This window comes from Lingula anatina, chromosome 8 (genome assembly GCF_051362555.1).
Source record: "Lingula anatina isolate TDL-2025a chromosome 8, LinAna3.0, whole genome shotgun sequence".
Taxonomy (NCBI): Eukaryota; Metazoa; Brachiopoda; class Lingulata; order Lingulida; family Lingulidae; genus Lingula; species Lingula anatina.
Window position 1 is genome coordinate 1,889,564 of NC_141774.1, and position 131,838 is coordinate 2,021,401.

The 131,838-nt window shown below is 37.3% G+C and overlaps 6 protein-coding genes, 3 long non-coding RNA genes and 5 other non-coding genes across 14 annotated transcripts; 1 reads left to right on the forward strand and 13 right to left on the reverse strand.

Annotated features, from left to right (window-relative positions):
* Positions 1-13,704: 13,704 nt before the first annotated feature.
* Positions 13,705-17,425, reverse strand: LOC147760168 (uncharacterized). The gene is made up of 4 exons (XM_086994075.1): positions 17,066-17,425; positions 16,468-16,577; positions 16,128-16,226; positions 13,705-13,870 (listed from the first exon to the last, which is right to left on the reverse strand). The coding sequence occupies exons 1-4, from the start codon at positions 17,180-17,182 to the stop codon at positions 13,705-13,707; spliced, it is 492 nt and encodes a 163-aa protein (XP_086850201.1). The 5' UTR covers positions 17,183-17,425.
* Positions 17,426-21,690: 4,265 nt separating this feature from the next.
* On the reverse strand, positions 21,691-40,719 carry LOC106155548 (hepatocyte growth factor receptor-like). The gene is made up of 19 exons (XM_086994076.1): positions 40,699-40,719; positions 40,257-40,388; positions 34,978-35,070; positions 34,614-34,713; positions 34,066-34,226; positions 33,705-33,853; positions 33,266-33,380; positions 32,598-32,746; positions 32,187-32,363; positions 31,841-31,937; positions 31,308-31,601; positions 30,871-31,011; positions 30,298-30,646; positions 29,986-30,069; positions 29,432-29,616; positions 29,075-29,184; positions 23,979-24,141; positions 23,339-23,475; positions 21,691-22,360 (listed from the first exon to the last, which is right to left on the reverse strand). The coding sequence occupies exons 1-19, from the start codon at positions 40,717-40,719 to the stop codon at positions 22,126-22,128; spliced, it is 2,892 nt and encodes a 963-aa protein (XP_086850202.1). The 3' UTR covers positions 21,691-22,125.
* LOC147760169 (uncharacterized) lies at positions 35,316-39,718 on the forward strand. The gene is made up of 2 exons (XR_015330865.1): positions 35,316-35,458; positions 36,062-39,718. It is a non-coding gene; the product is annotated as an uncharacterized LOC147760169 (long non-coding RNA).
* On the reverse strand, positions 40,720-44,394 carry LOC147760170 (uncharacterized). The gene is made up of 4 exons (XR_015330960.1): positions 44,278-44,394; positions 43,396-43,540; positions 42,808-42,904; positions 40,720-40,813 (listed from the first exon to the last, which is right to left on the reverse strand). It is a non-coding gene; the product is annotated as an uncharacterized LOC147760170 (long non-coding RNA).
* Positions 44,395-46,640: 2,246 nt separating this feature from the next.
* Positions 46,641-50,983, reverse strand: LOC147760171 (plexin-B2-like). The gene is made up of 5 exons (XM_086994077.1): positions 50,891-50,983; positions 49,626-50,714; positions 49,234-49,425; positions 47,081-47,203; positions 46,641-46,745 (listed from the first exon to the last, which is right to left on the reverse strand). Exons 1-5 carry the CDS (start codon positions 50,981-50,983, stop codon positions 46,641-46,643), a joined length of 1,602 nt encoding a protein of 533 aa, XP_086850203.1.
* Positions 50,984-55,536: 4,553 nt separating this feature from the next.
* Trnan-guu (transfer RNA asparagine (anticodon GUU)) lies at positions 55,537-55,610 on the reverse strand. The gene has a single exon. It is a non-coding gene; the product is annotated as a tRNA-Asn (tRNA).
* Positions 55,611-69,749: 14,139 nt separating this feature from the next.
* On the reverse strand, positions 69,750-69,823 carry Trnan-guu (transfer RNA asparagine (anticodon GUU)). The gene has a single exon. It is a non-coding gene; the product is annotated as a tRNA-Asn (tRNA).
* A 1,848-nt stretch (positions 69,824-71,671) lies between these two features.
* Positions 71,672-74,764, reverse strand: LOC147760172 (plexin-A4-like). The gene is made up of 5 exons (XM_086994078.1): positions 74,685-74,764; positions 73,653-73,815; positions 73,239-73,331; positions 72,875-72,974; positions 71,672-72,492 (listed from the first exon to the last, which is right to left on the reverse strand). The coding sequence occupies exons 1-5, from the start codon at positions 74,762-74,764 to the stop codon at positions 72,290-72,292; spliced, it is 639 nt and encodes a 212-aa protein (XP_086850204.1). The 3' UTR covers positions 71,672-72,289.
* A 4,491-nt stretch (positions 74,765-79,255) lies between these two features.
* LOC147760173 (plexin-A2-like) lies at positions 79,256-81,775 on the reverse strand. Its single transcript, XM_086994079.1, has 3 exons — positions 81,162-81,775; positions 79,663-80,762; positions 79,256-79,462 (listed from the first exon to the last, which is right to left on the reverse strand). Exons 2-3 carry the CDS (start codon positions 80,746-80,748, stop codon positions 79,256-79,258), a joined length of 1,293 nt encoding a protein of 430 aa, XP_086850205.1. The 5' UTR covers positions 80,749-80,762; positions 81,162-81,775.
* Positions 81,776-83,889: 2,114 nt separating this feature from the next.
* On the reverse strand, positions 83,890-83,963 carry Trnan-guu (transfer RNA asparagine (anticodon GUU)). The gene has a single exon. It is a non-coding gene; the product is annotated as a tRNA-Asn (tRNA).
* A 1,418-nt stretch (positions 83,964-85,381) lies between these two features.
* On the reverse strand, positions 85,382-95,151 carry LOC106172994 (plexin-B-like). Its single transcript, XM_086994432.1, has 13 exons — positions 94,965-95,151; positions 93,432-94,531; positions 93,071-93,262; positions 92,585-92,707; positions 92,119-92,219; positions 90,817-90,943; positions 89,968-90,112; positions 89,427-89,523; positions 88,354-88,468; positions 87,907-88,038; positions 87,488-87,580; positions 87,124-87,223; positions 85,382-86,739 (listed from the first exon to the last, which is right to left on the reverse strand). Exons 2-13 carry the CDS (start codon positions 94,515-94,517, stop codon positions 86,537-86,539), a joined length of 2,514 nt encoding a protein of 837 aa, XP_086850558.1. The 5' UTR covers positions 94,518-94,531; positions 94,965-95,151; the 3' UTR covers positions 85,382-86,536.
* A 2,664-nt stretch (positions 95,152-97,815) lies between these two features.
* On the reverse strand, positions 97,816-97,889 carry Trnan-guu (transfer RNA asparagine (anticodon GUU)). Its single transcript has one exon. It is a non-coding gene; the product is annotated as a tRNA-Asn (tRNA).
* Positions 97,890-100,036: 2,147 nt separating this feature from the next.
* Positions 100,037-100,110, reverse strand: Trnan-guu (transfer RNA asparagine (anticodon GUU)). The gene has a single exon. It is a non-coding gene; the product is annotated as a tRNA-Asn (tRNA).
* Positions 100,111-111,965: 11,855 nt separating this feature from the next.
* LOC147760174 (uncharacterized) lies at positions 111,966-120,878 on the reverse strand. Its single transcript, XR_015330921.1, has 3 exons — positions 120,674-120,878; positions 115,758-115,904; positions 111,966-115,041 (listed from the first exon to the last, which is right to left on the reverse strand). It is a non-coding gene; the product is annotated as an uncharacterized LOC147760174 (long non-coding RNA).
* Between the last annotated feature and the right edge of the window lie 10,960 nt (positions 120,879-131,838).

The window sequence follows — 131,838 nt, forward strand, 5'->3', positions numbered from 1 at the left end:
TAGAGCGAAAGAGAAGGTAAGTCTGAGTGGCGCCCTTAACTTTAATAAAATTGCCCTCAAACATATAAAAGGGGGCATTCCTAATATAGGATACCTACCAGCCGTGTGGTTTGCTATTGGCTTGATGAAATCTGAAACTGAACTAATTTTACTCGCAAATTGGATAATATGCGGCTTGTCAGTCCATCATTCCCTGCATTACAACATAAAAGATGTTTTAAATACTCGTTTCTGTGACCTCTAATAGCAGCTTAAATGTGGTTGTAATAGCATTTTAACATTCTGTCGAAATTCAGCACTATGCGGTTGCCCTTTTAGAAGTGACACGCTATAAAGGGTCTTCTTAGTTTTAAGTGATGTACTAAATTTGATATATTTAAAATTAAGAGTAATTTCTCACAATTTGAACGAGGATTCATGTTATCATTATTATTCAAAACTTCAAGGTTGGTATTGAAAAGCCCGGTGAAACACACACCCAGTATTGAGTTGATATGATATGAAAATTAAAAATAGAATCAGATTTTCTCTCACATACTGTAACATATTTTTGTCGTTTTGACTGCATCGGTTTACAAAATATAATTTCTACATCGAAATAAATATGATACTGAAAGTTGATGGTATTTCTCAATGATATTTTCTGCACCAGCCTTCCCCGTGCATCGTGTATTTTCAGCGTCTTGATGACAAACGTGTCTCACTTTGGTTCCGCATTGCTAAAGGGTCAGGTTTTCATCGTCTTAAATCAGATTTTAGGCTAACCAAAGCAAGGGGTCCTTATTGGAAAATGAATATTTTTTTAAAAAATAACTGCGTAAATCCCGTCGTCTTATCAAAATCTGCAAAGTATTTGCCACAATTTGAGCGCATACAGAACAAGTTGAACTGCAGACTAACAAATTAGCGAATCAAATACGGCCAAATTAAAAACAATGCCGACTGATCTGCTGATGGTCCCCCGCCCCCACACCCGCTGCCCCTGCAGGGGACTAGCAATTAAATCCCGGAGCCAAGATCTAAGCCCTTTAATAAACATTTATGCTTTTTGACAGCCACTGAATGCGCGAATGACTCCTTACAAAAGGCTGGATCTAGTGATGTTACGCCGCTGTACAACCTGAGTTTATTTTAGATTTTATTGCAATTTTACAGTTTTTTTTAATTTACACTACTTGACGTATTTTTCATTTTAAACTATTTTACTTCGACAAACCAAACTTAAATCCCCCTTACCTGACTCTCGACATACCTTTGACAATCTAGAAAATTTAAAGAGCACTTGACCCATGCTTATTAGCGCTTGGTGTTTAAATTCAGCCATCCCCTTGAGCTCCTGGTTTGCCAGGAGGTTTAAAATATGATTATTTAATTTTGGTAGTAATTTAACAATTAAGCAACTATCTGTTGAAGTATGATAAAATGAATTAATGGATAAAAAAGAAATCAAAAATTCAATTTTAATACCGTTTATTGCGTTTGTTGTTCATCAAGCAATATGAATTAAGCAAAGGGGAGAATAACACAGTCTGAATGCTAATCTGAACTTTTTCAGAGTAAGGATTCTTAAAATAAATGCGTTTTCGATAAAGCTATATGCTGTAAGGTATCTTTGCTGCCTAAATATGTAGGGTGTACCTTCTCAACAAGCGCTGAAATCCCTAATAGTCCATACCGTCTTCTTTGTTCCAAGTCATGATGGTGGATTCAGAATAAAGAATAAAGTTTATTTCTTCCCTACAGAGCCATAACGACATCTGTTAACTGATCCTTGGAGATTTGATCAACCCTGAAAGATACGTTTAACTTCTATTTTATAAAACTTCTTTCTCATCTAAATTCATCTCCCGTATAACACATTTGATAAAAATACAATAATTCAACTGTTTTCCTTTCTGACTGTTTTCCTTTTTTAGGTCAGACCAATTTCATAAACTTCCAATGGAAATGCGAAGAGAATCCTTCGCTTCACCATATGTATCACATTGTATATCTACCTATACATAATATGGGAATGAAAGACAAGAATGTGTTATTATTTTGAGTACAGATTTTCAAGAAAAGACTTCGCCTTAAAGAAAAAGACTATTCAAATGTTAAAGCCTGCATGGATACTCAAGATATGTTGAGATAGTCTGGACAGAATTGCATGATTATGTGCACGTAGATTATCCAGAAAATCTGTTATGGCGGCACAATGTTTCAATGAAATTTTATTTTGTGACCTTAAAGTATTATAGTTAATCAAGTGTCATATTATTCCATGTTTTAACAAATGCACGCCCTTATCGAAGGTCCATTTTCTAACCATTTGAACATTTTTTTTCTTTTTGTATATAATGTTTACTGGATGATATGTGACTCAGTTTCCACTTCTGTTCATTTCAAACAGTTTTAATGCAGCTGTATACTATAGCTTTGCAATTGCCAAAACTGAGAAGTGCATTTTTCAAGTTTATCAAATACTTCAGTGGATTACTTCTGTATTTAACTGTTCCAAAGAACGTTGCCCATACAGCGTGAACTTTTTAGATGCGTATGAGTAAACGATATGAACATTTGAAATAGAGACCTGCACATTGTGAACAGTTTGAATAGATAGAGCCATCATACCTTTTTCTGTCCATGTCACTGAATACAGCTCTGGCATATGGCACGTTGTCAACTGCTCTCTTTTTGTCACACGTGCATTCGGTGTAGCTGTAATTAAATAGTACCTCATACAATGAGTCAGTCATGTCATTAGCGTTTTTGAAGGATCTAAGCGGCACGTCTGATAGGTAATAACACACGGATGATTTTGTTCCATAAGGATATTACATGTCTACAAATTTAACCTTATTTGTAGACAACTAACCAATAGATTCTGATGCTTAAGAATCAATATGATCCAAATCGAAGTGTTTCACTCTGCGTTTTCGAGCAAGACCCAATACTTACAGAGAACCATTTCTGTATACAGTGTCAACACAGTCCTCGCTCTTTCTACAGCCACCTTGACAAGCACAACCAAAGATGTTACATGATCCAACACCACAGTGAGGGGTTTTCTGTAAAAGGGCAAGTGAATCGTATGAATGTATACCATCTTATTTAAGGCTGGGTCACACTGCACTTGCTACCTTTTGGCAACGTTTTGGCAACCACAAAATCTGGCGGTCGCTTGCGATCGCTTTGCAAGCTAATTTTAAAATGTGGCCAATTTTGATAGGCAACCGGTAGCAAGCCGATTTCGATTCCTTCATCCGAAGATTTTGAAAGCGTACTAGTAGAGCAAACGAAAGGCATTCAAAGCAGTCCGTTAATGTTTAATGCGAAACTAATTTGAAACTATTTTGGAATCAAACCATAACGCAAAAACCACGGTAAACTAAAGCACTTTCAAGATATTAGATACAGGATTATATAAGATGCTTTCAATAAGACACACACGAATACACTCTCATGTTTTGTCTTAATAAACATGTAAAATCTCGCCTCACACGTTAATTGACGTACCTTTTTGCAGTCGGCGCAGTAAGCGGCATTTAAGACGATACAACAGACAGCCTGCCCAACTTCTACCAAGCTTGCTGCAACAAAGACAGCAACTAGCAGAATAGCACTTCTGCTAAATTTGGCTTGAAATAATTGAAAGAGTGATAGAAAATCAACACGATGAAATTGCGCAACGACAAAATGCCGTTTGTTCACTTCAAGACACTGTAATAACTCACGAGTCGAGTTGAGTTTGGCTTTATGAAACTGTGACAACTCTATTTACAACCTCTATAAATATCCCTATAGTCAGTTAGTCATTGGTACCCTGTGTTCAAGAGCAACGCAATAGATATATGTTAAATCCTTAATTTATATGGGCTCTACTATCACCTGTCTTATATTAAGAGTAGCGAAGCAAATATAAAACAAGGATTAGTCGAACTCCCTAGAAATTTAGGGTGGACTGCGTGGTCCTGGTTGTCCTTTTCAGCAGGTCCATCGTTTGATTGGCACTACTTAAAAAATTTTAACAATACATTTAGTGTGGTTGGTGTTATTTCCAACTTTGAAGAACGTAATTATATTGGCACATCAACCAGTTTAAGCGGCGACAGACGTCATGCTACACTTAATAATTATTTTTAAAAATACAAAGGAAATAATGACGTAGTTTATTAAAAATACTCAATTGTAAAGCCCCCTTTACACTAGTCGACGTCATTTCTACGTCCCGTAGTACGGCCCCGTTTTAGAGTGAAAAAAACGTATAATACTTCACGTGCCGATCATTGAAAATTCCTTCTTCAACCAAAGCGATGCTTGAGTATCCTTTTTACGAACACAGCGCTGACAGTTTCCTGGTCGCTCAAAGGACGCAGAAAGGACGCCGTCCAGTGTAAAGGGGGTTTAAGCAATTGTGTCATGGCCAGAAATGTGCAGCATTCACGCGATACGCGAGGGCGAAACAGTAGGGCTTCACGTAACTCAACTAACCAATCACAGCACAAGAATGGCATCGCACACAGACTCTGTGATAAGTGCTCAGCCCATTATCAAGTAGTGTTAGTTCATGGTAACAAGCGTCTGATATGTGCAGAGAAGTTTATTATTATAATATATATTGTTTTTATTGTTACATTATTAAATCTAACTCTGTATCCAAGTAGTAACTATACTGTACCAAGCCAGGTACTGATGATGTGCAGAGGTCATATATTCATTACCACTGATTTATAACTTTTATTTTTGTTTAATATGTTATTCGTGAAAGAGTTCATGAAATATTATTTTAATTTGTTAAATCGTGATCTTATTCTTTTTATATTCAAATAATTGAATAATGTGGGTAAAATTGATCTTCCACTTCTTTTTTGCATTTTTCCTTTACTACAAGATTATTTTGGAACAGTTGCAGTATAAAAATTTAAATAAATAGCAATCTGAAAGAAGAATTTTGCATAATTATTAAATGATGATATGAATTTTGGATTAAGAGATTAGTTAAATACTGAGTATAGTGATATGGTCAGTCAATTTATGTAGAATCTGTTAATATGATTGAAAATACTGATTGAATTCTTGGCCTTGCACTGAGCAGTTTCACATTTGTGGCAAGTGCTCTTTTTGGACTCCATTGTACAGTGGTAAAAAATCTTCAATTGCCATAAAAGTTTTTCATCAGACTCTGCATGGTGCTGCTATCTGCTGGTGCTATCGGCAACGAATTAATTTGCCTATGTTTCTGAGTGAATTTACCGTCAAAAATCACTATTACTGAAAATATTTGCGTTTTGCTGAGGGTAGGCTAGGCAATATACGGCAAACTTCTTAGTAAGTGTGTACAACAGATTAAAAAAAACCCTAGCGATTTTTGGTCAGGGGTTGCTTGAAGCATAGCACAGCGTTTCTGTCTATCGGCATCAGGCTGTTAGTTTGTCAATTCTCACGAATTACCCACCCATTCATTTTCCTATGGCAATCTAGCAACTCATTAAAAATGCACGCATGCGCAGTGGGCTAGACGTTACGTCATGCAGTGCATTTCTGGGGATGCATTGGGTGGCAAACATGGACATTAACCCAATATTCATTAAAGATGGATTAAGTACAGTCTTTAGATGAGTTTGTACTAGAACATTAAGGTATACAATTGAAATCAAGCAAAAACAAACTTATTTTGTTTTGTACTACCACCAGATTTTTTTATTTGAAATACGAATGTGACTGTAGAATACAATGTAGCTGTATAAATAAAATCTATAGTGATACAAAATGCTTTATACTGAGGTATCAAAAAAAGATGCATCTTTACATATTTTTATTACAAAGCTCTATGACGGCAATGTGATTTACAATGTTTAAATGAGCTCAAGTATTACTGATCTAGCGAGCAATCCAATCGATAGTAGTTTTCTTTTCCTTCAAGAAAAGGCAACTTTTCAGCTAAGGATTGTTAGCCTTCTTGCGATCTATTGTTTTTCCAATCACTTGCCGTATCTTTGATTAACGTTGCTAACTTTCTTTGTTTTAATATGTCACAGATATACATAATTTGACGTACATTCAATCAATTATCGAATAATTTTTGTTTTTTTTTTTTTTGGGGGGGGGGGTGATAAATCAGATAACATATATCCAAAAGGTTAACAGGACTGTCTACTCACGTCCTATGAAAAAGGATCTGCTATATAAAAGCAAAATAGATATCTACTACACATGTGAAACCAGGACGAAAGAGAATGATAACCCATTATGTTTCGTGGCGGAGGGGATCGTCTTAAAAGATGTGCTTTTCAAAGTGCAATTTAAAAATTGTGTGATATAACTGTAGAGTGTTTTTTTTATAGAAAGTAGACATTTCCATCAACCTTTTCATATCCAACGCCACTAAAACAAAATTTAGAGCAAAAGAAAAGGTCAGTCGGAGTGTCGCCCTCAACTTTAATAAAGTTACCCTCAAACATAAAAAGCAAAGTAGGCATTCATAATATAGGGTATCTACCAGCGGTGCGGTTTGCTATTGGCTTGATGAAATCTGACTAACTTTACTTCGCTATGTTGCGCACGTGCCATGGACGTGCACAAGTGTCTCGATTCCATGGCCCCGTATCTCGAAATAGAATCGGTTATGGAATCGAGACACTAACACGCGTGCGCAACATAGCGAACCTACGGAGCCCAGGCCCCCGTTTCACAAAAATCTTAAATCCGTTGTTGACTAGCTCGAGCTGACAGGCCTAGCTCGGTCGACTACGCTGTAGTCGACTAGGACTGTTTCACAAAGAATCTAAAGTCGTAGCTTGGTGTGCTCACCGTAGTCGACGCGCACAAGAAACTCTTCAAGAAAAGGGGGTGTAAAATTCGAAGACTTTCACAAGAAATGACGTTTCATGGTCTCTTTCGGCCGAGAAAGATCGTTTATCTACAAAAATCGACCAAAACACAGACAAAGTTTGTTTTTCAAGTTTATTGATTAGTTTAACTTCAATGCAACTTCAAAGTAACACTTAAACATTAGCTTGTCGTGGAACACTGCTGACGGACGTTTAGAGGTCAAAAACAAACAAACACTCGATCGGCTGGGTGAAGTGGCATTTTATTTTTTTTTTCAATATTCCATAAATGTCAGTGCTATTCAAGGATATTATAATACAAAATCTTGATGGAGGTATGTTTTTTCTAATTTTTTGTTGTTTATGCTCTCATTTAGCGAGTTTTAGTTGAGCTGGCCGACTTAAGTCTCCTCCCGAGGAGGCTAGACATCGTCGACTAGCAGCTAAGAAAAAACGACGTACCTTGTAGATTATTGTATGGTTGTGACCAATTGTGTTAAATTGTGTTAGAGGTGACTATGCAGTGGGTCCCTCTAGTGGTAAAAAAAAAGAGAAAAGTGAGGGTGAAGTTGTGAAGTTGTGGCAAGTTTGTCGGTTACACGTGTTTTTCCATGTTGGAAAGAGTGTTGACTCCATGCGGAGTGAAGTTGTGACATGTTTGTTGGTCACACGTGGTTCGAATGTAATGTAAAACTGTAAAATGAAAAACAAAATTGAACTAGCGCAAGTTTTTATTTACTTTTAACTTCAACAGTCAGGGAAACCGACTTAAGTTTTATCGTGAAACGGGGACCAGCGAATCAAATACGGTCAAATTAAAAGCAGTGCCGACTAATACGCTGATGGTCCCCCGCCCCTGCTGCCCCTGCAGGGGACTAGCAATTAAAGCCTGGAGCCAAGATCTAAGCCCTTTAATAAACATTTATGCTTTTTGACAGCCACCCATACTGAATGCTCGAATGACTCCTTACAAAAGGCTGGATCTAGTGATGTTACGCCGCTGTACAACCTGAGTTCATTTTAGATTTTATTGCAATTTTACAGTTTTTTTTTTTTTTTTAATTTACACTACTTGACGTATTTACCATTTTAAACTATTTTACTCCAACAAACCAAACTTAAAGCCCCCTCACCTGACTCTCGACATACCTTTGACAATCTAGAAAATTTAAAGTGCACTTGACCCATGCTTATTAGTGCTTGGTGTTTAAATTCAGCCATCCCCTTGAGCTCCTGGTTTGCCAGGAGGTTTAAAATTTCATTATTTGTTTTTGGTATTAATTAAATAATTAAGCAATTATCTGTTGAAGTATGATAAAATGAATTAATGAATAAAAAAGAAATCAAAAATTCAATTTTAATACCGTTTATTGCGTTTGTTGTTCATCAAGCAATATGAATTAAGCAAAGGGGAGAATAACACAGTCTGAATGCTAATCTGAACTTTTTTAGAGTAAGGATTCTTAAAATAAACGCGTTTTCGATAAAGCTGTATGCTGTAAGGTATCTTTGCTGCCTAAATATGTAGGGTTTACTTTTTCAACTAGCGCTGAAATTCCTAAGAGTCCATACCGTCTTCTTTGTTCCAAGTCATGATGGTGGATTCAGAATAAAGAATAAAGTTTATTTCTTCCCTACAGAGCCATAACGACATCTGTCAACTGCTCCTTGGACATTTTATCAACCCTGAAACATACGTTTAACTTCTATTTTATAAAACTTCTTTCTCATCTAAATTCATCTCCCGTATAACACATTTGATAAAAATGCAATAATTCAACTGTTTTCCTTTCTGACTGTTTTCCTTTTTTAGGTCAGACCAATTTTATAAACTCCCAATGGAAATGCGAAGAGAATCCTTTGCTTCACCATATGTATCACATTGTATATCTACCTATACATAATATGGGAATGAAAGACAAGAATGTGTTATTATTTTGAGTACAGATTTTCAAGAAAAGACTTCGCCTTAAAGAAAAAGACTATTCAAATGTTAAGCCTGCATGGATACTCAAGATAGGTTGAGATAGTCTGGACAGAATTACATGATTATTTGCATGTAGTTTATCCAGAAAATCTGTTATGGCGGCACAATGTTTCAATGAAATTTTATTTTGTGACCTAAGAGTATTATATTTAATCAAATGCCATATTATGCCATGTTTTCACAAAAAACACGCCCTTATTGAATGTCCGTTTTATAACCATTAGGACTTTTTTCTTTTCGTATATAATGATTTCTGGATGATATGTGACTCGGTTTCCACTACAGATCATTTCAAACAGTTTTAATACAGCTGTAGCTTTGCAATTGCCAAAATTGAGAAGTGCGTTTTTCAAGTTAATCAAATACTTCAGCGGATCACTTCTGTTTTTAACTGTTCCAAGGAACGTTGCCCATACAGTGTTAATTTTTTAGATACGTATGAGTAAACGATATTAATATTTGAGGTATAGATCCATACATTGTGAATAGTGTGAATAGATAGTGGCATCCTACCTTTTTCTGTCCATGTCACTGTATACAGCCTGAGTATTGGTTCTGGCATATGGCGCATTGTCAACTGCTCTCTTTTTGTCACACCTGCATACGGTGTACCTGTAATTAAATAGTACCGCATACAATGAGTCAGTTTTGTCATTAGCTTGGCGTTTTTTTTTTTTTTTTTTTTTTCTGAAGAATCTAAGCGGCACGTCTGATAGATAGTAACACACTGATAACTTTGTTCCGTCAAGGCTATTGTTGTCTAGAAAATTTTACCTTAATTATTTTAAAACAACTGGTCAATAGATTCTGATACTCAAGAATCAGTATGATTCAAATCGAAGTGTTTACAAGCAAGATCTAATACTTACAGAGAACCATATCTGTATACAGTGTTAACACAGTCCTCGCTCTTTCTACAGCCACCTTGACAAGCACAACCGAAGATGTTACATGACCCAACACCACAGTGAGGAGTCACCTGCAATAGGAGTAGTGAACTGTATGAGCGTTTTCCCTATTATTTACACGCGTACAATCGTTTATATAACACGTGTTTAAATGTAGTGCTATGCTAGTGTTCATATCACACTCGGAAACATTTCGAATATATTGAATTTTCTCATAACGGACGGAACAGCCAATGTCATTGGAAGAGTCGATTTCAGTTCCTTCATCCGCACGCTTCAGATATTGAAAGCGTGGAGAATTAATGTTTAATGTGGTGCACTTGAAACTATTTTGGAATCAAACTAAGACTGTCGTCATAATCAAATTTCGCGAAATCCACAGTAAACTAATGCATTTGCAAGATATTAGATACAGGATCATATAAGATGCTTTCAATGTGATACAAAAAAAAATACTCAACTTCTCCAGTTTTGTCTCAGTGTACAGGTACATGAAATTGCTTCAGTAACGTTGAATTTATGGTGAAAAAACTAATCTCTTCTTATACGTTCATTGACATACCTTTTTGCAGTCGGCACAGTAAGCGGAATGTAAGTCAATACAACATACAGCCTGTCCAACTTCTACCAAGCTCGCTGCAACAAAGACAGCAACTAGCAGAATAGCATTACTGCTAGGCCTAACCATGGCTTGAAATAGCTGAGAGAGTAATACAAAGTCAACAAAATGAAATATCGTAACGACAAATTTATGTCGTTTGTTCACTTCAAGACACTGCCTGTAATAACTCACCAGTTGAGTTGTTTGAGATTGGTTAGGTGAAACTGTGGCAACTCTATTTACAGCCTCTATAAATATGCCTCCAGTCAGTGAGTCATTGGCACCCTATGTTCAAGAGCAACGTAATGCATTGTGTTACATCCTTAACTTCTATGGGCTCTACCATCAGCTGTCCCATAGTATGAGCAGCAGAGCAACGATAAAACAAGGATTAGTCGAACTCCCTAGATATTCAGGGTGGACTGCGTGGTGCTGGTTGTCCTTTTCAGTAGGTTCGCCACGTTGACAAGGGCTACTTTTATTTTTTAACAATAAATTGAATGTGGTCGGTGCCTTATTTATAACTTTGACGAAACAAAAACAAGATTATTTTGTTTTGTTCTACCACCAGCTTTTTGAATACAAAATACAAATGTGTTTGTATAATACAATGCAGCTGTAAAAACAAATACTGCTGATACGTTTGAGCTTTTCATTATACTGAGGTACCAAAAATGTATCTTTAAATATTTTTTATCCAAAGATCTTTGACGACAATGTGATATGCATTCTTTAAATGAGGTCGAGTATTGTTGATCTAGCGTGCAATCCAATCGATGGTAGTTTTATTTTCCTTCAAGGAACAATAACTTTTCAGCTAGGGATTGTAAACCTTTCTGTGATCTGTTGTATTCAATCACTTATCGTGACTTCGATTAACGCTGCTAGGCTTCTTTGTTTTAATTTGTCACAGTTCTACATAATTTGATGTCTAAATATAAATGACTCGTTAAGGGTTTTGATCCTGAAAGTTTTAACAAGTCAGTCTACGATAATCGCAATTTAATCTGTGTAATAGTATATGAGCCGGGTTCTACTTATATTTTGTCCTACTGGTTCTAAATAGAGGACGACTGCTCGTAATGTTTTTTTTAACACGTCCCATGTTTCTAGTCTAAGAAAAACAATCACGTTGTTACCGTGTCTGTAGCTGAGCTACACTGTAAAAACAGTGTTTAGCTCCTACACACATTTCTAAGCGCCTATTTTGTCTCATTTTTTAGACGCGTTTAGCTCCTAACATGCTTAGCTCCTTGACATATTACACGCTTTTAGACCGAATGTGTTTAGCAGTATGACGCGTTTGACGTCTAATAAATGTAGGGTGTATTGTTTAACTTTTAGGTGCTAAGGGTTTCAACTGTTTAAGTCGCACACACACACACACACACACACACACGAACTCACGGTCACCTTTAACTGCTATAGTTATCTTTTTCTATAACAGGGTACCGTGAACTGTCAACATCGCTGACTTCACAACATCATCTTTACAGCTGGACTTATTGTATTTCTGAAGAGCAAGTTAGGAAAATTCACTAGTTCTCTACAGGCACGAAACAACTATCACTTTTACTTTAAAACACCTTTCTTCATATTTTGATAAAATGCGTTACGGTATTGATATCTATTTATTTTTTCCGGAAATATTGAACAATAGAACATCAGGATAATGGTGGGGTATTCATTATAATACTTTATTTAAGCTTTCATCACATGCTGGTTATTTCGTTACCGATAGTCCGAATATTCTACAATTCCCACCGCTCTAGTCGCCGACTAACCCCAAGCCCATTTTGGAATTAACCGTTAACTGTAGTTCAAACAACATAAGACGTGTTTTGGTTATTTATATTAAAAAAAGGTTATCAAAACATTATATAATGTTTTTCCAGAATGTTATAAACACGCTGATAAAACTCCACAAAATGGTGTTATCATAAAATTTTGTAGAAACGGATCTTTTTTACAAAGTATAACGTTACTATACATCATTTTGCATGAGTTAAAACACCCATAACGTTACCATAATGTTATTGTTTACCATTACCAGTATGTAACCATCTGACAACGTCGTAAAAATGTTATTTGTTATTTGGATTATTACTTAAAGGTACATATGAACCGAGCATCGGTGGAGCGTGGGTTTCCAGTAACACATATAAACCACTTCCACTAGATACGTCGACATGCCAAATGACAAACTGAATAAATCACTCGATCAGCCATAAAAGAGCTTAAGACTGCTCTTTAAATTTTTGGTAAAAAATTTAACCTACTTATGTGACCTACTTTTCTGCCCCATGTATATCATGTACAGGATAGTAACAGGCCTACCCAACTACCAGACTCGGCACCGAATGATCCAGAATTCACCGGTAAATCGGACCACACTACCCGTTTTCAGATCTTATCTCTAGAAATGGGGTCTTAGTTTTAAGTGATGCACTAGATTTGATATATTTATAATTAAGAGTAATTTCTAACAATTTGAACGAGGATTCATGTTATCATTATTATTCAAAACTACAAGGTTGGTATTGAAAAGCGCGATCACGCATCCAGTATTGAAACACACTTTTTTTACTAAAAATATAAGAACGCAGACAATCTGAACGAATCATATACTGAACCTCTCTATATATCTTGTGGTGGAAATGATTGTTTATATTATTTTTCCCTTTCACTCATTCAAACAATGGATAACTATCACTTATGAAGTGCAATTATATCAAAAATGAAAATTTGAAAGCGCATATAAAAAAACAACCGTTTGATTTAATCTGTTTTTGTACCACCGCTGTAAAATACAGGATGTACCTGCATGCAAACGCAGTGTAAGCACCGATAGAGAGAAAAACTAAAAGTTATACTTAGTCACTTGAAAATGATTTTTACAGATTCCTCTTTTTCTAAATGTCAGCAACGGAGTCTAAGGTTAAAAAAAAACTTGAAATTGGGCAGCGGTGCATCTGATCAATAGCAATGCTCAATTTTTACAAAATGAAACATGATTGGTAATGAAATGGTGCCATTTGGTACGGTTTAGATTATCAGAGATTAGATTTCCAGAGGGGACCATTGGTGTGACTTTTTTTTCAGAAATCGAAGGGGGGGTTCAGGACTCCTCTTACACCCTCGGATCCCCTAAACCCTCCACTGCAAGCCTGTATTTGTAAGCTACACTGTATTTTCACAGCCTTTTCCAAAAACCGCTATAGTTTTGATGATTAACGGGTGACCCCAACTCCTAAACCCTTCATGGGTCAACGTTTAACTAAATTTTTTGAATTGAATATATTCATTTTATTCATTTTTAATACTCTGTGCAATATTTTAACATGGATGCATTTGAATTCTTTACCTATTTTAGCACAGAATATACCCAGTCCGTTATTAGTCCATTTCAGTATATGCGTCGTAATCATCCTCCCCTGTGTCCCAAGGTTCTCCACCAAATTCCGTGTTGATTTTCACTGTCTCCTCTATTTGTGTTACAATAGAGGTGAAGTCTGGTCGCTCCTCTGGCTCCCACGACCAGCACTTCAACATCAGCTGGTACCTGGAATAGTACCAGACGACAGGGTAGGCACAAAATGGATACAAGCAAGAGAACAAAGGCGGCATCAAAATATAATGTTATTATCAACCTAGCCCATATATCAGTACATGAAACATAGAGGCAGATTCAGGATTATTTAAAGAAAGCTTCCAGTTGTAGGACTGACAGGCCGCAGATTTGAAGCCGATCCCCCCCCCCCCCCTTCTTCCCCTATCGGCGTGGGGTCCCGGAAATTTTGGGTATTTTGGAGAGCGAACGGTGCCATTTGGTACGGTTAAAAACTATGATTCAACTAGTCAAAATTCGTATTTCAACAGGGGACCATTGGTGTGTTCTTTTTTCCAGAAAGCGAAAGGGGGGGGGGGGGGGGTCAGGACCACCTGACTTCCCTAAATCCGCCACTGCCAGCATTTATTTGTAAGCAACAGTGTATTTTCACAGCTTTTTCTATAAACCGTTATGGTGTTGATGGTTAACGGGTGACCCCAACTCCTAAACCCGTCCATACATGCAGTGTATATGGATTTTGCCTGCCTACATGTATGTGTATATACAGGTACACGAACATACAGCTGATACAAGGAGGCGCGGACTCAGCAGGCAGAAATATACAAAGCACCAAATACGAGAACTTAAATAATTTAAAACCTGCTATAACAACATGTTATATAATACTGAAAAATTAAGTTTTCACTCTCACAGAAATACAGAAATAGAAGATTATATATAGGCCCTATAAATTATCAAGACTGATGTCAGGGGAGACATATCTCTTTGCTATGAACACTGAATGTAGTTGTATATACTCGTGGACTGACTGGTGTCTTAGCCATGTCCCAGTTCCACTATGAAAAATTTAAGTCAGTTTTCGCACGCGCCGTCCCCAAAAGGGCCTAGCAGAGCCGAAATTTAATCCGTTTAATATACATTTAAGCTTTTCGACAGCAGCCCAAACTAAACGCACAAAATAAAATTTAAAAAGTTTGGATCTGGTGCCACATGCTCAAAGTTCCGATTGCTGGTGATGTTACTAATCTGTGTAAACGAAGTTTATTTTAGATTTTATTGCAAATAAACTGTTTGTTTAAATTCACCGTACCTGACGTATTTTCCCTTTTTAAACTATTCAACTCTGGCCAACCAAACTAAAATCCTCTTTGCCTGACTCTCGCCATAACTCGATTAATCTGGGGAATTTAAAGAGTACTTAATCCATGCTTAGCGCTGGGTGTTAAAAATTCAGCCATCCACTTGAGTTCTAACATCTGAATATTTGTTTTTGTTATTTTTTAAAATCTATGGCAATTATCTGTTGAAATATGATAAAATGCATTACTTGTGTCCTCAGATAAGAATAATGAATTTATGAATAAAAGAGAAATCAAAAATTCAATTTTAATACCCTTTATTGCGTTTGTTGTTCATCAAACCCATGTCCACAAAAGCAATGTGATTTAAATTAAGCAAAGGGGAAGATAGCACAGTCTGAATGCTGATCTTAACTTTTTCCGAGTAAGGATTCTTTTCGAAAAAGCTATATGCATGAGTTTGCTATCTTTGCTGCTTGAATATGTAGGGTTTACTTTTTCAGCTAGCGATGAAATTCCTAAGAATCCATATTATCTTCTTTGTTCCAAGTCATAAAGCTGGATTCAGCTAGAATAAAGTTTGTTCTTCTCTACACAGCCATTACGCCATCGGTTAACTGCTCCTTGGAGATTTGATCGACCCTGAAACATACGTTTAACTTCTATTTCATAAAACTTCTTTCTCATCTAAATCCATCTCCCGTATAACACATTTGATATAAAAAAAGTTAGTTTATCCAGAAAATCTGTTATGGCGGCACAATGTTTCAATGAAATTTTATTTTGAGACCTAAAAGTATTATATTTAATCAAATGTCATATATGCCATGTTTTAACAAATGCACACGCTTATCGAATGCCCATTTTCTAACCATTTGAACATTTTTTTCTTTTTGTATATAATGTTTTCTGGATGATGTGTGACTCAGTTTCCACTTCAGATCATTTCAAACAGTTTTAATGCAGTTGAAGCTTTGCAATTGCCAAAATTGAGAAGTAAATTTTTCCGGTTTATCAAATACTTCAGTGGATCAATCCTGTCTTTAACTGTTCCAAAGAACGTTGCACATACAGTGTGAACTTTGTAGATGCGTATGAGTAAACGATATGAACATTTGAGATAGAGACCCGTACACTGTGAATACTTTGAATAGATAGTGCCGCCATACCTTTTTCTGTCCATGTCACTGTATACTGCTCTGGCATTGGCTCTGGCATATGGCACATTGTCAACTGCTCTCTTTTTGTCACACCTGCATACGGTGTAGCTGTAATTAAATAGTATCTTCTGCAATAAGTAAGTCATGTCATTAGCGTTTTTTAAGGATCTCAGCGGCAAGTCTGATAGTTAGTAACACACTGATTACTTTGTTCCATCAAGGATATTGTTGTCTAGAAAATTTTACCTTATTTTAAAACAACTGGTCAATAGATTCTGATACTCAAGAATCAATATGATCCAAATCGAAGTGTTTCACTCTGTGTTTTAGAGCAAGATTCAATACTTACATTAAACCATATCTGAATATAGTATCAACACAGTCCTCGCTCTTTCTACAGCCACCTTCACAAGCACAACCGAAGATGTTACATGACCCAACACCACAGTGCGGAGTCACCTGCAATAGGAGTAGTGAACTGTATGAGCGTTTTCCCTCTTATTTACACGCGTTCAATCGTTTATATAACAGTACGTGTTTCAATGTAGTGCTATGCTAGTGTTCACATCACACTCGGAAACATTTCGAATTTATTGAATTTTCTCATGACGGACGGAACAGCCAATGTCATTGGAAGAGTCGATTTCAGTTCCTTCATCCGTGCCCTTCAGAGTTGAAAGCGTAGAGAATTAATGTTTAACGCGGTGCACTTGAAACTATTTTGGAATCAAACTAAGACTGTCGTCATAATCAAATTTCGCAAAATCCACAGTAAACTAATGCATTTGCAAGATATTAGATACAGGATCATATAAGATGCTTTCAATGTGATACAAAAAAAAACTCAATTTCTCAAATTTTGTTTTAATACACATGTAATTGCTTTAGTAACGTTGAATCTATGATTGTGAAAAAAATTACCTCTTCTTATACGTTAATTGACGTACCTTTTTGCAGTCGGCGCAGTAAGTCGAACCGTCAATACAACAAACAGCCTGGCCAACTTCTACCAAGCTTGCTGCAACAAAGACAGCAACTAACAGAATAGCACTACAGCTCACCATGGTCTGAAACAGCTGAAAGAGTCATACAAAATCAACAAAATGAAATATCGTAACGGCAAATTTGTGTCGTCTGTTCACTCCAAGACACTGACTGTAATAACTCACCAGTTGAGTTGTTTGAGATTGGTTCGATGAAATTGTGGCATCTCTATTTACAGCCTTTATAAATATGCTTCTAGTCTCAGTGAGTCATTGGTACCCTATGTTCAAGAGCAACGTAATGAATATATGTTAAATCCTTAATTTCTATGAGCTCTACTATCAGCTGTCCCATATTATGAGCAGCAGAGCAAAGATAAAACAAGGATTAGTCGAACTCCCTAGAAATTCAGGGTGGACTGCGTGTTGCTGGTTGTCATTTCAGTAGATTTACCTCGTTGACAGGGACTACTTATATTTTCTAACAATACATTTAATGTGGTAGGTTTGTTATGTGCAACTTATATACCTATATTTGCACATCAAGCAGTACGAGCGGCAACAGACGTCATGCTACACGTCCCATTGATCAAAATGCAAAGAAAATACTAACTGCATTTTATGTATATTTTATGTTTATAACTTTATTTAGAAATATTGAATAGTGGTCAAATATACAACCCCTGTGCCGAAAAACATTTGATACCCTGTATTACAGCATGCAGGATGTTTTTAAATACGCGTTTCTATGACCTCTAACAGCACCTTAAATGTGGTTGTAATAGCAATGATAAACCAAGAGTCAACAACAGTCTGTCGAAATTTATCACTATAAGGAAGTCATTTCAGAAGCGTCACGTTATAAAGGGGGTTCTTTATTTTTAAGTGATGCACTTAATTTAAAGACGTACAATTAAGAGTAATTTCTAACAGTTTGAACGAGGCTTCGTGTTATCATTATTATTCAAAACGGCAAGGTTGGTATTAAAAATAAGAAAGCTGACAATCTGAACGATGTATGTATGAATTTATCTATCTATTTCGTGGTGGGAATTATTGTTTATATTATTTCTTTCACTCATTCACACATTGGATAACTATCGCCTGTAAATTGCAATTATATCATGAATGTTTCAATGAAAATATGAAAGCGTGAAAAAACACCGTTTGATTTCATATCTTTTTGAACTACCGCTGTAAAATACAAAATGTACCAGCATGTAAACGCTGTATAAACACCGACAGAGAGAAAAACTAAAAAAATATACTTTGTCACTAATAAATGACGGTGGGTTTTTACAGCTTCCTCTTTCTCTAAATGTCAGCAACGTAGTCTAAGGTTAAAACCTTGAAATTGAGCGGCTGTGCATCCGATCAATAGCAATGTTCAATTTTTTTCAAAAGAAAGACTTGACAATTGTAGTTAGCATACAGTGAATACCAGCTCTTCTTGTGAAAAGCTATAATAATAATAATAATAATAATAATAATAATAATAATATACAGACTTGACATTTAATATGGAGTTTTTTTTTTCAAATCATTTTTCATCAGTTTTTTTTCTGTCCAATTTGGTCCAGGTTTGTTGTTGGACTTGTATGCCATTGATTCGGTGAGTAATGGTCTACCCACATATTGCCTATGTGGTTAAAATATGGCGATTTTGATGACCAAGGGAGCTGCTCATAGTATTGTGAATTATCTGCTATTAAAGGTGCTCTGTGTGAACCGGTGTGAACGGAATGGTAGTCCTAGTAACGCAAGTCTGACCGGACACTAAGTCCTGGGAATGCAAGTCCTAGGTCTAGCGTTTCTAGGAATGGATGTCCTAGGACATACGTTACTAGGATTTAACGTCCTTGGGACAACAGTTACCAAGGAATGTAAGTCCCATTGCAAGAAATGCAAGTCCGGATGGGACCTGTTTTCCTGATTTATACTAGGACTACATGTCCGATTTGACTTTTTCTCTTACACTTAAATGGAAGTTACATATAATAAATAATAATATGTGTGTATTAAAATGATCGGTATGATTACCTTTATTATTTTGATATTCACAAACTGAATGAAAAAAATTAATTATGAAAAATAACACGTAAGAAGTTGTGATAAATTTATTTTAATTTTAGTAGACCTATTCATTTGTCAGATAAATTTTCAAATTGGAGCCGTTGACGTTGTTTTATTTTCATGCTGTTATAATAATCCTTGCATGATAATAGTCATTTTTTAAATATTTTTTCTTTTGTGTATTTAACATGGATATAGATATTAAATAACACTGTGATAAAGTAAAGGTTTTAAAACATGGTTGAATTAGATGGTGCTATTATATAGGTTTTACCGGAATACAGTAGAATGGAAATGGTTCTCAGGAGTGAACTTTCATCTTTTTAGATTAGATTTTTATTTTATTGATCAGTTGGTGCAGGATTCAAGTGCAATTTGTAGGGCCTATATATTTTATGTATTTAGCAGTGCAATGGATATTTAATTACATTGTGATATAGTGATGTTTTTAATTATAACTTGGTTTCAGATAATGGTGCGTAGGTTGGTTTTATTTTACTCGGGTGTTAATGTGCAGCTTTTTTAGATTAATTTTAATTGGAAGATGGCACGATGCTAGTGCATTTACTAGCACAGTAATTTATTTGCAAACTTGGACATGCAACAGCTCAGCAGTGAACAAATCGAATATGTCTTTGTGATAATATTTTTGTACGCAGTTTTACTTTTCTAAATAAAACGATGAAAGAAAGTAAATTTGCTGTGATTAGCTTCTTCAATATAATTTTTCTAGTCCTACTCTCCGCCGCTTCGACCCATGTCGCACTTGAAATACTGTTTAGCTGTTTTGTGTGACTTTGGTAAATCAGCTGATGGTACTGCATCAATAGACATACTATCTTTCCTGTTTGGCTTCCCGGATTGGAAGTGACAGCCACAGACTTTGAAGTTGTCAGTTATATCTTTCAATGAAATGTTCGCACGACCAGCAGCACTAATCCATAGCAATGTCGAACGTCTGTCCTTTGGAAATACAAAAAAAAAAAAAATAATAAAAAAAAAAAAATACAAACATTGTCTTTTCTACCTCTTCGGTGGCTGCAGTTATACACACAGCAGTTGTCGTGGCCGATAAATGCAAAGAGCGGGAGATCTACTTTACATCGAGACAGCCGTCCATGAAGGCCCCTTCTACTCTTGCCCCCTGAGAAACAGTCCCGCATAAAATGGCGCGAACTGCGCATGCTCACGATTTCGTGGAAAACACTCTATTCCACTTGCTAGTTCTTTTCTGGGTATATAGGGTTGCATGGTTAGTTGCCGTTGATAGGGCTCACCTTGGGAACAATTGCAGGTCCGCCAGGAATAGAAGTCCTATCCATATTTATGACAGGAATACAGGTCCCATTAGGACTATTAATCCTAGTTCATTTATGTGGTATCAGAATATGAACGTATTTATAGTAGTGCAAGCAAGCCCGTGACATCTGTAACCAGTCTAAATTATCCGACGCGGCAAAGTAAAATGACCAGCAAACACGACAAAGACATAAAAATCACACAAAAGTTAAAAACGCAACTTCAGTTTTATAGGATTCGAACTCCCATCACATTACTTTCAGATACCGTTCTGGATGCACTTTGTTGCACTGCCTTACCACTACGCCAGAGAGACGAAGCGGCAAATCGGCGATTTTACGGAATAATTATATATGCTCACTAAAGCATACCATTCATGTCACTGGCCTTTACCTAGTAGTAATATAAAGGGACGGATATAAAAATAGGGCGGACCTCCAAATGTAAAGCTATTCGTTGCAGTTTATAGCGGTCAAGAACTGTACTGATATTTTAGTAAGTATATAAAAGCTAATAGTGATAAATCACTTACTTAATAATATCGTTATTAACATAGTAGCTTGCAGAAGTATATAGACATAACATGTGTTAAGGCAGATTATTTAGAAAAAATATTTATAGCAGTAATAATTACGCTTTTATACCAGTTAAGTTTCTGTTCTAACCACTCAAAACTGTTTCAGTTTTATCTATCAAAAGAATGTATGAGTGTAGTACATATTCGTACTCCATCACGTGATTGGTTGTTGAGACGATAGAACTGTATTTGAGTACATACTCATATATCAGACTGTCAGATTTGACTACAAAGAGGATGCATATACTCATAACAATGATCAAGTAAGCATATATTAATACACTGCTAAGGTTCATGTCCAGTACCACATATACCGAATGTCGACAGTATCTTAAATAAACGAAGAGCATCTACCTTCACAAGGCGTATGATACAATACAAACGCCTCACCACATATGATATCTAAAAAAAAATTAATCTCCATTAAAACCAGGTATGCTGCAAAATAATACCACAATTAAAATTTGTCAACTAGAAAGGGACTAACCAGAATGCGGTCCATGCAACTAGTCTAGATCTCTCTCTGATCATTTCCCTGCTGCTATATGTAACTGATCACCTCAGCAGTAGTACAGTGTAACTGTTGCCCCCCGGCCCCCTCCCTCCCCCTACACCTTGTAACAATTGTTACATGGCCGCTTATACTGACAACCATATCAAATATAGTACATGCTATCTCTACTGACACGGTACAGTTTACGCAAATATTTCAAGGACCAAATCACCTGATCATCTGCTACCACACCATAAAGATAGTGATAATACAGAACCTAAAGAACAATGCGCTCCAGAATCGTTGAGGCAAAATTAGGTGACCGCCTTCAATATCCAAATTGGGAGGAGGTAAAAATGGAAATATGCAGCGTCTAGTTTATTTGTAGTTTTTGTCCGCAGTTTAATTCTTTTTCGTAAAAACAGTGAAACATGAAAATTATAAAGTTATTTGACATTTTAAAATACAACAAGTTCTAGTGAAGAAGAATCAACATCGTCATCGTCAAAACTTATTGAAAATCACAGTCCAAAAATAGATTGGTCTTAATAGGCAGATTTACAGAATATACCCAGTCCGTTATTAGTCCATTTCAGTATATGCGTCGTAATCATCCTCCCCTGTGTCCCAAGGTTCTCCACCAAATTCCGTGTTGATTTTCACTGTCTCCTCTATTTGTGTTACAATAGAGGTGAAGTCTGGTCGCTCCTCTGGCTCCCACGACCAGCACTTCAGCATCAGCTGGTACCTGGAATAGTACCAGACGACAGGGTGGGCACAAAATGGATACAAGCAAGAGAACAACGACGGCATCAAAATACAATGTTATTATCAACATAGCCCATATATCAGTACGTGAAACATAGGGGAGGATTAAGGATTATTTGAAGGAAGCTTTCTGTTTTAGGACTCTGACAGGCCGCAGATTTGAAGCCGATCTTCTCCCCCTCTCGGCGTGGGGTTCGGGGTCCGCAGAAGGGTCCCGGAAATTTTGGGTATTTTAGAGTGCGAACGGTGCCATTTGGTACGGTGTAAAACTATGATTCAACTAGTCAAAATTCGTATGCCAAGAGGGGACCATTGGTGCGTTTTTTTTTTTTTTTCAGAAAGCGATAGGGGGGTTCAGGACCCCCCCCCCCCCCCCCGACACCCTTCTCTAAATCCGCCACTTCGAGCCTTTATTTACAAGCAACAGTGTATTTTCAAAGCCTTTTCCATAATCCGCTATAATTTTGATGGTTAACGGGTGACCCCAACTCCCAAACCCGTCTATACACGCAGTGTATATGGATTTTGCCTGCCTACATGTATGCTTATATACAGGTACACGTACATACAGTTGATACAAGGAGGCGCTGACTCAGCAGGCAGAAATATACAAAGCACCAAATACGAGAACTTAAATAATTTAAAACCTGTTATAATAACATATTATATAATACTGAAAAATTAAGTTTTCACTCTGAAAGAAATACAGAAATAGAAGATTATATATAGGACCTTTAAGTTATTAAGACTGATGTCACTGTCAGAGGAGACATATCTCCCTTTGCTATGAACACTGAATGTAGTTGTATATACTCGTGGACTGACTGGTGTCTTAGCCACGTCCCAGTTCCACTATGAAAAATTTAAGTCGGTTCTCTGGCTTGGCTGACTAAAATTCCCATGAATGAGCTGTAACACAGTTCTTGAAAGCAGGCATGTGGCCATATACTGGATAATGTTGGTAATTGTGTTCTAAGCCAGGGAACCTGACTTGCCTTTTTTTTTCGAAACCGGGACCATTACTTACACGTGCTGAGGACAGTAGTCGGGTTTGTCCAGTCTTCTCCCAAGTTTTAGGAACTGTAGAACATCCCACTCGTCTACACCAGGGTACGGCACCTTACCGCGAGTGAACAGTTCCCAAAGTAGGACACCATAGGACCACTGTGGACAATAGAAATATTTATATAATGATAATAATAACTTGGCCATGGGTGAATATGATGTAATATAATATAATATAACATAACAAAACATAATATAATATAATATAATGACAAGAGAAAGCTTTATGTAATGATAACCGTGTCTTGACATTCTCCGTCTCCCTTAAATATGGATAGCATGCAATGCTATATGGACAATAAAAGGTTTTAATAGCTTCAGCAGCCGGGGCAGTTATTGCAAGGCGATTATGGACATTACACTAACATTACGATAATTAGACGGCGTACTTTCTAGGTCATATTTCTTGATTATACAAGACATTCCTAATTCTAATTTCATATTTCGTATTTTGTATCAAACAGTCATTTTACATATTTAAAATAAAATTGATTTCTTGGGCCCAACAACTTATTAATTTTAAAATCAAATATGTTAAATCGTCCGATAGTGTTGAAAGGAGTAACCTTCGAAGTAAAACTAGATATAACCGCATGCCATACCACATCAGAACTAAATGTGTAAACGTCCCACTCCATGGACTCTGGTGCCATCCACTTCACCGGCAACTTGGCCTGCTTGTCTCCGGAGCTGTAGTATTCAGTGGTGTACACGTCGCGAGTCAGTCCAAAATCGGCCACCTTGGCGCGCAGTTGGTCATCTAGCCTGGAAAATGTGAAAAACTAGGATATTTTTATGCTAGGATATAATTTACCCATTTGTCGACTTTTTTCTTGCAATTTGACATTCATCTCACTTTATTTGTTCAGTCTTTCGCCTGCTTTCGGCTGATACCGTACTCGGATTAAGAATGTGTACATTTACCCCGTGGACCATTTGAAGATTACACTGCGATTAATGCGGTGGAAAATACAATAGAGAGAGTGTATAATGATAGGGTCGCTAAACGATTGTTGACGGCATATAGTAACTAGCCTAATCCCTTGGTCGCCTGGGTAGCCACGCCCCCTTAGAGTACTTATGTAAACAAACGGTCTCCCGTAGCGAACTATCCTTTTGTTCAACAGCTTCGCGCGTGCAGCTGATTATGTATGTAGTGACACTATAGCTAACTGCATATAAATTTGTGCTAGCTGTTATTTGATTCATTCTGCTGTGTCAGATGTTGTGGATCAGCCCACTCGTTCGTTGACTTCTGTTTTTCTGAGGATTGGTGGTGCAGATTTTGAGTGCTTAATTATGTACCCTCCTTCTAACAAGAGAAAGGGGAAGGGAGATAAAAAGAGAGAGTGTCAAATGAAACGGGTAATGAGTAATACATTACATTAAATAAAGGGACTCGCGGTGGAAGAAACGATAGACTGTTTTGCATCAAGGTATGCCATTATAATCCGACATGGCCCATAACATGATCCATAACATGACTCATTGTTGTATGCCTTATATTTGTGCCGACTAATATTTTACTCTCGTTCATTTCGTGAAACTATTTCCTTAAAATAAAGTTTTGCCTGTATAAATTAACTTTGTGACATGAAGTAATTAATAAAACGCGCCTGTTGAAAAGGGGGCTTTTCGTAACTAATAAAGGTTCACTATTCAGAAAAATATCGTCGCCGTTCGTCGCCGCTACCTTCAGGAAAGCGTACCCTCCGCGTGGATCACCGGCATTTTTGATTATCTGACAAATTAGGGCAATTTACGTTTTAGCTAATAATTCTGAATTTACTAATATTTTGGACTAAATTCGATGTCAGATTCATAGCAATGACGGAGAGCCGACAGAGTTACTGTTTAATTTTCTAAACTAATCAAACTAGAACGCGTGGCGATAAAATGTGTCGCTAGATCTTGTAAACACTCAGCGAAATGCACCTAGTGACTATATTCAATGTGCCGTCACTTAATTGCTTTCTCGATTTCATTAATTGACGATAGTAATTGCAGATAACAAGGAAGAGGAAATGCTGAAGACAAAACAACGTCGGGTCTTTGTGTGACTTTCTCCCTAAACACTTTTTATGTTGCTGTCAAAGAAAAAGGAGTCTAGATAGCGATTATTTAAACCACTGCTGCTGCTTTTGCAGGTAGACTTCCTCGTTTATCATTTAAATGCTCCCCTCCCCCAGCAGACCCAACTTGATGCATGTACGTCTTGGTAGCTATAGTACAGATCTTGGTTCAAGTAATGAAAGGTTTAAGCACAAAACGATAATTTGAGGCTATTTTTTCATTCAAGACAAAATAAAGTATCTATGGTGTGTGACAATAGGGACTTTACAAAGCTTAATTTGTCCTTAAATATATATTCCAGTAGCATAGGCGAGCGACGTAATTGTAACCTCAACTTGAGGTATCCTCGATGAAAGCGGAGTACAAAAATTAACTTTTTTAAATATCGATTACAACATGCTGTACAATGATATTGAGACTAAAGGGTTTAATGGACTTCTTTGCCTTAAAAGCAATTCATTTCAAAATTAAAAGAAACAGTTTTTTTCGGGGAGCGCGGGTAGACAGTTTACGTTAGGTGATTCGTTAAAGTCGAGGAGTGTTTCACTATCAAATGTGTAAATCATATATGTCATAAAACACTATAAGAAAGTTTTTTGTTACGATCTGCAACATTTGTTCATTTATATAGCAGGGCGAAGTTAAAGCCAGAGGTAAATAGAACCTAATACCGTAATCCTCCTCGTCCATTTATTTAAATCGTATCAAAACGTTTGATACACAATGTTCATTAAATTAATAATTTTAGCGATTTATTAAAACCATATTGGTACATAAAAGTTTAAGATTAGCATAAGTTAAGCAACAACCAGTATGAAGAACAACACCCTTTTTAAATGAGGCAAGACACCCTCTTCACACTGATTATAACCTTGAGAAAGACATTATGCAACTTAAGGTAAAGGAGTTCTTTCATCTCGTGTGTGAATACAACACATTCTTTGTCACTTTTACAAGACAATGGAGGCGAGCAAGTAGAGTAATTACAATACACAATAAAAAGGACATTAGTATAGAAAGCTTACTTCGGGTCAGCCCTTTGCTTGTTCGAATGAAAGAGATAGATATCGCGCCGCGACTCCCTTTATTAAACCTTCGTGTGTTTGTGTAAAAGTGTGAAAGACAGGCAACGGTCTTTAGTCGCTGTTGATATTGTTCGCGATTAATATTGAAGCATAACTCCTTCGCCTGCATGTAAACGTGTTACTTTTCCTCATGTTCTCTATATTTCTTTTAGGTGGTTGAGACAATGGGATGAGATCGATAAAAGTGAAGGTTAATCTAAACAATTAGATGCGATTTTTGTGAAATGACTTATTAAGTGATGTGCATGTACCTAGCATGTTTAAATTCTTGAATTTCTAATTTGTTAAATCTTTCATACACGGCCTCATATATGTATTACTCTCAGGCCTTCGATATTATTGTGTTACACGGGACTCCTGGAAACCTGAAGCACAGGTCTACGGAGTCTTGTTATCCTTCATGCAGTTTTATGGCTGGGATGAACACTGCGAAGTAGAAACAGGCTTTACTTAGCTTTACTTGATGCACGACAGTTTAAACAAAACCAGTCTGCAAGGCTTGCTTTGATTTGGCGTTAACCTTACACTGGTTTAAAAAGAACAAATATAAATATGTTCGATGGATTAAATGCCGGCTTTGTTATATTTTAACTAAATGCGTTCATTTGCACAGTTACACAGATAATATTTTTAAGTTGTCTGTCGTTCAGCACGCATTATAGGCGAGTAGCTAAATAGTGACGGTGATCAATCCAAGCTCAATCTTGGCAAGTATCGTTTACAAAATAGATCATGTTGAATAAACTTAATTACGCTTTAATAAATAATCAACACATGGTTCGGTTATTGTCACTTGAAAGCTTTCGATCAAAGACGTTCAATGAAATCACAAATCATTTGACGATTAAAAAATGGACATGTTCAAGGGGCAGTTTTTGTTTCAGATAAAGGGACTTCAGGTTCAGGTAGAGGGTTCAGTTACGTGTTTCATCGGATGATAGCATCACGCCCTAGGTCTAAGCGAGTTGAATAGAAGCTTTTTATCCAAACATCCTATTCCTAACTACTGAGTTAGGACAAAGGTCTAGTAACATGCACTGTGCAATTACTATTAATGGATCAGACGCATACTTGATTGTTTTTCCTCTGGTGTCGCACGTATGCATCCTTTCTTGAGTGATCTAAAACAAGTCGCTAGTGTACCATGTTTCTCACTGTAGCAAAATACGTTCGACATGGTGTTTCTGAACGGCAGCCGGAGACACAGTAATTGTATAGGCATGCTTTAAGCTTGTTCGAGAGACAATAACAGTCGGGTTTAACAATAGATAGCGACCATAGTAAGACCCCCTCCTATTTATCTGATGATTTACACTTTTAATTGACCGTACTTTCGTATATTGTATGATCGTACAGCCAGACTTCCCCCTGTTGCACGTTTTAGTTGGATTGTCATTGCGCCTATGTCAATGCACCTCATTTAATTTCAATATTATAATATAAGCATAATATAAGTAATATGTTATTTCCTTATTCCTCTTTCATTATCATTCATATTTTATAAATACTTGAACGCTTGAATGCAGATATTTCAAATTAAAACGTAAGTACATAAATAAATTATACATTTATAAATTAATGCAATAGGAATTTTTTGAGACAGATTGATGCTGACGCTCATGTATTTCAACCAAACAAACAATAATTAGTTCAATTTTTGACTGCGGAAATTTCATATAGGATGAAATAACTGATAACAAATTTAACTAGCAGTTTGTTAGCAACACTAAAAACCAGCTGCGCGTGCCAAACTAGTGAACAAAAGGACAGTTCGCTTCGCGTGGCACGCCTTAGCATGGGTTTAGCCTCTTCAAGCTATAATCCTATCGCCGCAACAAACAATAGGGACCTTCTGGCTGATGTATCCTGCTGTTAATTACACCTAGTTACAGCGGATTGTCACGCTCGCGCTGGGCCACAGAAACCGGCGTCATGGGGTTCACTCGTATTAAGTATTGTGTTATTCCATCTAAGCTATTGTGTTTGTGCGTTCGAATTTTGAAGGGATTTATACGGCCCTCCATTGTTTGTCCGCCCCCTTCTATTCACAAGATAGGGATTAAAACATTTCGAACGTGGTTACACCGGTGTACAACGGAAACAAAATTATTCCGACCACTGTATATAGTACAAACGTTTATTACCAAGTAAACGTAAAGTCTTTTAGAGACCAGGGCATCGAGATAGTTCAAATTATAACTGCTTATCTCATTAATAATAATATTAATAATAATTTAAATGCCTCACCATTAAATGGAATTTTAACGTATTTTGTGGTTTAAAACAACTGCTGTACTGAAATTACCAAATAAACGCAAAGTCTTTTAGGATCCAGGGCATCAAGGCATTTCAAATTATAGCTGCTTATCTCATTAATAATAATAACAATTTTAATCCCTGAGCAGAGAATGGATTTGTAAATTATTTTCTGATTTAAAACAACTGCTGTACTGAAATTACCCAAATGTTATTATTTACGCAAAACGTACTATATTACGTATTGTTTTTATATGAAGGAGATGAAAGAGAAAACTACCTACATGCAGTTCCTGGCAGCCAAATCCCGATGGACAAATTTGTTTTCAGCAAGGTATTCCATTCCCCAAGCTACGTCCAAACCAAACTGCAGCAGCTGTAGTTCCGTAGGTGCCTAAGGTAACATAGCATTCATGGCATAAAAACAATATTTCCTATATTAAATTGCAAATTTAAATTTGAAGCTCATGTGCAGAGAGGCGCTTTCAGCAGGTCTGGATTTGAAATATTGCATCTCCTAATATTACTCTTAATTATCTTCTTTAATCTTTCAATAAGCTTTTTTTTTAATTCAACTTTTCAGTCAATATGATCTTGAATAAATATTACGGTTTCGTAAACACACGAAAATTGTTACGCACATTCGTGGAATCCTCGAGGTAGGTTTTAAGGTCTCCATTGGCCATGTATGGTAATACAATCAAAGGGTTGCCGTCGACTTCAAAGCAAATCCCGAGTAGTGCCAACACGTGATCATGGCGAAATGACGTCATCAGAGCTGCTTCTGTGAAGAATTCATCTATGTGCTGAATATCTGCACCCTTTCCTGTAGGAAACGATTCGTTCATGTATAGAACCTTCACGTGCATCGATATATATATATATATATATATATATATATATATATATATATATATATATATATATATAATTTTCTACATGTGCATCGATATTTTTGCGACAGCTGAGTAGCGTTGCATCATCACTGTTTCCAGCATATATTCATTTGAAGTAAATTTATCTAACAACGTTTGAATATGTATATTTGTCTTCACATTCGTATTTCAAGAAGGGACCATTTATAGAATATCAGAATAGCAATCTTTGTTTTATAAAATTGTTTTAATTGTATTAAAAACAAATGTATTGATATTTCATATCACAAGATGAGGATCGAGCACGCCATACCATGTACCTTGGAAAGTTTTCACCGCTACTTTAGAGGGGTTATAATTTTCGCTGTCCTCATAAATCGCCTCAAAGACGCATCCAAAGTGTCCTGAAACAAACAAGAAAACAAACAAGTAAATAACAAACATTCGCAGTGCACACTATACTAAACGCAACATTCACTCTAGCGAGATCTGATTAATCAGACCAGAAGCAGGGTGCACATATTAAAACCCTTGCTCGTGAGCATATGTTACTTTGTCAGGATTGACACGATAGTGATTTTTAAGTAAGAAATAACATGAAAATGCATGTTACACAATGAACATTTACCCACCTGTGCCTAATAACTTCCCAAGTTTAATCCTCTCTCTGCTCAAAAGTACGGGCTTTAAAGCAGCTTTTAAGTCGTCATCCTTCACCAGCGCCAAAGCATCATCTGAAGTTTTGACAGCATGTGGCAGTGTGATCTGACTGCTTAAATCAAGGTACTCCGTGGCATTGGAGCCATTGTGACTGCTAGTTGTGGGTTTTGCACGTCTTTTATAGACTATGACTCCGGTACCGATTCCAATGACAGACAGAATAACAATAGCGACAATCACACCTGCTACCCAGCTAAAACTAACTGGAAGATCCCCATAGTTAAGATATCCCACTCGGTACTCCAAATTACCCATATGTATCTAGAAAGAAAAAATACGTTTTCCAGTAACATACAGGTGTGAAATATGTTAACCGTGACCTAATTGATAGCAAATTACGAAGTGGAGCTTTTGAAAGAGCAGTTTTCTTTACCTTGATCCAAACAAGCAAGAGACAGACAATACTTTGTACCATTCATAAAAAGTGGGCGTTCATTTACTGCCGAACAAACAAACCAGTATTTACAATGGAATGACATACTTACGGTCACCACTTTATCTCCGTAGTCAAAATATGGCGGTGTGCAGATGAGAACGCTGTGAGCCAAAGCAGTGACGTTACAGTTCTTTCCACCGATCAGAACAATCACGTCTGCTTCAGTTGCGGCAAGGTTGAGATATTTTCCCTGTTGAATGATAGTGGATTTTATTGTAATATGTAATAATTGTACAATGGACGTTTTTATTGTGGTCCATAAAATGGGGTAATAAATTACGCAGAGGTTGTAGAAAAACGTCAGTGTGTTTTATAATATTAATGTATTTATGTTCCATTTATTAAGCAAATTTATTTCCATTATTTTTATTGCGGGAATAACCATATTTTATACGGTTATTTCCGCCATAATTTATTTATTTATTTTTGGATTTGAAACAAATTTGCTAAATGCCGTGAAACCGACTTTAGTAAAGATAGACTCACACGTATTACGAAGTTGGTGTTACTTTGATATTTCACACTAGAACCGTCGCTGGTCAAATTCTGGAACACCGGGTCCACAACATATTGAAGAGTTGAAGCTATGTTGGTTAATTTCTGCACTGCTACCACTCCATCCATTATAAAGCCGATCTCCACGGCATCATTGGTGTCCAACTGTCTCCTTAACCGCAAGGAACCTAAAGTGAGGGGGACCGATGGGACAATCCAGCTGGGCGCGCTGGGCGATGGACATGTTAACACGGTGTCTGACATTTCTGGCTGATGGAGGCAATTCTGTCAGGAAGACGAAAACAGTTGATTGTCTTGTATGCTCGCCATGTGGACAGAGTGTAAAAAGACAGTATGAAATAAAAAATAGTTTAGTGGGCAACTCCTACTTCTGGTAAAAGACAAACTACCCCTCACCATAAGCAAATAAACACAATAACTTACACGGTGCACATTATACCTTACAACCCACCACTGAGAGAGAGAATACTCGCCAAATTAAAAATTAATCGCCTTCTACGTACCGTTGGGTGCGACTTTTCTTTTCCATTCCATACAAACATCTTTGGCTGTTGAATTGAGTCAAAAGTCTTCCCAATGACTGTCAAATTCCGTCCTCCGCTAAATTATAAAAGAATACTTATTAATAACTTATATTATTCCAAGTAGCAATATCAATATACTACGTATCAAAATAAATAAATAAATAAAATAAAATAAAAAAGAGAGAGAAAACTTAAGTGTACTCAAAACGCCTCGATAGCATACAAGATTGGCTGGAGTAAAATGTTAATCAATAAATTAGTTCAGCTTGGAGCATCATTACAAAAATATGAAGTTCTTATTACATACGGGCATCATGTACGTTACCTGGCAAAACTGGTCAGTGGCATTATTTTCTCCACCACAGGGTCCTCAGTGTATGTGAAGGGGTCCTGGTCCAGCATTCTTACACTGCCGTCAAAGAACATCCTGACAGAGGTCACGGCCTTTGGCCTACTGACCCCTGGGGTGATACAAAAGGTGGAATGGCTACCAATGGCACTTCTGGAAATGTAACAGATTGTACCCATTTAAACAATTTCACTGTTTTAATGACAATCTAATTAGACTAAATAACTATGGTTGCATGTCTTGTAACTTCTCTAGTTTGGATAATATTTATAGACTTTTTCAAAATACATTGACTTTTCATTGTTTGTAAATGTTTTTAGAGAGTTGGCAACTATATCTACCCAAATATTAATATCGTCTAACGCCTGCAATCTGGCGTATCCTTACCTATCTACAACACAAGGCAACATTTCCTCCCCCAGGATAAGGCTGATATTGTCCAGGTTGCCAGCATTCAGGTCTTTCCCCCTCACAGTCAGCCTGGTGCCGCCAGACATGGGGCCTTTCACTGGGAACACTGTCTCCAGCTTGGGGTCCTGAAAGGGGCAATTAAAGAGATAACAGCTTTTATTTTGGTATGAAATGTGTCATAAAACGGATTTCCCCGGAGGGTAAACGACGATGCCCCCATACTCAGCAATGAACCCGCTCCAACATTCAAAGTAAGTAAATTGTTTCAAGTGTTTATATTTTATAATCCATTAAGAGCTTATTACGGAGAGTAGTCATCTATGAAGGTCTACGTGACATATGGCAGGGAAAGATTTCAGAATTATTGCAATAACCGCCGCTTTGGTGGTTAAATGGAACTTATTAAATTTCAGTGTGTTGTCCACAATGTATTATGTGGAGTTTTAAATCTGATATAACGAGTTGTTATCCATTTCAAAACACATATTATCTTCTCACACCATAATCAATTATGAATGGGCAAAGTCTCATCAAAATGTTCCCATTTAATATTATGTGCTAAATCTAATATTCTGCCACACCACTTGGCATTTCACATTCCCATTGGTTTGGATATATAGATGTAAATCAGGACACTAACTCACCACATATCTGAACTGTTTGGAGTAGTTGTACACCCTGCCTAAACCCTGGATCTGGACCTCTATGGAACCATTTCTGGGAAACCTGCCTGGTGCTTCAGCTGCCGTGCACACAATTCTAGGAACAGACATGATTTTAGGTACTAACAAAATGAAAGAAATAGCTCCTTGTTCTTACGACCTTGTGGGATCTGCTGGACGCATAAGAAAAATGCCTAAAAAAGGACTTCCAATTTAAATCGAAACAATCACATCTTATTACTAAAATCTTATAATTCTAACTGTTACAGTGGCCATTTTAGCTCCATTCAAAAAATTTTCCTAGAAACCAATAATAAATGTCCATAAAATGAGCAGATCGTGGACAATAATGGCCACGGGTATCTTACAGGTTTAGACACAGGTTTAGTCAGTGTCAACATAAGTTCCCAATGTTGATTACCTCTTTGAGATCACATAATCTTCTACAACAGGTGTACAGGCCACCCCAGCCAGTCTAACAGTGGGTATACTGGCATCAGAGGTGCCTAAATTTGTGCCATTGATGGTGACCTTGGTGTGACCTTCAACTGGGGCACTCAAGGGTGACACCTGATAGATAATGGTTGAATTGTTAAAAGTTGTCATTCTCTAGTATACATATATCTTTTAATTTTTTTCCATTCCCCTATTATCTTTCATATGTATAATAATAGTTTGTTTTTTAGAAATCAATGCGTTTGTCTAAAAATGTGGCTTACCATAATGATAAGCAAATTCACATGACTCTTAACATTACATTTACAATACCTTACAGCACTCACCCAGTTAATGATGACATCAGGACAAGTGCTCTCAACTGGCACACTGCATGTTGGGCGATACTTGCACGTCCCTCCACAGAAAGCACAACCAAACTTTGTATCCACACCACCAATACACGTGCCACATGTGGTGCCCATGACGTCACACTTGTACAGGATGGCTGAAAATATTGAAAATATTTCAGTGTTGTGTTTTACCAAATAATCGATACATGTTCAACATGAATACATGTATGCGTATCCATAATGTGTGTAAGTGTTACAAATAGTAGTTCATATGCATGCATTTTAGGAGAACTCTTATTATTGAGGAGATTTTGGGCGTTATTCTGTTTTTTACCAAAATGGAATAATAATAATAATTTTTTTATTAGACGATCGGTTGAATGAAACAATGACTATATTTTGTGCGCTTATGAAGAGGGCATTTTATCCCATTGTAAAAATGAGACCATTCCTTTTGTAACTCGTGCGTAAAAATATGCACCTTACAGGAAAAAAAAGACGGGAACGTACACATATACATGTAAAAATAGCAATACACTTACCGCTCACTTGAGAGCCGATGGGTTGGTCTATCACATGGTTATTATTCCAGATTACTTGGATTTCATGCCTCTCCTGGCCTGTGATGTCTGTGTACACATACTGAGATATGAGAAGAACAAGCAGCCAATTATAATGGTATTAATATAGATCTAAATATATAAGGCATTCCTGAAGTTGCTAAAATTCTACATAGAATGCATAAGTTGGGGTTTGGATACGGTCACTTGCCTTACAAAATCAGTATTTTGAGGGCACAAATATTCGATCTGTTATTCTATCAGCTACTGTAAAATAGCGTGACATTTAAAAGATTATATATCATATATACAGTAAGTGTATATGCCTTGCATCATATCTACTCACAGCGTGGCTCTGGCAGTCTATGGCACTATCATTCTGTCTGATAGCTGGGACTGTGTTAGTGCCTATCTTACACTGATAATCACCTTGGCCAGCCTGGAATATCATTGAGGTTAGGTTGAGAATAACCAAAATGATTGCAGAGTACAGCAAAATGTGAGGCTTCATTCATATTTTCCTAATCAAATTTTGAGTTCGAAGGTCTCATTTATGTCAGCCTTGTCATAGACACTGACTTGGAACTGAACTCTTGCTTTATGGTAAGAATGAAAAATCACAGTTTACCTTCCCATGAATCTAAGGTACAGTATGTATATCGCGAAAATGAATTAAAACCTAAGTTCTGTCTTAAATGCAAGCTCCGTCTTAACATCTGAAGAGCGCAGTCCCACATCTCGCAGAGTCTCGTGTCATTGTCGTGGTTTCCCACTCGCACATGAGGATCGTGGATTTCAACCGCCGTCATTATTTGTTCTTTTTATGAGTAAGTTTCTTTCTTTTACTAAATTTATTAACATTCCTTACTTTAAACTGTTTTTGTAGATATAGATAGATTCTGTTGACGTAGTAGTTATTTGTCTGAAGATTGGAATTAGGAATTTTTCTGTTACACGTGTGTCTGCATGGCATTTCATGGAGGCCGCCATGTTAAATTTGTAAGAGACAGCTGCGTGTTCCTTTTGGTGTGTATTCAGTTAGTTTTTCGGTGGTTTTTATGAGCGAATTGTTAACTGATTTTTCTACTTGCGTAAATGATTTTCTGGTAGGCAGTAGATTCTTCTAGTTTGTTATCTTCTGGTAATTTTATGTACGGATTTAAATATTACATAAACGACTCTTAAGTTGGGTCGGTACCTCAATGAAGAGTGGCCGATTTATACGTTGTTTCGTATCATTTTGCCCAGATTTAGAGTCGGGATGATCTATTATGGACATCTAAGTTGTAATATTTGACTGGAGGGTATCTCATTTTGTGTGGCCCTTATTTTTGAGGTCAGGATGATCTTGTTGGACATCCAATTTTAGTAGACTCAATTGAGCTACATTGATTGTTCATGATACTATAGTCACTTTTTAACCTTTATAGGTTTACCTGCAGACAGATTCATTATGAATAGTGGTGATGAAGATGTTGTTCTGACAGAACATTTTGATGGTCCCTCCACTTCTAAGCAATCTGAGTCATCCAAGCTGGATTTGATTCTAAGTAATCTTAAAGATATGCAGCAGCGCATTTCTACTTTGGAGACCAAGGAGGTGCTTGTGACCCTGTTGGGGAATCCTCCGAAATTGATGATTTAGAAGTGCTGCTGGGTGAGGATGACACTCAGTCTCAGGAAGACTCTGATGTTGATAGTTTCATTGCTGAGTTGTACGTGGATGACATCAGAGGTCCCGCTTTGTCTGATGGCGTGGCTCACTTTGCTAATAAATTATCTAAGAATAAGCTATCTGTGGATCTTATGAAGAAGAAAATGAATCTACATGCCACTGCAGCTAATGTTGATATTGGGGTGCCTAAAGTTGAATTAGAACTATGGCGTAACATTTCAACTGGTGTTAAGAAGCGTAACATACTTCTACAAGGCTGTCAGTCAGTTCTTCTAGTTTCCATTAACTGTCAACTTTCTGCATTAGATAATTTGCCCAAGTCTGAGAAAGTTGCTAGAAATGTTTTTGTTAGATGGAATAGCCTTGGGCATGGAGGCTAATAAAAGGATCCTTGCAAGAAGAAGAGTTGACATCAAGAAACAGTTTTCTGGGGAGATTTCTCAAAATCTTACAATTCATGAAGAAGAAGACCCAAACTTCCTTTTTGGAGGAGATATATCCAAGAAAGTAAAGAATGTTGAAGAATTAAGGAAGCTCAAATTTTCCCTTAAAGGGAAAGCCCGTTTTCATCCTTTTCAACGCTCAGATGTCATTAAGAACAAATCCAAGTCTTTCCCAAAGCAGGGAAAAAAGTTGTCAGAGAGAAAAGTAAGATATTAAAACAATTACCTTTTATTGCAGGAAATACTAAGAACAAGGTTTCTGCCATAAAAACATTTGGTTTAACTAATTTCAAAATGGTCTCCAAACTATCCATCTTAAAATGCTTGTAATAAACAATGGAGTTACATTTTTTTTAAATTAAATATAAGTCTATAACTTCCATCAGATTTAGGTACCACAAATATAGGAGATATGCATTTATTTGCTTCATGGCTACAAACTGAAATAACACCTTAATTAAGCAACTTTCCAACTTCAACATCAATAGCTTTATTTTTCTCTTCACTAAATCTATGAGGGTCATCAATACTATAAAATACTGGATCATCATTAAAATCCATATGACAATGTTCTATAGCATCCAGAACAAAAGGATCCGAAGTGATTTTACGCCATTTGTAGATTTACAACATGCATATTATAGTCTTTCAATGGCTATGGAACAGCAACGGTATCTCAAGTTTATTTGGAGAGATGTTGTTTATAAATTTAATTTTTTATCTATGGGTATAAGTAGCTCACCTAGAATTTTTACCAAAGTTTTTAGGCCAGTGTTAGGAATGCTAAGACAAATGGGTCATGTTAACAGTGGCTATTTAGATGATATTTTTTTTGCAAGGTGATTCCTTTTTTGAGTGTCAAAACATTGTCATAGATACTTTTTTCCTTCTTGATAAACTAGGCTTTTTTGTTAATTTAGAGTTTTAGATTTTGTGGTGAATTCGGTCTTTATGACTGTTAGATTAACAGATAAGGAAAGGTTCAAACTGAAAGCCTTATGTTTAACTTTCTTCGGTACACAAAGGGTTAGAATAAGAGAGTTAGCTAGAGTTATTGGAAAGCTGATCTTTAGTTTTCCAGGGATAGAATTTGGTAGGTGACATTACAGGAAATTGGAAAATGACAAAGTTAAAGCTTTGGCTTTAAACAAGGGTAATTTTGATGCTGTTTGCATAATTTCCCAGGATTCAAAATTAGAGTTAAGGTGGTGGATTGATAATATTGATCACAGTCATAGATTTATTTGTCATGGTTTGCCTTTATGATTTTTCAGACAGATGCTGGTGATTCTGGTTGGGGTATTTGCTGTTCTACTCACCAGAAATTTAGATCACAAGGTCTGTGGTCTATTGATCAGAAGAAATCTCATATTAATGTAAGGGAACTTTATGTTGTATACATATGTTTAAATACTTTTTGTCAAAATTTGACAGATGTACACATTAATTTTCAGATGGATAATTTTACTGCAGTTACTTATTTGAATAATATGGGTGGAATGAAATTGGTGAGCTGCGATTCTTTGGCTAGGAATATCTGGAATTGGTGTATTTCACGCAATATTTGGTTAAGTGTCATTTTTCTGCCTGGCAGTGAAAATGTTTTTGCTGATTCGCTCTCTAGAGAGATCCACACTGATCATGAATGGAAACTAAAAGTATTGACTTGTTTGCTACAAGTTAAATACACAATTACCCAGGTATGTTTCCTGGAAACCTGATCCACAGGCTTCTCATGTTGATGTATTTAGTTTTTTGTTGGAAGAATGAATTCTGGTATGCTTTACCACTTTTTAGTCTGATTCACAAGTGCTTGGACAAGATTGTCAGGGACCAGTCACAAGGGATTCTCATTGTTCCAGCTTGGACAACACAAACTTGGTATCCACGTGTAATGCAGGTGTTATTTCAGACACCAAAACTGTTAGTACACAAACTTGGTGTGAATCTGTTGACTCATCCAGCTATAGAGGGAGATCACCCTCTGGAACACAAACTGGCTCTAATTGCTTGCCCTGTGTCAGGGAATTCTATAAAAGCCAGGGATTTTCAGAGGACTTTATTGACATCCTCATTGACTCATGGAGACCTGCTACACAAAAACAATATACAGTATATCTCAAAAAATGGTTTAACTTCTGTTGTGAGAGGGAAATATCTCCATATTCCCCTTCTTTAGAGCAGGTGTTACAATTTCTGCATAGCATTTCTCATATGTCTTATTCAGCTATTAATACAGCTAGATCAGCTTTGTCATGTGTGGTTTTTATTGATAAGTTATCGGTTGGTAAATATCCTTTGGTTTGTAGATTTTTGAAAGGGTGTTTCTTGAGAAAACCACCAAATCCAGGTTATCATGGGATCTGGGATATTAGACAGGTTCTTGATTTTTTGAAGACTTTCACTCCTAATGCCTTACTATCTCTAAAAGAGATTAGTATGAAATTAGCTATGTTATTGGCATTGGTCTCTATTCAGAGAAAACAAACTTTGTTGTTTTTAGATGTTGATAATCAATTTATGAAGAAAAATAAGAATGAATTTTGTTTCGTTCTGGGCAAGCATGTTAAACAAAGTAGACCAAATTATGCAGTGCCGCCTGTAATTATACCCAGGTATACATTAGATCCAGACATTTGTCCTTATGTTTGTTTAGAAGATTATATAGAGAAAACCAAAGATTTAAGACAAAATACCAGATTATTTATTTCAACTTTAAAACCCTATGGCTCTATTACTTCACAGACTTTGTCTCGTTGGTTGAAGACTGTTTTGCAACTTAGTGGTATTGATATTAATATGTTTAAACCTCATTCAACTAGACATGCAGCAGCTACAGCTGGATTTTGCTGTGCTTTAAGTTTAGATGATATTATGAAAAGAGCCGGGTGGAGCAGGGCTGACACTTTTAGAAGGTTTTATTTCAAACATGTTCTGCCAGTCAATGAATAAAGAAACTGTTGTCTCATTATTATTGTTTATTATTTATTTTGGTTCCTTTTGCACATTCAGTCGTATTAACATGTAAGATTACAACATAACTTATCATGAAGTTATAACTTACATGGCTGATTGTTTTTTCTTTCACTTTGTGACACATATGCTTTAAAATCTTCAGATGTTAAGACGGAGCTTGCATTTAAGACAGAATTTTTAAGTTAAACGAGACTTACTTGTAAGTTGAAGTTGGACTGGAATTCTGTCTTAAAGGCAAGCAAGCGAAGTCTTAACATCCCACCCTTCCCACCTCTCATGGGATTTATCTTGTGGTATATGTGTCACTAAGTTTCTTTGAAATATGACACGAGACTCTGCGAGATGTGGGACTGCGCTCTTCAGATGTTAAGACTTCGCTTGCTTGCCTTTAAGACAGAATTCCAGTCCAACTTCAACTTACAAGTAAGTCTCGTTTAACTTAAAAGTACTGTAGGAAGAGTGTATGTACAACTACAAGTACAGACTGCTAACAACAACGGGTTTTATAACAACATTTACGTGAATCTTTACCTGTGGCACAGGTAGGTTCTTCCCACTCAGTGAGATCACCTTGGTGACCCCAGCAGGTAACAGGACGTCCTGTGCACGTGGCAGGAGCTGGGGACACAGGGTGGGACCTTTAATACCCACATTGACATGACTCTGGAATGACGGAAACAAGACGGTGCGATTCCTAGTTAATAAAATATGTTTCTGTTCTTGAACACCGAAATAAAAAATTGTGCACAACTAAAAGGATATTCATTTTTCATTTCAATGGTGTTTCGCATGTCACAAGCATCAGAAACTTAATTTTATTGTCTTTATCTGTTGACATATTTAAGAGAACCGGTACGAAACACATTTACTTGAAAAAACATATGTCTGTATGAGTGACCGATATTATCTGGCTTAATGTAAATTTTCACGACATAAGGTATACACGGAGTAATTAACAAGGAATTGAACGTACATTCTGTCCAGGTATCAACATTCCGCTAGGATTACAGGTACTGCTGACGTGGGTGCACGTGTTAGCATATATACACCAGTCACAGGCCCAACTACTGCTGGTACAGGACACACACCTACAGTAATAATACATACATACACGTGTTAGCATATATACACCAGTCACAGACCCAACTACTGCTGGTACAAGAGACACATCTAACAAAAAGAACATTAGGATTAGCCACATATCCTCATCGTATGTGTGTATATGTAAAATGTTTTATTGTGCTAGTGTTTATTATGCCCCTATCCCACATCGACTAAAAATTCCACGAACCGCCAAGAATTGATAAATCCCAGGGTTCTTGGTTAAATCGGGAAAGAATTTTTAAGCTCTTAACTTCTTCTTATTTAATGTCAGTAAGCTCTTGCATTTGAGAGACCGTGAAATCATTAAAGTTTCAAACCAGTCTCCTGTTTATCTCAAGTTGTTTTCATATTATTCCTATTCTAGGGCCAGTATTACAGCTGCCCTGTGTTGAACATCCATTTTGGAAGTACAGCCCAAGCAGGGATGATAATATTTCTACTAAAAAAGGACAGTTAGATTTCTACTTAAAATTGGCAAAATCCCACGATTCCTGTTGATTTCTAAAATCCATGGAATGCGTAGTTGGTGTGGAATAGGGACATTTCAGGACACACAAACACACACACACACACACACACACACATTTAAATACTAAGGTGCCACGTTTATTATCCGTCTGTTTGCATATGTACAATTTATTTTACTTATATTGTTAGTTATATAGTTGTATTAGTGCGGATGTTTTTCATATAAATATCTATATAAATTAAATTGTATCCTTAAAGAATAATCTTGATTAGATAAAGATGAAGATATATCTCATATATTGGAAATAATAAGTTAATGTGGCACCCCTATTCACATTTCGAATTGCTTCGATTACACAATGCAGCCAGTAACGTCTAAGCAATGAATTTGCATTTTTTTAAAATTGTTTCGTGAACTTAGGGACTTCGTAGTCATTCCAATAAGATAGCCTCAGTCACAACTGGACGCACGGATTTTAGGACCTTACGTACTCTACGAATTTTGGGTGTAGTGGAGGTCGTGGGGTTCGTAGAGGTAGAGGAAAGTCTGCCTTGCGAGTCGCAAGGGCTACATGAGTTGTCCTTTCAAGCAATGACGCTAATTGCAAGGAGCGATGGCCGTGAAAGCTGGTGGGTGTGTTACATGTCACCAAGTTTCCCCCAATGACTGTGGTACTGACAGCTGTGGTATCAAATACACACTGGTAGGTCTGGTCGGGGGGTAGCAGGCTTACTGAGAGGTTCACCTACAAACACGAATGAAACAGTGATTCTTTGCTTAGATGGTTACTTATACTATGTCTTGCTTTCTGCGTGCGTGGCATACACTCACCACTTACGAAGGGAATGTAACGCACAGCGAAAATAGTGCCCTTTTACGTCAGTTTTGCTTCACACTTGCCTCACAAGTTTGTGATGACGTACTGACGGCGTACGTCAGTTTTGCTTCCTGTTCTCCCCTTCTTTCTTCTTCCTCCTCCATTTTTTCTGCTATCTAAGCTTCTTTCTCTTTCCTTTTGGAGGAATATTAGAAACTACATTGGACAAAAATTTGAAAATTCTGAAAATTGTTGTATACGTTACACAGTCGACGTTAATTGTACAGACACCAGGCGTGAGGGTGACGCACGTGCGACGTATTCCTGGTGTGTTCTCGACTTTGTTCGTTAGTTGTGAGGGCGTGCGTCTTACTCGACACGCAAAGGGCACTTGCTCCTTCACTGCTTGCGACGGGTGTTTTGCACAACGCACGTCTCACTTTCTTACTACGTGCGAGGGAAGCAAGTCACGCTTGCGGCCTCGCTGTTCGCAGGCTATTCGTAGAATCTTTTGGACATGTCCAACATCCTCCGTACGTGCATACGGGCTGTCTGCGAACTCGAAATTTCGTAAGAAGGACGTGCGTGGGACGTGAGATTCTGCGTAAAATTTGGACGCAAACAGCCCGTAAGAGCCCGTGCGGCCGGTTGCGACCGAGGCTATAGAGAGATAATGTATAAGAATACAATACCCTGAGTGTGCGCCGCAGTCAAAATATGTGAAGTTGGTCGTTAGAAACTTGACTCCTGTCGTTACTGATTTGATAGATAATGGTATTGTAACGTGATCTGAAGCGATAGTTATAATTCCTTTAGCATGCGATTAAATATATATATATATATATATATATATATATATATATATATATATATATATATATATATATATATTCTTAAAGAACAAACATGAGCCATTGTTGTGGTAATGGGCAAATCCTTGTATCTAAATAATTGAATTTCTATTAGAGCTATTGTTTTTAATTGCAATTATAATTATTATTTTTAAACCTGTAGGGCGGTACAATAACATTAAAATTATCCTAAGAAAGCCACAAGGGACATTAAATATCCTTTTCTAAAATAAACGTTCAAAAGCTGAATGAAAATTAAAATGTAAAAGGTGTAAGGAAATGAGCGTGTTGTTGGATATACACTTAATGTTATGCACAGGTATATATCGGTGAGTATTGCCAAAAGTCGGAGTATGTATTTATGGATAAGAGTGAGGTAGACCTTTTTTTTAGATGGTCATCCTGTACAAGAAAGACAACACCCCTTACCGTCCCCAGTTGGTATAGAAGGTAAGCTGGTAGGTGTGTCACATGTCACCAAGTTCCCCCCAGTAACTGTGGTACTGACAGCTGTGGTATCAAATACACACTGGTAGGTCTGGCCTGGGGGTAGCAGGCTTACTGAGAGGTTCACCTACAAACACGAATGAAATAGTGATTCTAAGATGATTATCTGTTATAACGTACAGATACCTGTATCGAACTGTCGATCGCAGTCAATCGCTCGTTTCTTAAACACTAATTTGATACTCATACCATAGCCCATAAAGTCTGACTGAAAATACGTTTAGAAAGGAGCATTCATGCTATTCCATTTTTGCGGGTGTTATGGATTCCAAAGGTCCCAGAGTAATTACTTTTGGGTCCATTAACGTCATATTCCTTGCCAATACACCATGATTTGAACATTCAGACTGGATTTTTTCCTATGCATGTGGTTAGTTAGCTGGCCAATAGAAACATTCAAATTGACACCTCTCTTGTGGCCTTCAATATTCTTAATTAATGCTTCTTTTAGCAAAATCTATAAACAGAATTTACACTCGCAAAAATGGAAATGGTTTGAGACAATATCGAGGGACACCTTATAGACTACTGGTAATTCATTCATCGTTAGCGTTATGCATTTCATTGTATAACGGTGTATAACGGTTACAGCACCGCAGTGAGTTTGCATTATTTACCTCACTGCGTATGCACAAAGATATATGACAATGCAGTGAAGTCCATTAATACAAGCTGTTCTCTTATGGACTTTATACGAGCAATGGACGGAGTCCATCAAAAGTTGGCAAGAAAATTATTGGTAACATTGAAATGAAACAAAAGTTGGTTATGGAATGATGCCACGTGTATATCAATTCTTTGTACCTGTGTAGGTCTGGCTAGAGGTGTGTTTGATGGTGAAATGGTATTGATCTTAATACACTGTCCATTATCAAAGGGAAGCCATCTTCGTGAGCCATCTGCATCCGAGCATTGACTTTTCCTGCTGCATCTGAAAAAGAAACACATGAAGCGAAGGGTTCTTGCATTTAAAGACGGTGTTTAATTCCACCTAATGTAACAAAGCATCATGCTTTGATAAGAAAAATGGATACAGGGAAGAGGGGTTTTTGTGGCAGTTATGCACGAGGTACCGGTAGTATATCAGTCACACATTCAACGTTATAGCTATATATCGGTCTACGTCGGCTCATGCAAGATACAAGCCACGTATGCCTAATAAAATGAGAATATTGTACTTTTATTTCTTTACAACATTTCACCAAACATACTTAAAATATAAATTTAGATCTGAAAAAAAAAACTCACCAAGTAGTCCTAACACCTAGACAACAAATTTGAATATAAACACGTTGCATCCTAAATTGTTTCGCGAACTACAAAAACAGCCTGTTTAACCATCAGCTATGCAAAGCAAATTGTTCAAATGCTAACACACAATTTTCTATTCTTAGACTGCGTTCTCATTACCTTATAGCACCGGTAGTGGTAACTATGTGACACTCTGACGATGCTTTTGTCGAGCACCTGCGCATTTACATGTACCGGTGTACCATGAAAATCTGACTCCCCTAAAATGTGACTCCCCAGTCAGATTTTCATTATGAAAATCTGACTCACCCCATGAAATTTTGACTCCCCCAAAAAAAAAACATTCATTAATCTCATTTCATTTGAGTAAATGACTATGATTTTGTAGTATGCATAATGGATGATACATTGGCACTTTTTTGTAGTTTGCAGGTGAAAATTTTCATTAAAAAAAAGACAAATTAAAAATGTGCACATAATGAAAATGTGGTTCCCCTATGAAAATTTGACTCCCCTACAAAAAAACATTCATTAATCTCTAATTAGTTTAGTATATGACTGTGATCTTGTAGTATGTAAAATGGTTGATACATTGGCACATTTTTTTTGTAGTTTGCAGTGAGAATTTTAATAAACAAATAAGAAAATTAAAAATGAGCACATAATGAAAATCTGACTTCCCCAAGAAAATTTGACTCCCCCTCCACAAAACTTCATAAAACTTATTTTATTTTGAGTATATGGCTGTGATCTTGTATTATGTAAAATGGTTGATACATTGGTACATTTTTTGTAGTTTGCAGTGAAAATTTTAATGAAAAAATGAGAAAATTAAAAATGTGCACATAATGAAAATCTGACTCCCCCATGAAAATTTGACTCCCCCTCCACAAAACTTCATAAATCTTATTTTATTTTGAGTATATAACTGTGATCTTGTAGCATGTAAAATGGTTGATACATTGGCACATTTTTTGTAGTTTGCAGTGAAATTTTTAATGAAAAAATGAGAAAATTAAAAATGTGCACATAATGAAATTGTAGTGTTTTGACATGGGAGTGCAAAACCTACAAGAATAAAGATGGATACTTGTTTTAAAAATATTGACCAAAATTTTCATCATCAAACTTTCAAATAATGACAAAATATCCATCTCTATGCAAACTATGTGGAAAACAGTGGTATGGTGACTGAATATAAAATAGGTCCTTTTCTCAATGGGAGTCCAAATCTCATGGGTGTAAAAATAAAGATTTTCATGATTTCTTTTTCATGTTTTCACTATTTTATCATCAAACCTTTAAATATTTCCAATATATTTTTCATAAGTATCCTAAAAGAAAAGGTGCTGAAATGATCATCAAATATTAAATAACTTTTTCATAGGGGAGACAATAGGCGATTAAGTGGACATTTTTAATTTTCTTATTTTTTCATGAAAATTTTCACCTGCAAATTACAAAAAAAGCGCCAATGTATCCTCCATTTCACATACTACAAGATCACAGTCACATACTCAAAATAAAATAAGATGTATGAAGTTTTGTGGAGGGGGAGTCAAATTTTCATGGGGGGAGTCAGATTTTCATTATGAAAATCTGACTGGGGAGTCACATTTTCATAATGAAAATCTGACTGGGGAGTCACATTTTCATGGGAGTCAGATTTTCATGTTACACCGGTACGAGCAGGATCTATCTATCTCAGCGGGGATTCCCGCTAGAGCGCTGTGAATTATAATCCGCTTAATTTTCTGGCACGCCTGCTCTCAACAACATCATGAACCACAAAGTTACTTTAAGTTACAAGAGGGTGTACCAGGCATTTAAGCCGCTTAAACTGAATGCAATTTAGTGAGAATCCCTCACGAGTTAGATCCATCCAGTTAATACGATAGAGTTATGGGAACGGTCCCTTACTTGTTCTCCAGACTACACCACCCACAGTACGGATCTCTGGATGCCAGACAATCATCACAACTACTGTAACTACCGCAGTCTTCTACCTTTAGTTTACTGACCTGGGAAAAGTTTGATTTATACTTACATGTTTGGTTCGCTTTATAATCAAAATTGAAAGTACTGCTCACATTACATTCAGTTCTTGGGCAAAAAGAAAAAAAACTAAAAAAAGAAATGCGAAGATATTCCAAAAACATCAAACATTTGGGCCATATTAGCTCATATTTCCCAAAGTAAACTCATAATCAAATTGTACAATTCTTACAGACAGAATATATATTTTTTTTATTTAAAAAGAGCCAATTTAAACTTTGTACTTTGGTTTATTTCCCCGGTTTATTTGTGCGTATGCTACTTTTCCTTGTCCTTTATGTGCCAGCTGCATAGCACTAACCTTGTATTTGGTCATAACATACACATGCTCCCCTGTGCTATCTAACTGTATATCTTTAACCTCATCGTTTGACACTTGTACTGATTCATATTCTACTGCAGATGTATTAGACTGAATTAATATCTGAAAATATGATTAACGGATAGAAATTTCACGCAAGGTTTGTTAAGACATCGTTATATACAGACTTGACATTTAATATGGAATATTTCAGTTTTGAAGGTATACCTAGGTAAAAATGCGTTCTTTTAAAAAGAAATTAAGATTTCATATAAGACATCTGACTGGAGAAGTGTAAAGTCAGGTGTGTCGCTGCCAATTAACTGACTACCAAGTCTGTTGCACTGCTGCCTTGTGTAATATGCAGTAATTTAATTGGTCAGTGTTCCTTTGGGCTAGTCAAAGCTTGGCTTTGGCGAAGGATGGTTCTATCAAAAAAGTATCCATATGTCGGCAAATACTGCATAGAAGAATTTGAAATTTTGCATGCCAGCAGTCGGTTTTGCAGTGCGTAAAATGAGTTAAGCAGCGTTTTACAAAACTGTTAAGCTGTGCCAGAATGGCGCGAAAAACACAGACATTGCCAGACAGATTATTGTGTCAAACGGAACGGTCTACACAGTTTTATAGAGTTATGTTCAATTTGAGGCACTACACAGAGACCAAGCCCAATGCATCGACGTCTTACCACCAGCGTATAGGACTCACTGTCCTTCAGGATATGCTGCTGCAATTAAACCAAAACCACCCAGTCCGTTTTGAATGAGGAACAAATTGTCACCAAAACTTGTTTTTCAAGGCTCTTAGCGAACACCAAACTGATTTCAGCAGGTTAGGATTCCAGGCGACCTCTGAGGAAGACACTGTAAACAGCAAAGCAGCCTGGTCTGTTTCTCTAATGAATTGGGGACCATGACAGTTTCTGGGTAAAACACTGAAACCGCGTGGCTTTCTTTATTGAGGTCAGATTTCACCTGTACCGCTAAACTGGTCAAAACAGAGTTTACAGACATTCTGAAGAGGCCTTCGACGAAACGTGTGCCACTTCTTAAGTAACTAGGGTCATTGACAGTGTCAGTATTTGGAGTGGATACCACATTGGTGCCAAAACACCAATGGTAGTCATCGATGAAAACCTGAACCAGATCAAATAAAGGAATAATCTGGGAACCACTTGACTATTATTTGATAGGGGGCACCTTGGGAACAATTTTAGGTTCCAGGGTGAGGTTGCCGGTTCACACAGAGCACATTAAATAGCAGATAATCTACAGAACCAAGGGAATGAGTAGCTACCTTGGTCATCAAAGTCGCCATATTTGAACCACATAGACAATATGTGGGTAGGTTATTACTCGCCGAATCAACGGCCTGCATGTCCTACATCAAAACTGAGCCAGATTGGACAAGTTTTAACCGTATTCTGGAATTTTATTCCAGATTAAACTCTAAAAAGCCTATCATAAGAAATGCCTTGCGGCTTGAAAGCTCTGGTAGCAGCAAGATGAGGTCAAGCGTAACAGCGACTGTTGCTGTGACTAGACAATGACATGGGGGGCCTGTGTGGGGCATGCAACTCTTTTAAAGACAATAATTAGGAAAATATGGAGATCCAAAATATCGCTCTCAATGGTTGTCGTATGACTTAAAATAGGCAATGTATTTTTGTTTGCTTCACTGACGAATTCAATTAATGAACTGATGTCACAATGACATCGAAGAGATTATCAAAAGTTATTAAAACACGATTTTAATCCTTATTTTCATTTATCAGTCAGCAAAATAGGAAAAAAATTGATGAATTATGTTTTGGAAAAAATATTCCATATTAAATGTCAAGTCTGTATGTTAAACGGATGTTTTTTTAGTTTTTTATAATGAGTCTGAACAAAATTTGCAGAGTAAACCTGTTTAAGTCAGAATACATTTGAAAAAATCTTTACCAATTAAATACGGGGTTCTTTTATGCTTTATCATACTAGGACTTTGTCTACCTTAATATAAAATAATCTTTTTTATAATCAGACTCTCTTTTTAATTAACACAATTGTTTGGTAGATTTACAATTTTACTATTATTCAAGAAACGAGAAATTTACTGACGTGCTGTTCGGGTATCAATACAAGAAAACCAACTACTCAATTGTGCGGTACCTTATTTAGTTGTCCGTCAGCAGTTCCTACAAAAGCCACAGTGTAGCTAGTGGTGGTTGTTGTGGCTACTACTGTCCATGTGGACGACGTGGCTGTCAGAGCAGGGGTTGATGTTGCCGGGGTGGTTGACACCAGGGGAGTGTTTACCCCACCATAGTCATGGTTACAGTAGTTGGCCCCATAGTTATATGACTAGGGATGTAAAAGTACCTCAAATAAAATGTCTACAGATGTGAAAGTAGTTAATGAGTACTTGATGAACAGCAAAATTAGATAAAATGTTTATGGCCAATCTGCGAATACAACAAGAACACAGGTTTTTTAAAAGTTGGTATTATTCACATAGCAATTAATTGGCCAACAATGTTGAAATTGATTAAAGGTAAACTTACTGGGAACGAATGGCATCGGCGTGAGCCTCCTGCGAATTGTGCAGCCTCAGTATTTCCATTTCCAGCGTAGCACTGCTCATATTTATCTTTTATTACTCTGTTTATGCCCTCCATCGGAAATACACACAAAGATGAAATAGACCCTTTAAGAAAAGTACCCACTACCACATTATGATTACCAAGTTTAGTTACAGACATCGACTTAGCAAGACTAAACGACACGCTAGGACTGGCCCCTTCGCAACGTAATGACATTTCAAAGTAAGATTGATAGCCAGCATCATTCTGGCAAATGCGAACTAATCTTGACTCATAACTTGTGCTGCTAGGTGTTGTCTTTTGATTTGTGGTGAAATAACTGTAACCATCCAATGAGAACCCGGAAACGTAATTTACTGGATACGTACTCTGGACAGTGTGAGAGCGGGTTATGTACGTTCCTGTACCGGACAGTGCGCTGTAGTATGTTAATTCCAGTGTCTGTAGAGATCTTGTACTAACAGATGCTACCTGCTCCCGAAGCCTCCCACTCTCCCCCTGCCCCGTATACGTAGAAGCCACATATAACACGTCCTGTGAGTTGGGGCCTGGTGCTATAAAAGCAACAGTAGAAGCATCGGGAGAATTAGCGGCAACGTAATTTTCCAAAGGGTTAGAGCCACGATGTGAAGTAGCCTGTGATATATCAGTGACTGGTCGAGACTCACAAGTACCTTGATATACACTACCACAAGATATCAGTTTACCCCCAGACTGGTCTACTACTAGGATTTTGTTGTAGTTGTCTGTGAGTGTTCTCTGTGAGCAGGAAGAAGGAGGTGGACTACAATAAGGACTATCAGTGACTGGCCCAGTCGTTACGTTCTGTAACAGTTGCAAGTCGCCTTCTAGTCGGTACAGAGTATTAACAGCTCCAACATATACAGTACCAGTTGCGTTGTCAATCGCTATATTGTTGAATTCCACCGTTGACTGCCCACTTGGATAAGAACTGACAGTGGTGGAGGTGGATGCTTTACCTGTCAGATTGAATACTAGAGCGGAGAGGAATAGCAACGTCACAAACTTCATTCCTGTTCGCTGCATTCTCTGGAAAAGGTTTTTAAGAGTACAGGGATATATGTGAAATAACTATTACATGTACTATGACACACGGACACAGAGGGTGACGTAATGCCTCCAAAAATGTACGCATAGTGTAATTTATACAGGAAAATAGTCTTTATGTAGTTGGGTATAACGTCTTTGTTAAACCCTCTACTTACGGGTTTCGAGGACTTTTTACTGTCCTCAAAAGCAGCAGAAGCCGGACGCAAGCTATGAGGACTGTTCATGATATGGGGGAAATGGAGTGGCATTTTTCAGTAACCAAGCACTTCAAAGATAACTAACAAGTATTTTTTTTTTTTTTGTTTTGTTTTGTTTGTTTGATCATGACACAAGATATTCTACAAACATATATATCTTGAAACTTACCTGAGGGACTTTAAGGCTACCAGTACGTTTATATATGGATCTGCAAGCAATACGTCTCCGTCTGCTATCACTCAAAGATCACTTCCTGATTGCTGGACTTGACTGCGTTGTAACTTGCAGTTGCTATTTTTACAGTGTCTACTATACAACGTGCGGTACCAAGTAGGCCATACGTGTATAAAGAGAGTGTGATCTGTGTGGGTGTGAAGACGAGATAAGATACAAATGTTCGGCATGCCATAAACACTGATACGACTGTGATTATTTGGTATCATTGATAAGATTTTGGCTAGAAATGTCTATTTTACCAACTTTTTCATTGAACTATTTTTCATGGTTTTTAAATGCTGACATCTTTAAAAGATGTAACCACAATGGTTTATTGACCTTAGGCTTACTTCCGCCCCGTTCCGATGAAATCAGGTCTATCACTATGAGAAACTTTGTTCCTACTGTTGTGATTTTTAATTTTATTTGAAAATAGGCATTATCACTTTTACATTCTCGTAACGTGGTAGTATTATCTCATACACTGGTACATACACTGATATGACAATGTTCATTTTGCATTGTTTAACAGAAAAAATGCTAATGCCCCCCCCCCCCCCAACTTACACACTTAAAACCCAAAAAACAGCCTAGATCTCATAACTTTCGCAGCGGGGAAATGATCAGCAAGACCAGGCATGGGCAATATTTTGTTTATTGTCTTTTTCTGCTTAACAATGTTTAATCCATCCACTTATTTTGACATATGAAATATGCATGAACGCTCAAGCCTGCTTCAAAAACACAGTGAATGCAATGGTCGGTTACGGTGGACCCCAAGGCAGTAAGATGATCATGGAAGGCGGCATGTCAAGTTATGAGCGCCAGTCTGAGGTAAATATGTCAGTATGGGTCGTACTAGCTGATTTGATCTCTGAGCCGAATTCCTAATTTATCTATTGTGTCACTTTTACTGTGCATATTATCAAAGTTGCTCCAAAGAGAAAATGATATCCTATTTTTATAATTGGCTTCTAATAAACCTAGGAAAGAAGATTTATTTTGGGTCTACGTTACACTGACCCTCTGTTTCGTTATACTGGGACATAGCAGTGTACTGAAGAAGATTGAACATTTCGGTGCCATCGTTCTCTACAGAATAGTGTCGTGAATTAGCTGGTGACATATCTGTGAATGTCGTGCCGAGTAAAAAAGCATCTCTGACCCTGATAGAAGGTAAGAAAAGTTGACATTTGGGAGGAACGAGGTGAAGTTATACCGTCGTTTTTTGCAGATCATGATTAGACGGTAGAGCTAAAACTCGTAAGTTAGGCGTAGCAGTTGCGCAGGCGTTAATCCAGCGCAAAACGCCACGGCCGAAAAAAAGCCAGTTGCAACAAACTAGAAAAGTGTTTACGTCGGTCTTAACTAAGTCGTAAATTTACGCCTGCCAGCTAGGTGGTGTAAGTCGGTCGTAGCTCGTTTTCCACTATTGCTAGGAAGACACAGAGAGAGTTTGATGACAATTCTACCTCACACCTAAGGAACTCAGGAGTAACATGAGATGGGGGAGGCCCAGCTGCTGTATCGTCAGTGGTGATCCTAGCTGTGCTATCAGTAGGACGCATTTTCTTTCCTCTGTTTTCTTTTTTTTTTTTTTTTTTTACACTTGTGTAAGGACACCTCTGGTCTCTGAGTCAATTATTTTCTTAAATTTATCTAGTTTTCTATTTTGGATTATTATTCTCTTGCATTTTTAGTATCCTGTCTATTGTGTCTTTTGGGGATTCTTTATTTAATTTGTTTATGTGTGCTGTAACGACGTGTAAAGTCGAGAAATCGGGGAGGAAAAACACTACAGGAGAACAATTCTTCAGTGTCTGGGATGAATGTATGCATGAACAATATACATATAGACGCAAACTTTAGTAAAAATGGCCAGTGCGGTGGCCAGTATGAGTGAGGCATGGATGGTGATGAGCAAGGCGTGCACTCTGTAGACCCTAAGACTGCCCACTCTCAAAATAAGCAGGAGCGTATTTAGCCTGTCTTCTGGGTCTTCTGGAAGACGGCCAGTTTTTCAAGTTTACATTGACGGGTATTTATTCTTTTCTGTCGGAAGACGGTCAATGGATCAACAAAAATAATACGGAAGACTGTCAGAAAGTATCTCTGGATCCGCCCCTGGTAAGTCATTAGAAGGGTGCGGTTAAGGCCCCTCAGACTGCCCCCACACACACACACACACACAGTCATGTCGCATTGTCGTCAGATTCAGGTGAGGAGGATGACTGTGATGCAGAGGACTTGTTTGAAGAAAAAGCTAGAGTCTAATGAAGAAGTAGACTCTTTTTTAGATCTCATTGATGAAGACCTGGATGACGATGAGGCTCTGGGCAGGGAAAAATTAGCTAGCATGATTAACTAAAGTTCACAAAACCTCTGTCAAAAGATTTAACAAAGACATTTTTATGAGCATCACCATTTTTTTTCATATTTTATATTATTCATATTTTACTATATAAATATAGAGACAAAAGTTTAGAATACCAGCATTTTAAGGCGCATATTATATGCATTAGGGCTCTTGTATTTCTTAAATGCTCATTGCAGCTGCGGACTCCTCATTAGCCCTTCTATACCATCCACGTATTACTGGGCAGTGAAGCAACGAAGCGTTACTTAGGCATAGTTAAAACGACCGTTTTTTGGTCCCGGTGCAACGGTTATAAGCAGGGAGAGTTAACGGACGCCAGGTGCTGCTGTTTACGACAGTCGTAAATTTACGCCCCGTTGGTGCAACCGGGCCCTGGCCCCGTATGCACAAAAAATCCTTATCTTAAGTGAAAAATTCTCCTTAACTTCCTAAGAAAATTCTTAGCTGAGGAAACCCCTCAAGTGGTATGCACAAAGTACCTTAAGAATTTCCTAAGCCAAGAATTTTCTCAAATAATAGGAATTTCCTCAACTCTGTAGGATTTCTCTTATGTGTTGAGCTATGTTTAGCCTGTGCATTGACCAATAGAATAACCTGTTACAATAGCTCACACTGGGGAATTCCTGGGGAATCCATGTTTGAAGGTATCCTTTACTTGGATATGATAGGCCTATCAGTTATTATTAGAAGAGTTGAGATATCAATCGTGTAGGCCAAGAAGTTGTAACTTCTTGTGTAGGCCTAGTATTCTTCATACTCTGACAGAAAAAGAGGCATGTCATCCAATCCCCAGACCCAACACTAATAATAATCCAGTGACATAATTACATTTTAATCAAAAGGTTTTATCTCTGTTGGCTGATACATGTGCACCCATCTCCCCTATCGGCGATAATTCTGTAAAAAGGCCCCATAAAAAATATTAGTTTACCATTGTCACCTACAAGAAGTGATTCAGTAGGGCGTATTTTTTGCTCATACAAAAATACATTGAATTTAACCAACGATGCCCTCCGGACCGTCATTACATACACTAAAACTTGGAACGTGCCATGAGCAAAGCTAGTAGTAACATAAATTGCAGTGAGAAGCACTCTTAGTACAGGGAGAATCTGTTTTTGTGCATGAGGTGCACATTTGATGGGGAAAATTTACATTATAATTTTTTTATGTGTGCAGAAAAAGTAATGCGGTCGGGGATGAAAAGTAACATTTTTTCGTGGGCCCTAAAAAAGAAATAAGCCCAGCATATACTTATTTCATGACTATGGCCACCATTTACATGTCATCGACTTACATATTTTAAGTGTTATCTGTGATGAAAAATTGTGGCATGTAATTCATAATATTAATATTAATTTTAATTATTAATTTCACTATTGACCCCACGTATGCATATATTAAATACCCATGTTAATTGCATAAGCATTGATGCGTGAGATTCCGTGTTATCAGGTGGTTTTCGGGGATTTCATAAAAAGTGCCCACTCAAAATTTTTCACTTTAGATATCCCTTAACAGAACGACAAATTACAAATGTAACTGCCAGAAGATCCTTAATGAAAAGTATCCCCGCTCTATCAAAACGGAATCGCTGGTAAATCTCATGATCTGGGTAAAAATCCAAAGGATTTCCGCGGTCCCGAAATATTCTTGGTCTTGCGACTGCCCTTTCCAGTTCATCCACTTCTTCACGATAAACAGCAATAATAAGAGCCATAGAGAAATAATGTTGCTGCACAGCTTTGAAATGATTGCCACTGTGTTGTACAGTCACTGAATCTAAGGACAAAATTTCCACTTAAGAGACTCAATGAGGTACCTTAAAGTTAAGGAGATATTTGGGGAAATTCTCATCTTAAGATGCTTTGTGCATACCACTTATGTTAAGGATGATCACTTAAGGAAATTCTTAGGGAAATTCTTAAAAAAATACACTTAAGATGTTTTGTGCATACGGGGCCCGGATTTTAATTAATCGGTCCATCGTACAAAATATGTAAAATGGACCGTCCCTGGGTGGGCTTGAACCACCAACCTTTCGGTTAACAGCCGAACGCGCTAACCGATTGCGCCACAGAGACCGATATACCTGTCAAAAAGGTGTTATTTCTAACCTGGCGGCTCTCATGACGACAGGTAGATCGAGATTTTATCTCACCACCGCTTTAGCATTTATATATGAGACCTCTGACCTGATGATAACGCATGATAAACTGTCCTGTGCTGGATTTTCTACCTGCCTGTTTAATGAATAACACTTTTTTGTAAGATTCTTTAGGGAATTGTTTCCAACACAAACATTTGCTCCACATTACACAAGTAATATTTTGGTTGTTTTAATTGAAAAAATGGGTAATTGTAAAACAAATATTTATCATTTATAAATGGACACTCGGAAAGAGCACACAGGTATATATGCACCCCAGTTTGGGCAAAGTTAGGAGTTAAATTCTGACTGCAATACTGCAATGTCATTTTAAGAAATCATGAGAAAAAAAAACGCTTATAAAATAAGAACTTTATCAAAATACGGGTGGGCCTGAACCACCAACCTTTCGGTTAACAGCCAAACACGCTAGCCGAGACGTGGCTTTGGCAGCCTCAATTTCCGTGGAAATGGGACAAGAAAAGGTTCGGAAGATTTTTAACCTTAAAAAGTTTTTTAAAATGTATATTTCAAGGCATATTTACAAGTGTTCTGGCGGTTTTCAGCCCATTCTCGCATTTCTCTCGTTTTCAGTGCAGCGTTGCTGCAGTACAGAGAAATTTCGTTGTTATAAATCTAGAAGGCAAACTGTCGGTTACGATCGTTAGTTAACAGCCTTTTGGCAATCTAATAAACAACAAATAACACGTCATGTATACTAGTATTTTTGTGCAGATGACACCTCTTAAAATTCAGATTTTCCTTTTCTTTGTGATTGACCAAATGACGATGTACACGACGTAAAATTCCAAAGCAGATGCAGTAATCACGGCGTAATAAAGAAATTAAATACCGGGGAACGTAATATAATGAAAAATGAGGCCATTGACATCCCTTCATATTATTCTTTGTGAAATTAAAAAGTCCCTTTGTTTATGGTAGGCGTATGTTATTACGGATGAGATAGATCTGATATATAAGCAAAGAATAGATAAATTTCATTTATTTTTAAAAACACCAAGTAAACACATTTACTGGAAACTTGATGTCAAGGTCCGTAGTTACAGTCCGTTGTTAAGTACATGTATTTATCAAAGAGTTTTTTAGAGAAACACCACAGCACGTTTTTCAGTGGATGCTGGGGCTTGGTTGTGTGTCATTCAGTGTGACTTTCATTCACCAGACTTTATTTTAACTTTTCTTTCTGTTGATTGACTTTTTTTATTTATTCATTTCTTTTTTTTTTTTTCAGTCTTGATTCCTGTTTTTGGAGCCTTTTCTTCTTTTTCATCTCTCGTTAATTTGCACCTCTTGTTTTACTGTTTTCAGGATTGTTGGGTTTCTGCTTCTCCTTAACTCTCTGTCAGTATGCACTAATTTCTTTTCTTTACTTTAGTCTTCGTTTTTTTAACTTCTGTGTTACGTGCATTCAACGTATAACGTCTTCCTTACGTGCTTCAGCAAGATTATCTTTACGGATATTAGCTCTTTGACGTCTTTTTTTTTTTCAAATTATTTTTTGCTCAAAGTAAAATTTTCAAGATCCCTTTTTCTTTTCCTATTTGGCTTTTTGTTTATTGTCATCCATATTTGATACTTCATTCACTGAGAGTATAATAAATGTACTTTTAATTATGCATGTACTGAAGTGTTCGTACCGTGTTCGTACCAAAATATATCATATACATTAATCCATAGAATATGAATCCATATATATACAGTTTATTATTTTGCAATTAGCTATATTTGGCAATATATTCAAACCAATATTGTTCATTTTGAATGCAAAGAGTAGCACCTTTACTGATTTTATTTCTTTGCAAAATCTCTTGCCTGACTCTAATTAATCAGTATCACTTTATCGAATATATATTTTTATACAATGTTTTTCTAAACATCACAAGACATGAATGCATTTTATATAGTCTAAAACAATATTTTGTACCATATTTTGATGTTTTATCATCATTGATAAGTAGCCAGTTATCAATTGGTTAATGTATAACTCGGGGGTACGGACACTACAGTGGGGGTTCGGACACTACATTTGGCACCAAATGTTTTTCATTGCATTAACAAAAATAAGTAAAATGTGTATCAAAGCCCGTATCTGCAAAATAGTTAAAAGATGTATTTTTCTCAGAACATATCTTTGGATGAACCTGCTCGAATAGGAGACAGATGTTGTGGGAATTATATACCAATATCATATTCACCATAAATCACTGACATAAAGAGCTAGTGCATCATCTTTATGACCTTAATTGCAAATGACCCACCGTAACAGCTAAAATGGGTACTTTTTGAACACATAATTGGCTATATTTTTGTAAATGGTTATCCTATTATTATAATTCTTTTTTTTTATTTTGCTTCTGTGAAAAGTGTCTTTAATATTAGTCTATCAGCAATCTCCAATTATAAATTGTTAATTTATCAGACACTTGTAACATTCACCACATTTAATTGTTCACCCTGATTGTGAAACAGCCGATCAGGACAAGTGCTCTTAGCTGGTGCACTGCACGTTGGTCGATACTTGCACGTCCCTCCACAGAAAGCACAGCCAAATTTTGTATCCACACCACCAATACATGTGCCACATGTGGCCCCCATGACGTCACATTTGTACAGGGTGGCTGAAAAATATTGAAAATATTACCAAATAATTAATACATGTTCAACATGAATACATGAATGCGTATCCATAATGTGTGTAAGTGTTACAAATAGTAGTTCATATGCATGCAGTATGTTTCCATTTTAGGAGATCTCTTATTATTGAGGAGATTTGGGCGTTATTCTGTTTTTTACCAAAATGGAATAATAATAATAATTTTTATTAGACGATCGGTTGAATGAAACAATTACTATATTTTGTGCGCTTATGAAGAAGGCATTTTATCCCATGATAAAAATGAGATCATTCCTTTTGTAACTCGTGCGTAAAAATATGCGCCTCACAGGGAAAAAGACGGGAACGTATACATATACAGCGCATGTAAAAATAGCAATACACTTACCGCTCACTTGAGAGCCGATGGGTTGGTCTATCACATGGTTATTATTCCAGATTACTTGGATTTCATGTCTCTCCTGGCCTGTGATGGCTGTATACACATACTGAGATATGAGAAGAACAAGCAGCCAATTATAATTGTATCAATATAGATCTAAATATATAAGGCATTCCTGAAGTTGCAAAACTTCTACATAGAATGCATAAGTTGGGGTTTGGATACGGTCACTTGCCTTACAAAATCAGTATTTTGAGGGCACAAATATTCGATCTGAAATGCTATCAGCTACTGTAAAATAGCGTGACATTTAAAAGATTATATATCATATATACAGTACGAGTATATGCTTTGCATCATATCTACTCACAGCGTGGCTCTGGCAGTCTATGGCACTATCATTCTGTCTGATAGCTGGGACTGTGTTAGTGCCTATCTTACACTGATAATCACCTTGGCCAGCCTGGAATATCATTAAGGTTAGGTTGAGAATAACCCAAATGATTGCAGAGTACAGCTAAATGTGGGGCTTCATTCATATATTCCTAATCAAATTTTGTTTTGAGTTCGAAGGTCTCATTTATGTCAGCCTTGTCATAGACACTGACTTGGAACTGAACTCTTGCTTTATGGTAAGAATGAAAAATCACAGTTTACCTTCCCATAATTCTTAGGTACAGTATGTATATCGCCAATTTGAATTAAAACATAAGTAGGAAGAGCGTATAACTACAAGTACAAACTGCTAACAACAACGTGTTTTACAACCACATTTAAGTGAATCTTTACCTGTGGCACAGGTAGGTTCTTCCCACTCAGTGAGATCACCTTGGTGACCCCAGCAGGTAACAGGACGTCCTGTGCACGTGGCAGAAGCTGGGGACACAGGGTGGGGCCTTTAATACTAACAGTGTCATGGCTCTGAAATGACGGAAACAAGACGGTGCGATTACTAATTAATAAAATATGTTTCTGTTCTTGAACACCGAAATTAAAGACCGTGCATAAATAAAAGGATATTTATTTCTCATTTCAATGGTGTTTCGCATTTAAGCAAGCATCAGAAACAGGAGTTTTTTTTTCTTTGTCCGTTGACACGTTTAAGAGAACCAGTACAAAACACATTCACTTGAAACTACATATTTCTGCATGTGTGGCCAGTATTATGTGGCTTTAGATATATTTTTAAGAAATAAAGTATACACGGAGTAATTAGCAAAGAATTGAACGTACATTCTGTCCTGGTATCACCCCTCCACTAGGACTACAAGTACTGCTGGCGTGGGTGCACTTGTTAGCATATATACTCCAGTCACAGGCCCAACAACTGCTGGTACAAGAGACACATCTAACAATAAGAACTACAGGCTTAGCCACATGTCCTCACCGTATGTATGTATATGTAAAATGTGTAATTGTACCCGTATGCGTGGTGTTGTCTTCTGTCACCATTCCACAACGACTAAGAATTCCACGAACGGCCACGAATTGATAAATCACAGGTTTCTTGGATAAATCTGGATATAATTTTTAAGTTCGTAACTGTTTCTTATTTCATGTCAATCAGTTCTTGCAAGTATGAGACGGTGAAATCGGCACTTAAGTTTCAAATCAGTCTTCTTTTTATCTCAGGTTGTTTTCATATCCCTTTTCTAGGGCCAATACTATAGCTGCCCTGTGTTGAACATCCATTTTGAAGTAAAACCCAAGTAGGGACAGTTCCATTTATACTAAAAATGTGCAAAATCCCGCGATTTCTAAAATCCGTGGAATTCATAGTCAGTGTGGAATAGGGACATTTCAGGACACACACAATCATTTGAAATACTAAGGTGCCACGTTTATTATCCGTCTGTTTGCACATGTACAAGTTATTTTAGTTATATAGTTAGTTAAATAGTTGTATTAGTGCGGATGCTTTTTAATTAATGTCTATCAAAATTAAATTGTGTCCTTTAAGAATAATCTTGATTAGGTAGAGATGAAGATATATATCATATATTGGAAATAATCAGTTAATGTTCACACTTCGAATTGCTTTGGTTACACAATGCAGCAAGTAACGTCTAAGCAATGAATTTGCATTTTTTTAAAAATTGTTTCGTGAACTTAGGGACTTCGTAGTCATTCCAATAAGCTAGAGAGATAATGTGTAACAATACAATACCCTGAGTGTGCGCCACAGTCAAAATATGTGAAGTTGGTCGTCAGAAACTTGACTCCTGTTGTTACTGATTTGATAGATAAGGGTATTGTTACGTGATCTGAAACGATTGTCATTCTTACTTTAGCACGCTATTCAATATACATGCCTTTAATTAGAAATATATAGATTCTTAAAGAGCAAACGTGATCCATTGTTGCGGTAATAGGCAAACCCCTGTTTCGAAAAAATAATTGAACTTCTAGTAGAATTATTGTTGCTATTATATTTCTCATTCCACAACTTTTGGGCGGTACATTAATAACATAAAAATTATTCTAAGAAAGGCACAAGGTACATTAAATATTCTTTCCTAAAATACACGTTCAAAAACTGAATGAAAATTAAAATGTAAAAGCTGTACGGAAGTGAGCGTGTTTTGGAGATACACTTATGTTACAGGTATATTTGCGAGCATTGCTAATAGTCGGATTATGTATTTATGGATAAGAGTGAGGTATATTTTTAGATGTACAAGAAGGACCACACCCCTTACCGTCCCCAGTTGGTATAGTAGGTAAGCTGGTTGGTGTGTCACATGTCACCAAGTTCCCCCCAATGACTGTGGTACTGACAGCTATGGTATCAAATACACACTGGTAGGTCTGGCCTGAGGGTAGCAGGCTTACTGAGAGGTTCAACTACAAACACGAATGAAACAGTGATTCTTTGCTTCGATGGTTACTTATACTTTAACTTCAATAAGTATATCAAGCTAATGTGATAATAATAGTACTTCATCCATGGAAATCTCGATGCATATTTTCGTGTTTTGCGGTGCATAGTGATCACGTGACCGGTTATTGCACTGCTTGCATGGGACCGTCAGTCTTTAACAAGTTGATACGCAGACTTACAGATCCGCGGATCAAATTTGGTTAACCCACTTAAAGGTCCTTCAATGGACTCCCCGCCTCCCACATGCGATATCCATGCAGGGGCCTAGCAATTGAACCTTGGGCCGAGATTTAACCCATTTATTTGCTAGGCCCCTGCGGGCCCGACGCGTGTGGTAGGCGTGGAGACCATTAGAGAATTATACTTAATCGTTTTCAAGCGGGGTAAGCCATATTTGATCCCCGGAGCAGTAAGTTTGCGGATCAAGTATTCTGAATACAGAGGCGAGCTAGGGGGTCTGCGCCATTCACCTTACTGCGCATGAGCATAGATATATGGTAAAACAGTGAAGTCCATTGGCACAAGCTGTTCTACGAGCGTATTTCTGGACTCAATACAAGCGAGTCCACCATACGATATCACGATTATTGGTTACTTTGCCAAATGAAACAAAAGTTGGTTGTGCAATATATGCACGCACATATCAATTCTTTGTACCTGTGTGGGTCTGGCTAGAGGTGTGTTTGGTGGTGAAATGGTATTGATCTTGGCACACTGTCCATTATCAAACGGAAGCCATCTTCCTGAGCCATCTGCATTCGAGCATTGACTTTCTCTGCTGCATCTAAAAAAATAAACACATGAAGCAGATGGTTCCTTGCATTAAAAGACGGTTTTTCATTCCACCTTAAATAACATAGCATCATGTTGGATAACAAAAACGGATGAAGGAAAAAGATCTTTGTGGAAGTTATGCGTGCGTTACCAGTATATTCAAAACTGTCTGTGTCAGTTCATGCAAGTCACTATCCGCGTAGAAAAATATGCTTATTATATTATTTCTTCGCAAAATTCTACTAAACATACTTAAAATATAAATACAGATTCGAAAAAAAACGTATCAAGTAGGCCGAACGCCTAGACAACATATCTGAATATGAACACGCTGCGTTCTACATTGTTTCTCTAACTTCTACAAAAACAGCGGGTTTAACCATCAAGTATGCAAAGCAAATCGTTCAAATGTTTACACACAATATTCTATTCTTAGACTGCATTCTTATTACCTTACAGTACTAGCAGGATCGATGTATCTCAGCGGGGATTCTGGCTAAGGCGCTGTCAGTGCATGTGATCGGCTTAATTGTCTAGCACGCTCCTCGCAAAGCATATAAGCCGTTTAAACTGAATGCAATTTAGCGACAATTTTAAATAAAATTTTAAAACGCAGCAAGTAGCTATTAAATAATACATTTTAATATGAACACATTGAATGTTTAATTGGTTCTCGAACTTCTAAAAAACAGCGGGTTTTAGCCATCAGGTATGCAAAGCAAATCGTTCAAATGCGAACACACAATATTCTTACTTGTTCTCCAGACTACACCACCCACAGAACGGGTCTCTGGATGCCAGACAATTATTACAATATTCTTACTTGTTCTCCAGATTACACCACCCACAGAACGGATCTCTTGATGCCAGACAACCATCACAACTACTGTAACTACCGCAGTCTGCTACCTTCAGTTTACTGACCTGGAAAAAGTTTGATATATACTTACATATTTGACTCATTTTATAATCTAAATCGAAAGTCCTGCTTTCATTACATCCAGTTCTTGGGCAAAAAAATGAATGGATATCCCAAATACATGAAACATTTGGGCCACGCCCATCTTAGATCAAATTACGCGCATAATAAATCCAATAAAAATACAAATCTTAAAGACCAAGTATGACTTTTACCTATTTAAAAAGAGCCATTTTAAGATTTTAAAAATGTACTTTGGTTTATGTCCCCATATAACTACATATTCGTGTTTATTCTACTTTTTCTAGCCCCTTAAGTGCCAGCTCTAGAGAACTCACCTTGTATTTGGTCATAACATACACGTACTCTTCTGTGGTATCTAACTGTATATCTTTTACCTTATCGTTTGACACTTGTACTGATGCATATTCCACAGCAGTTGTATTAGACTGGATTAATATCTGAAGACATTAACGGTTAGAAAGTTCACGAAAGGTTTGTTGGGGCATATGTAAAACAGATATTTTAAAAAACAAGTTTGAACAAAATGTGCAAAAAATGCTTTAGCTAGAATACATTAAAAATCATTTCCCTATTAAATACACGGAATTTGATGCCCTAACAAAAACGAGTACTTCGTCTAACTAAATATAAAACCCTTATTCATAATCAAGTACGCTTTCAGTTTAAAAAATTAGTAGGTAGGTTTTATCATACGTTTTTAAACCGTGGAAGTTAATTTCCATAATTAAACAAAAGAAAAATTCGGCTGTGTACTGTTCGCGTATTAAAATACAAGAAAACCAACAACTCAATTGTGCCGTACCTTTTTTAGTTGCCCGTCAGCATTTCCTACAAAAGCCACAGTGTAGCTGGTGGTGGTTGTTGTGGCTACTACTGTCCATGTGGACGACGTGGCTGTCAGAGCAGGGGTTGATGTTACCGGGGTGGTTGACACTAGGGGAGCGTTAGCACCGCCATACCAGTAGTCATGGTTACAGTAGCTTGACCCGTAGTTGAATGACTGGGGATGTAAAAGTAGTACCCAGTAAATGTAAAATGCATGACGAACGGCAAAAATATCATGTTTATTGACACCCCCCTAAAACAGAATCCACGCACAAACGAAAGGCACCATTTAAAGCAATAATAACTCTTCCTTTAAGATTCAAATTTCCGCAAGAAATACATTGTAAACAACGCATGGAAATATATTATATTGCATTTTACCACTTAAACGGCTGTTACTGTTATAAAACTAAAATCAATAGGGCTTTTGATTCCTTTCTTCCCGGTCGTTAATACATCCGTTGCCAATGACGTTGGGGTGTCAAGCGGATTCTCGTGTTCATTCGAGACCAAAATAATATATATGGCGCCATAAGCAGACACATGATGCAATCTGCAGACGTAAGTTACAAGTTTTTGTACAGTGCGTCGGATAACGAAAAGCCCTGAATTGCACACATTGTAGATATAAATGCATTTTTAGAATAAAGACGAATATATCTTATGAATCTTATATTATTGTTATATAGTGTTGTTGTTGTCTGCTTTTCCCGCGGTTTTAAGTAGGTCACCAGAAAATATCGCTCAGAGAGGGCTCCGTCAGTTAAAATCTCTTAAGATGTATTATGACTCTTAAGAGATTTTAACAAAAAAACGAACGTTTAGGGGAAAAAAACCTGGACTAACTTTGAATGCAGGAATGGGGTCGTTGACCATTGGTTAGTACGGGAAAATTGCCGTTTAATCCAGGAATATCTCATTTTTTGCCAAAACGAAGAGTTATTATGACTTTAAGATTAAGAGCACAGCTGTGGTTGAAATAAATAAAAGTAAACTTACGCTAAAATAAGCACATCTTCGTGAACCTCCTGGAAAATGTTCAGCCTCAGTATTTCCATGTCCACTGTAACACTGCTCGTATTTCTCTTTTATTATATTGTTTATACCCTCCATTGCAAAGACACACAAAGCCGTGCTAGATCCTTTTACAAAAGTTCCCACTAGTACACTATCATTTCCCAGTTTTGTTACCGATACTGATTTTGCAAGATTGAACGACACGCTCGGATTGGCCCCTGCGCAACGCAAGGGCATCTCGAAATATGAATAATAGTTTGCATCACTCTGGCAGATTCGAACTAATCTGGATTCATACTCTGTGCTTGTAAGTGTTGTCCTTTGGTTCGTGATGAAATAACTATAACCATCCAAAGAGAACCCACAAACGTAATTTACTGGATAAGTACTTCGAGCAGTTTCAGAGAGGGTTATGTACGTTCCCGTACCGGACACTGCGTTGTAGTTAGTTAATTCCAGTGTCTGTAGAGATCTTGTACTAACAGCTGCCACCTGTTCCCGAAGTCTGCCACTCTCCCCCTGTCCCGTGTACGTAGAAGCCACATATAGAACGTCTTCCTGGGACCTGTGGTACCAGTTCTTAGGCCCCGGTGCTATAAAAGCAACAGTGGAAGCATCGGGAGAATTGGTGGCAACGTAATTTTCCCTAGGGTCAGAGCCACGGTGTGGAGTTACCTGTGATATATCAGTGACTGGTCGAGACTCACAAGTACCTTGATATACACTACCACAAGATATCAGTTTACCCCCAGACTGGTCTACTACTAGGATTTTGTTGTAGTTGTCTGTGAGTGTTTCTTGTGAGCAGGAAGAAGGAGGTGGACTACAGTAAGGACTATCCGTGACTGGTCCAGTGGTTGCGTTCTGTAACAGTTGCAAGTCACCATCCAGTCGGTACAGAGTATTAACAGCTCCAACATATACAGTACCAGTTTCGTTGTCAAACGCCATGTTGTTAAACTCTACCGTTGTCTGCCCACTTGGATAAGAACTGACAATTGTGGAGGTGGATGCTTTACCGGTCAGATTGAATACTAGAGCGGAGAGGAATAGCAACGTCACAAACTTCGTTCCTGTTCGCTGCATTCTCTGGAAACGGTTTTTAAGAGTACAGGGATATATGTGAAATAACTTACATGTACTATGACACACGGACACAGAGGGTGATGTAATGCCTCCTCCAAAAAAATGTACACATAGTGTAATTTATACAGGACAATAGTCTTTATGTAGTTGGGTATAACGTCTTTGTTAAACCCTCTACTTACGGGTTTCGAGGACTTTTTACTGTCCTCAAAAGCAGCAGAAGCCGGACGCAAGCTATGAGGACTGTTCATGATATGGGGAAAATGGAGTGGCATTTTTAAGTAACCAAACACTTCAAAGATAACTAACAAGTATTTTTTTTGTTTTGTTTTGTTTGTTTGATCATGACACAAGACATTCTACAAACACATATATCTTGAAACTTACCTGAGGGACTTGAAGGCTACCAGTACGTTTATATATGGATCTGCAAGCAATATGCCTCCGTCTGCTATAACTCAAAGATCACTTCCTGGTTGTTGGACTTGACTGCGTTGTAACTTGCAGTTGCTATTTTTACAGGGTCTACTATACAACGTGCGGCATCAATTATACGTGTATAAACGTGTATAAAGAGATTGTGATCTGTGTGCGTACTTAACATTAAGACGCGATATGATACGAATGTTCGGCATCCCATAAACACTGATACGACTGTGATTTTTTGGTATCATTGATAAGATTTTGGCTAGATATGTCTATTTTACCAACTTTTTCATTTGAACTATTTTCTTGGTTTTTAATGCTGACATCTTTAACAGATGTAACCACAATGGTTTATTGAACTTACTGTAGGCTTACTTCCGCCACGTTCCGATGAAATCAGGTCTATCACTATGAGAAACTTAGTCCTTACTGTTGTGATTTTTAATTTTATTTGAAAATAGGCATTATCACTTTTACATTGTCGTAACGTGGTAGTATTATCTCATACACTGGTACATACACTGATATGACAATGTTCATTCTGCATTGTTTAACAGAAAAAATGCTAATGGCACCCCCCCCCAACTTACACACTTAAAACCCAAAAACCAGTCTAGATCTTATAACTTTCGCAGCGGGGTAATGATCAGCGAGACAGGCATGAACAATATTCTGTTTATTGTCGCTTTCTGCTTAACAAGTTTAATTCGTCCACTTATTTTGACATTGGTGAATAAAGTACACACACTGGATGATAGTAGTTTATTTTTCATCGCACATTATACATATTCTTCAGCTCATTACCAGGTTAAAAGAGGCCAGAATAAATAAAACCAGGTCAACTGGAGTGGGACGTGTCTGGAGATGGAGATGTTGGTAGTGGTCATTACTGGTAATGTAGCTAAGGATATCAACATGAAATGCGGCATGTCAAGTTATCCGCACCAGTCCGAGGTAGATAATTAAGTCACTATGGGTCTTTCTAGCTGATTTGATCTCTGAGCTGAATTCCTAATTTATCCATTGTATTACTTTTACCCTGTATATTATCAAACTTGCTACAAAAGGGAAATGATTTCAGATTTTTATAATTGGCTAAATAAATGTTTATCTTATTTTAACCATTATAACCAAATAGAGGGCGGGGTTTCTGTCTCACCTAGGATAGAAGATATATATTTGGGTCGTAGGTTACACTGACCCTCAGTTTCGTTACACTGGGACATATCAGTGTACTGAAAAAGGTTGCACGTTTCGGTGCCGTCGTTCTCTTTTTTTTTTTTTTTTTCAACAGGCATCTATCAATCAATCAAAGGTTTTTTTTTCTTTCTTTTTTTTTTTTAACATACTACAGGGTTACTACTTAATATGGAATATTATTTTTTGGCGAGTAAATTTTCTACAAAATATTTATTTTCTCTCTAACTACTTTAAATCCAAAACTGAGGTGTCACTCCATGTGTAGCCAGGTGTGTCACCTAATTACCATACAACTGTCGAAACAGTTGATGCATGCAGTTGCATGTTCTGTGGTCAGAAATGTGAGGGGTGGTCTTTTCGGCAATTTCTGCCCTTGTATAAAAACGCATGGGTTGGCCAATCTTTGGAGTGTATTTAGAGAAGCAACAAAGATATCGCTCTGAAACTTGACAGGTACCTTGAAGAAGATATGGTTCAACAGCTTAGCAACGCAGCTTACTATGGGATTCTTGCTCTCGGAGAAAATGGCCAGAAACCGACAGCCATTGCCAGGCAATGCAACATTTATCAGGAACCGTTAGTAAAGTCCTCCAAAGAAAAGCTACAAAAGGGGCACCTAATACAATACTTCGACCAGGGTGTCCGCGTATCACACCAAGAAGACAGGATCGCCTTCTCCTCAGAGTGCGCCGTGCTGGTCGTACAAAGACAACCAGTGTTCTCAGAAAAGAGTGGCAGAAGGTCATTCAAACGCTCATTTCAAGATCCCTCGTGAGCAAGAGATCACTGCAAGCCGGTTATTTTGCACGAAGGCCAGTAGGGAAACCACTGTTAGCAGAAGGTCATATACAGCGACGTCTGCAATAGGCTGGGGACCACGTGCCTTTGCAGCCAAAACATTGGAATCACGTCGTTTTCAGTAATGAGGCCAGATATGGAGTTTTTAGGGTTGGTGGTCGAATCCGTGTCCGCCGACGTGTACGAGAGGCATAAAACGATGATTGTGTACTGGCTAGGGTGCAAGCAGGGGGTGTTAACGTCTCTGTTTGAAGAGCATTTTATGCCGGTGCCAAGAACCAGTTGGTTTTTCTAGGAGGCAACCTCAACCAGGGTTCCTACAGAGACATTCTACAGAAAACAATGCTTTGATTTGTAAGAATCATCTTCAGGAACAACTTTGTGTACCAAGACGACTGCGCAACCCCACATCGAGCTCGCAGAATCACTGTTTTTCTTCGAAACCAATGGGTTCAGCAACTGCCCTGGCCTGCAAACTCCTCAGATATGAACCCAATTGAAAGTCTGTGGGCGGAAGTAACTCACGGAATTAATAGCTATGGTCATCGGCCGGTAAATAGTGATGAACTGTGACAGGCAAATATCACTGCGTGGAATGATATCCCCATCCAAACTCTAAAAAACTTTTCACAGGGTATGCCATGTAGGATGAGGGCGCTGCAAGCGGCTGCTGGAGGTCATACCTGCTATTGATGACTTTTCATGATTTACTGTAATGAGTTCTTTGACTGTGTAACATATCACTGTCGGGAGGCTATCATTTTCTTTAATATCTTAGCTTAAAATTAATACTGACATCAAACTGTTGATATGATTTTTTAGGGGTGTTCTTTTCTTTTGAATGACATCTTATGTCAGATTTGATATTATTGACCAAAATATCTAACAATAGAAGACTGGATATTTTTATCACTCAATGGCATACGGAGAGTTAATGGGCATACTTAAGACGACCGTTTTTTGTCTCGGTGCAACGGGTGTAAGCAGGGAGAGTAAACGGACGCCAGGTGTTGCGGTTTACGACAGTCGTAAATTGACTCCCCTTTGGTGCAACCGAGCCCTGGAATTTTATTGATTGGTCTATAGTACAAAATTAGTAAAACAGACCGTCCCTGGGTGGGCTTGAACCACCAACCTTTCGGTTAACAGCCGAACGCGCTAACCGATTGCGCCACAGAGACCGATATACCAGTCTAAAAGGTGTTATTTCTCACCTGGCGGCTCTCATGACGACAGGTAAATTGAGATCTTATCTCACCGTCGCTTAAGCCTTTATGTATGAGGCCTCTGTCCTGTTGATAACGCATGATAAACTGTCCTGTGCAGGATTTTCTACCTGCCTGTTTAATGAATTACACTTTTTTGCAAGATTCTTTAGTAAACTGTTTCCAACACAAACATTTGCTCCACATCACACTAGTAATATTTTGGTTGTTTTAATTGAAAAATGTGTTATTGTAAAGCTATTTTTTATTATATAAATGGACACTCGGAAAGTGCACACAGGTATACATGTACTCTAGTTTGGGCAAAGATAGGAGTAAAATTCTGACTGGAATACTGAAATGTCATTTTAAGAAATCAAGAGAAAAAAAAACGCTTAAAAAATAAGAACTTTATCAAAATATGGGTGGGCTTGAACCACCAACCTTTTGGTTAACAGCCGAACGCGCTACCCGAGACGTGGCTTTGGCAGCTTCAATTTCCGTGGACATGGGACAAGAAAAGGTTCAGAAGATTTTTAACCTTAAAAAGCTCTTTAATTTCTCTCGTTTTCAGGGTTGTTGCAGTACAGAGAAATTTCGTTTTTAAAAATCTAGAAGGCAAACTGTCGGTTACGATTGTTGGTTAACAGCCTTTTGGCAATCTGAAAACAACAAATAACACATCATGTAAACTAGTAATTTTGTGAAGATGACACCTCTTACAATTCACATTTTCCTTTTCTTTATGATTCACTCGTGATTGGCCAAAGGACGATGTGTACGACGTAAAATTCCAAAGCAGATGCACTGATCACGGCGTAATATCTTAAAGATATCAAATACCGGACGACGTAATATAATGAAAAATGAGGCCACTGACATCTCTTCATATTATTTTTTTTTTTTAATTAAAAAGCCCATTTGTTTATGGTTGGCGTATGTTATTACGGATGAGATAGATCTGATATATAAGCAAAGAATAGATTAATTTCATTTATTTTTAAAAACACCAAGTAAACACATTTACTGGAAACTTGCTGTCAAGGTCCGTAGTTACAGTCCGTTGTTAAGTACATGTATTAATCAAAGAGTTTTTTACAGAAACACCAAAGCACGTTTTTCAGTGGATGATGGGGCTTGGCTGTGTGTCATTCAGTGTGACTTTCATTCACCAGACTTTATTTTAACTTTTCTTTCTGTTGCTTGACTTTTTTATTTATTCATTTCTTTTTTTTTTTTTTTCAGTCTTGATTCCTGTTTTTGGAGTCTTTTCTTCTTTTTCATCTCTCGTTAATTTGCACCTCTTGTTCTACTGTTTTCAGGATTGTTGGGTTTCTGCTTCTCCTTAACTCTCTGTCAGTATGCACTAATTTATTTTCTTTACTTTAGTCTTTCTTGCTGGGTCAGCCTAGGATGATTCTTCATTTTTTTTACTTCTGTATTACGTGCATTCAACGTTTCAACGTATAACGTCTTCCTTACGTGCTTCAGCAAGATTATCTTTACGAATATTAGCTCTTTGACGTCTTTTTCTTCAAATTATTTTTGCTGAAAGTAAAATTTTCAGGATCCCTTTTTCTTTTCCTATTTGGGTTTTTGTTTATTGTCATCCATATTTGATACTTCATTCACTGAGAGTATAATAAATGTACTTTTAATTATACATGTATTGAAGTGTTCGTACCGTGTTCGTACCAAAATATATCATATACATTAAACCATAGAATATGAATCCATATATATACAGTTTATTATTTTGCAATTAGTTATATTTGGCAATATATTCAAACCAATATTGTTCATTTTGAATACAAAGAGTAGCACCTTTACTGATTTTATTTCTTTGCAAAATTTCTTACCTGACTCTAATTAATCAGTATCACTTTATCGAATATATATATTTTTATACAATGTTTTTCTAAACATCACAAGACATGAATGCATTTTATATAGTCTAAAACAATATTTTGTACCATATTTTGATGTTTTATCATCATTGATAAGTAGCCAGTTATCAAATGGTTAATGTATAACTTGGGGGTACGGACACTACATTTGGCACCAAATGTTTTTCATTGCATTAACAAAAATGAGTAAAATGTGTATCAAAGCCCGTATCTGCAAAATGGTTAAAATATTTATTTTTCTCAGCACATATCTTTGGATGAACCTGCTAGAATAGGAGACAGATGTTGTGGGAACTATATACCAATATCATATTCACCATAAATCACTGACATAAAGAGCTAGTGCATCAGCTTTATGACCTTAATTGCAAATGACCCACCGCAACAGCTATAATGGGTACTTTTTGAACACATAATTGGCTATATTTTTGTAAATTGTAATCCTATTATTATAATTCTTTTTTTATTTTGCTCCTGTGAACAGTGTCTTTGATATTAGTCTATCAGCAATCTCCAATTATAAATTGTTAATTTATCAGACACTTGTAACATTCACCACATTTAATTGTTCACCCTGATTGTGAAACAGCCGATCAGGACAAGTGCTCTTAGCTGGTGAACTGCACGTTGGTCGATACTTGCACGTCCCTCCACAGAAAGCACAGCCAAATTTTGTATCCACACCACCAATACATGTGCCACATGTGCTCCCCATGACGTCACATTTGTACAGGGTGGCTGAAAAATATTGAAAATATTACCAAATAATCAATACATGTTCAACATGAATACATGAATGCGTATCCATAATGTGTGTAAGTGTTACAAATAGTAGTTCATATGCATGCAGTATGTTTCCATTTTAGGAGATCTCTTATTATTAAGGAGATTTGGGCGTTATTGTTTTTTACCAAAATGGAATAATAATAATTATTTTTATTAGACGATCGGTTGAATGAAACAATTACTATATTTTGTGCGCTTATGAAGAAGGCATTTTATCCCATTATAAAAATGAGATCATTCCTTTTGTAACTCGTGCGTAAAAATATGCGCCTCACAGGGAAAAAGACGGGAACGTATACATATACAGCGCATGTAAAAATAGCAATACACTTACCGCTCACTTGAGAGCCGATGGGTTGGTCTATCACATGGTTATTATTCCAGATTACTTGGATTTCATGCCTCTCCTGGCCTGTGATGGCTGTATACACATACTGAGATATGAGAAGAACAAGTAGCCAATTATAATTGTATCAATATAGATCTAAATATATAAGGCATTCCTGAAGTTGCAAAATTTCTACATAGAAAGCATAAGTTGGGGTTTGGATACGGTCACTTGCCTTACAAAATCAGTATTTTGAGGGCACAAATATTCGATCTGTTATTCTATCAGCTACTGTAAAATAGCGTGACATTTAAAAGATTATATATCATATATACAGTACGAGTATATGCCTTGCATCATATCTACTCACAGCGTGGCTCTGGCAGTCTATGGCACTATCATTCTGTCTGATAGCTGGGACTGTGTTAGTGCCTATCTTACACTGATAATCACCTTGGCCAGCCTGGAATAACATTGAGGTTAGGTTGAGAATAACCAAAATGATTGCAGAGTACAGCAAAATGTGAGGCTTCATTCATATTTTCCTAATCAAATTTTGAGTTCGAAGGTCTCATTTATGTCAGCCTTGTCATAGACACTGACTTGGAACTGAACTCTTGCTTTATGGTAAGAATGAAAAATCACAGTTTACCTTCCCATAATTCTTAGGTACAGTATGTATATCGCCAATTTGAATTAAAACATAAGTAGGAAGAGCGTATAACTACAAGTACAAACTGCTAACAACAACGGGTTTTATAACAACATTTACGTGAATCTTTACCTGTGGCACAGGTAGGTTCTTCCCACTCAGTGAGATCACCTTGGTGACCCCAGCAGGTAACAGGACGTCCTGAGCACGTGGCAGGAGCTGGGGACACAGGGTGGGACCTTTAATACCCACATTGACATGACTCTGGAATGACGGAAACAAGACGGTGCGATTCCTAGTTAATAAAATATGTTTCTGTTCTGGGGTTCGTAGAGGTAGAGGAAAGTCTGCCTTGCGAGTCGCAAGGGCTACATGAGTTGTCCTTTCAAGCAATGACGCTAATTGCAAGGAGCGATGGCCGTGAAAGCTGGTGGGTGTGTTACATGTCACCAAGTTCCCCCCCAATGACTGTGGTACTGACAGCTGTGGTATCAAATACACACTGGTAGGTCTGGTCGGGGGGTAGCAGGCTTACTGAGAGGTTCACCTACAAACACGAATGAAACAGTGATTCTTTGCTTAGATGGTTACTTATACTATGTCTTGCTTCCTGCGTACGTGGCATACACTCACCACTTACGAAGGGAATGTAACGCACAGCGAAAATAGTGCCCTTTTACGTCAGTTTTGCTTCACACTTGCCTCACAAGTTTGTGATGACGTACTGACGGCGTACGTCAGTTTTGCTTCCTGTTCTCCCCTTCTTTCTTCTTCCTCCTCCATTTTTTCTGCTATCTAAGCTTCTTTCTCTTTCCTTTTGGAGGAATATTAGAAACTAGATTGGACAAAAATTTGAAAATTCTGAAAATTGTTGTACACGTTACACAGTCGACGTTAATTGTACAGACACCAGGCGTGAGGGTGACGCACGTGCGACGTATTCCTGGTGTGTTCTCGACTTTGTTCGTTAGTTGTGAGGGCGTGCGTCTTACTCGACACGCAAAGGGCACTTGCTCCTTCACTGCTTGCGACGGGTGTTTTGCACAACGCACGTCTCACTTTCTTACTACGTGCGAGGGAAGCAAGTCACGCTTGCGGCCTCGCTGTTCGCAGGCTATTCGTAGAATCTTTTGGACATGTCCAACATCCTCCGTACGTGCATACGGGCTGTCTGCGAACTCGAAATTTCGTAAGAAGGACGTGCGTGGGACGTGAGATTCTGCGTAAAATTTGGACGCAAACATCCGTAAGAGCCCGTGCGGCCGGTTGCGACCGAGGCTATAGAGAGATAATGTATAAGAATACAATACCCTGAGTGTGCGCCGCAGTCAAAATATGTGAAGTTGGTCGTTAGAAACTTGACTCCTGTCGTTACTGATTTGATAGATAATGGTATTGTAACGTGATCTGAAGCGATAGTTATAATTCCTTTAGCATGCGATTATATATATATATATATATATATATATATATATATATATATATATATATATATATATATATATATATATATATTCTTAAAGAACAAACATGAGCCATTGTTGTGGTAATGGGCAAATCCTTGTATCTAAATAATTGAATTAATTAATTGACAGGTAATTAATTGACAGGTATATATCGGTGAGTATTGCCAAAAGTCGGAGTATGTATTTATGGATAAGAGTGAGGTAGACCTTTTTTTTAGATGGTCATCCTGTACAAGAAAGACAACACCCCTTACCGTCCCCAGTTGGTATAGAAGGTAAGCTGGTAGGTGTGTCACATGTCACCAAGTTCCCCCCAGTAACTGTGGTACTGACAGCTGTGGTATCAAATACACACTGGTAGGTCTGGCCTGGCGGTAGCAGGCTTACTGAGAGGTTCACCTACAAACATGAATGAAATAGTGATTCTAAGATGATTATCTGTTATAACGTACAGATACCTGTATCGAACTGTCGATCGCAGTCAATCGCTCGTTTCTTAAACACTAATTTGATACTCATACCATAGCCCATAAAGTCTGACTGAAAATACGTTTAGAAAGGAGCATTCATGCTATTCCATTTTTGCGGGTGTTATGGATTCCAAAGGTCCCAGAGTAATTACTTTTGGGTCCATTAACTTCATATTCCTTGCCAATACACCATGATTTGAACATTCAGACTGGATTTTTTCCTATGCATGTGGTTAGTTAGCTGGCCAATAGAAACATTCAAATTGACACCTCTCTTGTGGCCTTCAATATTCTTAATTAATGCTTCTTTTAGCAAAATCTATAAACAGAATTTACACTCGCAAAAATGGAAATGGTTTGAGACAATATCGAGGGACACCTTATAGACTACTGGTAATTCATTCATCGTTAGCGTTATGCATTTCATTGTATAACGGTGTATAACGGTTACAGCACCGCAGTGAGTTTGCATTATTTACCTCACTGCGTATGCACAAAGATATATGACAATGCAGTGAAGTCCATTGATACAAGCTGTTCTCTTATGGACTTTATACGAGCAACGGACGGAGTCCATCAAAAGTTGGCAAGAAAATTATTGGTAACATTGAAATGAAACAAAAGTTGGTTATGGAATGATGCCACGTGTATATCAATTCTTTGTACCTGTGTAGGTCTGGCTAGAGGTGTGTTTGATGGTGAAATGGTATTGATCTTAATACACTGTCCATTATCAAAGGGAAGCCATCTTCGTGAGCCATCTGCATCCGAGCATTGACTTTTCCTGCTGCATCTGAAAAAGAAACACATGAAGCGAAGGGTTCTTGCATTTAAAGACGGTGTTTAATTCCACCTAATGTAACAAAGCATCATGCTTTGATAAGAAAAATGGATACAGGGAAGAGGGGTTTTTGTGGCAGTTATGCACGAGGTACCGGTAGTATATCAGTCACACATTCAACGTTATAGCTATATATCGGTCTACGTCGGCTCATGCAAGATACAAGCCACGTATGCCTAATAAAATGAGAATATTGTACTTTTATTTCTTTACAACATTTCACCAAACATACTTAAAATATAAATTTAGATCTGAAAAAAAAAACTCACCAAGTAGTCCTAACACCTAGACAACAAATTTGAATATAAACACGTTGCATCCTAAATTGTTTCGCGAACTACAAAAACAGCCTGTTTAACCATCAGCTATGCAAAGCAAATTGTTCAAATGCTAACACACAATTTTCTATTCTTAGACTGCGTTCTCATTACCTTATAGCACCGGTAGTGGTAACTATGTGACACTCTGACGATGCTTTTGTCGAGCACCTGCGCATTTACATGTACCGGTGTACCATGAAAATCTGACTCCCCTAAAATGTGACTCCCCAGTCAGATTTTCATTATGAAAATGTGACTCCCCAGTCAGATTTTCATTATGAAAATCTGACTCACCCCATGAAATTTTGACTCCCCCCCCAAAAAAAACATTCATTAATCTCATTTCATTTGAGTAAATGACTATGATTTTGTAGTATGCATAATGGATGATACATTGGCACTTTTTTGTAGTTTGCAGGTGAAAATTTTCATAAAAAAAAAGAAAAATTAAAAATGTGCACATAATGAAAATGTGGTTCCCCTATGAAAATTTGACTCCCCTACAAAAAAACATTCATTAATCTCTAATTAGTTTAGTATATGACTGTGATCTTGTAGTATGTAAAATGGTTGATACATTGGCACATTTTTTTTGTAGTTTGCAGTGAGAATTTTAATAAACAAATAAGAAAATTAAAAATGAGCACATAATGAAAATCTGACTTCCCCAAGAAAATTTGACTCCCCCTCCACAAAACTTCATAAATCTTATTTTATTTTGAGTATATAACTGTGATCTTGTAGCATGTAAAATGGTTGATACATTGGCACATTTTTTGTAGTTTGCAGTGAAATTTTTAATGAAAAAATGAGAAAATTAAAAATGTGCACATAATGAAATTGTAGTGTTTTGACATGGGAGTGCAAAACCTACAAGAATAAAGATGGATACTTGTTTTAAAAATATTGACCAAAATTTTCATCATCAAACTTTCAAATAATGACAAAATATCCATCTCTATGCAAACTATGTGGAAAACAGTGGTATGGTGACTGAATATAAAATAGGTCCTTTTCTCAATGGGAGTCCAAATCTCATGGGTGTAAAAATAAAGATTTTCATGATTTCTTTTTCATGTTTTCACTATTTTATCATCAAACCTTTAAATATTTCCAATATATTTTTCATAAGTATCCTAAAAGAAAAGGTGCTGAAATGATCATCAAATATTTTATTTAAAAATAACTTTTTCATAGGGGAGACAATAGGCGATTAAGTGGACATTTTTAATTTTCTTATTTTTTCATGAAAATTTTCACCTGCAAATTACAAAAAAGCGCCAATGTATCCTCCATTTCACATACTACAAGATCACAGTCACATACTCAAAATAAAATAAGATGTATGAAGTTTTGTGGAGGGGGAGTCAAATTTTCATGGGGGGAGTCAGATTTTCATTATGAAAATCTGACTGGGGAGTCACATTTTCATAATGAAAATCTGACTGGGGAGTCACATTTTCATGGGAGTCAGATTTTCATGTTACACCGGTACGAGCAGGATCTATCTATCTCAGCGGGGATTCCCGCTAGAGCGCTGTGAATTATAATCCGCTTAATTTTCTGGCACGCCTGCTCTCAACAACATCATGAACCACAAAGTTACTTTAAGTTACAAGAGGGTGTACCAGGCATTTAAGCCGCTTAAACTGAATGCAATTTAGTGAGAATCCCTCACGAGTTAGATCCATCCAGTTAATACGATAGAGTTATGGGAACGGTCCCTTACTTGTTCTCCAGACTACACCACCCACAGAACGGATCTCTGGATGCCAGACAATCATCACAACTACTGTAACTACCGCAGTCTTCTACCTTTAGTTTACTGACCTGGGAAAAGTTTGATTTATACTTACATGTTTGGTTCGCTTTATAATCAAAATTGAAAGTACTGCTCACATTACATTCAGTTCTTGGGCAAAAAGAAAAAAAACTAAAAAAAGAAATGCGAAGATATTCCAAAAACATCAAACATTTGGGCCATATTAGCTCATATTTCCCAAAGTAAACTCATAATCAAATTGTACAATTCTTACAGACAGAATATATATTTTTTATTTAAAAAGAGCCAATTTAAACTTTGTACTTTGGTTTATTTCCCCGGTTTATTTGTGCGTATGCTACTTTTCCTTGTCCTTTATGTGCCAGCTGCATAGCACTAACCTTGTATTTGGTCATAACATACACATGCTCCCCTGTGCTATCTAACTGTATATCTTTAACCTCATCGTTTGACACTTGTACTGATTCATATTCTACTGCAGATGTATTAGACTGAATTAATATCTGAAAATATGATTAACGGATAGAAATTTCACGCAAGGTTTGTTAAGACATCGTTATATATGTTAAACGGATGTTTTTTTAGTTTTTTATAATGAGTCTGAACAAAATTTGCAGAGTAAACCTGTTTAAGTCAGAATACATTTGAAAAAATCTTAACCAATTAAATACGGGGTTCTTTTCTGCTTTATCATACTAGGACTTTGTCTACCTTAATATAAAATAATCTTTTTTATAATCAGACTCTCTTTTTAATTAACACAATTGTTTGGTAGATTTACAATTTTACTATTATTCAAGAAACGAGAAATTTACTGACGTGCTGTTCGGGTATCAATACAAGAAAACCAACTACTCAATTGTGCGGTACCTTATTTAGTTGTCCGTCAGCAGTTCCTACAAAAGCCACAGTGTAGCTAGTGGTGGTTGTTGTGGCTACTACTGTCCATGTGGACGACGTGGCTGTCAGAGCAGGGGTTGATGTTGCCGGGGTGGTTGACACCAGGGGAGTGTTTACCCCACCATAGTCATGGTTACAGTAGTTGGCCCCATAGTTATATGACTAGGGATGTAAAAGTACCTCAAATAAAATGTCTACAGATGTGAAAGTAGTTAATGAGTACTTGATGAACAGCAAAATTAGATAAAATGTTTATGGACAATCTGCGAATACAACAAGAACACAGGTTTTTTAAAAGTTGGTATTATTCACATAGCAATTAATTGGCCAACAATGTTGAAATTGATTAAAGGTAAACTTACTGGGAACGAATGGCATCGGCGTGAGCCTCCTGCGAATTGTGCAGCCTCAGTATTTCCATTTCCAGCGTAGCACTGCTCATATTTATCTTTTATTACTTTGTTTATGCCCTCCATCGGAAATACACACAAAGATGAAATAGACCCTTTAAGAAAAGTACCCACTACCACATTATGATTACCAAGTTTAGTTACAGACATCGACTTAGCAAGACTAAACGACACGCTAGGACTGGCCCCTTCGCAACGTAATGACATTTCAAAGTAAGATTGATAGCCAGCATCATTCTGGCAAATGCGAACTAATCTTGACTCATAACTTGTGCTGCTAGGTGTTGTCTTTTGATTTGTGGTGAAATAACTGTAACCATCCAATGAGAACCCGGAAACGTAATTTACTGGATACGTACTCTGGACAGTGTGAGAGCGGGTTATGTACGTTCCTGTACCGGACAGTGCGCTGTAGTATGTTAATTCCAGTGTCTGTAGAGATCTTGTACTAACAGATGCTACCTGCTCCCGAAGCCTCCCACTCTCCCCCTGCCCCGTATACGTAGAAGCCACATATAACACGTCCTGTGAGTTGGGGCCTGGTGCTATAAAAGCAACAGTAGAAGCATCGGGAGAATTAGCGGCAACGTAATTTTCCAAAGGGTTAGAGCCACGATGTGAAGTAGCCTGTGATATATCAGTGACTGGTCGAGACTCACAAGTACCTTGATATACACTACCACAAGATATCAGTTTACCCCCAGACTGGTCTACTACTAGGATTTTGTTGTAGTTGTCTGTGGGCGTTCCCTTTGAGCAGGAAGAAGGAGGTGGACTACAGTAAGGACTATCCGTGACTGGTCCAGTCGTTACGTTCTGTAACAGTTGCAAGTCACCATTCAGTCGGTACAAAGTATTAACAGCCCCAACATATACAGTCCCAGTTGCGTTGTCAATCGCTATATTGTTGAACTCAACCGTTGTCTGCCCACTTGGATAAGAACTGACAATTGTAGAGGTGGATGCTTTACCGGCCAGATTGAATACTAGAGCGGAGAGGAATAGCAACGCCACAAACTTACCTCCCGTTCGCTGCATTTTTATAATTAGCACTGAAATTGGAAACGATTTTTAGTGTATAGACATATCGTGTTATATATATATATATATATATATATATATATGAAATTACCTACAAGTACTATGACAGGGACACAGAGGGTGATGTAATGCCTCCTTCGTACAATGTACAGTACAATGTATGCAGGTATGTCTTTATGAAGTTGGATATAACGTTTTTGTAAAAACCTTTATTTTCTGGTGCCAAGGACGTTTTACTGTCCTCATAAGCAGTAGAAGCCAGACACAAGCTTTCAGGACTATTATATGGGGGAAATGGAGTGGCATTTGGCGTCATTTTTAAGTAACCAAGCATTTCAAAGATAATTAACAAGTATCTTTTTTGTTCGGTAATGACACAATATTCTACAAACATATATCTTGAAACTTACCTGAGGGTCTTGAAGGCTACCAGTACATTTATATAGGGATCTTATTCCGCTACAAGCAATATGTCTCCGTCTGCTATCACCAAAGTGTCAAAGATCACTTCCTGGTTGCTGGACTTGACTACGTTGTAACTTGCAGTTGCTATTTTCAGTATCTACTATACAACGTGCGGTATCAAGTAGGTCATATATAAAGAGAGTGTGATCTGTGTGTGTACTTAACCTTAAGACACGATAAGATATGATTGTTCGGCATCCCTTAAACACTGATACGACTGTCATTTTAGACTATTTTTGTGGTATTATTGATAAGATTTTGGCCAGATATGTCTATTTTACGAACTTTTTCATTTGAACTATTTTTCTTGGTTTTTAATACTGACATCTTTAAAACATGTAACCACGATGGTTAATTGACCTTAGGCTTACTTCCGCCCCGTTCTGATGAAACCAGTTCTATCACTATGAGAAACTTCGTCCTTACTGATGTGATTTTTAATTTTATTTGAAAATAGGCATTATCACTTTTTCATTCTCGTTACGTGGTAGTATTATCTCATACACTGGTACATACACTGATATGACGATGTTCATTTTGCACTGTTTAACAGAAAAACATCCTAATGCCCCCCCTCCCCCCCCCCCCCCCCCCCCCCCCCTCAACGTACACAGATCTCACAACTTTCGCAGCGGATTAATGATCAGCGAGACCAGGCATGAACAACATTGTTTATTGTCGCTTTCTGCTTAACAATTTTAATTCATGCACTTATTTTGACATTGGTGAATAAAGTACACACACTGGACAATAGAAGTGTCACCCCCTGAATCAGAGTAATCAAAGTTATTAACCTGAAGAGGTGGAATATAAGCAATGTCAGAATATCGATACAGTAGAATTGTTTAGTCAGAATAATCAGAACAGTTTCTTTTGTGAAATTTGATGTTAATAAAATGATAGCAGGAGCATATCATTCCATAGTCATTTATCTCCCCCAAAGTTTTGGTTCATAAGGGGTGGCACTTCCCAAGTCCAGTGTGTACATGTAGTGTAAAATATGCATGAACGCTCACAAAACCCAGAGAATACATGGACCAATAGGCAACCCGGTTACGGTGGACACCAACGCAGTAAGACGATCATGTCTCCCCCCCCCCCCCCATTCCCTACCCCCCTTTCCAACTCCACCTATAGAGGGCACAGAAGACACGTGTCCCTCTCTTACCGTCGGAGATACTCTTTTTTCATCCCCAAAAAATATTTTTATTATTCTGTTAATCTTTCATTATACATTATACATATTCTTCCTCTCTTTACCAGGTTAAAATAGGCCATCCCAAATAAAACCAGGTCAACTGGAGTGGGACGTACCTGGAGATGGCGATGGTGGTAGCGGTCATTACTGGTACATTGTTATGTAGCTAAGGATATCAACATGAAATGCAGGCACGTAGCCAGGAGTGTGGTTCGGGGGTACAATAGAACCTCCCTTTTGCTGGGAAAAGGTCCCCTCTGGGTAAAATTTTATTTAGGCACCTGAAGGCTTCATGGCAAAAGGTCCACTTTTTCAGAAAAAGAACCCCCTTTTGAAATTGCTGGCTACGGGCCTGGAATGCGACATGTCGATCAAGTTATCAGCACCAGTCCGATATACCACAATAGGTCGTTCTAGCTGATTTGATCTCTGAGCCCAATTTTTAATTTATCTATTGTATTACTTTTACTATGCATATTATCAAACTTAATTTTGTCTTATTTAAACCATTATAACTAAATGCAGGGCGGGGTTTCTGTTACACCTGGGATAGAAGATATATTTAGGGTTGTACTGTAGGTCTTACTTTCGAAACACCGGGACATCAGTGTACTGAAAACGTTAAACACTTCGGTGTCATCGTTCTCTACAGAATCGTGTCGTAAATTAGCTGGTGACATATCTTTGAATGTCGAGTCTGGTAAAATGCATCTATCACCCTGGTAGAAGGTAAGAAAAATTGACATTTGGGAGGAACGAGGTGAAGTTGTACCGTCGTATTTTGCAGTTCATGATTAAACGGCAGAGCTAAAACGTGAAGTGTCACTGTGCTGGGCCCGGTTGCACCAACCGGTCGTAAGTTAGGCGTAGCAGTTGTGCGGCGTAAATCCAGCGCAAAAACGCTACGCCCGAGAAAAGCCAGTTGCACCAAACTGGAATAGTGTTTACGTCGGTCTTAACTTAGGCGTAAATCTACACCTGCCACGTAGGTGGTGTATGTCGGTCGTACATGTAGCTCGTTTTCCTCTATGGCTAGGATGACACAGAGAGAGTTTGATGACAGATCTACCTCACACGTCAGCAGCTCAGGAGAAACATGAGATGGGGGAAGCCCAGCTGCTAGTCAGTGGTGATCCTAGCTATGCTATCAGTAAGATGCATTTCTTCACACTTGTATTTAGTATTTCTTGTATTTCTTAAATGCTCATTGCAGCTGGGAACTTCTCATTAGCCCAACTATACCATCCACGTATTCCTGGGCAGTGAAGCAACGAAGCGTTACTTAGGCATAGTTAAGACGACCGTGTTTTTTTTTTTTTTTTTTTTTTTTGTCTTGGTGCAACGGGTGTGAACAGGGAGAGTAAACGGACGCCAGGTGTTACGGTTTACGACAGTCGTAAATTGACTCCCCGTTGGTGTAACGGGGCCGTAGATTTTTATTGATCGATCTACCGTACAAAATATGTAAAATGGACCGTCCCTGGGTGGGCTTGAACCACCAACCTTTCGGTTAACAGCCGAACGCGCTAACCGATTGCGCCACAGAGACCGATATACCTGTCTAACAGGTGTTATTTCTCACCTGGCGGCTCTCATGACAGCAGGTAAATTGATATTTTATCTCACCGTTGCTTAAGCCTTTATGTATGAGGCCTCTGACCTGCTGATAACGCATGATAAACTGTCTTGTGCAAGGTTTATTACCTGCCTGTTTAATGCATTACACTCTTTTTGTAAGATTCTTTGGTGAATTGTTTCCAACACAAACATTTGCTCTACGTTACAAAAGTAACGTTTTGGTTGTTTTAACTGAGAAATGGGTAATTGTGAAACAAATATTTATCATTTATAAATGGACACTCGGAAAGTGCACACAGGTATACATGTACCCCAGTTTGGTCAAAGTTAGGAGTTAAATTCTGACTGGAATTCTGAAATGTCATTTTAAGAAATCAAGAGGAAAAAAACGCTAAAAAAATAAGAACTTTATCAAAATATGGGTGGGCTTGAACCACCAACCTTTTGGTTAACAGCCGAACGCGCTACCCGAGACGTGGCTTTGGCAGCTTCAAGTTCCGTGGACATGGGACAAGAAAAGGTTCAGAAGATTTTTAACCTTAAAAAGCTCTTTAAAAATGTATATTTCACGGCACAGTTACATGTGTTCTGGTGGTTTTCAGTCCATCCTCGCATTTCTCTCTTTTTCAGGGTTGTTGCAGTACAGAGAAATTTCGTTTTTATAAATCTAGAAGGCAAACTGTCGGTTACGATCGTTGGTTAACAGCCTTTTGGCAATCTGAAAACAACAAATAACACATCATGTAAACTAGTAATTTTGTGAAGATGACACCTCTTAAAATTCACATTTTCCTTTTCTTTATGATTCACTCGTGATTGGCCAAAGGACGATGTGTACGACGTAAAATTCCAAAGCAGATGCAGTGATCACGGCGTAATATCTTAAAGAAATCAAATACCGGACAACGTAATATAATGAAAAATGAGGCCACTGACATCTCTTCATATTATTATTATTATTTTTTGTTTTTTTTTTTTTTTTTTTTTGAAATTTAAAAGCCCATTTGTTCATGGTTGGCGTATGTTATTACGGATGAGATAGATCTGATATATAAGCAAAGAATAGATTAATTTCATTTATTTTTAAAAACACCAAGTAAACACATTTACTGGAAACTTGATGTCAAGGTCCGTAGTTACAGTCCGTTGTTAAGTACATGTATTAATCAAAGAGTTTTTTAGAGAAACACCACAGCACGTTTTTCAGTGGATGCTGGGGCTTGGTTGTGTGTCATTCAGTGTGACTTTCATTCACCAGAATTTATTTTAACTTTTCTTTCTGTTGCTTAATTGACTTTTTTATTTATTCATTTTTTTTTTTTTTTTTTTTTTTTTTTTTTTTTCAGTCTTGATTCCTGTTTTTGGAGTCTTTTCTTCTTTTTCATCTCTCGTTACTTTGCACCTCTTGTTCTACTGTTTTCAGGATTGTTGGGTTTCTGCTTCTCCTTAACTCTCTGTCAGTATGCACTAATTTCTTTTCTTTACTTTAGTCTTTCTTGCTGGGTCAGCCTAGGATGATTCTTCATTTTTTTAAACTTCTATGTTACGTGCATTCAACGTTTCAACGTATAACGTCTTCCTTACGTGCTTCAGCAAGATTATCTTTACGGATATTAGCTCTTTGACGTCTTTTTTTTTCGAATTATTTTTTGCTGAAAGTTAAATTTTCAGGATCCCTTTTTCTTTTCCTATTTGGCTTTTTGTTTATTGTCATCCATATTTGATACTTCATTCACTGAGAGTATAATAAATGTACTTTTAATTATGCATGTATTGAAGTGTTCGTACCGTGTTCGTACCAAAATATATCATATACATTAATCCATAGAATATGAATCCATATATATACAGTTAATTATTTTGCAATTAGTTATATTTGGCAATATATTCAAACCAATATTGTTCATTTTTAATGCAAAGAGTAGCACCTTTACTGATTTTATTTCTTTGCAAAATCTCTTGCCTGACTCTAATTAATCAGTATCACTTTATTGAATATATATTTTTATAAAATGTTTTTCTAAACATCACAAGACATGAATGCATTTTATATAGTCTAAAACAATATTTTGTACCATATTTTGATGTTTTATCATCATTGATAAGTAGCCAGTTATCAAATGGTTAATGTATAACTTGGGGGTACGGACACTACATTTGGCACCAAATGTTTTTCATTGCATTAACAAAAATAAGTAAAATGTGTATCAAAGCCCGTATCTGCAAAATGGTTAAAATATTTATTTTTCTCAGAACATATCTTTGGATGAACCTGCTAGAATAGGAGACAGATATTGTGGGAATTATATACCAATATCATATTCACCATAAATCACTGACATAAAGAGCTAGTGCATCATCTGTATGACCTTAATTGCAAATGACCCACCGTAACAGCTAAAATGGGTACTTTTTGAACACATAATTGGCTATATTTTTGTAAATGGTAGTCCTATTATTATAATTCTTTTTTCATTTTGCTCCTGTGAACAGTGTCTTTAATATTAGTCTATCAGCAATCTCCAATTATAAATTGTTAATTTATCAAACACTTGTAACATTCACCACATTTAATTGTTCACCCTGATTGTGAAACAGCCGATCAGGACAAGTGCTCTTAGCTGGTGCACTGCACGTTGGTCGATACTTGCACGTCCCTCCACAGAAAGCACAGCCAAATTTTGTATCCACACCACCAATACATGTGCCGCATGTACTCCCCATGACGTCACATTTGTACAGGGTGGCTGAAAAATATTGAAAATATTATCAAATAATCAATACATGTTCAACATGAATACATGTATGCGTATCCATAATGTGTGTAAGTGTTACAAATAGTAGTTCATATGCATGCAGTATGTTTCCATTTTAGGAGATCTCTTATTATTGAGGAGATTAGGGCGTTAGTCTGTTTTTTACAAAAATGGAATAATAATAATATTTTTTATTAGACGATCGGTTGAATGAAATAATTACTATATTTTGTGCGCTTATGAAGAAGGCATTTTATCCCATTATAAAAATGAGATCATTCCTTTTGTAACTCGTGCGTAAAAATATGCGCCTCACAGGGAAAAAGACGGGAACGTGCACATATACAGCACATGTAAAAATAGCAATACACTTACCGCTCACTTGAGAGCCGATGGGTTGGTCTATCACATGGTTATTATTCCAGATTACTTTGATTTCATGCCTCTCCTGGCCTGTGATGGCTGTATACACATACTAAGATATGAGAAGAACAAGCAGCCAATTATAATTGTATTAATATACATCTAAATATATAAGGCATTCCTGAAGTTGCAAAACTTCTACATAGAATGCATAAGTTGGGGTTTGGATACGGTCACTTGCCTTACAAAATCAGTATTTTGAGGGCACAAATATTCAATCTGTTATTCTATCAGCTACTGTAAAATAGCGTGACATTTAAAAGATTATATATCATATATACAGTACGTGTATATGTCTTACATCATATCTACTCACAGCGTGGCTCTGGCAGTGTATGGCACTATCATTCTGTCTGATAGCTGGGACTGTGTTAGTGCCTATCTTACACTGATAATCACCTTGGCCAGCCTGGAATAACATTGGGGTTAGGTTGAGAATATCCAAAGCGATTGCAGAGTACAGCAAAATGTGGGGCTTCATTCATATATTCCTAATCAAATTTTGTTTTGAGTTCGAAGGTCTCATTTATGTCAGCCTTGTCATAGTCACTGACTTGGAACTGAACTCTTGCTTTATGGTAAGAATGAAAAATTACAGTTTACCTTCCCATAATCCTCAGGTACAGTATGTATATCGCGAAAATGAATTAAAACATAAGTAGGAAGAGTGTATAACTACAAGTACAGACTGCTAACAACAACGGGTTTTATAACCACATTTACGTGAATCTTTACCTGTGGCACAGGTAGGTTCTTCCCACTCAGTGAGATCACCTTGGTGACCTCAGCAGGTAACAGGACGTCCTGTACACGTGGCAGAAGCTGGGGACACAGGGTGGGTCCTTTAATACCCACACTTACATGACTCTGGAATGCCGGAAACAAGACAGTGCCATTTCTAATTAATAAAATATATTTCCGTTCTTGAACGCCGAAGTAAAAAAATTGTGCATAACTAAAAACTTTCATTCATTTCTCATTTCAGTGGTGTTTCGTATCTCACAAGCATCAGAAACGGATTTTTTTCTTTGTTCGTTGACATGTTTATATTAAGAGAACCATTACGAAACACATTTACTTAAAACAACATATGTCTGTATGAGTGACCAGTATTATCTGGCTTAATGTAAATTTTCAAGAAATAAGGTATACACGGAGAAATTAACAAAGAATTGAACGTACATTCTTTCCGGGCATCACCCCTCCACTAGGACTACAAGAACTGCTGGCGTGGGTGCACGTGTTAGCATATATACACCAGTCACAGGCCCAACTACTGCTGGTACAGGACACACACCTACAGTAATAATACATACATACACGTGTTAGCATATATACACCAGTCACAGGCCCAACTACTGCTGGTACAGGACACACACCTACAGTAATAATACATACATACACGTGTTAGCATATACATCAGTCACAGGCCCAACTACTGCTGGTACATGACACACACCTACAGAAATAATACATACATACACGTGTTAGCATATATACACCAGTCACAGGCCCAACTACTGCTGGTACAGGACACACACCTACAGTTATAATACATACATACACGTGTTAGCATATATACACCAGTCACAGACCCAACTACTGCTGGTACAGGACACACACCTACAGTTATAATACATACATACACGTGTTAGCATGTATACACCAGTCACAGACCCAACTACTGCTGGTACATGACACACACCTACAGTAATAATACATACATACAAGTGTTAGCATGTATACACCAGTCACAGACCCAACTACTGCTGGTACATGACACACACCTACAGTTATAATACATACATACACGTGTTAGCATATATACACCAGTCACAGACCCAACTACTAGTACTGCTGGTACAGGACACACACCTACAGTTATAATACATACATACACGTGTTAGCATATATACACCAGTCACAGGCCCATCTACTGCTGGTACAGGACACACACCTACAGAAATAATACAAACATACACGTGTTAGCATATATACACCAGTCACAGACCCAACTACTGCTGGTAGATGACACATATCTAACAATAAGAACTACAGGATTAGCCACATATACTCATCGTATGTAATAATGAGTTAATGTGACACTCCTTTTCACAATACACATTGCTTCGATTACACAAGACAGCAAGTAACATCTAAGCAATGAAATTACATTTTTTAAATTTATTTCGTCAACTTAAGGACTTCTCAGTCATTGCAATAGGATAGAGAGATAATGTATAACAATACAATACCCTGAGTGTGCGCCGCAGTCGAAATATATGAAGTTTGTCTTTAGAAACTCGACTCCTGTCGTTAATGATTTGATAGATAATGGTATTGTGATGTGATCTGAAACAATAATCATACTTCTTTTGGCATGCGGTTTAATATACATGATTTAATAGACATGGATTCTAAAAGAACAAACGTGATCCATTGTTGCAGCAATAGGCAAAGCCCTGTATCGAAAAAATAATTGAATTTCTGTTAGGATTATTGTTGCTATTATGCCCCTTTTTTACAACTTTTGGGCGGTACATTTATAACATAACAATTATTCTAAGAAAGGCACAAGGGACATTAAATATTATTTTCTAAAATACACGTTCAAAAGTTGAATGAAAATTAAAATGTAAAAGCTGTACAGAAGTGAGCGTGTTTTTGGATATACACTTAATGTTACAGGTATATATCGGTGAGCATTGCCAATAGTCGGATTATGTATTTATGGGTAAGTGTGAGGTAGATTTTTTTTAGATGGTCACCCTGTACAAGAAAGATAACACCCCTTACCGTCCCCAGTTGGTATAATAGGTAAGCTGGTGGGTGTGTCACATGTCACCAAGTTTCCTCCAGTGACTGTGGCACTGACAGCTGTGGTATCAAATAGACACTGGTAGGGCTGGTCGGGGGGTAGGAGGCTTACAGATAGGTTCACCTACAAACATGAATGAAATAGTAATGCTTTGCTAAGATGATTACTTATATCATAACTTATAAATACGTATATCAAACTGATGAACATACTCGCATTTCATACATCCACATCTCGATGTGGATGTATTACGATGCACGGTGGTCACTTGACCGGTTATTGCACTGCTTGCTTGAGGTTTTTCAGTCAATTGGTACTTTTACAACAAGTTGATACGCAGACTTACAGATAGGCGGATCAAATATGGCCAACCCACTTAAAGGTGGTGCCACCATAATCCCTCAATGGACTTCCCGCCTCCCAAATGCGATATCCATGCAGGGGCCAGCAATTGAACCTTGGGGCCGAGATTTAATCCATTCATTTTCTAGTATAGGCCCCTACAGGCCCGACGCGTGTGGTGGGCGTGGAGACCATTAGAGAATTATACTGAATCGTTTTCAAGCGGGGTAAGCCATATTTGATCCCCAGTCCAGTTAGTCTGCAGATCATGTGTTCTGATTTGAGCTAAGGGGTCTACGTCATTCACCTCCCTGCGCGTGAGCATAGATGTATGGTAAAACAGTGAAGTTCATTGGCACAAGCTGTTCTATTCTGGACTCCATACAAGCGAGTCTACCAAACGATATGAAGATATTTTGTAACATTGTCAAATAAAACAAAAGTTGGTTATGAAATGATGCCACGTGTATATCAATTCTTTGTACCTGTGTAGGTCTGGCTAGAGGTGTGTTTGATGGTGAAATGGTATTGATCTTGATACACTGTCCGTTGTCAAACGGAAGCCATCTTCCTGAGCCATCTGCATCCGAGCATTGACTTTTTCTGCTGCATCTAAATAAATAAACACATGAAGTAGATGCAGAAGGTTCATTGCATTAAAAGATTACCTTTCATTCAACCTACAATAACATAGGATCATGTTGGATGACAAAAAATGGATTCAAGAAAGAGGATTCGCGTGAGGTAAGCATGAGTTACCGGTAGTTTTTCAGTCACACATTCAACGTTAGCTATATATCGGTCTGTGTCGGTTCATGTAAGACACTAACCGCGTGGAAAAAATATAAGAACATTTCGCCAGACATACTTTAAATCATAAATTCAAATTTGAAATGAAATCGCAGCAAGTAACGTCTGAACAATAAATTCCAATACGAACACGTTGCATTTTAATTGATTCTCAAACTTCTACAAAAACAGCGGGTTTTAGCCATCAGGTATGCAAAGCAAATCGTTCAAATCCTTACACACAATATTCTATTCTTAGACTGCGTTCTCATTACCTTTCAGTACTAGCAGGATCGCTCTATCTCAGCGGGGATTCTACGAGTAGCTAAGGTGCTGTCAGTGCATGTATTCAGCTTAATTGTCCGGCACGCTCCTTGCAAAGCATATAAGCCGTTTAAGCTGAATGCAATTTAGCGCCAATTGTAAACAAGATTTTAAAACGTAGTAAGTAGTTATTACATAATACATTTTAATATGAACACATTGAATGTTTAATTGGTTCTCGAACTATTACAAAAACAGCGGGTTTTAGCCATCAAGTATGCAAAGCAAATCGTTCAAATGCAAACACACAATATTCTTACTTGTTCTCCAGACTACACCACCCACAGAACGGATCTCTGGATGCCAGACAATTATTACAATATTCTTACTTGTTCTCCAGATTACACCACCCACAGAACGGATCTCTTGATGCCAGACAATTATTACAATATTCTTACTTGTTCTCCAGATTACACCACCCACAGAACGGATCTTTGGATGCCAGACAATTATTACAATATTCTTACTTGTTCTCCAGATTACACCACCCACAGAACGGATCTCTTGATGCCAGACAATTATCACAATATTCTTACTTGTTCTCCAGATTACACCACCCACAGAACGGATCTCAGGATGCCAGACAATTATTACAATATTCTTACTTGTTCTCCAGATTACACCACCCACAGAACGGATCTCTGGATGCCAGACAATTATTACAATATTCTTACTTGTTCTCCAGATTACACCACCCACAAAACGGATCTCTGGATGCCAGACAATCATCACAACTACTGTAACTACCGCAGTCTTCTACCTTCAGTTTACTGACCTGGGAAAAGTAAGATATATGCTTACATATTTGGCTCGTTTTATAATCTAACTTGAAAGTCCTGCTCCCATTACATATAATTCTTGAGCAAAAAAACATGTTACATGTTTATGGATATCCCATATACATGAACCATTTGGGCCACGTCCATGTCCAGATCATCGTTGGCGACTTTTAATTAAAATCGCATAATTAAACAAATAAAAGTACAAATCGTATATACCGATTATGACTTTTTTTCAATTTATAAAAAGAGCCAATTTAAGCTTTTAAAAATGTACTTAGGTTCATTTCCACACATAACTACACAATCGTATGCAGGCTATTTTTTCTAGCCCCTTAAGTGCCAGCTCTGTAGCACTCACCTTGTATTTGGTCATAACATACATGTGCTCGCCTGTGCTATCTAACTGTATATCTTTAACCTCATCTTTTGACACTTGTACTGATGCATATTCTACCGCAGATGCATTAGACTGGATTAATATCTGAAGACATTAACGGTTAGAAAGTTCACAAAAGGTTTGTTGGGGCATATTTAAAACGGATGTTTTAAAAAACAAATTTGAACAAAATGTGCCAAAAAATGCTTTAGCTAGAATACATTAAAATCATTTCCCTATTAAATATACGGTTTTTGATGCCCAAACAAAAACGAGTACTTTGTCAACTTAATACAAAGCTCTTATTTATAATCAAGTTCGCTTTCAGATTAAAAAAATTAGTAGGTAGGTTTTATCGTACGTTATTAAATCCTGGAAGATAATTTCCATAATTAAACAAACGAAAAATTCGGCCGTGTACTGTTCGCGTATCATTACAAGAAAAGCTACAGCTCAGTTGTGCGGTACCTTCTTTAGTTGCCCGTCAGTAGTTCCTACAAAAGCCACAGTGTAGCTGGTGGTGGTTGTGGTGGCTACTACTGTCCATGTGGGCCACGTGGCCGTCAGAGCAGGGGTTGTTGTTGCCGGGGTGGTTGACACCAGGGGAGTGTTTACACCGTAAAAGTCATGGCTACAGTAGTTTGATCCGTAGTTATATGACTGGGGATGCAAAAGTAGTACCCAGTAAATGTAAAATGCATTACAAATGGCAGAAATATTCTTGTTTATCGAGATCCCCCTAAAACAGAATCCACGCACAAATGAAATTTACGGCATTATTTAAAATTAAGAGCACAGCTGTGGTTGAAACAAATAAAAGTAAACTTACGGGTAAAGAAGCACATGTTCGCGAACCTCCCTGGAAATGTGCAGCCTCAGTATTTCCACTCCCAGAGTAGCACTGTTCGTATTTCTCTTTAATAATGTTGTTTATATTCTCCATTGAAAATACACACAAATCTGAACTAGATCCTCTGACAAAAGTTCCCACTAGTACACTATCATTTCCCAGTTTTGTTACCGATACTGATTTTGCAAGATTGAACGACACGCTCGGATTGGCCCCTGCGCAACGCAAGGGCATTTCGAAGTATGAATAATAGTTTGCATCACTCTGGCAGATTCGAACTAATCTGGATTCATATTCTGTACTGGTTAGTGTTGTCTTTTGGTTAGTGATGAAATAACTATAACCATCCGAAGAGAACCCAGAAACGTAAATCACTGGATACGTGCTTCGAACAGTGTCAGAGAGGGTTATGTACGTTCCTGTACCGGACAGTGCGCTGTAGTATGTTAATTCCAGTGTCTGTAGAGATCTTGTACTAACAGCTGCCACCTGTTCCCGAAGCCTACCACTCTCCCCCTGTCCCGTGTACGTAGACGCCACATATAACACGTCCTGGGAGTTGGGTCCCGGTGCTATAAAAGCCACAGTGGAAGCATCGGGAGAATTGGCGGCGACATAATTTTCCAAAAAGTAACCGCCACGATGCGGAGTAACCTGTGATATATCAGTGACTGGTCGAGACTCACAAGTACCTTGGTACACGCTACCACAAGATATCAGTTTACCCCCAGACTGGTCTACTACCAAAATTTTGTTGTAGTTGTCTGTGAGTGTTCCGTGTGAGCAGGCAGAAGGAGGTGGACTACAGTAAGGACTATCCGTGACTGGTCCAGTGGTTGCGTTCTGTAACAGTTGTAAGTCACCATCTAGTCGGTACAGAGTATTAACAGCTCCAACGTATACAGTCCCAGTCACGTTGTCAATCGCCATGTTGTTAAACTCCACCGTTGTCTGCCCACTTGGATAAGAACTGACAATTGTAGAGGTGGATGCTTTACCGGCCAGATTGAATACTAGAGCGGAGAGGAATAGCAACGCCACAAACTTACCTCCCGTTCGCTGCATTTTTATAATTAGCACTGAAATTGGAAACGATTTTTAGTGTATAGACATATCGTGTTATATATATATATATATATATATATATATATATATATATATATATATATATATATATATATATATGAAATTACCTACAAGTACTATGACAGGGACACAGAGGGTGATGTAATGCCTCCTTCGTACAATGTACAGTACAATGTATGCAGGTATGTCTTTATGAAGTTGGATATAACGTTTTTGTAAAAGCCTTTATTTTCTGGTGCCAAGGACGTTTTACTGTCCTCATAAGCAGTAGAAGCCAGACGCAAGCTTTCAGGACTATTATATGGGGGAAATGGAGTGGCATTTGGCGTCATTTTTAAGTAACCAAGCATTTTAAAGATAATTAACAAGTATCTTTTTTGTTCGGTCATGACACAATATTCTACAAACATATATCTTGAAACTTACCTGAGGGTCTTGAAGGCTACCAGTACATTTATATAGGGATCTTATTCCGCTACAAGCAATATATCTCCGTCTGCTATCACCAAAGTGTCAAAGATCACTTCCTGGTTGTTGGACTTGACTACGTTGTAACTTGCAGTTGCTATTTTCAGTATCTACTATACAACGTGCGGTATCAAGTAGGTCATACGTGTATAAAGAGAGTGTGATCTGTGTGCGTACTTAACCCTAGGATCCAAAATGATCCTAGCTTAACCTTAAGACACGATAAGATATGATTGTTCGGCATCCCATAAACACTGATACGACTGTAATTTTAGACTATTTTTGTGGTATTATTGATAAGATTTTGGCCAGATATGTCTATTTTACGAACTTTTTCATTTGAACTATTTTTCTTGGTTTTTAATACTGACATCTTTAAAACATGTAACCACGATGGTTAATTGACCTTAGGCTTACTTCCGCCCCGTTCTGATGAAATCAGTTCTATCACTATGAGAAACTTCGTCCTTACTGTTGTGATTTTTAATTTTATTTGAAAATAGGCATTATCACTTTTTCATTCTCGTTACGTGGTAGTATTATCTCATACACTGGTACATACACTGATATGACGATGTTCATTTTGCACTGTTTAACAGAAAAACATCCTTATGCCCCCCCCCCCCCCCCCCCCCCCCCCCCCCCCCCCCCCCCCCCCCCCCCCCCCCCAACGTACACACTTAAAAAACCAAAAACCAGTCTAGATCTCACAACTTTCGCAGCGGGGTAATGATCAGCGAGACCAGGCATGAACAACATTGTTTATTGTCGCTTTCTGCTTAACAATTTTAATTCATTCACTTATTTTGACATTGGTGAATAAAGTACACACACTGGACAATAGAATTATGTGTCACCCCCTGAATCAGAGTAATCAAAGTTATTAACCTGAAGAGGTGGAATATAAGCAATGTCAGAATATCGATACAGTAGAATTGTTTATTCAGAATAATCAGGACAGTTTCTTTTGTGAAATTTGATGTTAATAAAATGATACCAGGAGCATATCATTCCATAGTCATTTATCTCCCCCAAAGTTTTGGTTCATTAGGGGTGGCACTTCTCTAGTCCAGTGTGTACATGTAGTGTAAAATATGCATGAACGCTCACGCCTGGTTCACAAAACCCAGTGAATGCATGGACCAATAGGCAACCCGGTTACGGTGGACACCAACGCAGTAAGACGATCATGTCTCCCCCCCCCCCCCCAATGCCCTACCCCCCTTTCCAACTCCACCTATAGAGGGCACAAAAGACACGTGTCCCTCCCTTACCGTCGGAGATACTCTTTTTTCATCCCAAAAAAATCTTTTTATTATTCTGTTAATCTTTCATTATACATTATACATATATTCTTCCTCTCATTACCAGGTTAAAAAAGGCCATCCCAAATAAAACCAGGTCAACTGGAGTGGGACGTGCCTGGAGATGGCGATGGTGGTAAGCGGTCATTACTGGTACATTGTTATGTAGCTAAGGATATCAACATGAAATGCAGGCCCGTAGCCAGGAGTGTGGTTCGGGGGTTCAATAAAACCTCCCTTTTGCTGGGAAAAGGTCCCCTCTGGGTAAAATTTTATCTAGGCACGTGAAGGCTTCATGGCAAAAGGTCCACTTTTTCAGAAAAAGAACCCCCTTTTGAAATTGCTGGCTACGGGCCTGGAATGCGACATGTCGATCAAGTTATCAGCACCAGTCCGATATACCACAATAGGTCGTTCTAGCTGATTTGATCTCTGAGCCCAATTTTTAATTTATCTATTGTATTACTTTTACTATGCATATTATCAAACTTAATTTTGTCTTATTTAAACCATTATAACTAAATGCAGGGCGGGGTTTCTGTTACACCTGGGATAGAAGATATATTTAGGGTTGTACTGTAGGTCTTACTTTCGAAACACCGTGACATCAGTGTACTGAAAACGTTGAACATTTCGGTGCCATCGTTCTCTACAGAATCGTGTCGTAAATTAGCTGGTGACATATTTGTGAATGTCGAGTCTGGTAAAATGCATCTATGACCCTGATAGAAGGTAAGAAAAATTGACATTTGGGAGGAACGAGGTGAAGTTGTACCGTCGTATTTTGCAGTTCATGATTAAACGGCAGAGCTAAAACGTGAAGTGTCACGGCGCTGAGCCCGGTTGCACCAACCGGTCGTAAGTTATGCGTAGCAGTTGTGCGGCGTAAATCCAGCGCAAAAACGCTACGCCCGAAATAAACCAGTTGCACCAAACTGGAATAGCGTTTACGTCGGTCTTAACTTAGTCGTAAATCTACACCTGCCACGTAGGTGGTGTATGTCGGTCGTACATGTAGCTCGTTTTCCTCTATGGCTAGGATGACACAGAGAGAGTTTGATGACAGTTCTACCTCACACGTCAGCAGCTCAGGAGAAACATGAAATGGGGGAAGCCCAGCTGCTATAGTCAGTGGTGATCCTAGCTATGCTATCAGTAAGATGCATTTCTTCACACTTGTATTTAGGATTTCTTGTATTTCTTAGATGCTCATTGCAGCTGGGAACTCCTCATTAGCCCAACTATACCATCCACGTATTCCTTGGCAGTGAAGCAACGAACCATTACTTAGGCATAGTTAAGACGACCGTTTTTTTTTTTTTTTTTTTTTTTTTTTTTTTTTTTTTTTTTTTTTTTTTTTGTCTTGGTGCAACGGGTGTGAGCAGGGAGAGTAAACGGACGCCAGGTGTTACGGTTTACGACAGTCGTAAATTGACTCCTCGTTGGTGCAACGGGGCCCTGGATTTTTATTGATCGATCTACCGTACAAAATTAGAAAAATGGACCGTCCCTGGGTGGGTTTGAACCACCAACCTTTCGGTTAACAGCCGAACGCGCTAACCGATTGCGCCACAGAGACCAACATACCTGTTTTACATGTGTTATTTCTCACCTGGCGGCCCATATGACGGCAGGTAGATTGAGATTTTATCTCACCGTCGCTTAAGCCTTTATGTATGAGGCCTCTGACCTTATGGTAACGCATGATAAACTGTCCTGTGCAGGGTTTATTACCTGCCTGTTTAATGAATTACAATTTTTTGTAAGATTCTTTAGTGAATTGTTTCCAACACAAACATTTGCTCTACGTTACAAAAGTAATATTTTGGTTGTTTTAATTGAAAAATGGGTTATTGTAAAGCAATTTTTTAATAATATAAATGGACACTTTGAAAGTGCACACAGGTATACAAGTACCCCAGTTTGGGCAAAGTTAGGAGTTAAATTCTGACTGGAATTCTGAAATGTCATTTTACGAAATCATGAGAAAAAAAACGCTAATAAAATAAGAACTTTATCAAAATACGGGTGGGCCTGAACCACCAACCTTTCGGTTAACAGCCAAACACGCTAGCCGACATATGGATGTGGTGCTCAGTACCGTGGAAATGCGACTGGAAACTGTTCAGTAGATTTTTAACTTAAAAAGTTTGAAAATGTGTTTTTCACGGTACAGTTACATGTATAAAATATGATTATGTTCTGGCGGTTTTCGGTCTATTCTCGCATTTCTCTCGTTTTCAGTGCAGGGTTGCTGCAGTACAGCGAAATTCTGTTATTATAAATTTAGAAGGCAAACTGTCGGTTACGATCGTTGGTTAAGAGCCTTTTGGCAATCTGAAAACAACATATAACACGTACGTCATGTAAACTAGTAATTTTGTGCAGATGACACCTCTTAAAATTTAGATTTTTTCCTTTTCTTTATGATTCACTCATGATTGGGCAAAACACGATGTGCACGACGTAAAATTCCAAAGCAGATGCAGTGATCACGGAGTAATAAAGAAATCAAATACCGGAGAACGTAATATAATGAAATATGAGGCCATTGACATCTCTTCATTTTATTTTTTGTGAAATTCAAAAGCCCGTATGTTATTACGGATGAGATAGATCTGATATATGAGCAAAGAATAGATAAATTTGATTTATTTTTAAAAACACCAAATAAACACATTTACTGGAAACTTGATGTCAAGTCCCGTTGTAAGTATCTTGATACTTCTCACGAGCTGTCTTAAATGTTTTAATGACACTATACTTATAAATGAGCAAAACTGGTAATTAGTTTGGCAGTTCGGTCATACATGATAATTATAAAACACAAGCTGGAATGTGGTCATGTCTTTAGCTAGCAGTCAGTGGGTAACAACATCAACTCACATAAGCAACTGCGGTAACTTCACTTATTATTATTATTATTATTATTATTATTATTATTATTATTATTTATTTATTTTTTATTTTTTTTTATTTATTTTTTATTTTTTTTATTTATTTTTTTTTTTTTTTATTTTTTTTTTTTGTAGACCATAAATCCTTATAATGCATTGTTTAAAGTCTAAACAGCTAGAGTAGGCTTCTTAATTTATCTGATTAAGAAGTTAAATTCTAAAATCCTTTGTCTTGGTTTGAGATTGAAGAGTGGGATTCCCCACAAATGGTCAGAATATACCTGAGTCATCGACGAATGAATGATTGAGACTGGTTGTTGTTGTCAGCGTTGGATGTCCTCATAGCGATTAACACGTAAATATTGTGGCCATGAATCTGGAAAGTAGTATTAAAGCGTTATCCAGCCTAGAAGTATACAGCGGTGTCCGTATTTCGAGACCTAGATTTTGACCCACTTACGTTAGGCTAACCCTAACCATTGTAACTAAATGGAAGGCGGACTTTCTGTTACACGGACTCTCAGTTTTGTTACACTGGGATATATCAGTGTATTGAAAAGGTTGAACATTCCGGTGCCATCGTTATCTATAAAATAGAGACAAGTTTACAAGCTACCGGGGCCGACATTGATAATCATGTCGTGAATTAGCCGGTGACATAGACCTATTTGTGAATGTTTAGTTTAGTAAAGAAATATATCTATGACCCTGGTAGAGTGTAAGCAAGGATGTCGTTTGTGAAGAACGCGGTGAGATGATGATGTCTTATTTTGCCGTTTCAGACGGGATTTTAATAAACCATTTTATCCACAAAATAACCAAAACTGACCGTCCCTGGGTGGGCTTGAACCACCAACCTTTCGGTTAACAGCCGAACGCGCTAACCGATTGCGCCACAGAGACCAACATACCTGTTAAACAGGTGTTATTTCTCACCTGGCGGCTCTCATGACAGCAGGTAAATTGAGATTTTATCTCACCGTTGCTTAAGCCTTTATGTATGAGGCCTCTGACCTGACGATAACGCGTGATAAACTGTCCTGTGCAGGAATTTCTACCTGCCTGTTTAATGAATTACACTTTTTTGTAAGATTCTTTAGTGAATTTTTTCCAACACAAACATTTGCTCCACGTTAAACAAGTAACATTTTGCTTGTTTTAATTGAAAAATGGGTAATTGTAAAACAAATATTTATAACTTATAAATGAACACTAGGAAAGTGCACACAGGTATACAAGTACCCCAGTTTGGGCAAAGTTAGGAGTTAAATTCTGACTGCAATACTGAAATGTTATTTTAAGAAATCACGAGACGTGGATATGGCAGCCTCAAGTTTCGTAGAAATGCGACTAGAAAAGGTTTAGTAGAAAATTTAAACCTTAAAAATTTTGAAAAAGGTATTTCACGGCACAGCTAAATGTATAAAATACGACAGTGTTCTGGCGGTTTTCAGTCCATTCTCGCATTCCTCTCGTTTATAGTGCAGGGTTGCTGTAGTACAGGGAAATTTCGTTGGAATAAATAAATACGGCAAACTGTTACGATCGTTGGTTAATAGCCTTTTGGTAAAGTTAAAGCACGGCAGGCCCGTAGCCAGCAATTTCAAAAGGGGGTTCTTTTTCCGAAAAAGTGGACCTTTTACCGTGAAGCCTTCATGTACCTAGATAAAATTTTATCCAGAGGGGACTTTTTCCCAGCAAAAAAGGGGGTCATTCGAACCCCTCGCACCTGGTGCTACGGGCTTGATACGAATACGTCACTGGCCTATCATACCAATATTTCCCACTTGTAATTAGAATTTTGAATAGCTGCATCATTCTAAAACGTGCCAAAGGGCAACGTTTGCCCTCCAAAACACCAAAATATTTTCGGGGCTTCGCATCCGAGGCCTGTCGTTCCTGCCTCCCCCCCCCCCCCCCCTCCAATAATCCTGGATCCGCCCCTGCTGTATGTCAAATACAACACTGCCCAGTTCTTTTGTTCTACGCGTTAGCCGTGGTTTGTTCCTTAAGGGGTCAAGGATATTAATGAAAAACTCCAAAACTAATGCAGCTAATTTAATTTCCTATTAACTAAAAGGTATGGTCGACCAAGCAAAACAATTTTCCAAAGCTTGTAGTCGCAGTGTTGTAGTCGCAGTGACGTAATATCGGCGTTTTGGGGCTAAAATTGTCATTTTTTTAATCAAGGTTTTCTCTTAAAAGCCCTATAAATACGATCGAAAGAGCTATCTAAAGATTAGAACAAAAGCCAGTAAACTGATTCAGGATTTTCTCTTATTATTTTTACTTTTGATTTTATTTCCAGAAAACGTGAATTTCACAAAATATATATATATATATATGAACCCTCCACTTTCAGTATTAATAACTTTAAAAATAAAAGGTCAATCAAAAATTCAAGCTGCAGTTGACTAGAAATTATACTGAAACACAGCCACATCAAATTTTATGTCAATCTGATAGTTAAATAATTAGATATTGGGGTTGAAGTTTAGAAAATGTTATTTATCTTCAAAGCTGAGAAATCGCTCGTAAACCATTTGACGCAGGTAATTGAGCTAATTTAGCAAATTAATTGCACCTCCACCTTACCTGTTATCATCTAATTGATCGGGAAGGTCTATACACCATTACATGATAAAATTGGGTTGTTTGTTTCTATCTAGATGCCAGAAAATCTTACTTTTGTACGCACACTTATTCGCCCCACGAAAGCCGCTCTTCCATGAGAAATAATTCACAGCTGAGTAGGCCTACCTACCTACTCTCGTATCACTGACGCAATTAAATTTAATTGTGCCTGTCGCAGTAGGAGTCTGTGCACTGTCTTGGAAGTGTCTTAGGAGGCGCTAACAAACACAAAGCAAATTACTTGAGGTGCAAGCAGAGGGCAAGGCCTCCCGTCGTGTGTGGACGCCGCTCTACACACCAAGACGCCCCCCATAGTAACGGTACTTGACAACGGAGGCGGAGCCTAAAGGCTGCCACGAGTACCAATCAGGACAGGTAGAAAAACTCGTCCAAATGTATAATTTTAGTCCGTGTTGCAAAAATATAACTTAACTCAGTATTAGATCCAATATTGATAATTTCTAACATATAAAAAACAAATAATCGAGTTTAAGACGTATTTGTAATATCCTTGACGCCTTAAAGCCTCGGTCACAACCGGCCCAACGGCCTCTTACGGGCTGTTTGCGTCGTAATTTTGCGAAGAATCTCACTTGTCACGCAAGTTCTTCTTATGAAATTTCGAGTTCGCGGAGAGCTCAATAATCTGTGAACAGCGAGGTCGCAAGCGTAACTTGCTCCCCTCGCAAGGAGTTCGCAAGTGAGACGTGCATGGTCCAAGACGCACGTCTCAAACAATAAAGGAGCAAGTCCCCTTTGCGCGTTGCGTACGGCACAAGCCCTCACAGCTAAAGAACCAAGTCGAGAGCACACTGGGAATGCGTCGCACGTGCGTCGATCACCTACACGCCTGGAGTATAAAAGGCGTGCTCACGACTCACGCTCATTTCTTGGCAGTGAACGTCGATTGTGCAACGTGTACAAAAATTTTCAAAATTTCAAATTTTGCTCAGTTCACCTTTTAATATGCCTTCAAAAGGCAAGGGATGGAAGCTCAGAGAGCAGAAAAAAATGAGGAGGAAGAAGAAAGAAGGAGAGAACAGGAAGAAAGTGATTTACAGACCGCAAAACAAACTCAAGAAATGAGAACAATTTCCACGGCCATCGCACCTTGCAATTTACCGTCCCTGCTTGAAAGAACATCTCACCTATCCCTGAGAATGGGAAGGCAGACTTGCATCTTTCCATTGACATCTTTCCTCTACCTATACGAACTCCACGGCCTCCGCTGCACCCAAAATTCGTAGGGGACATAGGGTCCTAAAATTCATGTGTCCGGTTGTGACCAAGGCTTTATTTTTAAATAAAACATGGATTGGGTCTTTACAAATACACCAAAAAGCGACGTAATCTGGCTGGACGGACGTAGAAGTGAACATGGACATTTTAGATGCGAGGTTCTTGGTGATTGTATACACCGCTAACTCTATCCAGTCTCGTCACAGGTCATACTTACGAAGACAAACAACATGGTGTTAAAAATCAGGTAGAACTGATATAGAGAGCATATTCTCTTTGGGGAAAAGGTTAAAACAATAGAAGAGAAAATGACGCGAATGTGGTGAAAATTATTTCTTACCTGCCGTTTTACAAAATACAATGATAAGAAACAGATATATCATAAGAAATTGCTGGAAGCGGTAAGTCTTTAGTTTCGTATATATACCTTTGATAACTTGAAGAGCTAACGCCGGGTAATTTATTTTCATTTCCCCCACTTAGATAAATACTTCTGGGGAAAGTGCGCTCTCTTCGACATAGTTGATCATCAGTATGATGATTGACGTTTGTTTATACACTCTTGCCCAAAATGGTTGGTACACGGAAATTTTGGGAGGCGTATCGCCCTGTTTCTTTCATTATTATTGATATTATCAAATTAATACTGTTTATATAGTTAAATATGTGAAGCTGGAGGATTGGTAAAGTCAAGGAGAAACAAACAATGCAAATGTGAAAAAAGCGTAAATTTATTTAGGGTATTTTTTCTCATGCCCCCAAAAAGAGTACTTTTTTGGAATAACAGTACCAAGTGAAAAATTAAACATAAATTTATACTGTGATTGACAATTAATATGAAATTAGGGGGGGTTGTCAAGAATCATCTTCAGAGTTCATTATTAATCTAAATAGCGGGTATGCCCACCCCGAGCTTGGATACTGGCCGCCAGACGGCGTGGCATACTGTGAACTAGAGTTACAGCTCTTTGGAGAGGAATTCTGGTCCATTCATCTTGAAGGGCAACTCGCAGTTCATCTAGATTTGCAGGGGGAAGGTTTCTCCTCTGAATAGCACGACCAAGTTCATCCCGCATGTGCTCAATTGAGTTTGCATCTGGGCTTCTTGCTGGCTGTGGCATCAGCTGAATGTTGTTTTGTAGGATAAAGTCTGCAATTAAGCGGACTGTTTGAGGAGTTGGATTGTCGTGTTGCAATCTTAACTTGTCTCTGTATATCCGTCTTGCGAACGGCTCCAGGTACTGCTGGAGAATGTCTCTGTATCTGGCAGCGTTAAGGTTTTCATCCAGGGGAAGCAATGGGCAAATACCGTTGCTGCGAATGGCACCCCATACATATACAGAACCACCTCCTCCAGCTATTGTTTCCTGGATATTTTCATTTAACAGCCTCTCCCCAGGGAGCCTACGTACTCTCATAGCTGGAGGAGGTGGTTCTGTATATGTTTGGGGTGCCATTTGCAGCAACGGTATTTGCCCATTGCTTCCTCTGGATGAAAACCTTACCGCTGCCAGATACAGAGACATTCTCCAGCAGTACCTGGAGCCGTTCGCAAGAGGAATATACAGAGACAAGTTTACATTGCAACATGACAATCCAACTCCCCAAACAGACCGCTCAATTGCTGACTATATTCGAAAAAACAACATTCAGCCGATGCCACAGCCAGCAAGAAGCCCAGGTGCAAACCCAATTGAGCACATGTGGGACGAACTTGGTCGTGCTATTCAGAGGAGAAACGTGCCCCCTGCAAATCTAGATGAACTGCGAGATGCCCTGCAAGATGAATGGACCAGAATTCCTCTTCAAAGAGCTGTAACTCTAGTTCACAGTATGCCACTCCGTCTGGCGGCCATAATCCAAGCTCGGGGTGGGCATGCCCGCTATTTAAATTAATAATGAACTCTGAAGATGTTTCTTGACAATTTCCCCTAATTTCATATTAATTGTCAATCACAGTATACATTTATGTTTAATTTTTCTCTTGGTACTGTTATGCAAAAAAAGTACTCTTTTTGGGGGCATGAGAAAAAATACCCTAAATAAATTTACGCTTTTTTCACATTTGCATTGTTTGTTTCTCCTTGACTTTACCAATCCTCCAGCTTCACATATTTAACAATATAAACAGTATTAATTTGATAATAACAATAATAATGAAAGAAACAGGGCAATATGCCTTCCAAAATTTCCGTGTACCAACCATTTTGGGCAAGAGTGTATAACTGCCAATCAAGCTGTCTGCTTTTCATAGTTTGATTGACACCTATCAATCAAAGGAGGTAAAAGTTATCTTGTGGGATAATTGTGATTGACGTCTGTTTATGTAACCGTCAATCAAGCAGTCTAATTTAATATATTTGATTGGCACCTATCAATCACGGGCGGTTTTAAGTAGGTCACCAGAAAATATCGCTCGATATCGCGTGCCTATGCAATGTCAGAGAGGGCTCCGTCAGTTAAAATCTCTTAAGAGATTTTAACAAAAAACCAAACGTTTAGGAAAAAACCCTGGACTAACTTTGAATGCAGGAATGGGGTTGTTGACCATTGGTAAGTACGGGAAAATTGCCGTTTACTCTAGGAAAATCCAATTTTTGGCCAAAACGAAGAGTCATTATGACTTTAACGATGTTGACAGTTCACAGTACTCTGTTATTGAAAGAGATGTCTATAGCAGTTAAAGGTTATCGTGCCTTCAAGTGTGTATGTGTGTGTGTACTTGTGTGTGGCTAAAGCAGTTGAAACCCTTAGCACCTCAAAGTTAAACAAATACACCTTAAATTTATTAGGAGTCAAACTCGTCACACTGCTAAACACATTCGGTCTAAAAGCGTGTAACACATTAAGGAGCTAAACGTGCTTAGGAGCTAAACGCGTCGAAAAAATGAAACAAAACAGGCGCTTAGAAATGTGTTTAGGAGCTAAACACTAGCTGTTTTTAGTGTATCGAAGTACTAGGTTCCCACGGTCCAGTAACAGTTTCATACGGAAATCGTTTTCTTTCTCTTTTCAGGGAATTTTCCCACTCGCCATTTCTGCTATCTGCAAATATAAAATTTGTATTATAAGGTTCATCAGGGCATTTAATGTCCTCATAATTATTTGTTTAGGTAAGATATAATCAAAAAGGTCATCATGTGAGTATTATTCAAACATTACTAGTTTTCAGTCCAACTGTAAGTGGTAAAAATACTAGTATTATTCATTAGCGCTGTTTGTGTATGGTGTCCCTTCTTAATTTGTTCGGGATGCAAAGTTTTACGATATTTTGCATTTTTGGTACAATATATAAGGTCTGGCGGTGTTATTGCCACTCTGGTCTTCAAGTTTTTCTTTCATTGCCGTCTATTATTATACGGTCCTTCATAAGAGTAAAAAAAGGATAAAATGTTGGTGATTACAAAATCATTATCTCTCTTTATTAACATTTGGTTACAGTTGATTGCATATGATGTAATTTCCAAATATTTGTTGTCATATCATATACCCTACATTCTGTTCTTATAATCAGATTTGGTTTTCGAACAGTTTCAGTCAATTAAGATAAAAATAATTGTGAAATGCGTTTGGCTGTAATCGACTGCTCTAGAAATAAAACGCTTTCTTACATTCTATTGAATATAGACCAACTCTGCTGTGCCCTATGCAAGGGGAATCTTTGACCCCATTTCCAGAGATTAGATCGACCTACTTTAGATCGACCTAACTCCCTGGGGGTTCACGCTAAATAGCTGTCAGCCGAGCGGACACGAAAGTCAATTACCCCTTTACAGCTTGTAGTAGGCGGGACGGACATTTAAGCTGGATTATCTGACAGGGGATAGATCGATCTAAAAGCTCTGGGAATGCAGCCTTTGTCTAGCAATACTGTGCATCAAGCAGCAGTCGCTACAAAAAAAAAACAAATGTATATAGTATATACTAGGCCTTTGTGGTGGGCAATTCAAGCTAAGATTGAACAACCGCACTAAATAATTAAGAGAAAAAATATGCAACAGAAACTGAGCTATCAAAATACGTTTTAATAACCACCGGGCAAGATGTCGAGATACAGCCACATGCACATTTCACTACCTGGCGGGGCTCCAGGCTAACTTTTCAACTGTGTGAATGGTGTATTTTTCCCCGAAGTTTGCTTTACACATGTACATGAAGTGATCAATACATTACTTCGACCAATACCACAATTGAATGAATATATAATCTTTATAACGACAGGGATCTATATCATAATTCCGTTGCTATGGTTACAAAGTACCGAGGTTATTTGAGGTCACTTGATGACTGCCGCAGATACCCACTCTATCAACAGCCTTATATCTCCACTAGAAGTGAACCTTAGATATTATAACTACTACATGTAGTACAGTGTATTTACTGAAGATATGGACAAGAGGCCTACCATAAATTAAAGCACTGGCGTGGCCTTTTCCTTTCAACAGCGACGCATTATTCTTATATTTTCCGGCTACATAATCGTAAAACATCCTTGCTTCCCACAGTATCGATTTGTATTCAAGACTGATTACATTGATCTCAACATTGGTTAGGACTAGGAACTGAAATATTCTTCTGAGGATATATTTTATTTTATTTTAACCAAAACACCACAGGGGAGATTTGATGTCAATTGCGGTAGAGAAGAAAGCTTCGAAGCACAGTCAAGTACAGCAGCCGCATTGACTGTGATGGAGATCTCAACCATGCATTTCTAAAATGGATTAGATAAATGTTTTTAATTCCATCACGTTCATCTTTGTAGTCGATCAACAGTACTAGAACGAATGAATTTTAAAAACTGAATCATTTATACACGTGCTAAACTTCAGACACCCAGCAGAAGAAGAATTAATTGAGTAACACGTACCTCAACGCCTTGTGCCGTCCAACAGTCATCCTATTAAATGTCCTTCTTTCATTTATATGTATTAATGAATTGTTGTGAGGAAAGTGGTATGTATAATTAGGAGTTCGGATGGCTTATTGATAAGTTTTCATTAATTTAACTGGAATAAAGAAACATATACGAAAACAAATCGAAAGCGCGGCAAACATGTATCCGAGAGGATTTCGCAACAAAAACACGTTAATGATATATAAAATAAGGAGTCCTTTTTTTTTTGCTGCTTCAATACAATGCGGCGCATTGATATATGTGAATAGCCTTACGCTCCATCGAATATAATAATAGAACGTACTGTTATACAAAGGGGATATAAACTTGACCTTTAGAATATGTTGACAGTTGATCAATAGGAGCTTTAGGCCACCAGAATGTGCTTTAAGAATAAAAGAAAAACAGAAATTGTTTACTGACTTGACACCATGTTGAAACTACGTTTTTATTAATGATTGATATGTCTAGGCTCCGCCCTTTTTCTTGGAAGAAATACCAAAGATATTGTGCTGTGCGAGTATCAAAACAACTCAGTTGGATTGAATTGATTCTCAATATATAGGTATTTACAATAAATGAGAACTATGAGTAACTTTGATATTGGAAGACCAACGATGCCGTCTCAAACTGAGACCTTCCATACAAATAGTTCTTATTAAATTCTACAAATAAATACTCAAACAATTCACTAGTAAACAATAAATATCTATTAATCTTTCATATACAAGGGGGATTTGCAAGATACTCACTTGCTGGTTAAAGAAAACAAAAAAATATTGTTTACTTATGTAAAATATTCCTGTTTGTAATACAATTATCAATCAACACAAAGTTTTCACACAACTTCGTCATTGACGCATTGAATCATCAGAAGAAACATGGTATTTTATGTAAATATACATATGCAAACGGTCCAATACAAAGTGATGGGCCAGTAAACGAACACAATTTGCCATCTTGAAAAAGTAGTGACAGTTTTCTCAACTGATTCCAGTCCGTTGAAGGCGCAATATAACAAAAAGAAAAATACCCCATAAATTCCCCATGTCAAAGTCTCAGTTTTGGCCAAAATCCAAAAGGGCCGCCATTTAATTGGGTGGATCACCGGAATACTCATATCTTGATAACAAAATGTCACAGAAACATATTTTAAATATCAACTCCTACTAGGTGAGGTACCACCAACCATTTGCAACAACTTTTAGGTCACCAGTGCTCAAAGCCAAGGCATTTTCAAGCACAAAAACCTAATGTTTTTATTTTAGCTTCCCCATATTGAATTGAAATTATACAAAAGCAGAGATGGATCGAGTAATACTACATGGTTAGGTTAGCCTCTGATCCTAGCAGACCTGATGAATAATTTCAGGAGTCAGATCGTGTCTATATACTGTTTCCTAGGTGAACACTGGACTACTTTTGATATGGTGAGCGTAGCACATTAGTCAGCAGCTTCCAGTCTTCTTGACCATATGACAGGCGTGTACTTTTGGTCAACAGGTGAACCCTGGCAAATGGCCAGATGCGTATTGAGGACCCAATGTGCGATATTCAGTACACCAGATGAAGAAATGATATTCAAAGGTATTTATCCAGAAAGAAATGTCCTGATTTTCCATATGTCATCTAATAATTACTCATTAGAATCGACTTGTGAACGCATGAACTTGGGAATGCATGAACTAGGTATTGAAACAACCAAGAATCAGATCATTGCTTTGTAATGGTTGATCAACTATCAAATACGGTTACTGATTGAATGGGCCAATCAATATGTTTTATGGAGCCACTTTACAATGCCACGCATATACTCTCAAGAAAATCAAAGTAGTAAATACATAAGACTGAGAGACTTTGGATTAATCATGATTTGAGGTGTGTCAGCTTGTAAATGTGATGCGTAAAATTTGTTTTTGTGACATCGGATAACCGAAAGAAAGACATTATGACTCCATTTTGCTTAAAAATGCCTTATAATTCAAATAAGGCCACGACCTTGACATATGGTGACCTTGACAATAGTTGCAAATGATTTGCAGTATCTCACACAGTAGCAGTTGGTACTTTAAGTATGTTTTTGGTCTATTGGGCTGCCAAAATATTGACATTAGGACTTTTTTTTTGAAAACTACATTGGACTTGTAATTAGGCTATGACCTTGACCTCCTTTGACCTTGAACATAATTGCAAAAGATCGGCGGTGTCCAACATAGTAAGATTTGATATTCAATATCAGTAAAAATCCTGCACATTGTTGTCGATATCTTGTTTCTATAGAATGTTTTGTTGTTATAGAATGTTCACTTCCCTTTGAGTTGGTCGTTAATACAATGCCCTTTAGAAATGGGCAACATAAAAGAAAAAGAAAAACATACGACAAGCAGTAGACGGAACCTGTCTTCACTTTACAAACTGGAACGTGCAAGAATGCCCAGAGAAGCAAGTCTCCCTAACCCTTGCCAAAGATATCGCGCTCTATATGAACATCAAAACAACACAGTAGAATTGAATTACTTCATTTTAATAGGTTAATTAAGTTTCATTATATATGTATTTACAATACAAAAGAACTATGTGTAACTCATATATAGGGACTGAGACACACATGTACATGTTTTCATTCTAATTCTAGTGTATGACTCAAAACATTCACTCAGTTACAACAAATGTGCATAAAGGGTAAACAATCCTAAATTTCCAACGAAGATGGTGCAATGCGTTTCTTAGCTAGTCACAAAAACATACTTTATGTCAAATATTCCTGTTATAATACAATTTTAATCAATAAACATATATTTCACGTAGCAATTTACAGAAATCATCAGAAGAAAATTGCAATCTTAATATGAATTTATGGTATATATACAAACGGTCCTATATATACTATAACTAATAACAAGCACACAGTGACACTATGGGTAATACACACCAGCATATTCTATAAATCTGCTCTTACATATGTTCAATGTAACCAACCAAGTATATATATATATATATATATATATATATATATATATATATATATATATATATATATATATATATATATATATTTTTTTTTTTTTTTTTTTTTTTTTTTGCTATAATATTTATTTTCGTATAAAGGCAAGATTATGTTGGTATTAGATCAGGCTGGTCGCATTACATGGGCGACAAAAATTAAAGAAATACTTTTTAGATATGGTTTTGGGTTTGTATGGTACAATCAGGGTGTTGAGAATGAGATATATTTTTTAGAAATTTTTAAGACAAGAATGAAAGATTGCTACATTCAAGAATGGAACGGCCAGTTACAGAACTCGTCTAAATTAAATTTGTATTGTACATTTAAATCTGTATTTCAAAAAGAAAATTATTTATTGTTGAATCTCACGAAAGCGCACTTAGCTACATTTGTAATCTGGGCAAATGCCTTTATACGAAAATAAATATTATAGCAAAGTATATTTATTTATGTCTAATATATGCAACCTCCTGGCCAAAGCCAAGTCACTCACATTATGGCCTAACTACTAATATTACAATTTTCCTTGACATCTTGATATTGGAAGAGAAAAGTAATGAGGGGAAAAGAAAGGAGAAAATAAGACCTTTTAATAGCATCAACATGGGAGAATGCCAATCTGGTTAAGGGCCTTGCTATGCAGCTGCTGCTACTGCCATTCTGCCAAAAATGAAGGATGGATAATAATAATGATGAATATATTTGCACTACGTGCAAAGGAAACAGATACGTACAAGTGAAGAAGGGAAGTAAAGGAGGAGATGGCAAGCCTGTTCCTGCCTTATCCATACCTCAGATTCTAGGCAGAGGGCCATTTATTTATTATACGGAATATTTTTAATTCACTTGCAAACAATATCATACCAATTGCAAGAAGTATGTGTACATCTTTCAGCACAAACGATGATGGCATTTACTTTTATTAACCATCAGTACGCTAACTGGGATTTTCGTGCCAAATAATAATAATAATAATAATAATAATAATATATTTATTTTAAGTCTAAACTCCATATGAATATGTTCGTTAGACTTTACAAATATGTACATACATATAACAAGTATACAACTGGTCAAAACACGCTGTGTACAATCTCGCCTCCCTGGGGAGGATACAGCCCCGCTGCCGTATGAGGCGCTGAGTGCTATCAATCTTACAATATCGTTCTCTGCCTGACCAGGACCCTGCTTCAACCCCAAAGTGCTGAGTGCCAAGCGGGGAGACAGCAGGTACCGTTTATAAAGGACTGGTATGTCCCCGGACGGGTTTTGAACCCACGTCCTCCCGCTCCGGAGGCGGACACTCTAACCACAAGGCCATCCGGTCGGTTAAGCGATAAAGCACCTCACTTTAAAGTTCCTGATGTAGACATCTTTTATCTTGGAGAAAGAAAGACACATTTAACACTTTTTCCACTTGAGTACGGTGTTTTCTTAGCACTTTTGATTTAAAAATATGGTTTTAAATGTTTCCTTTACAATTAAGTCAGACATTTTCTTTTTTCTGTACAATTCAGAAATAGATGTCGACATCAGGAACTTTAAAGTGAGGTGCTTTATCGCTATTAAGGTCTGAATCGGGTAAGACGGGCAAGATGTGAAACATATTGACATAAATATTACGATGACTTCAGGGCATTATCTACTGTGTATATATGTACTACATTTAAGAATAGGGACGCATTTCGTTTGTACTGTAACAGACAAAAAAGCATATTACATTAATCGATACTACTTGGTTCGGGAATCTCATTATCTTTAATATATTCCTTAACTGTTTCTCGGACGGCAACCTCCCAACTACGCTTTAGAACATCTTTACTAGCCTCCGTGTTAATAAAAACCAACACAAGTCTAGGAATGGACACAGTTATGAGTGACGCTACCCCCTGACCGATAAATTGTAACTCCCAATTCATATCGAAATCCATCAGCGTGAACATGAAAAAGACGGCCATGGCAACTGCGGCTAAAGAGGTGACGAATGCCTTCGCAATTCCTGCATCGAGAGGAAGTAACTGTTCATAAATTAATTTCCAAAGGTCTTTAGGGATGATCTCCATGCCCCTTTTATCTGATTTGTACAAAAGAACATATTCTTTATTGTCTTGTCCTGAATAAGTTGACTGTTCGCTGTTTGCAGCTTGTGCATTTCCACAGCAAGCTATTACCTTTCTACATTTACACCTACATGTATGTAGACATAGTGTACAACATAGTAGGGGTTTTGAATTATCAATGAACTCAGAGTCAGTGTTTTCCTCTTCACCGTCACGAGTCTCCTCATTATTTGCTGTGGCCTGCGGGTCGGAACCGTCTGAACTCTGAGAGTTAACTTGAACAAGTTTTATGTACCTCATACCATGTGAAGAGCATTCTTGAAATACAATCACTTTCAATACACGATACTTTTCTTGTAAATCATGGAACGGCTGCCAGAAGTAGTAAAGCACGGATAAATATAATATAATGTAGTTCAATACAATAGCGTAATTTAAAAGAGCCCCAGCTAAAGTTAGTATAATCAATGATATCAAGTCATATAAAAAAAATATAAAAACAAATAAGAAATAGATATTAAACCCCAAAAATTCTATAAACATACAGACCAATTGTATGTTAAAAATGTGAGACTTTCGCGAAAATCCAACCACCGTTACCATCAGGTCAATATAAAATAAAACCACACATATTGGCAAACCGACTAAAATACCTAGAAACACTTTCAGTAAAGATTTACAGGTGGATTTGTGGCGTTTTAAACGCAGATGGAATCTTATAAATTTTACGAAGTCGGCTGCACTAAGTAAATACTTTGTTATAACATTCTGAAGTGAAATGTATTCACCAAAAAAGCTTTTATTGACATAGTCAAATTCAGGAGTTTCCCATTCGCAGGCACATATCCTGTGAAGACGAGAAAAAACTACATTAAACCCCGGGTTTTTTATTGATGTTTTCAAGTCTTCAAATTCATCTGTCGATTTGCAAATCCGATATAGCGTTAGTATGTAGGCAACTACAAAACTTATCCAGAAGAATGGCGACACACTTAATGCGCAATCAGCGTAGTATTTGTTGTTTATATATTCCCCAAAAAAGATATGTACATGTGCAATAGGGAATATAATAAACACCACTATAAAGGAGGACACTCGGTTTTCTGGGGCTAAGGAAAACAATTCATCAAGGGGTGTGCTTGTTTCCGGACCACTGATTTCATAGTTTGTCATGTTCTCAAGCCATTTTGGTGAATATCGAACTGTAAATCGCTTTGGAAGGAGCATGACAAATATTACTGGTGAGAAGTATAAAGCGGTAGATATCAATATTATTTCATAGGAGTAAAACTTGGATAGCCTTCTTTCTTCCGAAGAAAAATGCATTTTTGAGACATTAGAAACATTTGAACATTTGTATTCACTAAACGTAAATTGCGAAAGGAATCTGCTATTGCTGTAATTTCTGGGACCAAATACAGTATTATAACAGATCACACTGTCCTGCGGGTGATATTGTTTAGCTGTGTTTAGAAACAGTGATGCTAAGATGCAGAGTTGCTCTGTCACGTTCAAGGTAACCCAACATCCTTTTTGAACTTCTTGCAAGTCAATGTTAATTTTCTCTACCCCTGTTGAAAGAGTCCACAAAGACATCTCCACGAAATTGTGTGGTAATGACAGGTATCGTCGCCCAATGTCTCCATCAGCCCAAACCCAGAAATATTTTACAATTTCGTCGCTTTCGTTTTTAGTACGCCAGAACTCATCACTGTAATATGGATGAACTATGGGATTCAAGCGAACAAGCCGGGTCTTGGGATTAGAAAGGGCGCTGTTTATTTGTTGTGTACTCTCCGCCGTTATTTCCAGTTGACAGTTAGAAGAGATCGAAATGTTCACGTCTGGGGTAAAGTCCAAGGGTTGCGTTTTGAAAATGTTTTGGTATTGGAATGACATGTTAAGATAAATCGGCAACATGATGCAAATTACACCCATCATTTGTATTCTATCAATGTTTCTCTTCAAACTGGTATTTATTCTCCAGATGGCAGGATCTGTAAAAAGATTTAAGGACTTATTTCTATTGAAAAATGACACCAAATGAGATGTATCGTGAACTGCAATATGCATCAAAACCCTGGACTATAGGTCACTATAGATTTATAATTAAGTGCCACTTCACGACAAAATTAACCAAATCAGCCAAAATGTTGCAAGGTGGGGTCGGCAGATTAAACCAATATTTTCTGTGTTTTATAAATGTTACAAACAATGTTGGAAGCACACTTTTAAAAAATTCTGAACATTTTTGAAAAAATAGATATTGCCATCTGAAATTTGGGGGTCCTAACTACACAAAATATCGAAACGAAAGTACTGGAAGTTCGTATGTAAATTCCATGAACAATTTTACGTTTCAGCTTTACAGCCATTCCACGAAAAAGGGTACAATTCCAAAACGAGAAATGCAGAAAAGTATTCAAACTGGCATTCATGAATAAAACTTGGTTAATTTTTTTTACAAGGGCTTTTGGCAAAAAGATGAAGGGCATGCCAAACCGTTGGCAATCTGCCCTAGCAAAATCCAATGTGGCACATTGCTAAGGCCAATTAGTAATCTTCTTAAATTTTCATCTCAACTATGATATATACATGCCATGCAAGTGCCCAAAATTTATGAAACAACAAAAGAAAATCACACACTGGAAGCAAACTAAAGAGGAGATACTATGGATCCTGCGTGTACGTGTAACTTCTCGAGGTTCCCTACCTTCCCGGTAATGACGGTCCATAGAAGACTCCCGTCGGTCCCGCGAGTGGGAACTGTACCCTGCCTCACTATCTGACATCCCGCCGCTTCCTGGCACCTTCTTCCTCATCTCCATCTGTCTGTCACGCTCTTCTAGATCTTGAGTTACTGGGTTGAAGTAAAAGATGAAAGACAATTATACTGATGTTTTTTCTGCAAGAAGTAAGGGTTTTTTTTTTTTTTTTTTTTTTTGTTGGTTTTTTTTTTTTTTTTTTTTTTTGGGGGGGGGGGGGGGGATTGAACAATCAATACTTTTGGCCAGGAAAAGCTCTTCTTTGAATTAAAAACTTTGTATATTGAGTTTGATTTCAAAGTAAAAAGTTCCACTTTAAAAAAAAAAAAAAAACCTCCCCCTTTTGAAAATGCTGTTGACCAACCTGACTTTAAATTTTTTATGGTGATCATATATAACTTGAATTTTGCACTATGAAAAATTGATCTAAGACAATAACACCAAACCCTTACTCTTTCCCCCACAGACAATAAGTCAGTTTAACATTACAAAGAGATAAGGATGATTTACCCTTAAATATACATTTCTGCCAGTCAGTGATCAAACATATTTGAAGCCATCTTGTGCTATTGTTCAGATTTTTACCCAGCTATTACAAATATTTATTTCAATGTGAGTAAATAGTTTAGTATATTCAGTTTATTCAAGCCACTGTAATGCAAATACTCTGAATGAGGATGATCAAAGTTTAACTCGTTACTTGGGGTGTCACTATTTAATTTACCATAAGGCACCTAAGTTCTGTGTGTTAAGTCAAATGCAACCTGGGTATTTGCAAAGTGACAAAACCATAATACAAAATAAAATGTGCTGCTTGTTTACTATTTTTTATTGAACAGATCTGAAAATCACCAGCTTTAAGTGTGACCGTGTTGTTCAAAGTACTTAATCCACAAACACTTTTAAGTGAGAAAACATTCTTTAAAATGAGGCCAGTCCAACATTTAAGCCAGCAGACTACAATATTTAAGGTGAAGCAACTCCAGCTGCAGAGTGAGATTATAATATTCAAAGTGAGTTCACTTAAGGTTCTGAGGCTACAGTGTTTAAAATGTGGCCCTCTCCAGCTTCAGAGTGAGACTGCAATATCCAAAGTGAGGTCACTCCAATTTCAAACTGAGACTACATCATTCAAAGTGAGACCAATTTAGCTTAAATGTGACACACATGGTGTGATCTGTTCAATGGCACTGAAAAAAACTTTCTATATTCAAAAACATAAATGCACACTTGTAAAATAAAGAGGTAAACCTGTAGACAGACTGGAAAGGTAACTGGACCCTAGCATTGGTACACTGAATGCTTTCAAATGAGAAAAGAAGTTAATGTATTTTGTGTTTCTGTAAGACCTGACAAGATATTTACTCCAGTGCAAATTGTTTTCCTCGTAATATTTATGCAACCAAAGATATTTGCATTCCTTTGTCTTCATTCGTGGTATCTTTTTTTCTATAACCTGTACCATCTGTACTCATAAAATGTATTAAATTAATTATTTTCACAATTGCTAGTTACTTGCCTTAAAAGTCTAAATGTTGTAGAAAAACAAACAAAAATCAAATCAGTCAAGCAAAACTGGGAAACTTTTTTATATTATTTTAATGAAGAGGTATTCAGAGAGTGGTAGAAGAATTTTAACCCACACCATTACTGTATTTAAAGAAATATGCACATGTAAACATGGTACAATATTTTTTTGTTTTGGTAAATTAGGTTATATTTCAATCATGCCAAAGGTCACTGGTTCCATTTTGATTTAATTATTAAGATTTTGCATGTATTCAAAATATTACTATCAATCTAAGATTTCTCTTCAATTATAGAAAAAGCGGTGCAAACACATTGGTAATCAGTCACACGTTTTCTATAAATACAAAGCCTGAGATATTCAAATTAAAAAATTAGAAATCATTGGGGGCAGACTTGTTTTTATATCATACTATTTGTTTATTAACAAATTGCTCTCATAGATCAATCAGCACACACATACCCAATGTTCAAATGAAAAATGTGTAATTTCGTAACGGAGATTAGGTCAATAATTACTTGATAACATACCTGTAGAAAAATTAATAAAACATGTTTATTTAAATCAACAAATAGCAAATGGTTACAACGGGTTGTTTTGCTTACTTTCAAGGACTATGTAAATACATTTACCAATAATTGATACATTTCACCGCTGATGTGTTGATTGATGTATTTGGTGGTGTTGCTTCAATGCTTACTATATCTCGTCATATGTGTCCCGCGCAAAAAATACGTCTGCTACATGCACGCTAGTACTGATGTCAGCTAGTACCATTTTTCTTCCCAAGACAGTCCTGAAAACTCCTCATTTCGGTTAACATCAGAATTAAACGCTCAAAAGGGCATCTTCAAATGACAAATTGAAATCAATTTGATAAAACATCCTCGATTTTATAGAAAACTCGAGTAAAAACTTAAGGGATCAAGGATATTAAAAATACGTCTTAAACTCGATTTTTAGTTTTTTATACGTTAGAAATAATCAATATTGTATCTAATACTCAATTAAGTTATATTTTTGCAACACGGACTAAAAATATACATTTGGACGAGTTTTCCTACCTGTCCTGACTGGTACGTGTGGCAGGCTTTGGGCTCCGCCTCCATTGTCAAGCACCGTTACTATGGGGGGCGGGGCAAGAATGGTTGTCTAACTTGTCTTAAGCTGTTACGCGTGCACTGGCAGCTCATAAGTCTTACGTCAGCTAAACTGAGATTATATTGTTTCCATTTTTTTACATTGTTAACAATATATTAAATTTTCTCCCTTAGCATCTCAATCACGTCACGTCAAGATCACACTTGAGCTGCTGAGAATTCGTACAACGTCTGGGGTTGTCAGAAAAAAAATCGTTAGGCAATCATTTTATTCACAATAAAGATCGTAACAGCAAGCAAGTTTATAAATAATATTGCCACCCAAAACATTTTCAAACTCGCATATTAAGGTCTTGGCACTCTGTGGCATCGTGGCTGATACGTACCCACATTCGGCCATTTCTCGGAGTAATTCTTTCTTTGCTTTCTCCATTTTCGTGTCTTGGTGTGTAGAGCAGCGTCCACGCACGACGGTGGCATTGTCCTCTGCTTGCACCTCAAGTATTTTTCTTTTTGTTTGTTAGCGCTTCCTTAGACACTTCCTAGACAGTGCACAGACTCCTACTGTGTCAGGCACAATTATGATTAATTACGTCAGTGAAACGAGAGTAGGTAGGCCTACTCAGCTGTGAATCATTTCTCAAGGAAGAGCGGCTTTCGTGGTGCGAATAAGTTTGCGTACAAAAGTAAGATTTTCTGACATCTAGATAGAAACAAACAACCCAATTTTAACACGTAATGGTGTATAGACCTTCCCGATCAATAAGATGATAACAGGAAAGGTGGAGGTGCAATTAATTTGCTAAATTAGCCCAATTACCTGAGCCAAATGGTTTATGAGCGATATCTCAGCTTTGAAGATTGATAACATAGTCTAAACTTCAATCCCCATATCTCATTCTTTAACTGTCAGATTGACATGAAATTTGATGTGTCTGTGTTTCAGTATAATATCTAGTCGACTGCTTCTTGGATTTTTGATTGACCTTTTATTTTTGAAGTTATTAATACTGAAAGTGGAAGGTCCATATATATTTCGTAAAATTCACGCTTTATCAAAATAAAATCAAAAGTAAAAATAATAAGAGAAAATCCTGACAGAGTTTACTGGTTTTTGTGCTAACCTTTAGATAGCTATTTCAATCGTATTTATGGGGCTTTTTGCTTAAGAGAAAATCTTGATTAAAAAAATGACAACTTTAGCCCCAAAACGCTGATATAACGTCACTCGTATTACACTGTGACTACAAACTTTGGAAAATTGTTTTGCTTGCTAGATCAGCTTATCTTGATAGAATTATCAGCTATATTTATAATTTGTTTTATATTTATTTAATACTGGATAATATATTTATCAGCAAGTGGTATGAATACATACTATATCAGAATTGACTCACAAAACCACAGAAATAATGTTTTCAAGTATTTACAGTCATTTTTATTACAATCAACATGTTTCGTGACGGAGGTTAGCTTAACGGATGTAAGGTGACATGCATTTCTTTTCAGTTTTTATCCGCGGAATTATTTTTCATAACTATTGAATGAATTTTTAGGAAGACGTTGATCGTCCTTTAACAAAAATGTTTTTTTTTTTTTTTAACTTTCTTGTCAAAGTAAGTGACACTATATCAATTGTTGTCTTTTAAAAATGCCCATGGGGTCCTGCTACAAAAGGCTTAAAAAAGCAAAATTGCAGATACTCTTTCTGCCGAAAATATTCTGCGACAGGTATTATTCGAAAGTGTACCCTTTTTCTTTCTTTTTTCTAATGGTCCCTACCAAGACCTTTAGGTGTGTAACTAAAATATCAGCTGTAGTAACGAACTTGGCCCGTGAAAAAAGGGACAAAATCAAGGTCTAAATGTAGCACTCACCGATTGCCAAATTTCGCCTAACGCAGCACTGAATTTGAATAAAATTAGGCATTTTTTGAAAAGTTAGAGCTTGAGCTTTGAAATAATGAAACAAAAAAACACTTCGCCTCGTCAGAATACGTAGGAATGGACTTTTCATAAGTTCATTACACCGTAGGACACATCTTCACACCAATTTTCAGTTAAATCTGTTGACCCCCACCTTTTCGCTATTTGGTTGAGTTTCTCGTGAAATGGCATTTTTAAAAATGTCTTTCGTGATGAGGGCTTATCCTTTACATGTGCATTTTTACAAACCAAAGGCAAATCACCCCATAAAGGACAGTAATGATCATTGACTACCACAAAAACCCACATACCAGTTTCCATCTTGTAGTCGGCTAGTCTCACTAGTACCTTACGGATGTTGCAAAACCTGAAGCGTCTGTCCGGCAATGTCTATACTTTCTCTCTGACTTCCAAACGTTGACTATAAACACCAAGTGAGTCATTTACATTTAATTAAATTTAATTAAATAACCCAGCAGTTCGATTGTTAAAACTCTGCAGAGCGTTGAGATTTTATATTTGTTCACGATTTTTACATCTGGTTTCTTTTATGCATTGATTCTGTACAATGATTTGTCGCTATAGATTGTTCACGCCGCTACGAATTGGCCTGTATAACAGCATGCTTTAGAAATGGGCAACATAAAAGAAATGAAAAACATGCGACAAGCAGTAGACGGGATTTCAAACAATGCATCCACACCTGAAATCAGGCTCATATTATTTACTCATTTTTGTCAAATACAGTTTGTGTGTGTGTGTTAGCTGTTTGGATTAAATTGGTTTATTTAAAGGCCCCGGGTCACACTGCGCTTGCGACGTTTTTGCAACCACAAAATCTGGCGGTCGCTTGCGATCACTTTGCAAGCTAATTAAGAAGCTGTGGCCAATTTTGATCGACAAGCAGTCGCAAACCGGTTGCAACAAGGTTGCAGTATGGTATCTGCAACCTCTTATAGACCATCTTCAAGTTACAGGTTACCAGTCGCACACTGTTTGCCGAGCGATACACAACCTGTCTGCAACCACTCGGTGTCCGAAAACCGGTTGCGGGACTGTAGCAATCGCTTGTCAACTGGTAGCAGCAAGGTCGCTCAGAACATATATGTTGTGACAGTAGCTGCTTTCCCATAAATTCACCTCTCAAAAGACAAAAATGTTGTAGTAAAACGACTCCTTTTCAAAAAGACGGGACTGCTATAATCATTGACTTTGTTTACCTAAGAAGTAAAACGAGTAAAAAAACTCGAAAATACTGGGTGAACCCGTGGATTGCAAGACGCCCCTTGTAAGGCGATTACAAACATTTGATGAAAGAACTTCGACTTGAAAATCAGGAAGTTTTCCTTTCCTTCCTAAAAATAGAATTAACAATGTTTTGTGAACTTTTGAAAAGACTACACCCTTACCTAACGAAACCAGTGCTGCAATAAAAACATAAACTTGCAAACGTTTTAATCCTTATTACTCTCATAATACTCTTTAATATTTTCTTGTTCAAATACTTGGTCTCTTTGAGGTCGCAAGGCCTGTGCAGTTACGGTCACACTGAACAAAAAACCTCTTTGCGACTTTCAACTGTCACCGGTTGTAAAAAGGTCGGCGACCGGTTGCAACAACTCGCAAAGTGGTTTCCAAATGAACGCTGGGTTAATATCCGGTTCCGCCGGTTTTCGGTGCAGCATCGATAACCTCCTGGCGACCGAAAAACCTACTTGTGGTATCCAACCGGTTGCTAACAGGTCGCCGACTGCTTTGCAACTGATTTGCAACCGAATGTGTGGTTTTCCCTTTGTCTTTTTATCCTAGGCGTTTGCCACTTACAATACAACGTAATTAAATCGTGACAAGTCATGCGCATCGTGTACTTTTTACACTCTCATCCTTGTAGTGAGGATACCAAGCACTGGGAAGATGTTAAATTGTTTGTGTTGAAACTATTTTTATTTAAGTCTATTGGACACATTTTACGATTTGTTCAATTATTTGTGGATAATTTTGATGTTGAAATAATGATATTAAATAGCAGTTATACCTTGCTGATTAAATTGCTTTTATTTTCCGTTTTCTCTGCATTCGTGTATTTGTTTCATTGTTTACTCTGATAATATGGATTTGCAAATTTTAAATAACATACAGCGATATATAATTGAGGTTTCGGCATTTTACCTATGATTTTCGCAAAATGATAAAATAAATAAACGTAGCGTCAAAAAATCGTAAATTGCTTTTATAATCACATTTTTTTTGTTTTGTAAGTGTGAAATACCTGCCTGGTATATGAAAGCCTTGGAAATTGGTATAAAATATTGCCAACAAATGCAATTTATGTTTTCTTTTTCTAAAATATTATAATTTGTGACCTTGATATTTAGAAGGCTTACATAACAAATTATGAAAAAGAATTTGCCCAAATAGACCACCATCCTACGCCTATTTTATTGCAGTCGCTTACAACCTTCCTGCGACATATTTTCGAACGCCTGCGATCGGTAAAAAACCTGTTAGCGACCAAGATACTAAAGACCGTCAATCGACCATGCAGTTACAACTGCAACCTTCTAGCGACCTGCTGCCGCCTACTTGCGACTGGTAAAAAACTTGTAAGCGACCAGTCGACTAAATACGGTCAATCGACCGTGCAGTTGCAAATGGTATGCTACTGGTTATAGCAACCTACTGACAACCAAGAAGAGACGGATAGGCAACCTTTAGGATACCGATAATTTTCATCTTTAGTCGCACTGGTTGTCGGTGCACAAAAAATGGCCTTCGTGTGTCAACGATCGCAGGCGACCTGTTAGCAACCTTATGCGACCACTTTAAAACGTATGGCAACCTCCTTGCGACTGGGGTTGCAAAGAGGTTGCCAAAAGGTTGCAAGCGCAGTGTGACCCAGGCTTGAAGTAAACCACTAAACTTCGCTTATGATAAAATTCTGGAATGTCTTTGTCAAAACATGCTACGGAAATTTGACAGCGCCATGCAGTACTACATCCTTGCGTAACAAAAAAGAAATGAAAAACATGCGGCAAGCAGTAGACTTAAAATCAGGCACCGGTTATTCCACAGTTTTGTCAAACACGGATTCAGTGTGTGTGTGCGTGTGTGTATGTGTGCGTGTGTGCGTGTGTGTGTGTGTGTGTGTATGTGTGTATGTGTGTGCGTGTGCGTGTGAGCGTGTGTGTGTGTGTATGTGTGTATGTGTGTGCGTGTGTGTGTGTGTGTGTATGTGTGTATGTATGTGTGTCTGTGTGTGTGTGTCTGTGTGTGTGCTCTTGTGCACGCATTCTAACCGAGGACACACACCCGCCCGAAACCCACTAACCGAGGACACACCTCCAACCGAGGACGTCCTCGGTTGACATAAGCAGTGGAATGCATAAAGGGGCCCATTTCAAGTTAGGTGGTGAAATTTGACGCTATTCTGAGCCAGTCCTCGGTTATGCTGTATAGCGCGGGCCAAATTCCCGCCACGAGTGTATCAGAAATACTGTCCAACTTTTTGTCTGAAATCGGGCTATACACACGCGTCCTCGGTTGTGCTGTTAAGGGCGGACCAAATTCCGCGTCCTCGGTTGTGCTGTAAAGGGCAGACTAAACTGAAACTAATGTTATATCTCAGATGTCTATATATTCAGTAAGTTCATATTTTTAAACTAAAGGTCTTTTTTATCAAATTAAGCTCTCCTAGGCCGTTACGTAACTACATAACTATCATCGCACCTACATATTACGGCACGCTTCTTTATTAGTACAACTGACTTGGTGTGGTTTAAATAAAGAAGAACTGTCTGAATTTGTGGCTCACTCGGTAGATCTTAGGACCGACAATCTTTTGAGGGTGCAAGAATTACTCTGAAGTATCAAATAAACGTACCGGTACGTTAATTAATTTTCCAAATTTCTTCCCGCCGGTACGCTCCATTTTCACCCAGTACGCTTATTAATTTTTCAAAAATCTTCCACCCGGTATGTTTATTAAATACATATTGTACCGGTGGGAAATTACACAAGTACAAGTCACGCTTTTTATTTTCTTAAATTGAAGTATAATGAGAAGAAAATTGAGATCTCAACTCATTACCGACTGTTCTACCAACAGCACTGGAAAGTAGGTCAAGCGGAAGTCGCTCTCTGAACACAACAGTACATGCGTCACCTGATTTTAGTTCCTATAAATAGACGTGCTTTCCCTTCAACAGTGACAACTACTCATGTACATCGATCGAATGATGCAATGTCGCAAGGTGATAGGATCATATTTATAGCTAAGGAGGTCATTTCAAGTGCAGCAAAGAAGTTGTGCCTGTTTTCAAACGTCAATTATTTCATGCCGATTTATGATTTAAACGATGTTAAATCACATTTCTATGTAAGATAAACCCTTAGGAGTTTACAGGTATGCAAAACGAACCTTATATCTGAGAATAAATTTACTATGAATAACGTCTCCGTATGGCTCTCGGAGGCGGCTTAGGTGCGACATATCTGGGTCTTCGGCCCCTGACGATTATGAAATTTAACTCATGGCAAATATATATATATATATATATTAAGATAAATTATAATACTGAGTGAATTTTACCTGGTGAATTTTTTTTTTTTTTTTACAATGATCAATAGCTAGCTTTTTTCTTTCTCTTCTTCTTCTTTACTTTTATTTATAATTATTTATTTCATTTTTTTTTTTTTTGGGGGGGGGGAGTGGTGCAAAGGTTTTTTCCACCCAGTACTTTTATTCCATCTAGTACTTTTATTAAATTTCGAGATTTTTTCCACCCAGTACTTTTATTCCATCAGTACTTTTATTAAATTTTGAGATTTTTTCCACCCAGTACTTTTATTCCATCAGTTCTTTTATTCGATACTTCAGAGTAAATGAAAAGGGTAAATGGATCGTCCGTAAACCCCCTTTACACTGGGGCGGCGTCCTTTGTGCGACCAAGAAACTGGCATCACTGTGGTCGTAGAAAGGAGGTACAAGCATTGCTTTGGTTGAAAAAAATGAATATTTGGTGATTGGCCAGTTGTCAGAAAGTTAAGTATTATAATTTTGTACTCTCAAATGGATCCGTACTACAGGACGCAGAAAGGACGCCGTCCAGTGTAAAGGGCCCCTTAGCTAACTATGAATTAATCTACCCCTGACAGTTTGAAGAAGGCTATGACATTATGAAACATTTATTATTACATAATGGCTCTGCGAACTACAGTCACTTCTTTTCACCTGTAGATCTGACCTGTTTGTTATACACCTGGCTGCTAGAATAAATACTAAATCTAACAACTGAAGTGAAATTATATTTTGAATGGGCCCCTGTCGGTCCATGTCGCTAACACAGAGCACACATATTCATAAACACCGCATTTGCAAGAACCGCTTTGTGAAATAAAAAAAGAAAAAAAAAAAAGACGCCCCGACAATTACGCGTCCTGATATATAGGCCTACAGTTCGGATATGCACACGGCAAAAACGATTAAGGGACCGTTCCCAGATCCTATCGTACTAACTACGGATCGATCTCTCCCAGAAGGAATGCTATATAAATTGCAATCAACGTAATCAGTGTGATCTGGCCAATTTTACAAAGTTGCTGTTTTTCCCTTTTCTCAGCATAATATTATATGCGATGCAACATTTTAAAGAGAACCGATAGGTCTATTTTCATGAAACTCACAGAACTGATGAATATTAGTTAAACGCAGGTCAAGTTTGAAAATCTTCATAATGGGCTGCTTTTTTTTTCAGAAAATTTGCTGTTGTTTTTGCTTTTTTCAGCATACATGCAACACTGTAAACACAGTTCAAGGAGAAGCAATAGGTCTATTGTCATGAAACTCACAGAACTGATGATTATTAGTAAAAGGGTTGTCAAGATCAAAAATCGGCATATCCGGGCCATTTTTTGTCAAAAGTTATGCTGTTTTTTTTCTGCCATTTTCAGCATATAAGTAACACTGTAAGCACATTTCAGGGAGAACCGATAGGCCTGTTGTCATTAAACTCACAGGAGTGATCAATGTTACCAATATACAAATCAAGTTTGAAAATAGGATTGATTGGTTGAGTTTTGTGGAAGTTGTGCCTTGTTTTGATATATATAAGTGGTTTTCCTCAGATTTGATTGTCAGGCATGTTGACAGTTTGGTTATTGAACTAACTAGATATGTAAATATGTTAGTGTTTGTCTGAAATTTTCTGCATCTTTACAACATTGCTAGTTGATTATATAAATATGACGGTAAACATGTTATCATGTACTGTGTAATACAGTGTCTCAAAATGGAGGCAATTGGGTGATTATTTTCAAAAGTTTTGCATTTTTTCTCCTCTTTTCATTGTACATACAACACTGTTAACACATTTCAAGGAGAACCAATAGGCCCCTTTTCATAAAACTCACAGAACTGATGATTATAAGTAAAAGAATGGTCAAGATTGAAAATCAGCATGACCAGGCCCTTTTCTTTCAAATGTTATGCTGTTTTTTTTTTTTAGCATATAAGTAACACTGTAAGCACATTTCAGGGAGAACCAATAAGCCTGTTTTCATGAAACTCAGAGAACTGATGATTATTAGTAAATTAAAAAGAATTATCAAGATTGAAAATCAGCATGACCAGGCCCTTTTCTTTCAAATGTTATGCTGTTTTTTTTTTCAGCATATATGTAACACTGTAAGCACATTTCAAGGAGAACCAATAAGCCTGTTTTCATGAAACTCACAGAACTGATGATTATTAGTAAAAGAATGGTCAAGATTGAAAATCCGCATGACCAGGCCCTTTTCTTTCAAATTTTATGCTGTTTTTTTTTTTTTTTTTTTTTTTTTTTTGTTTTTTTTTTTGTTTTGTTTTGTTTTCAGCATATATGTAACACTGTAAGCACATTTCAGGGAGAACCAATGACTTAAAGCCTGTTTTCATGAAACTCACAGAACTGATGATTATTAGTAAAAGCATATTAGTAACACTGTAAGCACATTTCAGGGAGAACCGATAGGCCTGTTGTCATTAAACTCACAAGAGTGATCAATGTTATCTATATACAAATCAAATTTAAAAATAAGATTGATTGGTTGAGTTTTGAGGGACTTCAGCTTTTATTTGTATATAAGTGGTTTTCCTCAGATTTGATTGTCAGGCATGTAAACAGTCCACTATTGAATTAACTAGATATGTAAATATGTTAGTGTTTCTCTGAAATTGTCTGCATCTTTACAACATTGCTAGTTGATTATATAAATATGACGGTAAACATGTTATCATGTACTGTGTAATACAGTGTCTCAAAATGGAGGAAATGGGGTGATTATTTTCAAAAGTTTTGCATTTTTTTCTCCTTTTTTCAGTGTACATGCAACACTGTTAACATATTTCAAGGAGAACCAATAAGCCTGTTTTCATGAAACTCACAGAACTGATGATTATTAGTAAAAGAATGGTCAAGATTGAAAATCAGCAAGACCAGGCCCTTTTCTTTCAAATTTTATGCTGTTTTTTTTTTTTTTCAACATATATGTAACACTGTAAGCACATTTCAGGGAGAACTAATAACTTAAAGCCTGTTTTCATGAAACTCACAGAACTGATGATTATTAGTAAAAGCATATTAGTAACACTGTAAGCACATTTCAGGGAGAACCGATAGGCCTGTTGTCATTAAACTCACAAGAGTGATCAATGTTATCTATATACAAATCAAATTTAAAAATAAGATTGATTGGTTGAGTTTTGAGGGACTTCAGCTTTTATTTGTATATAAGTGGTTTTCCTCAGATTTGATTGTCAGGCATGTAACAAGTCTCATTATTGAATTTACTAGATATGTAAAATGGGTTGTTTGACAATTTCTGCGTCTTGACAATATTGCTAGTTGATTATATAAAAATGGTGGTAAACCTGTTATCTTGTATTGTGTAAAAAAAGTGCCAAAATGGAAATGAACTCGTATCATTGTAGTTTGTCAGATTCAATCATTCACAATGTTCGGAATGGAGGAAATTGGACATTTAAACTTGTTATATTGATATTTTTGCCATCTCAACAATTTTCTTAGTTGATCATATGAAATGGCAGTAAACTGTATTATTTTATGTAAAAAAGTTAAAAATGGAAAGAAACCCATTTCAGTACAGTGCTGTCTTGTATACATTTAGCATTTTCAAAGTATGACTTTGGAGTTCCATGAACCTGAAAACCTTTGCTAGTCACATTTTCTGAATATTCATGATACTAATATTTTATTATAAAAAATTGATGATCATTATGCTGTTAAGCATTATATAATATTGCATCAAATTGGAAGAAAGCACAATTTTGGGTGCTGCTGGCATGATGTCCTCAATTGTAAAATTGTGTACTGTGCAAGTCTGTATCCAATGGACGACACTTTGTGTTATCAAAATATAAAATTCATGATAATAAAAGAGTGCTAAATAGAAAATAAGCATTATGAAAATAAAATGTTTGAAAACGAATTTCTTTGGTCTTTTATTTTATTTCATCAGTATCCTTTCTTTTCCTAAATTAATTGATGTTTTATCTCATAATCTTCAATTCTAAAAAAGTGGCAAAGCCCAGCATTAAATATTGTATAACTGTTCATTTAATCATCACCTCTGGTGTTATTTTGGAATTTACCTTAAATATGAAAGAATTTCATAAAAATGTGAATTGCTGCAAAGTAACGCTATATAAAATTTGCTTTGCATTAAAAGTACAATCATTATTACATGTAGATGCATGCATGTCCTCGGTTGTAATGTGTAGTGTCTGTCCGTGTGTGTGTCCCTGTGTGTCCTCGGTTAGAATGTAAAATTCTTGTCAGCAAAAAATTAGTTTTTATAAAAAATTAATTTATAACATTCATACTCGAATAGATTTTACCCTAAATTGAATGTTTTTATTTTGATTTAACCAAGGAATAAGATGTCCTCGGTTGTATGGTGTTGTGCTGATGTCCTCGGTTGGTACACATAGACAAGTATGTGTGTGTGTGTATGTATGTGTGTATGTATGTGTCTGTGTGTGTGTGTGTGTGTGCACGTGTGTGTGTGTGTGTGTATGTATGTGTGTGTGTGTGTATGTATGTGTGTGTGTGTGTATGTATGTATGTGTGTGTATGTATGTGTGTGTGTATGTATGTGTGTGTGTGTGTGTGTGTATGTATGTATGTATGTGTGTGTGTGTGTGTGTGTGTATGTATGTGTGTATGTATGTGTCTGTGTGTGTGTGTGTGTGTGCAAGTGTGTGTGTGTGTGTGTATGTACGTGTGTGTGTGTATGTATGTGTGTGTGTGTGTGTATGTATGTGTGTGTGTATGTATGTGTGTGTGTGTGTGTGTGTGTGTATGTGTGTGTGTGTGTGAGTCTGTGTGTGTGTGTGTGTGTGTTTGTGTTTGTGTGTCTGTGTGTGTGTGTGTATGTGTGTGTGTGTATGTGTGTGTGTGTGTGTGTGTGTGTGTATGTATGTGTGTGTGTGTGTGTGTGTGTGTGTGTGTGTGTGTGTGTGTACAGGTGCGTTACTTAGGGGATGTCTGTACACAGTAACTAGAGGATCAGAGAGGTGATACCGCCTCCAGATATTGTTCCACCAATTGGAGTAAGCGCATTCGTATAGAAAACCCCCCCAAAAAGGGACACCACCGCCAGTCTTGTGCTTGACAAGCTCTATAAAATGCAATCAACAAGAGTTCTCAAAATATGCAAAAAAAAAAAAATGGTACAATCAAGCAGATTTTCGAATTGACCTGTATTTTCCTAACATTGATCACTCTCGTGATTCTCTAGACAACAGGCCCACTGGTTTTCCTTGAAATGTGTTGTTATTTTTGCATATGTATGCGGACAAAAAACCTAGGGGCAACACTGGGCAAATCTTTGCTAGTTTTAAAGATATGAGGGTCAAGAAAATATGCAAAGCTCAGTTCATTGTGAAAAAGTAGGTCTAAGGTCAATTTCAATGTCACAGAATATGACTTCCTATTCAAGTTTAATAGAAACCATGGATATTTCTTTGCCAATTTTGGAGATTTAAAGGCCAGAAAACATGCAAAAAAACAGTTCATCATAAAAAGTAGGTTAAAGGTCAATTTCAAGGTCACAGTTAGATAGCCAGTGCATGACTTCCTATTTAAGTTCAACAGCAACTTTGGATGTATCTCTGCCTGTTTTTGAGATATAAGGGATAGAAAATTTGCAAAGATCAGTTCATGGTGAAAATTAGGTCAAATGTTAATTTCAGGGTCACAGTTCGATTGCCAGTATATAACTTCCTATTCATGTTCAATAGTAACTATGGGTGTATCTTTGCCAGTTTTTGAGATATAAAGATCAGAAAATTTGCAAAGTGCAGTTTATCATGAAAAAAGGCAAAGGTCAATTTCGATCACAGTAAAATCACCAGTACATGACTTCCTACAGTATTCATGTTCAATAGTAACTATGGGCGTGTCTCTGCCAGTTTGGAAAGTATAAGCATTAAAATAGTTGCAAAGTTCAGTTTATGGTGAAAAGTAGGTCAAAAGTCAATTTAAAGGTCACATTTAGATTGTCAGTATATAACTTCCTTTTCAAGTTCAATAGTAACTATGGGCCTATCTCTGCCAGTTTTGGTGATATAAGGAACTAAATGTTACAATTTTCGGTTCATGATAAAAAGTAGGTCAAAGGCAAATTTAAAGGTCACACTTAAATTGCCAGTAAATGACTTCCTATACATGTTTTATAGTAACTATGGACCTATCTCTGCCAGTTTTGGAGTTTTAAAAAAAGGGAAAGAAATTTGCAAAGTTCAGTTCATGGAGAAAAGTAGGTTAAAGGTCAATTTAAAGTAACAGTTAGATTGCCAATATATGATTTCCTATTCAAATGTGATAGTAATTATGGGGGTATCTTTGCCAGTTTTGAAAGTAAAAGTACTGAAAAAGTTGCAAAGTTCAGTTCATGATGAAAAGTATGTCTAAGGTCAATTTTAAGGTAACAGTTAGATTGCCAGTATATGACTTCCTATTCAAGTTCAATAGTAACTATGGGCCTATCTCTGCCAGTTTTGGAGATATAAGGGACTAAATGTTACAATTTTGGAATTACAATAATGTGCCATAAATTTCCTTCAAAAAGAAATTAATTGAAATAAAGAAATGGTCATTTTGGTCGAAATTCTTGAAATGGGAGGTGCAGAGAAGTTCCAGATCTTCAAATTTCATGAAAAAAATGTCATTTTTGACCAGAAGTTGTCTGCCTTGCCAAGCCTTATGTAACATTTTCCAGAGGTTCAAAATTGATTACATATTACCGTATTGCACATTTTGCTTTCACCACCACAATGTACTTTTTGATACAGCATAACTCGTAAACCGTATGGAAATTTAAAAAAAACGGAGACCACCTCCAGTGTTGGGCTTTACATGCTCTACAAAATGCAAAAAAGAATAGGTCTCTAGCGTTAACGGTTCCTGATTTAGACCCC

Bases quoted from the DNA above. Each gene is read 5' to 3' on its own strand.
- LOC106172994 (XM_086994432.1), bottom strand. From the start codon at position 94,517: ATGCAGCGAACGGGAGGTAAGTTTGTGGCGTTGCTATTCCTCTCCGCT. The intron at 88,039-88,353 runs GTACGTTCAATT...CCGGCATTCCAG, and splicing joins GGGTGATGCCCGGAAAGAAT to AGTCATGTAAGTGTGGGTAT. The intron at 87,224-87,487 runs GTGAGTAGATAT...CTCATATCTTAG, and splicing joins TACACTGCCAGAGCCACGCT to TATGTGTATACAGCCATCAC.
- LOC147760168 (XM_086994075.1), bottom strand. From the start codon at position 17,182: ATGGTGAGCTGTAGTGCTATTCTGTTAGTTGCTGTCTTTGTTGCAGCA. The intron at 16,578-17,065 runs GTACGTCAATTA...CTCCTATTGCAG, and splicing joins ACTGCGCCGACTGCAAAAAG to GTGACTCCGCACTGTGGTGT. The intron at 16,227-16,467 runs GTAAGTATTGAA...ATTTAATTACAG, and splicing joins ATATTCAGATATGGTTTAAT to CTACACCGTATGCAGGTGTG.
- LOC147760173 (XM_086994079.1), bottom strand. From the start codon at position 80,748: ATGCAGCGAACGGGAGGTAAGTTTGTGGCGTTGCTATTCCTCTCCGCT. The intron at 79,463-79,662 runs GTAAGTTTACCT...TTACATCCCTAG, and splicing joins GCCGATGCCATTCGTTCCCA to TCATATAACTATGGGGCCAA.
- LOC106155548 (XM_086994076.1), bottom strand. From the start codon at position 40,719: ATGTTGATACCTGGACAGAAT. The intron at 34,714-34,977 runs GTGAGTAGATAT...CTCATATCTCAG, and splicing joins TAGACTGCCAGAGCCACGCT to TATGTGTACACAGACATCAC. The intron at 32,364-32,597 runs GTAAGGATACGC...TTACATTTCCAG, and splicing joins TTGCCTTGTGTTGTAGATAG to AAGTGCCATTGGTAGCCATT.
- LOC147760171 (XM_086994077.1), bottom strand. From the start codon at position 50,983: ATGCCACTCCATTTCCCCCATATCATGAACAGTCCTCATAGCTTGCGT. The intron at 50,715-50,890 runs GTAAGTAGAGGG...AACCTTTTCCAG, and splicing joins GTAAAAAGTCCTCGAAACCC to AGAATGCAGCGAACAGGAAT. The intron at 46,746-47,080 runs GTTAGTGCTATG...AACTTTTCCCAG, and splicing joins ATGTTATGACCAAATACAAG to GTCAGTAAACTAAAGGTAGA.
- LOC147760172 (XM_086994078.1), bottom strand. From the start codon at position 74,764: ATGTTTGCGTCCAAATTTTACGCAGAATCTCACGTCCCACGCACGTCC. The intron at 73,816-74,684 runs GTATGCACGTAC...TTTATTAACTAG, and splicing joins TTCGAGTTCGCAGACAGCCC to GAATCGCACCGTCTTGTTTC. The intron at 72,493-72,874 runs GTAAGTGTATTG...AATATTTTTCAG, and splicing joins CATCGGCTCTCAAGTGAGCG to CCACCCTGTACAAATGTGAC.